Source organism: Aquarana catesbeiana, linkage group LG09 (assembly GCF_042186555.1).
Source record: "Aquarana catesbeiana isolate 2022-GZ linkage group LG09, ASM4218655v1, whole genome shotgun sequence".
Taxonomy (NCBI): domain Eukaryota; kingdom Metazoa; phylum Chordata; class Amphibia; order Anura; family Ranidae; genus Aquarana; species Aquarana catesbeiana.
This window is the reverse complement of record NC_133332.1, coordinates 25498382-25642560: the sequence shown is the minus strand read 5'-3', so window position 1 is coordinate 25642560 and position 144179 is coordinate 25498382. Positions and strand designations below refer to the sequence as shown.

The following is a 144179-nucleotide window of genomic DNA, read 5'->3' as shown; positions in this document are numbered from 1 at the left end:
TCTGCGGAACAGAGCTGAGAGCCATACATATCTGCCTCAAGGGAATCCAATCTTACTGGACTTGTAATTAGGTTGCACCAATACCACTTTTTTAAGACAGAGTAAAAGTACCGTTACTTTTTTTTCACATACTCGCCAATACCGATTACCAATACTTCTTTTTTTTTTTTTTCTTTTTTTTTTAATGTAATGTGACAGTGGCACTAATACGCAGCACTGATAGTTGGCACTGATAAGGCGTGGCCTGTTAGTAGGTTTTTTTTTTTTTTTTTTTTTTTTTTTTTTTTTTATCAGCCCTGTTGGGGGGGGGGGGGGGCTTTGCTGATATATCAGGGGTCTAAACAGACCCCTGATATCTCCCCTTTGAGACGGGAGAGAGACTGAGGATAGAGATTCCCCAGTCCCTTTCTCAGCAGCCTCAGCTGCACTGAAGATGAATGGAGAGGCGACAGAGGCTCCTCTCCATTCATAAACTGAAGCATCGTAAACACAGATTACGATGCGCAGTTATAAATGGACAGTCGTGATCTCACTGGCTCTGTGCATTCAGAAAAGGAAGGAGCTGGTAAATGACAGATTTACCCGTCCCTTCCTCTGCTCTTCATCCTGAAAGATCCAGGACATGGGGGATCCGCAGGAGGCCACGGAGAGAATGGGAGGATGCAGGGGGACCCGAAGGATGACACAGAGGGGGACCCGGAGGACGAAACTAATCGGGACACGGAGGATGACACAGGGAGCACCGAGGGGGAGAGCTAGGGGTGATTGGTGCGGCGATGGAGGCAATTACAAGCACCGATCTCCCTGACAGCCACGGGAGGGAGAGGAGGAGAACCGGCTGTCAGAAAAGCTATACAGGGAGATCGGTGCTTGTAACTTCCCCCACCACCGCACCCATCACCTCTGAGGCTGCCCAAGTATCGGGTCAAGCATCGGAGCATTTGCAAGAGTACAAGTACCCATGCAAATGCTCAGTATCGGTATTGGTGCAACCCTACTTGTAATCAGTAGTGAGACAGTAAAACATTATCACAGGGTAAAGTTTACACTTGCAGTTTGGGGGGCAGTAAAGACAGGCCAGTTGAACCATGACTGAAACATTCATTTCCCTATCACACTGCCCCCCTTACATCAAGTGTCCCTATCACAGTGCCCCCTTACATCAGGCATCCTCATCAGTGTCTCCCTTTCATCAGGTGCCTCCAGCACAGTGTTCCCATCAAAGTGGTCCCCTTCCATCAGGGGTCCCCATCACAGTGGCCCCCATTCATTAGGTGTCTTCTTCCATCAGGTGTCCCCATCACAGTGTCCCCCTTCATCAGATGTCCCTATCACAGTGCCCCCTAACATCAGGTGTCCCCATCACAGTGCCCACTTCCATCCGGTGCCCCCTTCCATCAGGTGTCCTCGTCACAGTGGCCTCTTCCATCAGGTGTCCCTATCCATTAGATGTCCCATTCTGATAGGTGTTCCCATCGCAGTGCCCCCTTCCATAAGCTGTCCCCATCACAGTGCTCCCTTCCATCCAATGTCCCTATCACACTGCCCCCCTTCCATCAGGTGTCCCCAACACAGTGCCCTCTTCCATCTGGTGTCCCCATCACAGTTCCCCCTTTCATCAGGTGTTCCCATCACAGTTCCCTCTTCCATCAGGTGTCCCCATCACCATGCCTCCTTCCATCAGGTGTCCCCATCACAGTGCTCTCTTCCATAAGGTGTTCCCATCACAGTGCCCCCTTCCATCCAATGTCCCCATCACCGTGCCCCCTTACATCCAATGTCCCCATCACAGTGCCCCCTTCCATCCAATGTCCCCATCACAGTGCCCCCTTCCATCCAATGTCCCCATCACAGTGCCCCCTTCCATCCAATGTTCCCATCACAGTGCCCCCTTCCATAAGGTGTTCCCATCACAGTGCCCCCTTCCATCCAATGTCCCCATCACAGTGCCCCCTCACATCCAATGTCCCCATCACAGTGCCCCCTTCCATCCAATGTCCCCATCACAGTTCCCCCTTCCATAAGGTGTTCCCATCACAGTGCCCCCTTCCATCCAATGTCCCCATCACAGTTCCCCCTTCCATCAGGTGTCCTCATCACAGTGCCGCTGTACCTTTTAATGGGAAGGCAGAGGGCGGGAGCTGGCGAAGGGTACAAGTCCACTTCTCTCATCCTCTGATGCTGAGTGTAGGGCATGCATCTGACATCCATGTTGTTAGGATGTTAGCAGTCCTAACAACCAATCACTATAAAGGAGGGGGGAACCTGTCTTGGGGACTGGCTGGCTGGTGGTCCAGGTGGCACTGTTAATTCGGGTCTGGACCGTGGGCCAATATTTAGTGATGTTTGTAGAGAGAATATATTTTGCCATGTTATTTCGGAAGTGTTGAGTCGTACATCTGCAATACCTTCTTTTAGATACGTCAAGTCCTATCTCCTGCCTGACAAGTCCCGCCAAGGGAAACGCAAAACCACAATTAAACGGAACACCGTCAACCCTCTGTATTCTGAAACGTTACAGGTAAGTAGAATGATTTGATCTAAGCAGAAAAATATATTTTATTTAAAGCTGAACTCTGGTCATCTTTAAAAAAGCAAAGATAAAATAGATTTTGTTTATTTGTCTCTAGTACATTGTCCCGGAATCAGTCCTGCTTTCCAGAACCTTACAGCTCTCCGTCTGGCACCATGACCGATTTGGAAGGAACGCATTCCTCGGGGAGGTGAACCTGCCTCTGGACTCCTGGAACTTTGAGAGTACGATGGACGAGTGTCTTCCTCTGCTTGGCAAGGTGACTCTTTTCACGTTCTTTCATCCACCAGTGACACCTGTTTCTGTGGTGGCATCATTTTCTGTTTTTATGAGCTTTTATTAAAGGAATTATTAACCTACATGACAACAAACACAATGTTAGCCAAGGAGGGTGAATATACACAATTATGGTGCAATACAATGGTGGTCTGGAATCTGGATGAACCAACGGTTCGGTCCAAGCTTTGGTTTCCTGGGCATTTGAACGAATGTCTGAACTTTTGCCTGTTCAGTCCCCTGTTCACTGTGCATTATATATAGAAGCAATGTTTCTACTACTTCTGTATATTACAGCTTCTTGCTGTCGCTGGTTCCTAAGGAAACCACGAGTGCTTGCACCCACGGCATCCCTAGGAACCACCGACATCGCAGGGAATCTTCATCATGAGGAATTCCCACTGGTCATATTTGGGCAGTGACGTCATTACTAGAGATGTGAAGACCCGGAAAAAAAACTGAAAAATTCGGGGAAAAAAACGTTTTTTTTTGTTTTTTTTTTCCCTCAAAAAATTGGAAAAATTGAAAAAAGAAAAAAAAATTGTGGAATATTTTATTTTAACATGATGAATAAAATATTTTAAGACAGGGTGTTCAAATATTTTCCAAATAATTTCTAAAAAAAAATGTATGATATCAGATTATTCTAATTTCTGTGCAGTGAGGACAAGCAAGTCCTAGGTAACAAACGGAACCCTCCAATGCAAGAACAGTATGCATTTTTTCCTTTAGGGGGTGCTGTGCTGCTATTGTAACAAGAACCGGTCCGGTCAAACCTTATGTTTTTAGAAGCTCCTAATTGTGATGACGGACAAAAAAAAGAGGAGCCGCAGAAGCAGAGAGGATACCGACAATTTCAGCTCAGAAAATGATTCTGATTAAATGTCCATTGTGGCACTGTGTTGCTTTAACTGACAATTGCGCGGTCGTGCGACGTTGTACCCAAACAAAATTGACGTCCTTTTTTCCCCACAAATAGAGCTTTCTTTTGGTGGTATTTGATCACATCTGCGATTTTTATTTTTTGCGCTATAAACAACAAAAAAACGACGATTTTGAGAAAAAAAAAAATTTTTTTGCTAGAATATCCCAAAAACGTTTTCTTTAAAAAAAATTTCTTCATCAGTTTAGGCCGATATGTATTCTTCTACATATTTTTGGTAAAGAAAATCGCAATAAGCGTATATTCATTGGTTTGCGCAAAAGTTATAACATCTACAAAATAGGGGATAGATTTTATAGCATTTTTATTATTTTATTTTTGCTAGTAGTGGTGGCGATCTGCGACATTGCTGTGGACAGATCAGACACTTTTGACCAAGGGATTAAGTGTTCCCTGGGAGGTGTTTCTAACTGTGGGGGGAGGGGACTGATTGGAGGAGGAGAAAGATCGCTTCTCCTGATCACTAGGAAAAGACGATCTCTCTCTACTCCCCTTTCAGAACAGGGATCTGTCTGTTTACATGCACAGATCCCTGTTCTGGCTCTCTGAGGAGCGATAGCGGGTGGCTGGCGGACATCGCAGCTGCCGGCCAAGCGCATTGGCTCCAGCGCCGCGGGCGCGCTCCCCCTATAGCTACTTAAAGTGGTTAAAGTGGCCGATGTACAAGGATGGCTATTCGCGCAACCGTGGAATGGTTTAGATCAAAGTATATTCATGTGTTAGAATGGCCAAGTCACAGTCCAGACCTAAATCCAATTGAGAATCTGTGGCAAGACCTGAAAATTGCTGTTCACAGATGCTCTCCATCCAATCTGACAGAGCTTGAGATATTTTGCAAAGAAGAAGAATGGGCAAAAATGTCCCTCTCTAGATGTGCAAAGCTGGTAGAGACATCCCCAAAAAGACTTGCTGCGGTAATTGCAGAGAAAGAGGGTTCTACAAAGTATTGACTCAGGGGGGCTGAATACAAATGTACCCCACACTTTTCACATATTTATTTGTAAAAAATGTTGAAAACCATTTATCATTTTCCTTCCACTTCACAATTATGTGCCACTTTGTGTTGGTCTATAACATAAAATCCCAATAAAATACATTTACATTTTTTGATTGTAACATGACAAAATGTGCAAAATTTCAAGAGGTATGAATACTTTTTCAAAGAGGTGTGGAAGCGTTAAAGCCCACCCTCTTTTCCGCCACACATATTCATTACGTGAGTGCCAAGAGGTAAGTTGTGCTGATGGCGTATATATGCAGTATCTATTCATTACCTCTCATGTCATTTTTATTTTTTATACAGGGCAATGCTGACGGTGCATCCAGCTACAAAGGGGAACTAGTTGTATCCTTAAAGTTCGTCCCACCGTCCAAGTCCACAACTGGAAGTGAGAGAAGAAAAAGTGGGTGACCCTTTCATTTCTGGAAATGCTTTTTATATGCAAATGAAGAACGCCTACTCCTCAAGATTGACACCCATTCATTCAGGCATGTTGATATTTGCATAACTCCTCCCAAGATCCAGCCCACCCAGGGCTCTTGAAAGGAGTACTGAGGCAGGGGGCTGTGATATTTTCAGGAAGCTATGTACAGCATCCTGCTGGCCCCTCCTAGTTTCCATGATCTGCCTGATTTTGCAAGTAGAAGCACAGGGACCCAGTTATGATGTCACTGCGTTCAAAATAAAGTAATGGAATGAAAATGGAAAGATTATATTTTAAAACGTCACTGGCATGTTAAAGGGGGGGGGGGGGGTTAAGCCATGGAAGGCAAAATTTAAGTAGACTACTGACCTGGCCATTTTATAGATGGGTAACTCCTATCCTCATATTTATTAGTGGTTCCAAATTAATAACTACTGCAGTAGGGAACAGACACAAAAGATACACTCCGCATCTTTCCAAATAACTGTTCTGCTTTATTATGACGCAATTGAAGGTTTTTATACACCTGATTACGTTACAATATTACAATTGTGTGTTTATGGTAACAAGGGGCGTAACATAGGCAGGCTAATTCTAATCAGGACTCAAAAGAATGCAAACATGTAATGAAAACATTATTAGTACCGTGTGCACAGTGAAGGCAGTGTGCAATACATCTAAAATAGAATTATATACAGAACTTACAAATTTCCTGTACAAATACATTTCAGTTTTAATACTTTATTAATCCTTTAACGCAATATTCCTTAAAAAAAAGCTAGAATAAATACCAAAACGAGTCACACAGCAGCTCTGATGCTGGGAAGGTGCAAGAATGGAAATTGAAGTGCCACACCACTGCTAAATGGTTCAGATATAACTTTATTCCGATGAAAGTCAGGGAGGCAATCCAAAGAGTATCCAACAAGTTTCGGGGGTCCTTCATCAGTGTTTCATACTGAAAACAATGGGAATGGAGTTGAAGTGAACTTTAGTGGTATTTCTTCCAATGTGATTACAAACACAGGCCTTGCCAGAAGCTGGTTCACTTCTAGTCAATTTACATGGTTTGCAACCAAACTTTGATGGAGGAGACATTTTTGGACTCCTGAAATGTGTTGGTTACTCTTTTAGATTGTCTTGCAGACTATTATTGGAATAAAGTTGTATCTGGACCTCTTTCACAGTGGTTTGGCACTTCAAATTCCATTCTTGTAAAATTCCCCTACCAGCCAAGGTTCTGAGTAAGCGTGGGTTGGCATGAAACGCGTCAACAAGTTCTCCTTCTCCTTGGAGCTGTGATGTTGTCTGATGTTTTATTCAACACTGTAAATGATGATGTTTTCTCATTCTCAGTGTGCAGTTATCCACTTTTGTCTACATGTGTCAGGAATCGGCAGCAGATTAGCCAGATCTGCATGGCTACACTTAGAAACTGAGACGAAACCATATATATTAAAGTGAATGTATTAATAGAAAAACAAAAGACATCCAAATACCAGCTAACCTAAAGACATAAATGAGCAATTAACCAAATGACAAATTACCTTACCACCTAACTATAATACAATATATACAAGACCCCAGATAGCAAGGATAACTTGCCACAAATTTGTGTCAGTGTTGAATTGTAAGTCTTGTTAACTTGCTGCACATTTTCACTGGCAAGTTGTACACTTGCAGAGTACTTGAAGCGCAAGTTCTAGTTGACACTTTTCCACTTTGTAGCAAATTTGCGTGGCAAGTCTCTAGCAAGAGCAAAGTTGCAGTGGTGAGTGTACAGCAAGAGCTCTGCAAGTCTACAGCATGAAAATTCAGCCACAGTGACCCCCTGTGGTGGGATGACTATTGCACAATGTAACTGAAGCAGAACTTGCAGCAGACTTGCAGAATAATTGCAAAGAAAGTTGATCTGGAGTCATGTAATGCAGACTTGCTGCAATTGCGCAACAAACTTGTGAAGCCTGGCAAGTCTAGCAATAGCTTGGGAAGTGGCCACAGGGAATACCAGAGATGCAAGGAAGGGGGGAACCAGTACTATGATCAGGAACAAGGGGAGCAGATATAAGGCAGCAGGGTGCAGGCTACAGGATGCAGCTAAAGAGCAAGATCAGGAGAAAGATAAATTGCTAGGAGCATCTGACTTAGCACAGCACAGGAAAATACTGATGTGAATTGTACGAGTAGAGGAGAGACTAAATACCCTCCCAGCAACCAAGACCAGGTGGAGACTGATTACCAGAAGCTGCTGGCTGCTGGGAGACACCCACTAGTGGACACTGGAACTAAAACTATCAGCTCTGGGAAGCACAGTGCCACCAGTTGATGAAGTCCTGACAACATGCTACGCAGTGGCGGCTGATGGTTTTTTGTTCGGGGGGGCGGAAAACAACCGAACACCCCCCCCGCGGCAACTCCAACCCCCCAACTACTCTGCCTGCTGTCCGCCAGTTGATCTACCGGCACTTACCCCATCTAGGCGGCGGAGATCGGACATCCATGGAGCGGGGACGGGGCATGCATCATGGAGCGGTAGCAAGGGCCGAGTATCCATCATGGAATGGCGGCGGGGGGCGGGCATCCATCATGGAGCAGCGACGGGGACCGGGCATCCAAGCATTGTCGGGACTGGGTGGCTCTTCTCCTCCTTGCTTACGCTGTGTGTCTCCTCCCCTCCTCCTATGCGTCCAATAGGATTGCCTGTCCTTTCAGCCAATTGGGTGACAGGTATCAGTCCCGCTTTCTGATTGGCTGGGAGGAGGATCAGTGTTGCAACAGCGAATATTAATTTGCTGTTGCAACACACCTGGGTGGGCTCCAGATGCATCCTCAGCTCCTGAGCCCACCATATTTTGAAGCCTATTAGAGCCTATGGCTCTAATCAAGTGCTTTAAAAAAAGCCTGGCTGCTGTAATTCATGCGCCCGTTGACCCAAAAGGGGGCGGACGCATGAATAGGGGGCAGCCATGGATAGATTAATGCAATGCATGAATCTATTCATTACTCATATAGGGGGTGGTAAGGAGAGAAGGGGCAGCGCCCGGGCGCCCTTAATGGACGGGCCACCACTGATGCTACGGTTACAAGCCAAACCAACCCCGGAGTTGGATTAGGGGATTAGTGTATAAAATTTGTGAAGCCAAGGAGGCCCTGGAGATTCTCTGGGGTGTAGAAGCTGCCGGCCCAATAACCAGAACACCTACATTAATATCAATACTTTAGGATAGCAAAACCAATAAGGTAACCCTATGGGCCAGCACTATTTTTTTACTTTCCTTAACTGGGAAGGGGCAGTACAAGGAGCCAATTAGACTTTTCTTCATGCACATGTGCTAATAAGGAACATGCCGATGGTAAGGAAGAGTAGAGTGAGTTCTTAGTGTGGTATTGCACCTCCATTGTCCACACACCCCCACACTGTAATGCACATGGCTATCCATAGTCATCCAGGAGGGACCTTTTGGACCTACAGCCAACCTACATAAACGCAGCATGGTATTATTACATAACTATGTATTTCTCCATTTTGTAGTGAGAAACTGAAGATCTGTAAATTTATAAAGTTGTATATTATCTTTATTTTTCTTTTTTATCAAGGTAAGCCCGACGAAGCAGGAGAACTTCATGTCTGGATTAAAGAAGCCAAAAACCTGACGGCAGCTAAGACGGGAGGAACATCCGACAGCTTTGTGAAGGGGTGAGAAATAATTACCTTCAGCTATGTTATCCAAAGACAGGTCAGGGGATTATCAAAGAGTCAGAACAGCAACACCATGTGAATAAAGCGTGATTATACTGACTTTGCTCCCTTGAAGAGATTTGTGCACTGATACTATTCGGCAATGCCGGGACAAGGTCATCCTGTGCCCATGGCAAAGAGGCAAAACTGATAACCTGTAAAACCTTCATAACCTATGGACAATTTTAGGTACTATAAGCGGTATTGAACCCAAAACTAAAAAGTTAATATACTGCAGCTTCCCAATCATTAGCTGTAGTGGCTGCATTCGTTTTTTATTTATTTATTTATTTTTTCTTTGTTTTTACCTGGTGGTCTGGCCAGCAGGAACACGACAAGGGGTGGACGGAAGGGCAAAGTGCCCTGGGCGCAGAGGCGCAATCTGGAAAGGGGGTGCTGAGAACAGATGAGTGCTCAGATCTCCAGCTGCCCGAATGACAGGAGCGAGGCTGCCGTCATTCCTGTCATTCAGAACAACGCACAGTGCTGGCTGCGATGCCTGCTGGAAGGAGGACTTTGCTCCCCCCACCCTCCAGCTGTAGGACTAGTTCTCCTCCGCCTACCTCCTCTGAAACTTGTAGGCTCTGGTTTAGGCTTCTTGTTGTGTGGACGGGATGGGTATGCAGCCAGCTTCGGAGGTCCAGCCCACCTGAACCGCCTGCCTGCCTAAACCACCTGCTAAGGCATCCATCCGCCCACCCATCTGGTTACCATCTGGGAGATTGGCTGGTATTGAGGAAGAGGGTGAAATGTGCAGCGCTTATGTGATCATATAAACCATGACAAATAATATTAGTACAGAAAACTTGAATAATAAATGATGTGCTCAAAAATACTCCAAGCAGTCCTCTATTATGACATGTGATGTCTATAAACAGAGTAACTGATGTCCAAAAAAGAAAAAAGTCAGTGACAAGCTTCAGTCATGTGTGATGATAATCCTCAACCACATGTGGATATAATATAGTGACAGTCTTTAACTTCAAATAAGTATGATGTAATAACAGTTAATAGTGGGTCCACCACCAAAGACACCAGAAGCTGCTTACCAGAGGGATTGAACTCAAATAGGTGGTATTGAGGAAGGGTTAACATTGCCGTGTCCACCAGTGCAGGTGGAGGATGGGAGGGGGGCAGGCAGTGGCAGTGAAATTTCACGCCCCCCCATCCCCCACCTGCATTGGTCTTAATAAAAGTGAATGTTAAACTCCTCATCCCCCTGACACCCTTTCCCCCCCACACACACACACCTTGCATTGGTCCTCATGGCAGTGAAAATTTAACCCACAACCCCCCTTCTGCATTTGTGGTAATGTCAATGAAAGTTAACCCCCTACCCCCACATTGGTGGTATTGAGAGGTGTTACATTTCAATGCCACTGATCAACATTGAGGGGGAAGAGGTTAATAATACTGACACCTGTGCTAGGGGTTGTTATTGTGTCCACTGACATCAATGCTGGGAGTTATTAATGCGTCCCCTGATACTTGTGTTGGGGGATATTATGGCGTCCACTGACCTCAAGGCAGGGGGTTATTAATGCTCCCTTCATACCTGTGTTGGGGGTTATTATGGTTTCCACTGACATCAATGCTGGGGGTTATTAATGTGTCCTCTGATACCTGTGTTGGGGGTTATTATGGTTTCCACTGACATCAATGCTGGGGGTTATTCATGTGTCCTCTGATACCTGTGTTGGGGGTTATTATGGTGTCCACTGACATCAATGCTGGGGGTTATTAATGTGTCCTCTGATACCTGTGTTGGGGGTTATTATGGTGTCCACTGACATCAATGCTGGGGGTTATTAATGTGTCCTCTGATACCTGTGTTGGGGGTTATTATGGCATCCACTGACCTTTTAATGCTGGGTGTTAATGCATCCACTGACTTCCATGCTGGGGGTAATTCTTGTGTCTGGGAAGATGCCACGTAAGAAATCCAACTCCAGCTCTCCCTGCAGTAACAAGCAGTTAGACCAGTTTTTCTTTTTTCTTTTGGGATGAAGGTTTTACATAAATAAAGCTGATCACTGTATGCACCCCTGTCAGTGATAAATGGTTTGTCTCAACACTCTAAGCTGCTACATCTGCAGGAGAGTGTGTTCTGCTGAAAAACAGACTTACTGGTAGGATCACCAGCTGAAAATAAAGGTAGGAAAGTTTAAAAAAAAAAACGAATGCAGCCACCATATCTAAGAATTGGTAAGCTGCACTATAATAAATGTTTGTTTTTTGGATTTTAAAGGGGTTGTAAAGGCAGAAGGTTTTTTTTTTTTTATCTTAATGCAATCTATGCATTAAGATAAAAAACCTTTTGTGTGTAACAGTCACTCCAGAACCCCTAATACTTACCTGAGCCCCCTCTCTGTCCAGCGATGTCCACGAATGTCTAAGCCGTCCCGGGACACTCCTCCTGATTGGATAAGATGCAGCAGCAGCATCATTGGCTCCCACGGCTATCAATCAAAGCCAGGGAGCCAATCAGGGGAGAGAGGGAGCGGGGCCAAGCTGGGCTCCGTGTGTCTGAATAGACACACTGAGCTGTGACACGGCTCCAGTGCCCCCATAGGAAGCTGCTGACTGTGGAGGCACTCGATGGGAGGGAGGGGCCATGAGCAGTGAAGAGGGACCCAAGAAGAGGAGGATCGGGGCTGCTCGGTGCAAAACCACTACACAGAGCAGGTAAGTATGAAATGTTTGTTTGTTATTTAAAAAACAAAACAAAAAACAAGACTTTATAATCACTTTAATACCGCTTTAAAGTGATCACATCACAGTGGTAGAGGTGCAATTATTTCAGGGCCATGCAGGACCCCTTCATCACATGCCTAGTGAAGAGGTCCCAAAACACTGTACCTTTACCACTGTGATGTGATCACTTTAATAAGTGCTTGGACATCCTCTTGAAGATGCATGGTGTGCTGGCAATGTATGCTTAGACTTTTATACACAAGGTCCTCTTTCTTTATAAAAATTGATTTTCCATTGACTTTTGATGTTGAGTTGAATTAAAATCGTTCCTCATTTGTTCCCGTACAGATACTTACTACCAATCAAAGGTCGGAACACCAAGAGGAAGACACCAGTAGTCAAGAAGACCCTGAACCCTCACTACAATCACACGTTTGTCTATAACGGCGTCAAGCCTGACGATCTCGAGAATACGTGCCTGGAACTGACGGTCTGGGATCGGGAACCGCTGTCCAGTAATGATTTCCTGGGAGGAGTAAGACTGGGCCCTGGAACTGGTGAGTGAGGTCTTTGGTCTTGCCATTGAACCCATCTAACAGCTTTACATGGGGCTTGATGACTGGAGAGTCCCAAGGGTGTATGAGCTGGGAAGGGAGGGTGAAGGTGTCCCTCATCTGACTTAAGTTGTGGTGTTCTGGAGAACGGATCAAATTAATGTTTATTCACAGCATAGTAGAACAGTGATACTGGGGAATGTTAGATGGTCTTCAGTGCACCACCTGCTGGTTGCAGCTGGTTAATAAGAAATTTAAATATATAACAATTCGTTGACTTACGCAGGCCATGCATGGGTTGAATTGCGAGCGATTTGTCAATCCAAAATTGAAAATTTTGTGCGTTTTTATTTATTTTTTTCTGATGGTGTCATCATCAATTTCAACATTTGACCAGCCAAGCCTTCAATTTCACCAGAGGTTGTTACAGAAAAGAAAATTCATGGTCGGGAATCTTCTTTTCTTTCCAGGTCACAACTCATGCGTATTTCTTTTTCGATTTATATTTCTCGCACGATTCTCCCATCATTGATTAGAAATTTGTTTGTTTTGCAAAAAAATTTCCAACATGCCCAATCGCTCACATTCGATGGTCACACGAAAATCAGCTGTTGCTGTGGCCCCACTAATGGCCGAAAATTGAATGAATATACAAAGGTGTGATTTTTGTTGAGAATTCCACATGTGTATGGCCAGCCTTAGAAAGCGAAGTATTGTTTTCTGACCAGGGTTAACCAATTTTATACCATATTCATTGGCTTGTCTTGTTCTAGGCTTATTCAATGGACAGCTGGTAGACTGGATGGACTCCACCGGAGAAGAGCTGAGCCTATGGAAGAAGATGGGGCAATATCCCGGCTCCTGGGCTGAAGGATCCTTGCAGCTCCGTCCCAGCATGGCCAGGTCAAAGTAGTCCACTGTACTGGGGGGAACAGTCTAGATTGGACAGACGTCCGCCCGCCTTCAATAAACTGTATATTAAAGAAGGAGAAAAGTATGGAGTATTTTTAGCCCACCAATAATGTACATTTATTGATTATTTATTTCCCTTGTTATGAGGTTTTAAGTTATATTGGGACAATTTTCATTAAACATGATGGTGTATGGAATACTCAACTAGATCTGTTCTATAGACACTTCGATCTTCGAGGAATAAACTCCGAGATGGTTCATTCTACGTTGTGACATCATATCATCTGAAGATTTAACCCTATTACACTTATCTGTCTGTAAATACACGCTCGTCTTATGAAGCTGTTCTTGTTTTGTTTCACGAATCACCACTAAATATATGACCGTTAAATACGGCTTTGAAATTGTTGCCATATCAGCAGTTTGTTTTTTTTGTTTTTGTTTTTTATTGTTTGTTTTTATATAGTGGTGTGTCCATAATATTTCTTTGATATTAGATCAGGCTGTTGTAACAATGAACGTACAAGCAAATGAAGTGAAACAAATGTCAATGTAAAAAAAGAGAGAGCGACAAATAATTCCACAGTAGCGCACTAAATTAATCTACAAATCTCCTAAATATTAGCAAAAATCTAAAGATAAATGATCAACATAAAACACCCATACATAATGAAAAGTGTCCATATGGCATATCCAAACAATATGTAAAATATATATATATGAGCCAACATATGCAAAAGTATATGGTAACACAGTCCAGCTTAACCGGTTCCCAACCGGCCACCGCAGTTATGGGCGGCAGGTCGTAGCTGTACGTCGGCTCTTTAAGATGCGCTGTAGGAGCCGACTCGAGTGCCCGGCAGGCACGATGACCGCCGGGCACCCGCGATCACTCTTGACAGAGCGAGAACCGGGATCTGTGTGTGAAAATACACAAATCCCGGTTCTGTCAGAGGAGAGGAGACAGATCGCGTGTTCCTACTAAGTAGGAACACCAATCCGTCTCCTCCCCTAGTCAGTCCCATCCCCCCCCACAGTTAGAACACACTTAGGGAACACAATTAACCCCTTGATCGCCCCCTAGTGTTAACCCCTTCCCTGCCAGTGAAATTTCTACATTATTCAGTGCATTTTTATAGCACTGATCGCTGTATAAATGTCACTGGTCCCAAAAATGTGTCAGGTGTCCAATTTGTCCGCCGCAATATCGCAGTCCCGATAAAAATCGTTGATCGCCGTCATTACTAGCAAAAAAATAATAATTAAAGTTCCATAAATATATCCCCTATTTTGTAGACGCTATAACATTTGCGCAAACCAATCAATATACGCTTATTGCATTTTTTTTTATTATTTATTTTTTTACCAAAAATATGTAGAAGAATACATATCGGCCTAAACTGAGGAAAACCTACATATTATTTTTTTTTTTAAATTGGGGATATTTATTATAGCAAAAAAGTAAAAGATATGTTTTTTTTTTCAAAATTGTCGCTCTTCTTTGGTTTATAGCGCAAAAAATAAAAACCGCAGAGGTGATCAAATACCACCAAAAGAAAGCTCTATTTGTGGGAAAAAAAGGATATAAATTTTGTTTGGATGCAACGTTGCACGACTGTGCAATTGTCCGTTAAAGTGACGCAGTGCCGTATTGCAAAAAATGGCCTGGTCAGGAAGGGGGTAAATTCTTCCGGGGCTAAAGTGGTTAAAGTGATGAAATGAAGATGGTGAAACAAAATCTTGTTAATCCACCAAAATCCATCACCAAAGTGATGTGTGCAAATTCCACTCCCTTAAGAATAAAGTTTATCAGATTCTGTTGCCATTCACTCTCGTGTCCGGGAAGAAGGCTTAAATGAAAAAAGATCAAATAACTTGGGGGGAAAAAAATATCTTTTTTACTTTCTCTCTATAAAACATATCCAATAAAAAAAAAAAAATCTAATTTCTTTATAAATCTAGGCCAATATGCATTCTCCTACATCTTTTACATCTTCTTGGTAAAAAAAATCCCAATAAGCGTATATTGATTGGTTTACGCAAACGTTATAGCGTCTACAAACTATGGAAACTACTGTTTTTTTATACTAGTAATGGCAGCGATTAGCGACTTATAGCGGGGCTGCGATATTGTGGTGGACATTCCGACACTGACACTTTTGACACTTTGTGGGAACCAGTGACACTAATACAGTGATCACTGCTAAAAATATGCACTTTCACTGTACTAATGACACTAGCTGGGAAGGGGTTGAACATCTAGGGCAGTCAAAGGGTTAAATGTGTGCCTAACCAGTGTTTGTGTACTGTGTGTGCTGCTATCACTGTGCCGGTTTTTATTCCCTTATCCCTTATTTACAAACCAGCACATCCCCACTGACAGGGCAGAGCTCTGTCCTGTCTTCCTCCTCACCGATCAGCCGGTGCCCGTGGTCATCCATTGGCTGGCACCCACTGATTAGCTGGTGCTGTGACTAATCACCGCCCAGCACAATCAGCTCACTGATGGAATGCACCCCTTACCTGGAAAAGCAGAATAAAATATATATATATATATACATAGTGATTCTGCACAGCCGGCCTGCGCTGTATCTACAGTGAGCGGTCAGGAAGTGGTTAAAGTGAAAGTATACGCTAACTGAGCACCACAAACCTAAAACACTATTTAATTCATTTCTTTATATTCACAGCAAACTCGCCCATCCATCGATGTGTCTATCTTTTTTTTTTTTTTTTTTTTTTTTGAGAACTCTCTTTGAAAAACACCCCTCTAGCATGTCTAGCTGCAGCCAGCTTGAGTAAGGGCAGAGGATTAATGTAGCATTTAATTACTGAAATCCATCTGCCCTTAGCTCAGGTATGCAGGGAGTAGGGTGTGCTTAGCTGAGAAAGTCCCTCTTCCCCTCCTCCAGAGGGAAGAGAGAAAAAAAAAGACTCCTGGGATGTTTGGCCTCATTTGGGCCTAGGCCAGAAACCATTTGAAGAAATGCAAAAAAACAATTCAATATAATATTCAGTAATACCTCGGATTGCGAGTAATGCGGTTAACGAGCGTTTCGCAATATGAGCTATTATTTTTTTAAAATCCTGACTCAGTTTGCAAGCGTTGTTTCGCAAAACTAGCAGGATTCAAGCCTCTGCGGTGTGCAGGACCGCATTTGGTCAGAGGTGTGGGGGCGCCAGTGACATTCCGAGCCACTCGGAGCCACTCCGTTCCTGAGTGTTTCCGAGCCTCTCCCAGTGTTTCCAAATGCATCCGAGCAGCTCCAAGCGGTTTCCAAGTGTTTCTGAGTATCTCCAGAGCCCCCCACCTCTGGCCACACGCGGTACTGCATACCATAGAAGTAACTGTGGAACGAATTATCTGAGTTTCCATTGACTTCTATGGGGAAACTCGCTTTGATATACGAGTGCTTTGGATCACAAGCATTCTTCTGGAACGATTTATGCTCGTAATCCAAGGTTCCACTGTAAAAAATGTACTGAAGCGCTGATATGAACTAATAAATAGATAAATAAGTGGCTATTTCTATGGTAGTCATAGGATCTTTTATGGTGAAGGATGTCATGTTAATTAATTACAAGGATTATATTGCTTACTTTACACATGATTCACTAATGAATTATTAGGAGGTTACACTGTGTTATATTGGGAGGTTAATATCAGCACATTATTTATTCTGAATACAAGGTTCCACTGTACCTTCCTATCTCTGATGCTTCACTTCGTGCCCACGGCAAAACACTACACATTCAAGTAAATGGGGAAGCGCCTCAAATATCCCACAACCACGTGCAATGTGGATCAGGCTTTTGGAGGCAAGGGAGATCATACGCATGTCTAAATCTACCCTTAGGGGTAGGAAGACTGCTGAGTCTTGACCTGTAGAGTTTGCCGTCCTATATCGAGCCATTAATTTGAGAGGTTGTTTTTCTAACATTCAGGTCTTTGCGTTCTTTGCCACACCCAATGGCATATACCAAGTTCTATCTCTTGTGCTGGGGATGGAGTGTCTTCTTGATGCTAATTAGAACCCAAGAAGTGACTTGGAGAAGCTACAAAACCTCTTCAACATTACACAATTCCAGTTGAATGTGACTACATAATGACTATCTGCTACTAGCTACTCTTGGCTGCTTTTCCGTTCCAGTGTAATAATATCCTGTTCAGGTTTTGCTAATTCGGTATTTAACATCCTCAGCAGTTTCTGCTAACCTAAAAAAAAAAAAAAAAAAAAAAGTGTATGAGGTCACAATAGCATTTTTGTGGTATTACTCCTAGGACATTAGTTTGTGGTTGATGACTGCAGCTTCGAAGAACGATGCTGGACATCTGCACGGTGGTAGTTTTGGTAGCATTGAACACTGTCCTTTTTGGATTTAAAGGATCTTACAGGAGCTTCCAAAACAAGTCAAGCCTTGCAGTAGGTGCCGCCATGTCGTTAGTATAATGGAGTATAGTTTTTTTGAGCGATGGGTGTTGCTGGTCTGTTAAGGAACAGCAAAGTCTTTACATCCTCCTGATGCAATTTTTGGACCATAAGGGAAAGTGTGGGGCTCCAAGAGGACAGAGGGGTGGAGCAAATGTCAACCTCCGCCTCCCTTGTCCTTCTTTCAGAGTGCGCCCTTACCAATTGTATAGGGAGCTGTGAGGATGTAATCACTGCGCTAGTGCTATATACATGGGGCAGCAATCATTACATCTGTGTCTCACCTGGAATGCCAGCACCGTGGCCAATGCAGAAGAAAGTTCTCCTGGTTAGAGCCATTTGGCTTTGAATTGTGAAGCAACATGCAGCTCGGTCGAGCCCTCTTCTGCTGTAATTTGACCTGTCCTCTATGCTTGCCATGTCAGTATAGTGTCCTCCATACTTTTTCAGCATCCAATGACCCTAGTGAGCCCCATGTCTCCAGTGATCCATTAACATCCTGTGTTTCCAGTGACCCCTAAAGGTCCTATGTCATCCAATGACCCCAGTGCGCCCCATGTCTCCAGTCATCCTTGAGCATCCTGTGTCATCAGTGACCCCCTAATGGACTTGTATCTCCAGTGACCCCTAAAGGTCCTGTGTCATCCAATGACCCCAGTGCACGCTATGTCTCCAGTGACCCCCTAATGGACCTGTGTTATCCAAGGACCCCTGTGCACCCTGAGATTTCAATGACCCCTGAGCATCCTATGTCAGCCAGTGACCTCTGTGTACACCAGGACATCAGTCATATAGGAACACCTAGTGCCACCTGAGACCTCGTTTATGCTTCTGAAATCACCTGCTCTTTCTCTTGATGGATGCAGACCCTTTCCCATGACAAGCTAATTATGTGCATTATAATGGCATCTATTTCCCTCATTCAGAAACTTTTTGGTCAGATTTCTGGAACTGATATGTGTTTTCTTTAACCCAACACACAAGAACAAATCTGGTGCTGGATTCAGATTTTCTAAGGGTCACTGAAATTCTTATTGGATGCACAAGCTTTGGTTTGGCAGCACTCCACAAAACAAGGACACCCCTTAGAAACCGGAAAAGAACCCAGAATTCCAAATACATATAGTCCAATGAGAGCGCCAAACAAACCTTGGACATTTGGCAATCTCAGTGGACTATATGTAAGTGCCCTTTTTAATAAGTACCGTTCTTTTAGGGCAGCCAGCAACTGAAAAATTTGCTAGACATCTGTTTTGGATTGCGTATGGAAAGGGGCAACCCAACCTTTTTTTTTTTTTTTTTTTTTTTTTCCTTGTCTGTCTCCCTTTTGGATGAATGTCCCTTCACTTCCTTTGTCTAGACATACAACAGAAAATAAAAGGAAATCTTCCCTCCCAGAGCTTGACTTTCCCATCACTTATTGTACTATGGTCACCAGGACAAATGGAGTGAGCCTCCCCAACTGGGACAATAAAAACCTGATGGAGGCTCTAACCCTTCCCCACCCTTCCTCCAAAAATGATAACACAATTTTAGCTAGACATACAATCAAGATTTAATACAGTTCTTGACTTGTTCTGGAAAAGTTAAAGGTTAAGTTCCGCTTGTCCAGGAAATAGTCTGTGCAGTCAAGGGACCCCACTAAGTATTAAAAGAAAAACTGTACAGCTTTGTTAAATGCAGTCAAGAGGCGCCAGTAGATATCAGTGTCGGCTGGTGCTAAAGGATTTTGGTGGGGCGCGGGCGGCCCCCTCCAGGTCCGCACTTGCCCTACGGCGGAACTCCCCTGGGCTGTCTGTAAAGCAGGCTGCTCCTCCAGTCTCTCCTCCCTCGCTCTCTGAGCTGCTGTCATCTCTAATCTGCCCTTCATGTACACAGTACTGCCTGTCCCCAGCGCTGAGTGGCAGGTTGCACTGCCCAGCACTAGTCAAATTACCCCCCCCGCCCTCCCTCTCTCCCTGTAGGACTCGCTGACAGCAGCCGGTACATGAGGGGTTAAGTCACCTGTCTGACCAGAGGCGCTCTTTTCCCCCCAACACTCAGTCACCGCTCCCCGTCGCCTCACTTGGCTCGGCTGTTATGAAGAGCGTGGTGTCTCTTTCAATGGTCAATCCCAAGTCACTGGCATTGCAGGGTGGGAGGGTTTGGGGCGCAGAGCCCCGAGGACAGTGTAAAACTGGCCAATTGGGGCCTCGGCATGTGGTCACGTGTCTGTGAGGGGGTGAAGGACCTGGTAGAAACCTATTGGTCCAGCGTCCCTGTGCCCCTTGTGGACTGGCTGCCACTGGTAGATATAAAAAGAAAAAACTGCAGCTTTGTAAAATATTCCTTATTATTGTCATGCCTCTAGGCCAGGGCTCTCCAGATTTTGTAAACAAAGGGCAAGTTTACTGTCCTTTAGACTTGAGGGGGGCCGGACTGTGGCCATTGGGATTACAAAAGGTCCTGACATCAGTGGGAACAAACAATGCCCCATCTTTGGTATTAGTGTGAGGAGTAGTGACCCATTTTTGGTGTTAGTGGGAGGAATTGCACCACATCATTGGTTTCACTGGGCCCCATTGTTGGTACCATTGGGAGGAATTGTGCCCCATCGTTGGTGTCATTGGGAGAAATTCTGCCCTTTCATTACTGTCGGTGGGGGGGGATTATGCCCTATTTTTGGTATCGGTGGATAAAAATAGTGCTCCAAGGGCCAGATAGAAGCAAGCAAAGGGCCACAGTTTGGAGACCACTGCTCTAGGCCATTTGACCCCCCTTTGGAAGATTGGTAAAAAAACTCCCATTTAGTAATCCGTACATTCTGTCTGGTTGCTAGGACACGAAAACTACGTTTTTAAATTCCAGTAATGCTGGGAGCAAGTATCCAGTGTTTTTTTGTGTCCCAGTAACAAGGTAGTATGTGATGATTGTTAACCAGGAGTTTTTTGGCCAGGCTTTAAAGGGGATAAATGGCCTATAGGTATGACAGTACTATTAGTGAATGCTTTACAAAGCTGTAGTTTCTTAATATCAGTTGGGGCCTCTTGATGGTGTAGAATATTTTTTGGAAAAGGTGAATGTAGCCTTTAAACTGGTCCCACCTGTTGAGTCAATGTTGGTCTATGGAGTCTCTCTTCTCCACCACCCTGCGAGCACTCCTCCAACTCTTCTTCCTAAGCCAAAACTGCCACTAAAATCACCAGTGTTGGAGGGTAGGGGTACTAGACGTCAATCCCTTGGTCATGTGAAAATGTTTGGGTCTAACAATTGGCCACGAGGCCCAAGCATAGTTGCATGGAAAGCGTTGGGTATTTTCATTGACTGTAATGGAGGAAGGAGTGCTTGCAAGTTGAGTATGGGTGGGTCAGGAGGGTCACTTTACATAGACATGGTCACTTTACCCTAATAAAGATGGTAGTGTCTCTGGCGGACAGCAGGTGAAGCCTTTGATCTCCTGGGGAGTAGGGAGCACCAATACCCTTCAACATTTATGGGTGGGCTGGATGGCGTATCCCCTGTAGACATGTGCAATTCCTTCAATTTCAAATTGAAATTCAGACCAACATTTTTGTTATTCAGAGATTTGGATGTATTCGAATTACAATGAATTTGAAACTGAATTAGAATTTTAAAATGAAATAGAATGTTAAACTGAATTTGAATTAGAAAACGAATTAAAATTTGAAACTTAATTAGAATTTTTAAAAATGAGTTTGAATTTGAAACTGAATTTGAATTCAAATTCAAAATGGAAAACTATTACAATAAATACAGTAAGGTATAAAGGTGAAATAAGATGATGATTCCTACTTGGGCTGCATTATAGAACATAATAGAAAAGAGTAGAATAAAACGGAATAGAACAGAACGAATATAGCCATCTTTCAAAATTCGAATTGATTTGAAAATAACAAACTTCTGAAACACTTCCAAATATACTAAATGAATTCTGAAAATTAATCTTTCCAACTTAATGAATATGACAAAACAAAATGATTAACTTAACAAACTAATCTGAACCGAAACAAGTTTTTTTCGTTGTGCAATTCTCTAATCCCATGCTGGGTACCATGTTTCCTCCAGCCAGTTAGGAAACAGCTGGTGGGAAGAACTGCCATCAACCTGGTCCTTCTCTTATCTGTGTCTATTTCAATGCCAAGCTGCTGCTAATAAAGCAAACAGAATATTGGCATGCATTAAAAGGGGGATCAACTGCAGAGATAAAACGATAATTCTCCCGCTCTACAAGACTCTGGTCCGCCCGCACCTGGAGTATGCTGTCCAGTTCTGGGCACCAGTCCTCAGGAGGGACGTACTGGAAATGGAGCGAGTACAAAGAAGGGCAACAAAGCTAATAAAGGGTCTGGAGGATCTTAGTTATGAGGAAAGGTTGCGAGCACTGAACTTATTCTCTCTGGAGAAGAGACGCTTGAGAGGGGATATGATTTCAATTTACAAATACTGTACTGGTGACCTCACAATAGGGATAAAACTTTTTCGCAGAAGAGAGTTTAATAAGACTCGTGGCCACTCATTACAATTAGAAGAAAAGAGGTTTAACCTTAAACTACGTAGAGGGTTCTTTACTGTAAGAGTGGCAAGGATGTGGAATTCCCTTCCACAGGCGGTGGTCTCAGCGGGGAGCATTGATAGCTTCAAGAAACTATTAGATAATCACCTGAATGACCGCAATATACAGGGATATGTAATGTAATACTGACACATAATCACACACATAGGTTGGACTTGATGGACTTGTGTCTTTTTTCAACCTCACCTACTATGTAACTATGTAACTTAGCATAACCCTGCTGAAGCCTGGCTCCAATTGAAGCCTCATATCCAGTAACTGGACCTTTGCCAGTAGGATCTGTAAATATGAGCCATTCCCCGCTGAGGTCTTTGTCCCCCCTGGTAAGTACACTCACATTGCTCATCTATTTTCCATCCGCAGTCTGCAAAACATATTTCCTAGCTTAGTCCCTGGAAAATAAGCTGCAGATATATCATAGGAGGAACATGTGTAGAGATGCCAAGGATTAGTCATGGAAATATCTCCTTCAGGTTTACCGAGTGACGTTAGGAGAAGACGAGCCAGACAGGGTTTCCTGAACTCAAGCTATAAAGAAAGACTTCAAACAAAACCCAGCGTTGGCTCCACATGTTATGTTCTGGTATGTTAACATGCTCAATACTGCCTCGCTTAAAGTGGAACTATGGGCAATGTCAAAAATGACATTTGACGCAGCTTTGCACCAGCATAAACACAGCAGTTGTGGTTTTCCGCGTCCTCCATAACATAGTTTTATTACCTGTTGATCCTGCCAGTAGATCTGGTATTTTTCTCCTTTCCGTAAAAAATGGCAACCCTTTTCTTAATACAGTGAAATTTCGCAGCAGTGTTGTCATCCTGTGGACAGGGTGGTCTTAGACTGATACAAAGTTTAACTTCCAGCGGTCCTGATTTCGAGAGACTGTCCCTCTTTGCTCTTCATTTGTCCCTCATTTTGGTCTGCTCTATATAGTTGTATATAAAATGCACTATTTATTTGATTAGGCAGTATAGGGTGCCTGCGACTTTACACCGCATTTTTCCACAGGTACCAGATACGTGTTGGCGGTGTGGTGCTGACCGGGGCATGATGTTTCACATTTTCTGGGACTGTCCACAAATCAAACCGTTTTGAAAGGTGGTAGCCTGTACCATCAAAGATCTGACCAATATTGATCTAGTAGGAAACCCAGCGGCGCACCTGCTGCACCTCACAAAATAAACCATCAAAAAATATAAGGTCTCTCTCATGATCCAGCTGTTGAATGCTGCAAAGGCTTATATTCCTTTGCGCTGGAAATCTGTGACTCCGCCTTCGAGGTCTCTTTGGTATTCCAAAATGAATGAATTTAGGGACATGGAGGATCTTATGGCCACCTTGTACAATTGAGAGGAGACCTTTCGGGACACTTGGAGGCCATGGCAATATTTTGATGCCTATCTACGGGAGGTTTCGCAACCTGGTTGAACTACTGGGGATTGCTAGATTATGACCCTGGGTCAGCGATCCCGCTTCTCTAATTTAAGTTTCTTTATTCCCTCTTTTTCCGCTCCCCAGCCTCTCTTTTGTCACCCTTTCTTTACCCTCTTCTTTCCCTTCTGTAACTTTGTGACCTGTCATCTCCAGTTCTAAGCTGTTATAATATTCGTACATTTGATCTTTTTGGTGACTGTGACGGGAGTCACTTTGGGTGGGGGGCTGGTGGAACCCAGAATCCCTTGGAGAGGTTGGGAAATCCTTGCTTCAGCTCCCCATGTACCTCCTATGTCTAAGTCAACCTGTCTATTAGGGGCACAGGGAGAGCGAGAAATTGATGGACATTGAGAATGTGGTTTAGATTGCTTCAGATGGGGCAGTAATATTTATCTACAATATCTCCCAGGAAATATACAAAGACTATTCCTGGTTTATTTGATTCTGAACTATACATGTTAATTGAAAGAGGTGATCACATTGGCCTCTGTACAATGTAGGAGATGGTCCGTCTGGTACTGGGAGCCCCTGCTATTGTTTGAAGGTTTGCCGTTGTTTATGCTTATGATAGTGTGTATTGTCTGCAGTTAGCTTGAAGTCGGCAAGGCTGGTCTGCAATGTGACATCTGAGTCATCCAGGCGGATGGGATTAGCCATGGGTCAGCCCTACCTCGTTAGCGAAACCATTGTGTGATGTTTTGGGTAAATATTTGGGTTATTGTGTATGTGGGGACTGACATACTTCAAGTGTAAAAAATACTTGTCAAATAAAACATTCCATGCTCAAGCTGTGTAACTGAGCTAGTCTCACCTGGTTTTTAGTTACAATATGTGGCTGTAATATCTTATATCTGAAGGTCCAGACTGGAGGAAGCAGTGTACTGACTGAAGCACTCAAGTGGAGTTCGACTGGCATCCAAGACATTGGCGGCAGAAGTGGGATTCTTCCTGCAGTCTGGGACATCCAAACCTCCACCAGAATCCAAGGTCCGGATAGCAGAAGAGGAGATATGTATCTGGCATCAGAGTTGCAAGGGCTGCCGCGGAGTGCGCTTTCAGCAATCCCCAGGTCTGTGTCTGCAGATCAGTACCTGGAGATCAGGCAGCAGATCAGGGTGCAGATCTGGATTGGAGCCCTCCAGCTCCAGTTCTAAGCTGTTATAATATTCGTACATTTGATCTTTTTGGTGACTCATTCCCAAAGATAATTTTCTGGCCCTTGGGGTTCTTTAAGCAATATATATGGACATTTGTTGGAGGCGCTATCCTTCGCCTCTAGTTAGGATATTTGTTTTGTCTGCTGATAACCAATTTCAATTTCTAAGACCTGTTGGCTGCTAATTGATTCAATGTTTATTTTACTTTTGTATGTATATTATAGCTAAGCAGACCCTAATGTCTATACGCCATACTGAACTTTGGTTATCTTTGGACTCCTTTAAGTTTTTTTCTTGCCTAGGTTGTATTGTGTAATTTTGGGTACACAAAAGAATAAACTGCACTATTTATCTTTCAAAAAGTGTTTCCCAGCGCCAAACCTTTCATCCAATTTCTAAATTTCTGCATTTGTAAATGTCAAAAGCCAATATAAAGGAATAGTAGTGATAAAAAAGTACTTTAATCTATTTTTGTACACTTCTCCTTTAAGGGCGGTATGGCAGGGGCTGTGTCCTGGGCCTACATACTTTTGCTAATATTGTCCCTCATTCCCAGAGGGAAGGTTTGGTTTAACCACTTCACGTCTCTATGCCATTTTAAAAATACCCTGAACTTGAAGTGTTTACAACACGCTCAAGGCTTCGGCTGCCCCTGTGAGCTTGGTGTAATTTTTTACAGAAGGCAATCGGCTGTTCGGCTTTACAGCCACCAGATCACTTTTACAGTAGTGAGATGGCCCTGGACCACCCCCTCCCCCCACCAATTCCCACTGCTGCCGCCCATGGTGGTTCCTAGTCTGTCCTGTTCCTCTGGGGCGGACTTTGACATAGGAGGAAAGGGGCTGTACTAAGAAATTGACTAAAGAAGTCACATTTTCAAAATTTCAAATTTCAAATGCACATTGCTAGTCAATAGAAAAATGTGTTTAGGGAGAGAAAGAAGGCTGAAAGTAATCAGAATATTTGAGTGTTTTTACCTTTATTTTATTTATTATTTTATTTATTTTAACATTTTATTTGTACTTTAAAAGGGAAGTATGGCCAAAGCTATTTTGGCTATACTTCTCCTGTGATCCATTTTCAGCTGACAGAGGGCTAAAATCCACTGTTGGCTGATGTCACTCAGGTGGTCCAGGCTCGGGAAAAGGTCCCGACCATGTGGTCAGTATCCACCCAGAAGCCTAGACCTGCACCCAGTTCAGCATCTCAGTGTTCAGCTGAAAAACTGAGCCAGCCCCTGCTGCCCCCTCCACAGCCCAGCACTCTAGTGAGCACTGGAGGGAGAACAGGGGGCCACTGACTGACAGTCACAGCTCTCTGCTCAGAGTGGAGGGGGAGTACTGAGCGATCAGCAGTGTTTGATTGCTCAGTTCTTACTGCAGGGCTGGCAGGGGACAGATCAATGCGTGGGAGCGTGGGATCAATGCTGCATCCACTTAGGTGAGTATGATAGTTTGTTTTTTTTTTAATCCCAAAATTCTTTTTTTAAATACAAATAAATTAATGTCTAACTTCAGCTACCACTTTTCTTTTTTTTTTCTTCAAAAAATAAAAAAAAAGCCTTTTTCAATACAGTTGATGAAGCCCAAAAACAAATAATTTACCAGTCTATAGATGTGATCACGGTATTATTTTATTTTTACTTTTAACCCAGTGATCCTAAAAGTGACATCCTGTCCTAGGGTAACAACGTTCACTTATACTACTGTATCAGGACAACAGAAGCAATATAGGACTATAGATCCCCATCCATCTCCTATTCTATATAACATGGAGGGGAGTGGTTCTGTAGTCTTCAGGGATAGCTGTAACAGTCAACAGAGGCGGAGAGCACAGGAAGTTATCAGCTCACAAGATTTTTGGTAGGCTCAATAGGTATTTGTACTTGGAAAAAAAAAAAAACTATACTTTAAAGAAACCACCCTTTTATGTCCTCAGATCTAATATTATCTCAAATCTTAGTCAAAAAACGCCACAACTATTGTTTAGAGGTTTTTTTTTTTTAATAAATACTCTTTTTCTATAAACAATTAAAAAAAAAAATTCTATCCTTTTTGATGAACAGATGGTTGTTCCTCAGCTCCATCCAGTCCATCATTCACAGTGTTCTCTGTTGGCTTCCACCTGTGCCATCTCCTGCGAGCTTAGTAAATACGTGTCGATGAAAGTGAAGAGCTCGTCTGATGTTGTGGGTTGCCGGTAGCGTTCCCGGTCCACGCCGTACTTGTCCAGCAGAACCATATTGAAATAGGACTTTGTGATACGCAGAGCCTGCCTGCATGCAGAAAAAAAATGATTTGAGGGAAAGGGTGAAACATATTGTGTGATGGTATATCGGTCAAGTAAACCTTTTTTCATACAAATATCTATGAAAAATTGAAAATACTATACATTCCCTGGTTAGCAGCTTTGCCTTCCAGCACTGGCTCCAATCTCAGTCAGGACACTATGGGCTGTATTTAAAAATTTGCACAGCTGTTTGTCCAGTGAAAATGCTGGTACAATCGATCTGTGCGAATGGGGCAAAGCGAATGTAATTAGGTTATTTCCTGTGCTGGTCAAATGTTTTGCATTCATTTAAAATGGAAAATACTGCATTTGGCCACTAGATGGTGCCAAAAAAATAATAAATTTCTATGATACTTAACGCCATCTAGTGCCCAAATTCAGTATTTTCCGTTTTAAATTGATGAAAAGCATTCAACCAGCACAGGAAATAGCCTAATAACCTTCATTTTTTTGCTTTATTCACACAGAACAAATGTACATACACTGTCACTGGACAAATTGATATGCAAATGTTTTATAAATAACCCCCTTATCTGTATGGAGTTTGCATGTTTTCCTTGTGCTTGCGTGGGTTTCCATTGGGTACTCCAGTTTCCTTCCACACTTCAAACCTATGATGGTAGGTTAATTGACTAATGTCTAAATTTGTTCTAGTATGGCTAGGGTTGCCACCATTTCTTCAAGCTAAACCCGAACACTTTAGCAGCTTGGGACACCTTTGCGTGGCCCAAACAAGGAGAGTAGTAATGTAGTGCACATAGCGTGCTGCAGCGAACAGTGGGTGTGGCCAAATTGCTCTTGCTGATATCATCACCCTGCCCCCCCCCCCCCCCCCCCCAGTGATGCTGAACCTGCCCCCAGACAGCCGCCTGCAGTGTGACTATCTTGATTACTTGGCGAGTCACAACCCAATCTGAATAATGTGCTCAAGGAATATCTGCCTTATTTTCAGGCAGATCATCCTCCTGGTTAGGCCTGTCAGGCCATCTGATCTGATCCTTTACGGACTGTCAGATACCAATTGCTGCAACAGCTGGCTAAATAGCTGAACTGGCCAAAGAAAAGAAAGCCTTTAATAATGACTCCAATTTCTTGTCAACGGGGTCTTTCAAGCCCTGTGCGTTATCCACCGGACAAGTCAAGTTCTTGTTTAAGGAAGAGACTGCTGAATCTACTGCTGGCATGCTCCACTTAACAAACTTTTCATCCATGGGATATAAAAGGGAAAACCTCTTAGGAGGAACAAAAATCCTGTCAGGATGTTCCCGATCAGCATATACCACCTGTTCCAACCGAGGGTGTAAGGGGAAAGCCTGTGTGGCCTGAAGAGGCCTCAGGGATCCCAAAGAGGACCAGGGGGGGCTCAGTCACCTCTGCAAGAGGCAACATAAAGGCAGAACAAACCATTTCGGTAAGAGTCAGGATCAAAAGCCTCTGTGATTGAGAGGCAGACACCAACTGGATATCTTCTTGTCCAGATTGCTTGGAAGCAGACTCATCCGCCAGGCCATCCACAGAATCCTGAGCTTTAAGCTCTTCCCTATCCTCAACCTATTCCTGCTCCAGACTAGGAGGTTCCGGGGAGGGGGGATCTGTCACACTTCTTGCCACCCTGCGGGATGGAGGCAATCATGCCAGCAATCCTGTGCTCTAACCCGGCTAGGGCTGAGACAGTTCATCCTTAGTGATAAAGGGTGAAGCAGCAGAGTTGACTGTAGGCACAATCCCAGATAGGCGCAGCGGCTCAGATTGCCCGGAAGCCTCTGGTCCTTCAGGGGGATACAACACTAGGGATATGACTAGGTTCATCAGGAACTACTGGTGACAAAGCTGTGCCCTTCCCTGTAGTGTTAGTCCCGCTCCTCTTTTTTTAAGACCTTTACTAGCCACAAAAAGGGAGTACCTGGGTGTAGTATTAACACACCTCAGAAGAGAGACCCTTTAATAGGGCTCACCAAGCCCTTATGCAACAATCCTGCTAAGCGCCTTTAGCCTGCCAAGCAACACCTGGTGACTCACGTGACCTGGGTAAGGAGAAATTAATCACTGCAAATACCTGGTTCAGAGCCTGCTCTGTGTCCCACAGCTGCCTTCTGGAAGCCCTGCATGCTTGGCATATACAGCTTAAATAAGCTGGATGTGCACCGAACTTTCTGTGCTTGCGTGTGCACGCACGTCCTGGAGAAATGGGCGCGGCTGTATTCGTGTATGACGCGAATCTTCGTGCGCCCAGATAAAAGCTACGGCGCCTGTGCGGCGAAGCCACGTGCGCCATGGCTGCCAAACAAACTGCTGAGCCCAGCGGCACTCTTGCGAATGCACGTGCGCCATGGAGACCAAGGTGAAATGGCGCCATCATACAGGAAAAAAACAGCCAGACACAAGTAAAAAAGGAACACTTTGCAAACACCCACAGCTAGCCCAAAAACTCCCCTGTATGGTCACCGCACACAGGTGTTCAGCCTCTAGCTAGCTTGACTAATTGTTACAATCAGTGGGACACCCCACAATAATTAAATAAAGGGGTTTCACTTACCCATCCAGGCGCAGGGCATCTTAGAAACTAAGAGCCCAATCTTCACCCTTCACGGCGGGTTCCTGTCACTTGAGGACCTTCAAGGACCGGGTACCATTTTTCATGTTTAGGGTCCACTCCCTTGGACCTGTACAGCACCCTGCAGGAATGCCTTAGCACTGTGGTGTCCAGGATTCCACTTCGCAGGGTCCAGCGCCCAGAGGCTGCATTACAGGCAAAACCTCGCAGGATCTTGAGTCTTCTTTGCGAGGCTCGGATACCATTTATCTAAGCATATAAAGCCTGTGTCAAATGGATTTTTTTGTTCCCGTTTGTGGGACTAGAGACCTGGAGCTCAGACAGCTCAAACAACCGTGCCATCCACCTCGCAGACACTGGTAAAAAACTGAAGTACTTCCTGTATGGGAGGGGTTATATAGGGATCGCTTCCTGTCTAAAGACCTTTGGTCTACCAGTGTCCATTCACCTGGAGATGAGGTATAACCCAGCAGGTAATAAATTATAGCCTAACTCTGTGTCCCATGATGTATGAAAAAGAAATAAAAAAACAGATGTGCAACCTATCCTGCTGATGTAGTTCCCAGCTCACGAAAGAGGGGACACTTTGTCCTTTTTGCCTTTGGGTGCTAAAGGACCTTATGCCTGAACTGGTGGCTGCCATATGAGTCATTCCTCAATCTAATGCGGTGCATTACACGGCAACACAGTATTACACGGCAACTGCAGTGGCTGGAATGGACCAATCAGTGTACAGTGTAAATATAGGTAAATATTCCTGTACAAATAAAATATAATTTATTTGATAAAACAGAACTTTAAAACACAAATTGAGATACCTTAGTTGTTCAATGAGATCCACCGAGAGTTGCTGAGACTGGACCCGTCCCACTTCCCTTGGCTCCTCTCCAACTAACTCCACCACTACGACATGCCTCTGATCCAGGCCGCAGCTCGCCCCCTAGGATTAAATACATGATATTGAGTAGTCGGTAATGTCTTGGTTCTCTGGCTGCACGCTTGATGACAAAGCTGCTATGCTATGATTTCAGATTTGGAAAACCATCTTCTAGATTTATTCAGAATTTAGACCATGACACATAAAAATGTAACCAGGGTCAAACAGCACATTTTATATATTTTTTTTTTACGGGGTCAGGCTTCTTCTATGCTGGTGGTTTTCTTGCAGTGGTTAGGATTAAAGAGGCCCTGTACTGGTGAAGCTCAAAAGACACAGAAAGTCCATAGGGCTAGTCGCCAATACTACCTTTGGTCTCCCTGCAGCTGATCTTTACTGTTATTGACTTACCAACTCCTATTCTATGCTCTGTCTCTGTGTGGAAGGGACCATTTTATTCAAGAAGCAGGGCTTTGCTTCCTCATATTGGAGATCTCCCCAGTGACTAGTGAATTAATATTCAAGAATTAGTAAGAGGATCCACAGAATAGATGAAAGCGAAGCAGGGAGATCCTTGCACTGCAGGACTTCAGGTACAGCTTTTTCTCCAGCAAGGAGGACAGAGAGCAGCAGAGTGGTGAAATCCCCAAACCTGGCAAGACTTGCAGTCAGATGCAGCAGTGCCTTGGATGATCTCACACTAAAGATATACAGTTATGAAGCTACAAAGCAAACAGGGCTCTGCTTTTTTTCAGGAGGAATTCAAGACAAAAACATAGAATTTTCAGAGTATTTCTTAGACACAATTAACATGTCTAGATGTTCCCTATCGGAAAGCAAATCTTTACTTTTTGAGATTAGGTCCACTTTAATGTTTCCAATACTGATTGGGTCCACTGATCCACTATTGGAAAGTTACTGGGAACTGTGGCATGAACAAAAATACTGCATAATGCCACAACTGTACAAGACTGGTGATGGTACCAGGAATCAATGCACTGTTCTTTTATTTGGTACATATTCTGATCTGGGGGAGGCGGGGGGGGGGGGGGTAGTAGAACGTTTCAAAGCACCAGCACAGACAATAATTAAAATACCGGTCCTGGTTTCTCTTCTTTAATACAATGTAATGCATGTATTGTATCGTTAATAGTTTACCCACCTGCAGAGCCGTGCTCTGGAGTCGGTAGTATCGGTCGGAGGCGCTGGGAGCAGAGATTATCAGCAGTCTCTGCTTCTCAAAGAACTGATCCACAAATGCACCAGCTGAATTCACATTGACATTGATCCGCATAGCTGAAAAAGAAGACATGTTGTACATTATGCATGCATAGTACAGCTGTCCACAATTATCAAAAGCTGGCTACAAAATGATGATGTAGGATCCTTTAGTAAGTTCAGGGTCAAATCATCCAGAAGGCAACCCAGGCAGGAGCCAAGGGGCCCTGTGGACGGTGGCCATCTACAACCTCCATGCACCTGCAGTAAACCAGAAGGATGTGCTATTGGGCCAAGCTTAGCACCAGGTTGTTACTGGCGCAATGGAGGATTCACTTATAGGCAGTTTGTGTCTGGTGGGGTGGGCTATACCATTACTGTACAAGAAGTTCAAAATGGATGGCTTCTCTGTTGTCTGATGGGGTAGACCAGGCATGTCCAAAGCCTGGCCCCCGGGCCAATCGCGGTCCGCGCTCCGGTTTCGGATGGCCCGCCTGGTAATTTTGAGATGTATATCTTTTGTGGCCCCCAAGAGTGCCGAGGGGCCACAAAAGATAAACAGGATATACAGGAAGTCCCGTCTCCTGCGCTGCCATTGGACAACTGTTCTGTCCATCATAGGATGCGGGACTTTTTATTACAGAGGCCACCAAGAAAACAGGAGTTTCTCCTGTATGTCTGTTGGCGCTCGTCCCGCCCCCTCCCTGTCCCCTCCAAGGCTGCAGATGGGCATGAATCAGGCTGCACTGATGGCAATGGTGAGTCTGCATTCATGCCAACGTTGGTGCTGCATTTAGGACAATGTGGCAACGGTGCTGCTGCATTCATGGCAACGGGGTGCTGCATTCATGGCAATGGTGGGGCTGCATTCATGGCAATGGTGAGGCTGCAAATGGGCACTGATTAGGCTGCATTGATGGGCACTGGTTAGGCTGCATTGATGGGCACCGACCCTTATTTTTGCTTCACAGTTCTTTATTTAAAATTTAAGATTTTTTTCTGAAACTTCCCTCTTAAAGTGAAGGCGCGTGTTATAAGCCGATAAATACGGTATATCCAAATAACAAGCCCAAGCTCATCTCTTCACCACACACAGCCACAAAGGCAGGGGAATTCTTGTTGGGGGGTGAGTTAGTGCTCGGACAAACACACTTATGCCCCGTACACACGGTCGGACTTTGTTCGGACATTCCGACAACAAAATCCTAGGATTTTTTCCGACGGATGTTGGCTCAAACTTGTCTTGCATACACACGGTCACACAAAGTTGTCGGAAAATCCGATCGTTCTGAACGCGGTGACGTAAAACACGTACGTCGGGACTATAAATGGGGCAGTGGCCAATAGCTTTCATCTCTTTATTTATTCTGAGCATGCGTGGCACTTTGTCCGTCGGATTTGTGTACACACGATCGGAAATTCCGACAACGGATTTTGTTGTCGGAAAATTTTATCTCCTGCTCTCCAACTTTGTGTGTCGGAAAATCCGATGGAAAATGTCCGATGGAGCCCACACACGGTCGGATTTTCCGACAACACGCTCCGATCGGACATTTTCCATCGGAAAATCCGACCGTGTGTACGGAGCATTAGACCGAATTTTAATGGTTCAAAGATTGTCAGGCAAAATGGTTGGCCCTCACAAATGTTCACTTCATCAAATCTGGCCCTCTTTGAAAAAAGTTTGGACATCCCTGGGGTAGACCCTACACATACAGATAGTTCGAATTGGATAGCTTCTCTAGTGTCTGATAGGGTGGACCATATCAGTACAGACAGTTCAAATTGGATGGCTTCTTTGGTGTCTGATGGGGTAGACCATACAAGTAGAGATAGATCAAATTGAGTGGCTTCTCTGGTATCTGAGGGGGTTGAGCATACCAGAACAGACAGTTCAAACTGGATGGCTTCTTTGTTGTCTGATGATATGAACCATACCAGTACAGACAGTTCAGATTGGATGGCTTCTCTGGTGTTTGATGGGGTGGACTATACCAGCACAAGAAGTTCAAAATGGATGGCTTTTCTGGTCTCTGATGGGGATGAACCTACCAGTAAAGACTAATCAAATTTGATGGCTTCTCTGGTGCCTGATGGGGTAGTAGACTATATCAGTACAGACAGTTCAAATTGCATGACGTCTTTGGTATCTGATGGGGTGGACCACACCACAACAGACAGTTTAAACTGGATAGCTTTTTTGTTATCTGATGGTGTGGCACATACCAGTACAGACTGTTCAAATTGGGTGGCTTTTCTGGTATCTAAGGGTGTGGGCTAAATCTGTACAGGCAGCTCAAATTGGATGGCTTCTTTGATAACTGATGGGGTGGATGATACCAGAACAGACCATTCAAACTGGGTGGCTTTTTTGTTGTCTGATGGTAGGGACCACACTAGTACAGACAGTTCAAATCGAATGGCTTCTCTGGTGTCTGATGGGGTGGACCATATCAGTACAGACAGTTTAAATCTGTATTACTTCTCTTTCCTTATTTAATTCCTCACCAATGTCAGTCAAAGGGATGGGTGCAAAGCCACAACCTTACCTAGAGTCCCATTCTGTGTAAGGTCGAGGTACTTTACGGCAGTGGTTCTCAACCTCAGTCCTCAAGTATCCCCAAACAGGCCAGGTTTTGTGAATTTCTCTTAGATAAAATAGCTGTCCAAAATGCCAAGCCATTGGGTCTGATTTAAAGCACCTGTGCAAGATAAAGGAAAACCTGCAAATATAGCCTGTTGGGGGTACTTGAGGACTGAGGTTGTGAACCACTGATCTACCAACTCCACCTTGTCCAATCAGAGAATGGATTACATTTATTGAGAAAATGCAAATCATTATCTGAATGGCACATGTGCCCAGGTGGTTGTGTTCAGAAGGCAGGAGGGCAACTGGTCAGTACGGGACCTGGATGCTAGTTGAGATCAGCTGGAGAACAGCTTCCAGGGGGGTCCCACAAGTTATTGTATATGTATAGTTACATTGGTCCAAGCCAAACCGTAGCTATGTAAAAATATTCACACATGGAATTTTTCTTTAACTCTTGGATAATCAAATAAATGTTCTGAAAATTACAATTTTTTTATTCAATTCCACAGGTGTAAGGCCAGTTTAAGAACTTAGAGAGCTGATTAGATTCTTTGTGATAATACGGAGTGAATAGGACAGCTATTGAATTTTGGACAGGATCAACAGGCATTTTTTTTTTGCAGAGAGCCACACAGGCTATTGTTCCTGTATTTGCCGCAGTACCAATCATCCTCCCTGTCCTGCCCACATCCGATTCCCCCTGCTGCCTGGGCCCACTGTGTGCCCGGGTCCCCATATAGGGGGACAGGTGGTACCCTCTTATCAGCAGCCCTGTGGACGAGGATGTGGGCTTTTCCTGAGTGCTGCAATTTCAGCATTGCTACAAATTGGCGTTAATTGAGGGTTACAAACTGTAAGTCACATCTTACCAAGTTATTATCTGATCACATGTGCAACATCATGGCAGTTACAGATGAAAGAGGGGGGGGGGCAAGATGGCAGCTTCCTTGGCTGAAAAGGAGAGTTTAGTTCCACTTTAAGTGTGAGGGAAATGGCGAGATAGTAAGGGTTGGGTGATAGTTGGAGAAGAAGGTATGGTTGCTTACAGCCAGATTTAGCCTAAAGGTCCACACCCAAATGCCCAGGAATGTTGTTCCTGAAAAGTAACGTGCCTCTAGGAGGGGGAATAGTGCAATGGCGTCCCTAGGGGGGGCAGAGGGGGCCCTGAACCCCCCCAACATTATGCTGTGCCCCACCTTGTGCACCCCCAATTAAAAAAACATTTTTTTTTTTACAAAAAGGCAATGTCTTTTTGTTTGCATTCGTAGCGGATGCACCACATCTTACTCGGGCCGCCGCTGGAGTAACACACTCTCTATTGAGAGGGAGAGCGTCCCCAGTCAGCTCCTGCGGGTGATTCCTCCCCCCTCCCTCTGCTCGCTGACACTGCATAATGCGAGTGCTCACACAACCACGGCCGCCCGATCTGCTCCTTCCCCTGCATCCTCATTGGCAGGGAGAAGAGCGAGTTGCAGGAAGGACTCCACCAGGACTCTCAGTTACTGAAAAAACAGACTTATTTCTCCCGTCCTTAGGACAGGATAACCAGACTGTAAATTCCAAGAGATGCCAGACCAGCGCTGTCAATAGCCGGGGCAGGACAGCAAGAGGAGGCTGGGGAACCCCACAGTGGCAGAACACCAGGGCCCGGAGGCAAGACAACCTTTGCAACCCTGATAGTTCTACCACTGCTTTGGATCCTTATATTTTCTTGGTATGCTGGTGACATATATCTCTTGTTTTCTGCCACCCTGGGGGAGCCCCAATACAGTAGGAAGGGAGCTCACTGCAGAACATGTGAAAGGGCCCGTTGTGGGGTCGTAGTAAAGGGCCCCAGGATATATATATATATATATATATATATATATATATATATATAATTTTTATTTTATAGTTACCCCCCTACTTTTGTCCCTGTCCCACATGTGCCCCCCCTAAATATATGGAGACGCCACTGGAGACCAACGATTGCGTAGAGTACTTACGGGTACAAGTAGCTGGTGTTCCGGCCCACTGCCCGCTGAACTGGCACACTCTGAGCGCCGGCCCCTGGCGTTCATAGCTTCCTTCACAGTGATACTCGCAGTTGGATCCATAATTATTTCCGGCACCACTACAGGTAATGTAGCCATGGAGCGGAGGAGTGAGTACCGGACATCTCTTCACTGCGGGACAAAGAAAGCCACAGAGCTGACAATTATAATATTCTTTGTACTCGTTTTAGGACCTTATTGTTACTTGCATTATATACACTATATTACCAAAAGTATTGGGACGCCTGCCTTTACACGCACATGAACTTTAATGGCATCCCAGTCTTAGTCCGTAGGGTTCAATATTCAAGATGAAGGTTCACATTAAATGTTGCATTAACAACAAAGAGTGTATAAGTGGTGGGGGCGGGTCTTAGTAATGAGGGCTGTATCAAAATGAAGTCCACTTTTCTGCCTTCCAAGGTAATATAATTCCTGTATAATAATAATAATAATAATAACAATATTATAAGGGGCAATAAGTTACGCCTTCATTTAGAGGCACATAAACTATAATGACATCCCAGTCTTAGTCCCTTGGGTTCAATATTGAGTTGGCCCTCCCTTTGCAGCTATAACAGCATCAACTCTTCTGGCAAGGCTGTCCACAAGGTTTAGGAGTGTGTCTATGGGAATGTTTGACCATTCTTCCAGAAGCGCATTTGTGAGGTCAGGCACTGATGTTGGATGAAAAGGCTTGGCTCGCAGTCAACATTCTAATTCATCCCAAAGGTTTTCTATGAGGTTGAGGTCAGGAGTCTGTGCAGGCTAGTCAAGTTCCTTCACCCCCAAACTCTTTTGGTCCTTGCTATGTGCACTGGTGCCCAGTCATGTTGGAACAGGAAGGGGCCATCCCCAAACTGTTCCCACAAAGTTAAAAATTCCCTTCACTGAAACTAAGGGGCCAAACCCAACCCCTGAAAAACAACCCCACACCATAATCCCCCCTCCACCAAAGGATTTGGACCAGTGCACAAAGCAAGGTCCATAAAGACATGAATGAGCGAGTTTGGGGTGGAGGAACTTGACTGGCCTGCACAGAGTCCTGACCTCAACCCAATAGAACACCTTTGGGATGAATTAGAGTGGAGACTGCGAGCCAGGCCTTCTCATCCAACATCAGTGCCTGACCTCACAAATGCGCTTCTGGAAGAATGGTCAAACATTCCCATAGACACACTCCTAAACCTTGTGGACAGCCTTCCCAGAAGAGTTGAAGCTGTTGTAGCCGCAAAGGGTGGGCCAACTAAATACTGAACCCTACGGACTAAGACTGGGAAGCCATTATAGTTTATGTGCCTCTAAATGCAGGCGTTACTTATAATATAATAATATAATATTATTATTATTATTATACATACATATTATATTACTATTATTATTATCAATATTATTATTATTATACAGGATTTATATTACCTTGGAAGGCAGAGAAGTGGACTTCATTTTGACACAACCCTCATTACTTAGACCCGCCCCCATCATTTATACACTCTTTGTTGTTAATGCAACATTTAATGTGAACCTTCATCTTGTAAATGAACTCATTCAGTTCATAATAAAAAAATGAAAGGCAAAATATTTGTGAGTATATAAAACATTTTTTTCTCTTGTTTTTTATAAGTGATCACTTCTGTTCTCAGACGCAAAAGGAGCTAGGAGAGGAGAAACAGCATCACACTGATCTTGTGAATGGTTGTGCAGGGGGGGGGGTCAGGACAAGTGTGATGAGTTCCCAGCCTGTATTTGGGTACGGCGTTGCACGACCGTGCAAGTATCAGTTAAAGTAGCGCAGTGCCGTATCGCAAAAAAATTTAATATACTGCAGCTTGCCAGTTCCTACATATGATGGCTGCATTAGTGTTCTTTTTTTTTTTTTTTCAGCTTGTTGTCCTTTATTTTCTCCTGGTGATCCTGCCAGTAACACATTTCCTGTCCTAGGATGACAACGCACAACCACCATACTCTACCTGTGAAGGAGCAAGGTGGAGCCCTTAAGGAAGGACTGCAGAATATCTCCCCCTCTCCTCATTGCATAGGACGGGGAGAGGTCTTCTGTAGTCAACAGTTGTGAACACGGCATGGGTGATAACACAGAGTGCACAGGACATTGGCGCGTCCCAGGACAGTACTGGATTTCTGGCAGGATCAGCAGTTATTTTTTGCACTTATTGAACAGACGTCACAAAATGCTTTCACAGGTATGTTTGACAGAGCAAAAGGGAGCAATTAAGAGAAGGTCATTGTTAGGGTTTACATGCACTTTAAGTCAATCCCCCCCCACCGGTTTCAATTACGTTTTGCAGTCAGAGGATTAGCAGGACCACCAGATAAGTAGCCCCTTAGGACGGAAGTGAGCAGTGGCAGTTTATTCCCTTCTCTCAAGGGGGAAAAAAAATGCAAAAAGATCAGACGTCCCTGGGTGGGCTTGAACCACCAACCTTTCGGTTAACAGCCGAACGCGCTAACCGATTGCGCCACAGAGACCTGTGTTCAGCTGGAGCTTTGCATTTTGTTTACAAAGCTTAGTGTCCCATTGGTCCTATTTATTGTCAAGGTTTGGGTGGAATGTCCAAACATTTCTATTCATGCTTAAAATTAATAATTTTATTACTGTACTTACATTAGTTTAAATAATGTTACACCTACTACACATAATTTTAAAAATAGTATTTTGTAAAGCACTTAGCAAACTGTTGGTGCTATATAAATCCTGAATATTATTATTATTAATAATAATAATAATAATAATAATAATAAAAAATAAAAATAAAGCACTTATCAAACTGTTTGTGCAATATAAATCCTGAATAATAATAATAATAATAATAATAATAATAATAATAATAAGAATTATAATAATAAAGCACTTGGCAAACTGTTGGCACAATATACATCCTGAAAAACAATAATGATAATAATAATAATTAATAATAATTATAATAATAATAATAATAAAGCACTTAGCAAACTGTTGGTGCTATATAAATCCTGAATATGAATAATAATAATAATAATAATAATAATAAAGCACTTATCAAACTGTTTGTGCTATATAAATCCTGAATAATATTATTATTATTATTATTATTATTATTCAGGATTTATATAGCACCAACAGTTTTCTAAGTGCTTTATTATTATTATTATTATTATTATTATTATTATTAATAATAATAATAAAGCACTTGGCAAACTGTTGGTACTATATACATCCTGAAAAACAATAATGATAATAATAATAATAATAATAATAATAATAATAATGCACTTAGAAAACTGTTGGTGCTATATAAATCCTGAATATGAATAATAATAATAAAAATAAAGCACTTATCAAACTGTTTGTGCTATATAAATCCTGAATAATAATAATAATAATAATAATAATAATAAAGCACTTGGCAAACTGTTGGTATTATATACATCCTGAATAACAATAATGATAATAATAATAATAATAATAATAATAATAATAATAGTAATAAAGCACTTTCAGTGTTATGTAGCGTACACACGATCGTACTTTCCGTCAACAAAACCGTGGATTTTTGCTCGAAGGTTGTTGGCCCAAACTTGTCTTGCATACACACGGTCACATAAATGTTGGCCAACAGTTCCGAACGTGGGAACGCGGTGATGTACAAGACGTACGACGACCTGAGAAAAAGGAAGTTCAATAGCCAGTGCGGCTCCTTCTGCTTGATTCCGAGCATGCGTGAACTTTTGTGCGACGGACTTGTGTACACACCATCGGACTTTCCGACAACAACGTTTTGTTGGCGGAAAATTTGAGAACCTGCTAAGAAACATTTGTTGGCGGAAATTCCGACAGCAAATGTCCGATGGAGCATACACAAGGTCGGACTTTCCGACAACAAGCTCACATCCAACTTTTCCCGTTGGAAGATCCGGCCGTGTGTACGCGGCATTAGGACTTCCCCTTTAACACATCTAACATCTTCCAGCGCTGCTGGTGTTAAGCCTCGTACACGCGAACGGATTTTCGGCAGGGAATTGTGTGATGACAGACTGCTGGCCTAAAATCCGATCGTTAGTACGCTCCATCAGACAATTGTTGTCCAACTTTCCGCCAACAAATGTTGGATGGCAGGCTAGTAAATTTTCGGCGGACAACGGTCTGTTGTCAGATTTTCGCATTTCGTCAGTACACAAGTCCGTCACACAAAAGTCCAAGCACGCATTCTCGGAATCAATGCTCACCAAACACGACATTAGCAGAAGGCGCCCAAAGGGTGGCGCTCAAGAGCTGAAATTCCACGTAGTGCGTCACTTTGTTCGTGTTTGTTGGCCGACAATTGTGTACCGTTTGTATGCGAGACAAGTCCCTGGCACACACCCTTCAGACAAAAGTCTGACGCTCTGTTGGCCAACAATACGATCGTGTGTACGAGGCTTTAAAGTATAACAAAAGGCAAAACTTTTTAGTTTTGGATATAGTGGAGAGGGATTAGAACACCTGTCTGTGTCCCCATTAGGGAGATTTATCCTCTCTATTTGTCCTGTTTACTGTTATCATCAAAAGTGAAAGAACATCAGAACAGGAATAGAGAAGAATTCTCCCAATGGGGACACTAGTTACCCCCGATTTTACTATATCCCAAATAAAAAAAAAACACAATTTTGCCTTTAGTTCTACTTTAACAGCAGCAGCTGCGAGTGCGAAGGATGTGCGCTGTTGCCCCACCCCCTCTCTTTCTGCCCACCTCCTCCATTCACAGAATGCATACTATTCTTTCTAATAACTCTAAGTGCTCTGTGAATAGAGGATTGGTAGATCAATGACAGGATCAGCACCCTCCAATCACAGAACACTTTGTATCTGTGGACAGCCTCCAGGCTCAGGGATGTCCAATCAGTCTAACCTAAATATCTGTATCCAGTCAGTAGGCCCTTGAACTACATAGTTGTTAGTAGATCTAAATATGATTGTAACGTGTGGTGAGCTTAAAGTGATACTAAAGGATCGTTTTTTTAATTTTTTTTTAACTAACAAACATGTCATACTTACCTCCACTGTGCAGCTCCTTTTGCACAGAGTGGCCCCGAACATCCATTTCTGGGGTCCCTCAGCGGCTTGTGCGGCTCCTCCCCACATCTGGTAACCCCCTTGGAGAAGCGATCTCCCGAGGGGGCTACCTTGCGGGCGTGCTCCCTAGTCCAGCATTCGGCGTCCATAGAGGCCGAATGCAGGGCTCGGCCCCACCCCCCGGTGCCCGTGTCATTGGATTTGATTGACAGCAACGGGAGCCAATGGCTGCACTGCTATCAATCTATCCAATCAAGAGCCAGGAACCAATGGAGAGAGGGATGGCGGGGACACGCCGACGGAAATTCGGGGCTCAAGTAAGTAAAACAGGGGGGGGGGGGGGGGCGGTGACTGCGAGGTGTTTATTTTTTTTCATCTTAATGCATAGGATGCATTAAGGTGAAAAAACACAAGCCTTTACAACCCCTTTAATGGAGCACCATATTACCACCAGTTAAAAAAAAAATGGGGGTCTTTTGACTGAACATGCTGTAGTGCTCAACCCCACAAGGGCCGCTAAGTTTGTCCCAGGTTCTATGGGCTGCCTTTTTAAAATGTATTGCTGATTAACCTGGACAGGGCATAGGGAGTGGGGGATACCCCAGAGCACTGAACAGTAACAGGAGGACGCTCTTTTCTCTGCAGCACTGGGACACCATAAGCAATATTCCAGGCCAGGCAGGCCCTAGTATTAGTGCACCAGGGGTTAACAGCAGCAACAGACACTAGGTTCCTCCAATCAGGTCTGTACACAGTGTCCCCAAGTACCTGGATTTGTGTAGCACACACTAGAGGGTGCTACACAAATGTAGTTCTTGCGGCTCTTCTTTAATCAGTTGAGCAGCCCGTGAATGCTTTGGGCTGTTCTGAGCTTTACTGGCTGCAGGTTTGATTGCTTCCCCCTGCCTTCTGGAGGATTCTACAATGTAGTGGGCTGGATGAAGCAAATCAGCAGCTGAATATTTATGTTGTTGTTTCAGACAATCCTTGGGGGAGGGTGCCCAGATGGTGGCTGGGAGTGAGCATAAATAGTCTGTAGCCTGGAGCTGCCCTGTCTTGTCGAAGAGGAGAAGTTCCCAGTCTGAAGGGCTGCTGCCCTTCTGGTCAGCCCTGCTGAAAGTTCTACTAGTTTTCATCGAGGTCCCAGCTGTGGCAGAGCTGAGGGGCCCATTCCCCTAGAATCCCTGAAGCTAAGAGGGATGTTGTGCTAGCTATCCAGTCTGGAAGATTCACTAAGGAGTTGTTCGTAATTTCGGAAATTCGTCAATTTTGGAAATTTCGGAAATTGAAAAATTCGGAAATTTCAGAATTAACAAATTAGTCAAAATTCATTAAAAAACGAATTCGGAACTAAACTAATTGCACATGTCTACTGTAAAATTTGGTGTGCCTGGCTATGCAGGAGTGGGGGAATCCAGTTCATCTGCAGCCCTTAAGGGGGTGCACTACAATTGCCTAACCTAACTAGCAGTAGTAGGGTGCTACAATACTCTTTAAAAGCGTTTTTTCTGTAAGAAATCCATGCAACTTCAAACTGAGCAGTAAAATGATATATATGTTTTATATGATTAATTCTATAGTCCACATCAGTGAACCTAGCTGTCACATATTATGGGAATGATGAGGGATTTCTCTCCTTCCTGCTCTATTATTTTTGCAAAATAAATTGCCCATCTCCCTCCATTGCTATGGCTGGATCTTACCTTGCACTTTTATTACAAATTTGCAGCTTGCCCGGTTGTACGCCCGATCATAGGCAGTATAGCGGATGATGTGTTCCCCTTCTGGAAATTCGGAACCGGGTTCTGGACCTCGGCGAAGGACTCTGGAATTATAAAACAACATTAACCCTAAGCAACAAATAGAAAGCTGTTTTTAAAAGGCATCCCAGAAATCGACATCCACCTACCTGCCGTATGGCAGTAGTAAGATGATTCGTGATCTTATCTGGCAGAAATATTATGGGTTGATACATGTAGCAGAGTTAATTAACCCAAATAACAACGGGGATCTAATGACTCTTAGATCCCATAGTAGACTTATTTACAATACACATTTTAGCAGACAATAGACAGCCAGGTGTTGGAATTTACATCAGCATCTCCTAACAGTATCTGTCCCAGCATTATGAATCAGCCACTATTCCAATATGGCAAATCCAGGGTCCCCAGAGTCTGTGTGTCCTGGGGGACCAGGACATGAATCCACAGTAATACCACCTCAAGGGTCCCCAGGCATACAGCTCACAAGGAGCACCGTTCCCCCAAATGCAAGGGCCCCCGATCGATCGGAAAGAGGCTAGCATACAGTCCCCTCCAAAAGTCTCTCTCCTGGCTAGGTCTGTCACAGTGATCTTATCTGGCAGAAATATTATGGGTTGATGGAATACATACATGATGCTGTCGGATACAATAAAAAATGATGCCACCAGCTAGAGGAATTACACGTGTATCATTCATTATTATTTTTGGAAAAATAGACAGCCAAGAAGATTGCTTGTCTGATGAAAACTATCAAACATTTTAATCATTTTTGCTTATACAGTGCCTTGAAAAAGTATTCATACCCCTTGAAATTTTCCACACTAAATCAGGTAGACTCTATTTACTAATTAGGTGACTTCTGAAGGCAATTGGTTCCACTAGATTTTAGTTAGAGGTATCAGAGTAAAGGGGACTGAATACATATGCACCCCACACTTTTCACATATTTGTTTGTAAAAAAAAAATGAAAACCATTTATCATTTTCCTTCCACTTCACAATTATGTGCCACTTTGTGTTGGTCTATCACATAAAATCCCAATATAATACATTTATGTTTTTGTTTGTAACATGACAAAAATGTGGAAAATTTCAAGGGGTGTGAATACTTGAAAGCACTGTAGTTTGTCAGATTGAAAAAAGCATAGGTCCATCTAGTTCAGCCTTTCTCAACTTTTGTACTGTACCCCAGAGGAACACCTAAACTAAAATTTCTGCTCTTGGGGAACCCTTACTAAAACCAATTTATTGGGAGTTAATGGGGAAAATGGTGGTCAGTAGGAAAAATGCTCCTTACAGTGATGGTCAGAATGTCACCGTTACAGATATCTAAAAAGATAATTGGGTCATGCTTCTGGTTTTGCCAATGGCGTTGGCCCTGAAACCATGCAAGCACCATCAGATGGAAGGTCAAGAAATCATTAGCTACCTCTGGAGGAACGTCGGGTTACCACTGAACCCTGGTTGAGAATAGCAGATCTATCTATATCTATATAGATATAGATATAGATATAGATATAGATATAGATATAGATATAGATAGAAAACCTTCCTATACAGAACCCTACACCCACAGTTGATCCAGAGGAAGGCGAAAAAAAAACCTAAAAGACATGGTCCAAAACCATGTGACAAAATAAAAATGCAATGTAGTTCTATTCCTGTTATGACTATTGGTTCTTACCTTGTAATTGCGCCATCAGCTGTATCCTTTACCAATGGGCTTCCCCAGGACACCACGGCCGTTAACTTTCCTGGCTCTGCAACTTTTGTTCGGGAAGGTGGACACTGAATTTTGGGTGGATCCACATCTGATGGAACACAATGAAATGACATTCTTGAAGCCAGCTCTGACCCAAGATAAATGTCCAGACTTTACGAAGCACTCAGTGGAAGTTAACAAGCTCTAGACTGTAAAATTTAAACAGCCTTCTACTGTTAGTCCTAGGCGTGCACACAGGGTATGCCCGGGCACACCCTAATCACCCCGTGTGGTGCAGATTCCCCCATTTAGACCCCTGATATTTCACCAAAGCCCCCTAACAGGGCTCCTAAAAAAATTGTAAAAAAAAAATAAATAGAATTGTAAAAAATAATAAAAATAAAATAACACAAATAAAAACTACTGACACCATCCATTGCTCTACTGACACCGTCAGTATATATACACATGCACACACACGCAATGCAATAGACTGTGCACACCTATGTCATTAGTAAATAACTGAACTTGTTTAACTCTTTCCTGCAGAACTTAAACTCAAAAAGTGAATATTTGTTATGTTATAGAGAACATCTAGAAATGTTAATTGTGTCAAAGCATTACCCTGAAAAATTGTTCTTTCATCAGGAATTCTATCTGGAAAAACAGCAGTGCACTCCTAGTATGTGATTGTACCTACAGCATCACAGTTGTGTGTCTGTAGTGTGAGATCTTAAGCCTCGTACACACGATCGGATTGTTGGCCAACAGAGCGTCAAACTTTTGTCCGAAGGGCGTGTGCCAGGAACTTGTCTTGCATACAAACGGCCAACAAACACGAACGTAGTGACGTACTATGTGGAATTTCAGCTCTTGAGCGCCACCCTTTGGGCACCTTCTGCTAATGTCGTGTTTGGTGAGCAATGATTCCGAGCATGAGTGTTTGTACTTTGGACTTGTGTGACGGACTTGTGTATACACGATACGAAAATCTGACAACAGAAAATTTACTAGCCTGCTATCCAACATTTGTTTGCGGAAAGTTGGACAACAATTGTCTGAAGGAGCCTACTAACGGTCGGATTTTAGGCAAACAGTCTGTCATCACGCAATCCCCTGCCGAAAATCCGATCGTGTGTACGAGGCTTAAGGCATTGCAAACTCTGACTTCTAGTCTCAGGGGAATTGGAGTGAAGTTTGGTGATGTCACTACTGTGGTGCTCACTGGTCTCCTTGCTGGCGGCTGAAGTAAAATTGGGTTAGATTTAACTACTGTGTCTTACTGAAGAGTTAAGCCACCTGTGGATGGTGCCAAGTCAGCAGGTGACCATACTGCCCAGACAGAGTGGGTCTAGGGAGGCGTGTCAATGCATAAAAAATTGAAACAGAACAACAAAAATCCACTCCCTTTACAATCGGTTAAACCGTTAGAAACACCAGTTTTGCTACACCCTTGAAATGGTCCTAAAAACAGAGAGTCCACTCAAGTTACCATCCGAGGTTTATAAAACTTCTATCCGATTCAGCAGGTGTTTTGCAGTGCTTTGTATAGGATGCAAATCATCATCATCAAATGTAGTGCTATGTACTAAACTTACTAGGTACATGGCGTCTCAAAAATATCAGAGGGACTCAGGTTGACCTATAGAAGCTAGTCTTTCTGTAGAGGTCAACCCTTTCTTTTCCAAAAAGCCAGACTACTTATGTAGGTTCCATAGTGTAGCGGTTATCACGTCTGCTTTACACGCAGAAGGTCCTGGGTTCGAGCCCCAGTGGAACCATTTTTGCAATATGAGATCAGATACTGACTTTCTGAAAGTCAGTCTTTTGGAACATCCCCCACACAACACAAAGGCAAGTAATAGAGTCAAAAAGTTCAAATTTGCAGTTTTGTAGTCAATACAAATGCTAATTTTGTCTAAGCAGTACCGTGAAAAATACATATCATTCTGAGATCTAAGGCATTGCAAACTCTGACTTTCAGTCTCAGGGAATTTGGAGTGAAATCTGGTGATGTCACTACTGTGGTGCTCACAGGTCTCCTTGCTAAGCCTAGGTTCACATCTATGCGGCTGCGTTTTTCAGGCACGTTTTGTGCTTTTAAACCCGCATTTTTGCATGCAGTTTTCATGCATTTTGCGTGTTACGTTTTTTTTCTCTTTAAGCGCTCTGTAAACACACTGTATATAGCTGGTTGCTAAGTAGGGGGCCGGGCACCGCGTCCTTAACAACCGATGAGTCATTAGCTGTCAGCGGGCTTCCCTGCTGAAAGCTTAATGTAAAAAAAAATTGCAGAAAAAAAAAATCACCAAAAAAAACGGCCTGGGGTTCCCCCCAGGTCTTTGCCAGGCCCTTCGGGTCTAGTATGGATTCGGAGGGGACCCCCACGTCAAAATGTAAAAAAAATGACATGGGCTCACCCGCCAAAATCCATACCAGACCCTTATCCGAGCATGCCGCCTGGTAGGTCAGGGAAGGGAGGGGACAAGCAAGGGACCCCCTCTCCTGAACCATACCAGGCCGCATGCCCTCAACATGGGGGGGAGGGTGCCAAAGCACCTTGCCCCCATGTTGATGAGGACAAGGGCCTCTTCCTGACAACCCTGGCCAGTGGTTGTCAGGGTCTGGGGCGGGGGGCTTATTGCAATCTGGAAGCCCCCAATTAACAAGGGGCCACCAGATCCCGCCCCCCCATGTGAATGGGTATCGGGCACATCGTACCCCTACCCATTCACAAAAAAACTGTGAAATGTTAAACTACAAGAGCCGGTTTTTGATAAGTCCTTTATTAAATAAGAAGCCCGGAGCCATCGTCTCCCGGTGGCATCATCTCCCGGTGCCACCTTTTTCTTGTGCTATCCTCTACCGTGGAGCTGTCTTCTTCCTCACCGCCACCATATTCTTCTTCCTCGCGCCCGCTGCCGCCGTCTTCTTCTTCTTCCTCCTTGCCGTTTATTTCTTTTATTCAACGCTGTCTTCAGGGTCTGATATGGATTTAAGGGGTGTGGGGGGGTCCCCTCCAAATCCATACTAGACCTGTAGGGCCTGGCATAAACCTGGGGGGGGGGACCCCAAGCCGTTTTTTTTTTTTGTCCCTGCTTAGCAACCAGCTATATACAGTGTTAAAATAAAAACCGCAAAACACATCAAAAATGGCATCACAAACACAACACTTGCATTTCTGGTGCGGTTCCTTCGAAGTCTATTACGCAAATCGCGGGAAAAAAGTCCCCAACCCTTTCCAAAAATGCACCACCCGCAAAACGCATAGGTGTGAACTTGTACCATAGGAAACAATGTTAAATGGACTGTAGTGCGTTCTGCTAACTGCAAAACGCACTAAAAAATGCATAGGTGTGAACCTACGGTAAAAGCTTTCTGACATGAGGAAGCAAAGCCCTGCCTCTACCAATGTCCTCCACACACAGACACACTATAAAACAAGACATGGTAAGCCAGTAATTGGGAAAAGATCAGCTGCAGGGAGACCACAGGCAATACTGGTAACTAGTCCTTTGCCCTCTGCCTGTCTTTTTTGGGTAACAACTTACAGAGTTCAATTCCTTTCTAAAGGTAATCCATAAGAACAGAAATAAAGAATCAGTAACTACTGACTTATTTTTTTTGAATGCACATGGGCTGTCATCTTTATAGTTTCTTTCCAATTAGTGTCTACCCAGAGCAAGTATGTGGATAATAGGTGTCCCAAAACTTCACTTGCTACATGCTGACCAATGGCTCACTAGGTACTAGGAAGGTAGGATGAGGTGAAATTCCTGGAGACTACATTGTGGCAAAAACAAGCCAGCAGTGAAAGATTCCATATTTTTACCCTAACAGTTTCCTTTAAGGGAACCAGTAAACACCATGGGTGAATGGGCAATTGGGCCCCCCAGCTAAGCCTAGCAGAGACCTTGGTGTCCTCCTCAAAGCACTCTCAAGGATCTTGCACCAGGGGGCAGAGCCCCTGAACAAGGGTCTTCTCCTGCAGGACTGGACCCAGGAACATTGCACCCTGCTGCTCAGGCCTCTGACTATTTATGGGCCCTCGTCCCACCTTCTGGGCACACCTCCCCAGGGATTGGCTGGAGTCCCATAAATATTCAGGCTGCCTGTTCTGCTCTCCCTCCCACTATACTTCTAGAAACCTCTAGAAAAAAGGGGAAGTAAAAGAACAGCAGCCTGTGAAACACTGAGAAGCCTTAAGCAATCAACCCCTGGGCGTCCAAACACTCCCCTCCTTTACCCTGATCATTGGAGCACACCTAGGGAACATATACCGTATTTATCGGCGTATAGCATGCACTTTTTCCCCCTGAAAATAGGGGGCAAATCACAGGTGCGTTTTTTACGCCGATAGTGTACCTCGGAGGGGAAGGAGGGGGACGAGCGCCACAGGAATTTACTGAGCCGTAATCTCCTGTATAATTGTCTCTCACTCAGCTCTGACGTCACCCATACAGTCCCGCCTCCGCCACCAGCATTGGACCAGTGTTCTGTCAATCACAGGAGCTGGTCCAATGCCGATGGCGGAGGCGGGACTGTGTATGTGACTGCTGACTGAGAGCCGAGTAAACAGGAGATGACGGCTCGGTGATTTCCTGCATGAGAGATGGTGAGGCTGCAGATGGGCATCAGGCTGCATTGATATGAGATGGGCACAGAGCAGGCTGCAGATGGGCGCATTAAGGCTGAAGATGGGCACATATCAGGTTGCATTGAGGCTGCAGATGGGTGCATATCAGGCTGCATTAAGGCTGCAGATTGGCACAGTTCAGGCTGCATTGAGGCTGCAGATGGGCACATATCAGGCTGCATTGAGGCTGCAGATGGGCACAGATCAGGCTGCATTGAGGCTGCAGATGGGCACAGATCAGGCTGCATTGAGGCTGCAGATGGGCACAGATCCGGCTGCATTGAGCCTGCAGATGGGCACAGATCCGGCTGCATTGAAGCTGCAGATGGGCACAGATTAGGCTGCATTGAGGTTGCAGATGGGCACAGGTCAGGCTGCATTGAGGCTGCAGATGGGCACTAATCAGGCTGCATTGATGGGCGCTGACCACTATTTTGCTTCAAAGTGGTTTATTTTTTAAAAAAAACATATTTTTCCTGAAACTTCCCTCTTAAATTGAAGGTTTGTGTTATACGCCGATAAATACTGTATTCTTTTCCAATAAATTTTTTATTAGAAAAACACATTGAATACGATGAAAAAACATTTAAGTTTTACAGTTAAGCTTTACAGGTCCAGTCCACAAATGGAGCGATCACATTGAAAGCTATGTAAGAAATTTAGGTTCATATTCATGGGAAATGCTATTATAGTAGCAACTGAAGAAAGATGAAATTTTCAAGTAGGACAAATGGTAACACTACCCTCCCATACTGACAGGGCCGTCTTTAAGGCAGGGCAAAAGGGGCAGCTGCCCTGGGCCCTGTCATTGTTGTGGGGCCCAAAGCAGCTGCCTCATACTTGCCAACTTCCCCAGTTTAAATTCTCTTGTCCTTTGAAGTTTTAGTCCTGTGCTGTGTCCCGAAATCTCAGTGTGAAGTGCTGCTACTAATGCTGCCCAGCTCTGCCCTATTGTATACAGATGACTCACCTGTAGACCCTGTGTTTACATGTAAATAACCATCATTCATATGTAAATAGCGTCAGCATTTTTATGTAAATAACTGTGGCTGGCGGCATTGATATGTAAATAAAGGCGGCATTCATATGGATATCATGCCCCGCTGCAGTGAGCAGATGATGTGCTGTAACCTCTAGCAACCAATCAGTGAGCAGTATTACTGTACAGTAATCTCTAGCAACCAATCAACAAGCAGAAATCATGTGCTGTAACCTCTAATGTGTGCTGTAACCTCTAGTAACCAGTCAGTAAGTGGTAATGATCTGCTGTTACCTCTGGCAACCCATCACAATCACTGCCTGATCTGATACAGTAAACTGATTTTAAGTCTAGCTGATATTTATTGTATGTCTCAGAGCAGGTGGAGAGCGAAATTGCACGGGGGGGGGGCCCCAAGAAAATTTTTGCCCAGGGTCCAATCAATATTAAAGACGGCCCTGCATACTGATAAAGTATGTTGTAGTTTCACATAGCATCTACATGGCTGGGGAGATCCCACTCCAGAAGTCTGGTGGGCCAACAGTCCTCTAGATTGTGTCAGGAAATGAGTATGGTGAGGCAAGAAAAAGAAAGCTGGACAACTAACTTGTCGGCTAGTAGAGAATTGTACCAAAGAATCAGGGGAGAAAGAGAAGAGAGAAATGGAGGGAAGAGGGGAGAGGAATCCCAGAGGTGAGCCCCCAGGGGGGCCAACAGACGAGAACATACATTCTACCTGAAGATTTACCTACACAGACAGGTTCTCCTCCGCTCCACAGCCCATCCTCCATACAGACTCGATTGCGGTCCCCTTCTATCTGATAGCCCAGGGAGCATGTATAATCACAGCGGGAACCCTCGTTAATCCCAGCCGAACATTGGTATGACCCATTGGGTATCGCTGGCAGAACATGGCATTGGATCACTGAAATAGAAAGTGAAGTTATACATGACTATGGAAAGAGCAAGAGGAACAGCGGATGATGTCACAGTCTCCACCTCAACAAATCAAAGAACACCTTATATTCATTAAAAATAATGCGTGTTCTCTAAATGGCTGCGATTCCAAGCAAGCACCTCCCTGTAGGGACATAAACAAAACCACTATACCATAAAGTGGGCCTCCCCCTCCCCCTTAATAGACCTGACTACCTAAATAGACTCTATTAACTGAAATTAATAAAGTTAGAAGTACTTAAAGCGGGGGTCCACCTATCTATCGTTTTTTTTTTTTTTGAGTTCATTCACAAACTTTTCTTTTGTGTGTAATATGTCCGCCTGTGTCAGATTTCGTCGGAAAGAATAACTTATATTATTCACTGCAGGCGGTTTCCATCTTCATTGTGGGCATTTGAAGCCCACAAGCATTTATTTCCTGGATGTGGTGAATGCTGTGCTCCCAGCATTCACCGCTCGTTCCCGCACATGCTCAGTGGCATCCTGGGAAGCCAGGAGTCTGGGAGAGGCTAGAAACACGCCTACTCCCACGGGAGGAGAACCAGGAAGTGCAAAGAAGAATAGAAAAATAAAAGGTAATTACGGCGATTTAAATTTTTTTAAACGGCATGTCAGCATCTAGGCAAGGAAGAGAATACATACAGATATTGTTCAAAATTTGGGTGGAACCCCGCTTTAAGCAGCCCATAGATGACTCGATTTTCTTTCCTTCCACCACGGGTGGAAGGAAAGAAAATCACTCGACTCCCCCATCAAGAGCCAGTGGGCTTGGGTACAATCAGCCTTCCCATACATGGATCAAATCTCAGAAGGTCCCTGCTGAACCGGACGAATTTCGATTTATGTTTGGCTGGCTTTACCTGCCTCTTCCTCACCTTTTATGTCCCTTATGTCTCTCGAGATCTTGCTGTTAAGAAACAAGATCTCCTTGGAAGACAATGGTGACTTAACCTTCCCAGGGGGCATCAGTGAGGTCCTGGCTATGTAACCAGTGGCTCTGATGCCCATTGACCAGTAATTAGGAAACCTTTAGAGGTAAGTAACAGCTAATACATTTTAAATGACTATATATTTAATTTTACATCAGAGCTGAATGATGATGTGATTTTTGGTGAAAAGGGTAAAGGTCCACATTAACAATATCAATATGTTTATGCACAAATCCACATATATCCTATCTTTCCTATTAGTCATCTCAGTGTAGTCACTTACTTCTGCAGTAAGCGTATCCAGACCAGCGACGACCTTGCAAGCAGCGCACCGAGGTCTGTCCAATAAGGCGGAAGCCCTGGTCACATGACAGACTGCAACGCGTTCCAAGAGTGCTGCGGTAGCCCGGCCCTCGGGGAGAATAACATGCCGCTTCTCCATCTTGGATTTTCAGGTCATAACACCAGCGAGGAACTTAAAAACAAACAAGGAGAATTGCCAAGGTAAATACTTTATATATTTCATCGCATGATGGGACTTGAGACTCAATACGCAAAGCTTGAAGGTGAACTCCAGGATAAGCAAATATTATCTAAGTACAGGAGTAATGTACAGTATCACACAAAAGTGAGTACACCTCTCACATTTTTGTAAATATCTTATTATATCTTTCCATGTGGCAAAACTGAAGGAATGACACTTTGCTACAATGTAAAGTAGTGAGTGTACAGCTTGTATAACAGTGTAAATTTGCTGTCCCCTCAAAATAACTCAACACACAGCCATTAATGTCTAAACCGCTGGCAACAAAAATGAGTACACCCCTAAGTGAAAATGTCTGAATTGGGCCCAATTTACCCATTTTCCCTCCCTGGGTTGCATACGACTCTTTAGTGTTACAAGGTCTCAGGTGTGAATGGGGAGCAGGTATGTTAAATTTGGTGTTATCGCTCTCACTCTCTCATACTGGTCACTGGAAGTTTAACATGGCACCTCAGGGCAAAGAACTCTCTGAGGATCTGAAAAAACGAATTGTTGCTCTACATAAAGATGGCCTAGGCTATTAGAAGATTGCCAAGACCCTGAAACTGAGCTGCAGCACGGTGGTCAAGACCATACAGCGATTAACAGGACAGGTTCCACTCAGAACAGGCCTTGCCATGGTCGACCAAAGAAGTTGAGGTCACGTGCTCAGCGTCATATCCAGAGGTTGACTTTGGTAAATGGACGTATGAGTGCTGCCATCATTGCTGCAAAGGTTGAAGGGGTGGGGGGTCAGCCTGTCAGTGCTCAGACCATATGCCGCACACTGCATCAAATTGGTCTGCATGGCTGTTGTCCCAGAAGGAAGCCTCTTCTAAAGATGATGCACAAGAAAGCCCTCAAACAGTTTGCTGAAGACAAGCAGACTAAGGAAATTGATTACTGGAACCATGTCCTGTGGTCTGATGAGACCAAGATAAACTTATTTGGTTCAGATGGTATCAAGTGTGTGTGGGGGCAACCAGGTGAGGAGTACAAAGACAAGTATGTCTTGCCTATAGTCAAGCATGGTGGTGGGAGTGTCATGGTCTGGAACTGCATGAGTGCTGCCGGCACTGGGGAGCTACAGTTTATTTTGGGTAACCATGAATGCCAACATGTACTGTGACATACTGAAGCAGAGCATGATCCCCTCCCTTTGGAGACTGGGCCGCAGAGCAGTATTCCAACATGATAACGACCCGAAACACACCTCCAAGACGACCACTGCCTTGCTAAAGAAGCTGAGGGTAAAGGTGATGGACTAGCCAAGTATGTCTCCAGATCTAAACCCTATTGATCATCTGTGGGACATCCTCAAATGGAAGGTGGAGGAGCGCAAGGTCTCTAACATCCACCAGCTCCGTGATGTCGCCATGGAGGAGTGGAAGCCTGTGAGTGAAGCTCTGGTGACCTCCATGCCCAAGAGGGTTAAGGCAGTGCTGGAAAATAATGGTGGCCACACAAAATATTGACACTTTTGAGCCCAAATTGGACATTTTCACTTAGGGGTGTACTCACTTTTGTTGCCAGCGGTTTAGACATTAATGGCTGTGTGTTGAGTTATTTTGAGGGGACAGCAAATTTACACTGTTATACAAGCTGTACACTCACTACTTTACATTGTAGCAAAGTGTCATTTCTTCAGTGTTGTCACATGAAAAGATATAATAAAATATTTACAAAAATGTGAGGGGTGTACTCACTTTTGTGAGCTACTGTATGCATTTCCTTGAGTCTCGGTGTGCTTTGTGTATTTCAGATCTGTACAGTAACATACCTCCTTTTTGAAATGGGAACGAGGGATACCTATTAGCAAAAAGTATGTAGGCATAGGACCAGGGGCGGACTGATAACTCATGGAGCCCCCAGGCAATCAGAGATTATGGGGCCACACAGTATACACACACACAGTATACAATCACACAGTATACACATACATGTACACACAGTATATCGGACAGATGTAAAAAAAACACAGATTTATACATACTGTCCCTGGTTTTACTGAGGCTGGCAACCCTGATGGGGCCCCCTAGTGGCCCAGGGCCCTTGGGCAGTGCCCGAGTGGCTCAATGGTCAGTCCGCCCCTGCATAGGACACATCCCACTGCCAAGCCCCCTTAAAGGAGAATTATACAAAAAAATGATTAGTTAAACCCACAAGTGCTTTTTTTTACCACTACTATTCCTTCATATTGACTTATAAAATATATAAATGCAGTCATTTAGAAATTGGATGAAAGGTTTAGCATTTGGAAACACTTTTTGAAAACTAAAAAGTGGATTTTATATACAACTATATACAAAATGAGGGACAACTTAGTAGGAAAGAGGGACAGAAATCAGGGATAGTCTCTCAAATTCAAGGACATTTGGGAGCTATGCAGTAATCCAGTGTGAAGCTTTGCCTCAATGCAGGAGCTTCCTGTAATAAAGACCTTTCACCATTTTTGTTGCCTGTCTCTGGACTTAAGTCTATCTTATCAATATCTTTTTGTAAGTAATGTCTCCAAAACTGGTCACAATATTCTAAATGAGGTCTAACTAAAAATCTATACAGAAAAATCAGGACCTCCTTCCTCTTACTGGGGATCCCTCTTGTGATAACTAAGGATCTACTGTACATAGTTGATGATCCCTCTAGTGATGACTAAAACTCTATATAGAGGAATCGGGACCTACTTTCTCCTGCTGGTGATCCCTCTAGTGATATAAAGATCTATTTAGAGAATTAAAGACCTCCTTCCTCCTGCTAATGATCCCTCTAGTGATAATTAGATGTAGTGCCCTGGAGTTTAGGCGGGGTTGCTTCTAAATTTACCTGCCTGGTATAGCTAACTTGGCTAATTGTTGAGGATCAATTGATTTCACTCTAATGCCGCGTACACACGAGCGGATTTTCCGTCAGAAAATTCTTGGATGGTTTTTCTGACGAAATTCCGCTCAAGCTTGCCTTGCATACACACGGTCACACAAAAGTTCACTGAACTTTCGACTGTCAAGAACGCGGTGACGTACAACACTACGACGAGCCGAGAAAATGAAGTCCAATGCTTCACGCGAATTTTGCGCGTTGGAATAGCTACAGACGATCGGAATTTCCGATCGGAACTTTTATCGATGGAAACATTGAGAACATGCTCTCAATCTTTTGCTGGCTTTAATTCGGCCAGCAAAAGTCCAATGGAGCATACACACGGTCACATTTTCCGACCAAAAGCTCTCATCGGTCTTTTGCTGGCCGAAATTCCGATCGTGTGTACGGGGCTTAAGTCTGTAATTGCTGCACTTTCCTTCTTTTGCTGCTAGGTGGCCGGGTACCTGGTGGCATTAGATATGAGAAGGGCACTGCAAGGTCAGATCATGGGTATATGTGGTCTCCCAGCCAATGGGCAGGGGTTTTCTGAACCGCTTTAGCCCTGGGCCATTTGGCTGGCCAAAGACCAGAGCACTTTTTGCGATTCAGCACTGCGTCTCTTTAACTGACAAATGTGCGGTCGTGCGATGTGGCTCCCAAACAAAATCAATGTCCTTTATTCCACGCAAACAGAGCTTTCTTTTGATGGTATTTGATCACCTCTGCGTTTTTTATTTTTTGCGCTATAAACAAAAAAAGATCGTCAATTTTGAAAAAAAAAAAACGCATTATTTTTTACTTTTTGCTATAATAAATATCCCCCAAAAATATATAAAAAACATTTTTTTTTCCTCAGTTTAGGCCGATATGTATTCTTCTACATATTTTTTGGTATAAAAAATTGCAATAAGCGTATATTGATTTGTTTGTGCAAAAGTTATAGCGTCTACAAAATAGGGGATAGTTTTATGGCATTTTTCTTAATAATTTTTTTTTTTACTAGTAATGGCGGCGATCAGCGATTTTTATCGTGACTGTGACATTATGGCGGACACATCGGACAATTTTGACACATTTTTGGGACCATTGGCACTAATATAGCGATCAATGTGATTAAAAATGCATTGATTACTGTAAAAATGTCACTGGCAGTGAAGGGGTTAACAATAGAGGGCAGTGAAGGGGTTAATGTGTGTCCTAGGAAGTGTTCTAACTGAAGGGGGATGTGGACTGTGCAGGGAAACTAACAGATCGCTGTTCATACTCTAACCACAGGGCGAAGCGACGTTACATAACGTCGTTTCGCCCAGCCGTGCCATTCTGCCGCAGTACAACTGCGGCGGCTGGTCGGCATGTGGTTAAATCCCTTGGCCTGCTGGGAGAGCCTATATATTCGGATGAGGTCAGGTGATATGTGTTCTGTGTCACCTGGACGGCTGTCTGGGTGGACTTGTGTTGTACTGCCCCGGGCTGCTAGGCCGGAGATTGGGCCTATCCCGGGCACATCTGGCTGCTAGGCTGTCTGAGGGCCTATCCAGAGGCAAGAGAGAGCAGCGCAGGGTTGGGATTGCGGCTTGCAATGCAACCAGAAGTAACAGTTCTGCCGGCCGGTGAACCTGTCTTGGTCAGGGGTAGAGGGGAAGATGTCGCCACTAAGGGACCAACCGCCATATTACCAGGGACCACAGTGAGTAACTGAAGCAAGTACCGGAGCAGTATTCTCACCAGCTGGGGATGGTGAAGAATCGGGAAACTTTAGAGGGTATCAAGCCAAGGATCCAGCCAGCGGAGGTGATGCTTTCAGAGCAGCCTTGTGTGTCAAGCCAGGGACCGAGCAGGCCAGTGGGGTGAAGCTTGAGAAGTATCTTGAGTGCCAAGCTAGGGACCCAGCAGAGAAGCGGGGGTGACGCTTGAGGAAGATACCACCATGAAGATTGGAGGAGCTCAAGGGATTCAGTGTCAGTGAATCAGCAAGTCTAGTGAGAGAGAGACCGGAGCTCAGTGGGCTGAAGAACTACAAGAAGTAAGTGTAGTGGAAGTGAAGGAACTGTTACAGCTTGTGTTAGGAACTGTTAAAGACTGTTGCCATAGGAGACAGCATTCCTACACATGCAGATGTAGCATCTTGCTGGAGGCTTTTCCCTGCATGACTGTCCTCCTGTTGAAGTCTCGGAGTCTGACAATTAATCTTGCAACTACATAAGGGTGTCCTGGCTCTAACCCTCTCTCCCAAAGTTCTGTTAAGAGAAATAAAATCTCTTTTGCATGCAAGAAGTGTCTGTCGCCCCATTGACTCTAACCACTTGAACCCACTAGGCCTCACAACCCACCATATACAGAAGGAGGTCTGCTATCTCTAGCCCTGGAGGTTCACATTAGACCGAAGGAGGCCGGGGACCTTGCTACATAAAGATCTATATAGAGAACTCAGAACCTCCTTTCTCCTGCTGGTGATCCCTCAAGTAATAACTAAAGATTTATAGTGCAGAATTCGGACCTCTTTTTTCTGGTTGGGGACACCTCTAGTGCAGTTGGGTTGCCGTTGCTAGTGGGTTTGTGGGGGTTGATGAGGTTCAGATAAAAAATACTATATACATTCACTATACGGCCCTCCCCCTTGTCCCACTCAATGGTTTCCCATTGAAAAAAACTAAAGAAAATGCACCCTGTCACTGCATATAGCACCAACCACTAAGCATCTCTTGACTCGTTGTTGGCCCATGTTTACCATTTAAATCTGTATCACCGTTATAATAAGAGTGAGTTTTTGTTAAAGTGATACTATAAAAATAACAAACATGTTATACTTACCTGCTCTGTGTAGTGGATTTGCACATGGCAGTCCTCCTCTTCTCGGGTCCCTCTTTGGCGCTCATAGCCCCTCCCTCCTGTTGAGTGCCCCCCCACAGCAAGCAGCTTGCTACGGGGGGCACGCAAGCCGAGCTGCAGCTCCCTGTGTCTTTTCAGACACAGAGCTACGGTTCGGCCCCGCCCCCGTCTCTCTCCTGATTGGCTAACTGACTTTGATGGACAGCAGCGGGAGCCAATGGCGCCGCTGCTGTGTCTCAGCCAATCAGGAGGGAGAGTCCCAGACGGCTGAGACATTTGTGGACATCACCGGACAGAGATGGGGCTCAGGTAAGTATTAGGGGGGCTGAGGGGGGCTGTTGCACACAGAAGGTTTTTTATCGTAATGCATAGAATGCATTAAGATAAAAAAAAAATTCCGAATTTACAACCCCTTTAGGATTGTTTACTTTATTCAAACTTTGGGTATGGGTATGTTTAGGGCAATCAAATTTCAATAAAATAAAGTACATACATTTACTACATGCAAAGTTGTGTTATTGTGAATATTTCTAGGGAGGGGGTCCATAGCTTTTATCAGATTCTTAACCACTTTAAGACCGAGCCTATTTTTCAAACTTGTTGTTTACAAGTTAAAATCTTTTTTTTTTTTATAGAAAATTATTTAGAACCCCCAAACATTATATAAATTTTTTTTCTAACACCCTAGAAAATAAAATGGCGGTCCTTGCAATACTTTCTGTCACACTGCATTTGCGCAGTGCGGTCTTACAAGCGCACTTTTTTTGGAAAAAATACACCTTTTTGAATTAAAAAAAAAGACAACAGCAAAGTTAGCTGAATTTTTTTTTATAGTGTGAAAGATGATGTTACGTCGAGTAATTTGATACCCAACATGTCACACTTCAAAATTGCGCCCGCTCGTGGAATGGCTACAAACTTTTATCCTTAAAAATCTCCATAGGCGACGTTTAAAAAATTCTACAGGTTGCATGTTTTGAGTTACGGAGGAGGTCTAGGGCTAGAATTATTGCTCTCGCTCTAACGATCGCTGTGATACCTCCCATGTGTGGTTTGAACACCGTTTTCATATGCGGGCGCTACTCACGTATGCGTTCGCTTCTGCACACGAGTTCAGCAGGACGGGGAGCGTTAAAAAAAAAAAAATGTTTTTCTTTTTTCTTTTACTTTTTATTTTTTTATTTTTATACTGTTCTTTTTTTTTTTTTTTTTTAAAAGTGTCACTTTTATTCCTATTACAAGGAATGTAAACATTCCTTGTAATAGAAAAAAAGCACGAAAGGACCTCTTAAATATGAGATATGGGGTCAAAAAGACCTCAGATCTCATATTTAAACTAAAATGCAATAAAAAAACAAAAAACAAAAGTCGTTTGAAAAAAAAAATGTCCCTTTAAGAGCTATAGGGGAAACTGACGTTTTGACGTCACTTCCGCCCTGCAATTGTATGGAGCCGACCAGGGGCCATCTTCCCCTCACTCAGCTCCATGCCAAGCTGGGGAGAGGACGCGATCGCCTCCGCCGGTAAGCAGCGGAGGGCACCGGAGAGCGGCCGGAGGGGGGCCCTATCCCACCACTGATAAAAGACATCTTGCGGTGAATCCGCCGCTGAGACCACTTTTATCTGAAAAAGTGGATACCGGGGTTATGGCAGCTAGCTGCTATAACATCAGTATTCCACTTCACCGTGCCGCTATATAATGACGGGCAGTCCGTAAGTGGTTAAAGGGGCCAGTAACTCAAATAAGTTAAAGAACCACTGCTGTAGTGATAACTAAAATTCTATGTAGGGGGAAAAAACACTTGGAGAATGCGGGCATCGATCCCGCTACCTCTCACATGCTAAGCGAGCGCTCTACCATTTGAGCTAATTCCCCTCTCTGACATTGAGCTGGTTGCCAGTCATTTTAGAGAGACTCTGACACTAACTTTAAAAAATTCAGATAACAGCGCAGAACACAATTAAGTATTATAAATGCTTACTTGTTATGTTTTAATTTTCCATAAATATTTTTTTTTTATGCACTTGGAATGTGCCTTTAATCCACCTCAATACGTATGTATATGGTCCTGTATTGAGGTTGTTATACCGGGATCCTAGATGCAGCTACAACCATAATCCCGGTAGCTTTTTTCAGCCGGAAATTCTGCAGAATATAAAAGTAATCCAAGTGGCTATACAGCCACCCAATCACTTTTACAGGCAGTTGGAGGGGGTCCCCCCCCCACGGCCTCCGCCTTTGAGGTTGGTTCAAATTTTCAATTCACTGAGAAGAATGGAGAGAATTTCCAACCCCCCTTCTCTGACGTTAAAAACTGGAAGTGATGAGGATTTGGTCACTTCTGGTTTCAGTGTGTTGTTTACAAGCTGTTACCGCATAGCTCCCAACTGTCCCTGATTTCGAGGGACTGTCCCTGATTTGGAGCAATGTCCCTCTGTCCCTCATTCCTCCTCATTTGTCCCTCATTTTCATCTGATTCCTAAATTGCTGCATTTGTAAATTCCAAAGGCCAATATAAAGGAATAAAGGTAAAAAAAGTCCTTTGAAGGTTTAACCAATCTTGTTTTTTTTGTACAATTCTCCTTTAAGGGGGCGTGGCAAGGGGTGTGTCCTATGACTGCATACTTTTGCTGATAGGTTTCTGGAGTAAATGCAAATTGCCATCGTAAAAACTGAGGCAGCGGATTTAGTGAAAATTATTATTTTTGTCATTCCCAAAACTTTTGGCCACAGCTGTACAGCTGAGGCTACAGAGAAAGAGACTGATAAATCTATGTCCTCAGTCACTTTCGGCTGGGGGGACGACCCTGTCAGGTAGGCTGTGTGGGGCCCCGTGAACATCAGCTCTGTCCTTAGTCATATGGGCTGCTCAGATGCAATTGTGTCAGGGCTGGGCTCAGCCCTTCCTTCTCAAAGCTGGCCGCTCAGCTGTCGGCTAATTGCCAGCTCCTATCCCTCCACAGTGACTCACCTGTTGATGATATTCTGCTCGTCAGTCCTGCCTACTTAAGCCGTCCAGCCCAGATGATCTCTGCCTTTGCCTTGGTCACATCACAGAGACTATCTCCTGTGTTCCTGTTAAAGACTTGCTTGGCTGACATTCCTTCTGCCTCCAGATCCTGCTTGCTGTTCTACTACGCTCATCTCTGGCTCCCTGATGTTTTGGCTTATCTGACTGTCCTTTCCAATTCCTGAACTCTGGCTATGTTTTGACTACGTTTGCTCTGTTTACCTTTTTTTATTATTATTAAACAAGTGTAATACTTCTGTCTCAGTCTGATTAATGGTTCCTGACAGATAGGAAGGAAATGCTCAGCATAGAAACTCACTGAAAACTGAGCATGTGCACAGCTGTCACTACAGCTGCAAAATTCCTAGCTGAGTTGGGGACATGAACAGAAGGGGGAGATAGGAGATAGAGAGCAGCAGGATCAACCAGGCTTTTTTCCAGAATACAGAAAAGGAATCCCATAGTGACTGAGTGAGTATGAGCATGTAATACACCATTTATTGATAGTTTTTATGATGTGGGTTGACCGACACTTTATAAAGGCAACTACTCATACAGAAAAGTACCAGTGTGAGAAGTTTTATATTGAAGCTGGAAACCTCTTATCTTTCCGCTACACGGTAGCTAAAGGGCAGTAACGTTGCTCACTGTCACACTGACCTTTTTGCCCTAAATCTGTTTCTGTTGGGGAAGACAGCTTCCATCTTAAACTTTTCACACAGGGATTTTTGCTGAGCCACGTTCCCTTTAAACAATTGAACAACAGAAAAAAAATGAATAACATATGCAGATCAACAAAGCAGATCCTCAGCTCAGGAATTTAGAGGGGAACGAGCCTCTCGTTAATTGCTGTGAGTCAGGAAAGTGTATGTAAAGCCGTACTATGAGCTGCTCTTATTTTATCCCTTTTCATAACTTTAATGGCATTCAATCACAGTCACACTACCAGTGGTTGGCCCACCCATAGAGGGCACACAGGCGCCCCCCTCATCCATGCGTCCGGCACCCTGATCTACATACAGGACACCAGAAGCATGGATTCCAATGGGGGGGGGGGGGTGTTTGAAGCACGTGATTAGAGCCAGAGGCTCTAATAGGCTTCAAAAAAGGATGTGCTCAGGGGGCGCTCCAAGCCCACCCAGTTGTGTGACGATAGCGAATGAATATTTGCTATTTTCACACTAAATCTCCTAAATCTGACAGCATGAGGAGAAAAAACAAGTCGATTACCAACTCATGTAAAAGGCCCACCAGTGCCACTTACCAGTGCCCATCAGTACTGCTAAACCAGTGCCACCTATTAGTGCCCATTAGTGCCTCATTATCAGTGCCACCTATCAGTGCTGCCTATTAGTGTCACCTACCAGTGCCCATAAGTGCTGCCCATCAGTGCCACCTATCAGTGCTGCCTATCCGTGCCACCTACAAGTGTCCATCAGTGCCACCCATCGTTTCCACCTATCAGTGCCCTTCGGTACCACCTATCAGTGCCTATCAGCGACACCTATTAGTACCACCTATCAGTGCCTCCTTATCAGTGCCCACCAGTGCTGCCTCATCAGTACCCATCAGTGCCCATCCATGCAGCCTCATCAGCGCACATCAGCGAAGGAGAAAAATTACCTGTTTGCAAATTTTTATAACGAACTATGAAAACTTTTTTTCAAAATTTTCTTTTTTTGTTTGTTTAGCAAAAAAAAAAAAACCTAGTGGTGATTAAATACCACCAAAAGAAAGCTCTATTTGTGTGGAAAAATATGACCGCGCAATTGTCATTCAAAGTGTGACAGCGCTGAAAGCTGAAAATTGGCCTGGGCAGGAAGGGGGTGAAAGTGCCCAGTAAGCAAGTGGTTAAAGGGGTTGTAAACCCTCATTTTTTTTTCACCTTAATGCATCCTATGCATTGAGGTGAAAATTTTTCTGTCACTGAGCAGCCCCCCCCCCCCTCATTTTACTCACCTGAGCCAGTTCGTTCCCACGCCAGAGACGTGCAAACCCTCTCCGGCCGCGGTCTCAGCTCTTGATTGAATAGATTGATAGCAGCGCAGCCATTGTCAATCAAATCCAATGTCGCGGGGGGCGGGGCCAAGTCTGGCATTCTGTGTCTATGGACGTAAATGCTGGACTCGGGAGCGCGCCCGCACGGTAATCCCCCTGGGTTTTTCAAAGCGGGGAGGAGCCGTGAGCGCCGTTAGGGGACCCCAGAAGTCGGGGATCAGGCCCACTCTGTGCAAAACGAACTGCACAGTGGCGGTAAGTATAATATGTTTGTTATTTAAAAAAAAACGAACCCATACAACCCCTTTAAAGACATTTTTAAAATTAAAATAATAAACATGTTATGGGCGTGGCCAAGACCGGCATGTGAGAGGACGCACTTCTCACAGCTCCTGCCTGATCCTCAGATTGATCCTTTCCCGGCACCCCTGATCCTGATTTTTTCGGCCCCCCAGCTGGCTACCGAGACCCCCTATCATCCGGACCCACCACCGGCCCTCTGCACGAGAGCAAAGACCCGCCGAGGCCCGTTAGAGATGGCGGGACTGGACTCGCAAGATGGCGCCGCCGCTGCAGCAGCCAAAGCACAGCGCACGCCACGAACGACGGACAAGCCCAGGGATAATACCAGCAAGAAACAGCTGAAGGGACAGGGTAAGGAGCAGTACAGAGACATGACATATTACACACAGAAAATACAAATCCCGGAGGAAGCGGGGGGGACTACAAGTAACGGGGAAGCTGCAGATCTTTTTTCACAAGCTGACTGGGGCCTTGATACAGACACCATGCCTGAGCAGCTCCATGAGGACACCAGTCAGCCTCCCTCCCCCCCACCATCAGATGAGATAATTGAGACCCTGGAGCAGCCCACCCTGGCTGATATTTTGAAGGCTGTAAATGTGTGCACGGCCACAGTCACTGATATGAAGGAGCAGTTTGGGGGCCTGAGGGAAGAGGTCTCACTACTTAGACAAGACCTTCAAAAGCTTAGAGAGAGAGCAACTGCAGTTGAGAGCAGAGTAAGCGATTTGGAGGAGCAGTTACCCCCGGTGGCGCGAGAAGCAAAGGCAGCTTACCGCATGGCCCAAGATACGTATAACAGAGCAGAAGACACGGAAAATCGTCTGCGCAGAAACAATGTCCGTATAGTCGGCCTCCCTGAGAAATCGGAGGGTAGAGATCCCACATCGTTTGTGGAAAGCTGGCTGGTTGAACTGTTTGGCCGAGAAGCCTTTTCCCCATTCTTTACAGTGGAGAGGGCCCATAGAGTACCGGGGCGACCTCCCCCACAGGGTGCTCCCCCCAGATCAATGTTGGCCAAACTGTTACACTACCGTGACAGAGAGGCAGTGCTACGCTGCGCAAGAGAACAGGCCACAGTGAAGTTCAATGGCGTAAGAGTGTCTTTCTATCCAGACTTTTCGGCCGAGGTGCAAAGAAATAGAGCTAAGTTCAGCGATGTGAAGAGGCGCCTAAGAGCTTTGCAACTGCCATACGCTATGCTATACCCGGCGAAGCTCCGAGTAACTGCGGAAGGACATGCACAATTCTTCGACTCTGCCAGAGAGGCTGCCGCCTGGTTGGACCATAATGAACAAGCACTGCGACGTCACCGTGCTGAGGTGGAAGGTGACTGAACGGGACATACTTCCAGATGGTAAGAGCGCTGTCCACACATTGAGATGCCACACTCTCTCTTCTTTGCTGCCTTTTCTGGTCCACAAAGCCACTACCATGCCGTCTTTGGTTTTTCTTTGTTTTTACACCTTTTTACCATAACCTACCAACTCACCTGACCTCTTCAAAGTTACCCAAGTGCCGGGAATCATCCCATATTTCTTCAGTGAAAGGAACTGAACTGTGAAACCCCCTTTACTTGACTTGTGATGTCTGAAGTATTAGTTGGTCTGTTTTTAGGCCGTGTTGGGCCCTATGGGCCTACCCCGTTGGCATGGCTCATCAGGATGCCTACTTTGTTTATTTTTGCCTGCTCTCTCACAGGAGTGAGAGCGCCAAATCACAAAAGGAAATACCTTAGTGCAGTTGCACTGCTGTTTGTTGGCACCATTGTGCTATGTTATTCTATACAGCCTGTTTTTTACCGCAGTCCAAGAATCTCACTCCCACTAATCATCTGCTATTTTGATTTCACTCAAGCCTGCTGCAATCTCTCCCAACAAGATTTTGGTGGTCTCTGTGCAGGCAAGCCACCCTCTAACCTTCCCTCACAACTAACAGTGTTTTTGCCATGGCGGGTTCACCGGTGATCTCCTGGAACGTTAGAGGCATGAACTCCCCCCTGAAACGCACTATGATTTTCTCATGTCTGAAAAAGTTTTATCCTGCGGTTATTTGCTTGCAGGAAACACATTTAACGTCTGATTCTATAAGTTGTATGAGATATAGGTGGATCGGGTGGTCGTACCACTCCACTCACACCTCCTTTTCTCGGGGGGTGAGTGTGGTGATACACAGCTCCCTGGACTATCAGGAATTTGAGTCCAAAATAGATCAGGAGGGTAGATTTATATTTTTGCATTGTCGCATTGGTATCCTGAAATGTATTCTGGCTTGTGTGTACATCCCTCCCCCGTTTAATGCTCGGGTACTCCGGCTCCTCCTGGAATTTCTGGAGGGGAAGTCGGATCTCCCGTTACTGCTGGTGGGCGATTTCAACAGCTGGCTGGTTCCGGCCCTGGATAAACACCCGGGCCCGAGCACCCCAGCTCCTCATAGGCTAACTCCGCTGGCTAGATTGCTACGGGAGGTGGGATGGCTGGATTTGTGGAGACACCGGAATCCCACTGCTAAACAGTTCTCCTGTTTCTCGAAATCACACGGTTCCTTATCTAGAATAGATTTGGCAGTGGGTAACCCGGCTATGCTCTCCTCGGTGCTAGACATTTCGTACAAACCTCTGTGTGTATCTGATCACTCCTATTTGGTGATAAACCTTATTGTATCCCACCAATCCACACTCCCTAAGGTACCGTGGAAATTTAATGCCTTTTGGCTTCAGCTTTTTACCTCCCCTGAGAACTTAGAAGGCAACATAAAAAAGTTCTTTTCATGTTAACCGGGCTCATTGTCTGCCCTAGCAGAATGGGAGGGCTTCAAAACACACCTTAAGAAAATACTTAGTAATGAGGTCACCAAGATTAAGAAACATTCTGAAGCGCTGCGGGACACACTGGAATCCCATGCCTGCTCCCTTGAGGCAAAGTATGTCCAAGACCCAACTGACTCTGCAAGGGAGGCTTGGCAGTCGGCTCAATCAGCTTATGAGCACCTGCTGACCTCCTCGGCGAACAAAAAGAGGTTTTTTTCTAAGACTGCCTTTTTTGAGGAAGGGGAAACGACCGGACGCCTTTTAGCTAGAATAGCCAATTCTGATAAGAGATCTCCGGCAATCGGGTCCATAAGGAGGGCTGACGGTCGTCTGGTACACTCCCCAGATCAGGTACTCCAGACGTTGGCAGAGTTCTATGAGCAGCTATACTGCTCCTCTTCCAGATATAGCTCCGAGGAGCTGTCCAGTTACTTGGATGGCATTGTATTTCCACAGCTTACGGACTCCCAGAGGAAAGAATTAGACGCCCCTCTGACTCTTGATGAGATGCAGGAGGCGGTGGCTGCATTCCCTAACTGTAAGGCCCCCGGGGGGGATGGTATCCCTATGGAAATCTATAAAACCTATTCTGAGATATTACTCCCCAAGCTCTTAAATGTATTTCTTACCGCTAGGAAGCATAATACCCTACCACCCTCAATGTCTAGAGCCCACATTGTATTAATTTTAAAACCAGGCAAGGACCCCGTAGACCCGGCCTCATATAGACCGATATCCCTATTGCAGTCAGACATCAAAATATTGGCAAAGGTTTTGGCGATCAGGTTGAATAAGGCTGTTGCCTCAATTATACACTCTGATCAGGCGGGATTTATGCCCAACAAATCAACAGCAATAAACCTTAGGAGACTATATCTTAACATGCAGTCCCCACCGGATAATAAAGGTAAGAGGGCATTGCTGTCTCTGGACGCAATGAAAGCCTTTGACAGTGTGGAATGGCCATACCTATGGGAGGTAATGAGGAGATTTGGTTTTGGAGAGATATATATTTCTTGGGTGCGTTTATTAAATATCATTGCCCTCAGGCGATAATTAGAGAGGCGGGTAGAATGTCACTGCCCTTTGCTCTGGGGCGGGGTACACGGCAGGGGTGCCCTTTGTCCCCCCTGCTGTTTGCTCTAGCCATAGAGCCGTTGGCAATACGGATCAGAGACTGCGGAGATATCACCGGCTTCTGCTATGGTGACAGACAGGAGAAGGTGATGCTCTATGCGGATGATACTATGATTCTTTTGGGTGATACTGACCACTCCCTAAAAAACACAATGGATACAGTGGTTCGCTTTGGGGATTTTTCGGGCCTTAAAATAAACTGGACCAAGTCAGCCCTAATGCCAATAGATGATGCAAGATTATTAAATGAAGAGAAAGTTGGGGGAATCCCTGTGTCCGCTTCCTTCAGATACTTGGGGATACAGGTTTCTACTAAGATTAGGGAATATAGTCAGTTGAATATTTCCCCACTACTGGCTCGATTTCGTCTACGAGTTAAAACCTGGAATGCTCTGGGTATGTCGGTTGCAGGCAAAGTGAATCTAATTAAAATGATTCTAATGCCTCAACTGCTATACATACTACATAATTCACGGGTAGTCATCCCACTCAAGATATTCAGAATAATTAATGCCATTTTTCGTGAACTGATCTGGAAGAACCGCCCACCAAGGATAAAACTAGAAAACTTACAACGCCCTAAAGATGAGGGTGGACTTGCATTGCCAAATCCATGGCTCTATTACTTGTCATCGCAAATGCAACATTTAATAGGCACCATGGCCGCGGAGGGGGAGTCTACGGCCGGGGTCCCTAGCGCTTCAGAATATATAATGCTACATACGATAGGGGGTAAATCCGTTCCCATGGCTTTGGAGGCCGCGGCCTTTAGCAAGCCTCAGAAATGTTTCCCCACTTATGCCCTCATACAAAAAATATGGAACAAAACTAAGTACATTCAGGAGGCGATAGGTATCAACGAGTATAGTCCTATATGGGGAAATTAATCCTACCCAGAACTTGCCAAACTGCAACATGCGGAAAGGTGGAAGAGGTTTGGCATTCTCTACCTAAAGCAAATCATAAGTGAGGGCAAATTGCTTTCATTTGACAATTTAAGGGACCTATATAGTCTTCCGTCCTCCATGCTTTTTTATTATATGCAACTTAGACACGCATTTGAAGCACAGTCAAAAACCTCTGATTGGCATAGCAGCTCGAACCCTTTGGTCGATTTGCTTAGAGGGGCGGAGACCTCTAAAGGATTCATTTCCCAGAGCTATAGCACCCTGCTCCACAAATACCTTCTAAAGCATCCTTTGACAGTAAAGGGGAAATGGGAGTTGGATGTTGGACCCTTAGATGAGGATCAATGGGAGGAGGTCTTGCAGTCAGTTTCCATATGTTCACTGAATGTAACGCAAAGACTAACGCAACTATATACACTTCTGAGAGCGTATTATACACCCCATAGGTTACATAATATGGAACTTCTTTCAACCCCAACCTGTACTAGATGTAAGAGAGATCATGGAGATTTAATACATATGCTATGGAGATGTCCCAGATTGCATGTGTACTGGAGGGGGGTGGTGGACACGCTGAACACAGTGTTTGGGGTCTCAATTCCGCTGGACCCTAGACACTGTGTTTTGAATGTGTTAGATGAACTAGAGTGGGAACCCCACGTCAGGGAAGCTTTAACTAGAGCCCTTTTTGTGGCCCGTAAGCTAATCATGGTACACTGGAAATCTGAAACGCCTCCCTCATTTAAGGAATGGATTACCGCACTAGGACATATATTAAGAATGGAGAAAATTATATACCAACACAGGGGATGTTCAAGAAAATTTGAAAAACTATGGGAACCATGGCTAGGCACTCCTGGGTTAGCTCCGGAGGACCTGGTCATGGATAGATTACTGTGCCTTAATAACGGCTGAAGGCATGGTGCACCCCGCATTAGCCCTGATTGGAGCTCTGGGCTCGGGATGGTTACAGATAGAGGGTTGGAATTTCCATAAGTAGGAGGCAGTGATATCAATTCCTATCTTATTTTCTAACAGTGGGATGTACTTTATACTTTTGTATGAGCCTGATTCTTCTATGGAACTATGCCTGATTAGGCTACTATGTACAATTTAATTGTGGTTTTCTTGGACTGTATGTACTTGTTTTTCAATAAAAACTTTTTCTTGGATAAAAAAAAAAAATGTCACTATTGCCCTCCGGCTCTAAAGGGCCCATTTTTTTTGTGAAAAAAAAAGACTTTTTTTTTATTGCATTTAAGTGTAAATGTGAGATCTGGGGTCCTTTTGACCCCAGATCTCACAATAAAGAGGCCCTGTCCTGCTTGTTTCTATTGCAAGGGATGTTTACATCCCTTGTAGTAGGAATAAAAGTGATACATTTTTTTTTAAAGAGACAAAATAAACATGTTATATTTACCTGCTCTGTGCAGTGGTTTTGCACAGAGTAGCCCAGATCCTCCTCGGGTCGCCCGCTGGTGCTTCTGGCCCCTCCCTCCTGCCAAATGCCCCCCAGAGCAAGCAGCTTGTAATGGGGGACACCCAAGCAGGCGTGCTACCGAGCCACTGCTCTGCATGTTCATTCAGACACAGAGCTGTGACCTGGCCCCACCCCCTCTCACTCCTAATTGGCTCTTGCTGCTGTCTCAGCCAATGAGTAAGGAGAGTCCCTGGAGAGCCGATGCTGTCGTGCACCTTGGTAAAAAACCTTTAGCCTTTAGAACCACTTTACATTTCTGGCCTTTTTTTTCGTCCATATAATAAAAAATGTAAAACGCAGTGCTGATTACATAAAACCAAATTAAAGTTATATTTGCATGAAAAAAAAATTATATCAATTTTGCTTGTGTACAGCTTTGCACGACCGCGCAATTACCAGTTAAATTAGCGCAGTGTTGAATAGCAAAAAATGCTCTGGTCATGAAGGGGGTAAAACCTTTTGGCGGTCAAGTGGATAAGCAACAAAACCAGCCACTCCTAGTTACGAGCAACTTAACAGTGCGACGCAAGTAAGAAAAAACCCAAATCCATAGAAGCCGAAACGTGTTGGTCAATACTGTAAGTTGTATGGACCATCTTACATTGCCAATGTGATAGTCACCATATCTTACCAAGATAATCTGGCTGGCGGGCTGGTGGGCGCTGTTCAACATAAACTTCATTATTGTAGCTGTCATCGGAGGCATATCCCGAACCTGTAATAAAATATCCAAAATGTTAATCACAGCCGGATTTTGAGTGGCTCTGGAGAGACATGAATTATTATCATTATTCATTCACAGCATACACTATACAGCCACTTTATTAGGTACACCTGTTAAATTTCTTGGTAACACAAATTGCTAATCAGCCAATCACATGGCAGCAGCTCAATGCATTTAGGCACCTAGATGTGGTGAAGACGACTTGCTTAAGTTCAAACTGAGCATCAGAATGGGGAAGAAAGGGAATTTAAGTGACTTTTGAACGTGGCATGGTTGTTGGTGCCAGACGGGCTGGTCTGAGTATTTCTGGGATTTTCACACACAACCATCTCTCGGGTTTACAGAGAATGGTCCGAAAAAGAGAAAATATCCAGTGAGCGGCAGTTGTGTGGAGGAAAATGCCTTGTTGATGTCAGAGATAAATGGGCAGACTGGTTCCAGATGATAGAAAGGCAACAGCAACTCAAATAACCTCTTGTTACACCCAAGATATGCGAAATACAAACTCTGAACACACGAACATTGAAACAGATGGGATACAGCAGCAGAAGACCACACCAAGTCCCACTCCTGTCAGCTAAAAATATGAAACTGAGGCTACAATTCGCACAGGATCACCTAAATTGGACAATAGAAGATTGGAAAAACGTTGCCTGGTCTGATGAATCTCGATTTCAGCTGCGACATTCAGATGGTGGGGTCAGAATTTGGTGTAAACAACATGAAAGCATGGATCCATCCTGCCTTGTATCACCGGTTCAGGCTGGTGGTGATGGTGTAATGGTCTGGAGGATATTTTCTTGGCACACTTTGGGACCCTTAGTACCAATTGAGCATCGTTTAAACGCCACGGCCTACCTGAGTATTGTTGCTGACCATCCCTCAGTGTCCCCATCTTCTGATGGCTCCTTCCAGCAGGATAATGCACCATGTCACAAAGCTCCAATCATCTCACCACTGGACAATGAGGTCCCTGTACTCCAATGGTCTCCACAGTCACCAGATCTCATCCAATAGAGCACCTTTGGAAAGTGGTGGAATGGGAGATTTGCATCATGGATGTGCAGCTGACAAATCTGCAGCAACTGTGTGATGCTATAATGTCACTATGGAGCAAAATCTCTGAGGAATGTTTCCAACACCTTGTTGAATCTATGCCTATAAATCTATAATTTACGACAACGGATTTTGTTGTCGGAAAATTTGAAACCAGATCTCAAATTTTGTGTGACGGAAATTTCGATGGAAAATGTCCGATGGAGCCTACACACGGTTGGAATTTCCAACAACAAGCTCCTATAGAACATTTTCCGTCGGAAAAGCCTATCGTGTGTACGGGGCATAACACTTGACATGGATATTTATAGAAAGACAACTCCTATCCTCATATTGATTAGTGGTTCCAAATTAATAATAACTACTGCAGTAGGGAACAGACACAAAACATAAACTCTGCATCTTTCCAAATAACTTCTGCTTTATTATGACGCAATTGAAGGTTTTTATACACATGATTATCACATTAATATTACAATTGTACGTTTATGGTAACAAGGGGCGTAACATAGGCAGACTAATTCTAATCAGGACTCGAAAGAATGCAAACATGTACTGAAAACATTATTAGTGCCATGTGCACAGTGAGGGCAGTGTGCAATACATACAAAATAGATCACAATTATATACAGAACATACAAATTTCTTTTACACACGCCACCCTCCACTCACACTACCAGAGAGGGCAACATTAGGGGGTCTGACCTAACCCCTCCTACACTCTGTAATGCAACGCAATATGATCCAGTTTGTAGAATTAACATACACTGTCAAAAGTATTGGGACACCTGCCTTTATACGCACATGAACTTTAATGGCTTCCCAGTCTTAAGGCTCGTACACACATTACGAAAATCGGAAGTAAAATTTTGTCCGACGAACGATCTGCCGATTTTAAGGACCGTTAGTACGGTGCTTTCAACAGCCAATTCCGATTTTTCGTCTGACAAAAGCTGGATGCGGAGACTATAAAATTTTTGTCATATGTGAACTCAACATCCGATTTTCGTTTAATTAGTGCGGTTTTCGTCCGAAAAAAAATCATAAGAGCAAGACTACGCATGCTCAGAAATGAAAGAATACATACAAAACTGTTCAACACATTACGTCACTTCTGACGTTGTATTCTGTCGTACGAGAATTTTTCGTATGGTGAGTAACCTCTTCACTTTCAACATGAGACTAGCATGCTACAAAAAACGGACGAACGGTCGTCCGAAAATCTGATTGTGTGTACGAGGCTTTAGTCTGTAGGGCTCAATATTGAGTTGGCCCACCCTTTGCAGCTATAACAGCTTCACCTCTTCTGGGAAGGCCGTCCACAAGGTTTAGGAGTGTGTCTATGGGAATGTTTGACCATTCTTCCAGAAGCGCATTTGTGAGGTCAGGCACTCATGTTGGATGAGAAGGTCTGGCTCGCAGGCTCCTCTCTAATACATCCACAAGGTGTTCTGTTGGGTTGGGGTTCGGAATCTGTGCAGGCCAGTCAAGTTCCTCCACCCCAACCATGAAATCATTCTGGTTTTCTCTTTGCCTTGTTCACGTCACGTAGTGCACAATGCTCATCCCTGTCTTTATGGACCTTGCTTTGTGCACTGGCCCAAATCATTTGGTGGAGGGGAGATTATGGTGTGGGGTTGTTTTTCAGGGGTTGGGGTTGGCCCCTTAGTTCCAGTGAAGGGAACTCTTAAGGCGTCAGCATACCAAGACATTTTGGACAATTTTATTCTCCCAACTTTGTGGGAACCAGTGCACAAAGCAAGGACCATAAAGACATGGATGAGAATTGTGCACTGTGTGATGTGAACAAGGCTAAGAGAAAACCAGAATGATTTCATGGTCGTAGTATAAACAATAGTATCTGTGGAACTTCACTGAAGATCACATAACAATGCACAGAGCAAAGAGTGCAGAAAATTTTCATCCTTGTGGGTTCATACTGCCTTATTGACAAAAACCGAGAACATGTGGAAAAAATGATAAATGGAATTACAGAAATTTACAAGATGCATTCCTCCCCCCCCCAACCTCCCCGCACACAATGGATGGAAATCCCATCACAGGCTATGCAAGTATCAGATAGTCTGGCTCTGAAAAGTGCCGTGTTCTTCATATGACGTATTTAAATGTGAAGCAGCCAACAGCTTAAAGTAAAATTCAATGTGTGAGTGCAAATCCTGAGTCATAGTTGCAAAGCTTATTTGAACATCATTTTAATGTGAGATGAATGACTGCTGAGATAAAGTCAATTAAAGGATAAGCCACCCATTAAAATGCAGTGGAGTTTAAGCAGGAAGCCTGTATTATAACTAAATATGAATGCCTCCAAGTACATACAGTATACAGTGAGGGGAAAAAAGTATTTTATCTCCTGCTGATTTTGTACATTTGCCCACTGACAAAGAAATGATCAGTCTATCATTTTAATGGCCGGTTTATTTTAACAGTGAGAGACAGAATAACAACAAAAAATATCCAGAAAAACACATTTCAAAAAAGTTTAAAGATTTAGAGTCCCCCGATCTAAACACTTTGGCCATTGCTAGTAGATATCTAATTTCTGATCCCACAAAAGCTACCCTGTTTCCCCGAAAATAAGACCTAGCGTGATTGTCAGTGATGGCTGCAATATAAGCCCTACCCTCCAAATAAGCCCTAGTAGGTCGGTGTAGGCAGGGTAGGGCTTATTTTCAGGGAAACAGGGTAGGGCTTATTTGGGGGGTAGGGCTTATATTGCAGCCATCACTGACAATCACGCTAGGTCTTATTTTCAGGGAAACAGGGTACCAAGGAGGGGAAAACGCTCGCTTAGCATGTGAGAGGTAGCGGGATCAATGCATTTTACACTTTTTAGGACTTTAATGTTTAAATACTGCAGTGGGTAAAAGCTATACTTTAATATTACATAAGAAATCAGTCTATCATTCTCTTAATTGCAACACAAACTATATAAGAGAACGGTGAGAAATCAGCCCAGAACTAAACGGGGCTGGGATCCCTTATTGGGTTTTTTTTACCAAGGACATGAAGCAGAATACATTTTGGCTTAAATTTCTTAAGAAATGTGATTTTAACCCTTCATTCAACCCTGGTCTTAATCCACAAGCTTTTTCTTGGTGGACGAATAAAGGTTTATTAAGAATTGATGATTTTTATGACCATAAGGGTGTTTTAACGATACATACACTCCGAGAAAAATTTAAATTTCCCGATTCTGAAATATACAATTATTCCCAAATTTCGGATTGTATACAGTCATTACAACGCTCATTTGACCTGACTTCTTTCACTTCGATGGAATGTTTATGTAAATCTTTTGATATACATTCAGGTCACATATCAAAGATTTATTCCATTTTAATTTCTAATTCTGAAAAACTATCTTATATGCAGAAGTGGGAACAAGATCTCAATGAAAATATTTTGACTGATGAATGGTTCAAGTTGGCACAATCTGCCTCTAAATCCTTTATTAATACTAACCTGATAGAGGCTAATTACAAGGTATTACTTAGGAGGTATATGGTTCCAATTAGATTAGCAAAATGTATCCCTGAAGCATCGTCATTATGTTTCAGAGATTGTGGAATGGATGGCACCATGTTCCATATTTGGTGGACATGTCCAAGAATAAACAAATTCTGGATACAGATTTATAATTTAATATATATTTTAACCAAAATTACCCTGATAAAATCTCCTAAACAAGCATTGTTGGGATACCCAATTGAACATTCTCGGAAACATATGAAAAAACGTATAACGTTAATTTTTGTTGCTGCTAGGATTGCAATAGCCAAATCCTGGAAATCTCCCTTTGTTCCCATCCAGTTGGTTAAAAATAATTTGTCGTATATACAGGGGCGGACTGACCATTGAGCCACTCGGGCACTGCCCGAGGGCCCTGGGCCACTAGGGGGCCCCATCAGGGTTGCCAGCCTCAGTAAAACCAGGGACAGTATGTATAAATCTTTGTTTTTTTTACATCTGTATGTGTATACTGTGTATACATGTATGTCTATACTGTGTGGTTGTATACTGTGTGTGTGTATACTGTGTGGCCCTATAATCTCTGATTGCCTGGGGGCCCCATAATCTCCTATTGCCCGGGGGCCCCAAGAGTTATCAGTCCGCCCCTGCGTATATAATGATTAATGAACGTCTTACAGCTATATTACAGGACAAACAAAATTCTTTTGATGAGATATGGAAACCTTGGATTGATTATTTATCGAATTGTTGATAAATGGATACTATATTGCTTTCATGTAATGTAGTCCTTCTTTCCCCCCATATTTATTTATTTATTTAATTTTTTTATTTTTTTTCTCTCTCTTTTTTTTTTTTTACTCTTCTTTTCATTTCCTTGACTTTTTGAGTTATTTTCCTCAATGTTATATTATCCTGAGTTGCATAATTTGTAATAGTCATTTAATTACACGCTGCTTGTGTAACATTTGTGATTATTTTTGATCATCGTTATTAACAATCTTATATTTCTATGACTGTAATTTTTCCCTTCTATTTGAAATTTCAATAAAAATATTGAAACATAAGAAATGTGATTTTGTTAATTTTTTATTGGATATGTTTTATAGCAGAAAATTTTTTTTTTTTTTTTAATTTCGTATTTTTTTTTCATTTGTAAAATAAAAAATAAAATACTCAGTGGTGGTCAAATACCACCAAAATAATGCTCTATTTGTGTGAAAAAATGATATAAATGTTATTTGTGTAGTGTTACATGACGCGCAATTGTTAGTTAAAGTAGCGCAGTGCAGAATAGCTAAAATGGTCTGGGCATGAAAGGGTAAAACCTTCCGGAGGGCAAGCGGTGAAAGTAATTTCTTATATTGCTTTACTTCTAACTTCGCATTTTAAATGATAATTACAAAGTCATGCTACACTGTACCCATATGACATTTTTATCGTTTTTTTCACACAAATAGAGCTTTCTTTTGGTGGTATTTAATCACCTCTGCGGTTTTTATTCTTTCCGCTACAAATAAAAAAAGACCGAAACGTTTGAAAAAAAAATGCGTTTTCTCCGTTTCGGTTATAAAGTTTTGCAACTAAGTAATTTTTCTTCATCAATTTTGACCAAAGATTATACTGCTACACATCTTTGGTAAAAAATAACCAAAATCCGTGTATATTATTTGGTCTGTGTGAACGTTTTATAGAATCTACAAGTTATGGTACCAATCTCATTTCTTGAGGCTCTAACATGCCAGGAAAGTACAAATACCCCCCAAAATGACCCCTTTTTGAAAAGTAGACAGTCCAAGGTATTTAGTAAGAGGCATAATGAGTTTGAGTGTTGCAGAGGGTAAATAGATACCAAACATGTCATGCTTTAAAATTGCGCACGCTTGTGAAATGGCGCCAAACTTCGATCTTTAAACATCTCAAAAAGGCGATGCTTTATAAGCAATTATTGGTTACCAGTTTAGAGTTACACAGGAGGTCTGGTGTTAGAATTATTGTTCTCGCTCTGATGTTCGCAGTGATACCTCACATTTGTGGTGCGATCACTGTTTACATGAGCGTAAGGGACCCACGTGTGCATTCGCCTTAGCACGGGCGCTGTAAACGTTTTATTTATTTTTAGAAATGAGGGATGATATATCCTCTTTATTGAGAGATTTGGGGTCAATAGGACCCCAGATCTCTCCTCTACCTTTAAAAGCAAAAGACCAAAAAAAAAAAAAAAAGTGATCTGCTGCTTTAAAAAAAAAAATTGTTTACTTTTGCCCTAGACCCGAAGTGACGTCATGACGTCGCTCCGGTCCTCCAAGACCATAGAGGTGATCAGAGATGATGTGGTCTCTGGGAACCTCTATGGCCAGCCGTGCGACCCATCAGATTGTTTCCCAGGCGTTCCGGTAAAAACAGTAAGCTTAAGAAACAACATTGAGCGGCAGGAGGAGGGGTTGGTGTCCCCTCCCACTGTTTCTGAAAGTGATCCAGCGGCTAATTAGCTGCTCGGAACACTTTTATGAGAAAACCAGTCGCTGGCTGGAAAAAAAAAAAAAAGTAAGTAAATCACTTGCAAACTGCAGCGTATATATACATATTGCGGTCGGTGGTTAAACAAAGTATTTTGTAAACAAATGTTCCTAACCCTCTTATATTGAATTGTATTGTTGCTGTATTGTCTCCCTTTATATTATAAAGTGCTGTGCAAACTGTTGGCACTATATAAATCCTGTATAATAATAATGTAGTAATAAAACTTGGAGAATGCGGGCATCGATCCCGCTACCTCTCACATGCTAAGCGAGCGCTCTACCATTTGAGCTAATTCCCCATCTGTGTGCTATTCTAGAAGGCCTGAAGAAGGATGTCTACAGACAAATTTCTCTTCTATGGCAACTTAGGGCATATTAAAGTTATTGTATTGTATCCATTGAAGCTTTGTTCCCTAGTTTCAGGAGAAAGGGAAAGTAACAACAGAAACCAGAAGTGATTACATACATGTTCAAATTGGAAAAATTCTCTGAGCCACAATGATCTTATGCCTTGCTTGTGCTACCTCCAGCTGCATGCGCTAATCACGCTTCATATAACGCGCATAGGATAAATTTACAAGTTATGCGCTGCGCTTGGGTGACCCCAAAAACAAAATTAATAATAACCAACTCTGTGCTTACTAGTGTGATAATATTAAATACAAATAATATGAATGTTGAATAAATAAACAAGGTGTGAAAAAACAAGTGCTTGTTACACCATAAATTAGTGCTTAATAGTGCTTGTTACACCATACATAGTGTCTTAATCAACATAAAAAGTGCTTAGTGCTCAATATAAAGTTTCCTGCTATTTTAACTGAAAAAATTAATAAATAATGAAAAAAAGTTCTCTTTGGCACTCTAAATAGTGAGTGCAAATAATGTCCAACAGTGATAATAAAACAATGTGTGCAGGTGGTGTTCAGCTGTGACAACAATCCAACATCATGCCGAAGATATCCTGAGTGCTGCAAAACATGCTCCGGTGCTCCTTCGTGACCCCCTTAAGCTAATGTGCTCACCTCAGAGCGTGTGACTCAGCTTCTACCCTGAGTCCAAATACGCTTTGGAGCCACCCCTGGGCTCAGTCTCAGCGTCTGCTGCACTCCTCCAGCTGGAAACAATGTGGCTCCATACATATAAATGAAAAGGAAACTATATAGTGTAATATAGTCAAAATACTTTTATTAAAAGAAAATGCTCCCCACACCGGGGTACTCACATGGCACCGGTGCGTCAGTGCACCATACTATAACAGCTTTCTATGCAAAATCACTGGATGTTTGGTGTGGTATGCTGTGCTGGGACAGCGCTGGTGTAAAGTCCGTGTCAGTCTCTCCGTCCTGGCCCCTCCCCTACGCGTCTTCGACACAGGGATCACGTGTCATCATCAGGGGGATATGATTACATACATGTTGCTTCTCGGTTCTTTGCAGCTAAGAGAGCTATCATCGATCATCTCCCATTAATATCAACAACACAACCATTGGTCCCTCCACACATGCCAGGGTCCTGGGTGTAATCCTTGACTCTGACCTCTCCTTCGGCCCCCATATCCAATCACTGGCTAAATCCTGCCGCCTTAACCTCCGCAACATCTCCAGAATTGGACCCTTCCTGACTAATGACACCACAAAGCAACTTATTCACTCCTTGATTATTTCCCGCCTCGACTACTGCAACTCTCTCCTTAATGGCCTACCCTTAAGCAGGCTATCCCCCTTTCAGTCTATTATGAATGCTGTTGCCAGACTAATACACCTCACTAATCGATCCGTGACTGCCGCCCCTCTCTGCCAATCTCTGCACTGGCTTCCCCTACCCCACCGTGTAAAATTCAAAATGCTAACCATAACATACAAGGCCATTCACAACATCGCCCCCATCTACATCACCAACCTCATCTGCAGATATCCTCCACATCGCCCCCTCCGCACCTCCCAGGACCTCCTGCTCTCTAGCTCCTTTGTTACCTCCTCCCATGCTCGCCTTCAGGACTTCTCCAGAGCCTCACCCATCCTCTGGAATTCCCTGCCCCAGTATGTCCGATCAGCCCCTACCCTGTCCACCTTTAGGAGATCCCTGAATACTCATTTATTCAGGGAAGCCTATCCCACACCCACATAACTGTCCCTGAGCCACCCCCATCAAATCATTCTTTGCAGCTATTACCTTTTGTACCACCACCCCCTCCCTTTAGAATGTAAGCTCTACGAGCCAGGCCCTCCTGTACCTTTTGTATTGAACTGTACTGTAATTGTGTTGTCCCCCTTATACATTGTAAAGCGCTGCGTAAACTGTTGGCGCTATATAAATCTCGTATAATAATAATAATAATAATCTCCCTCCTCTCTACCCAACAGCACCCAACCACAGGTGGGACAGTGGAACCTGGGAAGAAGGGCACAGTCCTGGGGTCACAGGAAGCGATTAGACATGTGCACTGCCGAAAAATTTGTTCGTTTTCGTTTTGATTCGTTTTGCTTTTTTGCTTTTTTTTTCAGGTCATCCCTTATTCATAAATTCATAAATTCAAAAATTCGTAAATTTGTAAATTTGTAAATTAGAAAATTTGAAAATCTGAAAATAAGAAAGAAAATCCAAAAATTCGAAAGATTAGCTAACTAACTAATAATAACTATTAAATTATAGGTATTGGAATTTCCTTTCAAACTTGGCTGTTAGTGAAATTACGAATTATCCGAAATAACGAGTGCTGCATTTAAACAAATGGAACAAATTAATAATAAATAATAATAATAATAATAATGATAAAGTTTTTATTATTATTATCGTTATTTATTATTATTAATTTTTCATTACGTTCCATACGTTTAGATTCGTTATTTCGGATAATTTGCAACTTCGGCTAAATTTGTATTAGTTACATTCACCAACAGCCAAATTTGAAAGGAAATTCCAATCCCTTACATAGTAGGCGAGGTTGAAAAAAGTCCATCAAGTCCAACCTATGTGTGTGATTATATGTCAGTATTACATTGTATATCCCTGTATGTGGTGGTGATTCAGGTGCTTATCTAATAGTTTTTTGAAACTATCGATGCCCCCCGCTGAGACCACCGCCTGTGGAAGGGAATTCCACATCCTTGCCGCTCTTACAGTAAAGAACCCTCTACGTAGTTTAAGGTTAAACCTCTTTTCTTCTAATTTTAATGAGTGGCCATGAGTCTTGTTAAACTCCCTTCCGCGAAAAAGTTTTCTCCCTTTTGTGGGGTCACCAGTATGGTATTTATAAATTGAAATCATATCCCCTCTCAAGCGTCTCTTCTCCAGAGAGAATAAGTTCAGCGCTCGCAACCTTTCCTCATAACTAAGATCCTCCAGACCCTTTATTAGCTTTGTTGCCCTTCTTTGTACTCGCCCCATTTCCAGCACATCCTTTCTGAGGACTGGTGCCCAGAACTGGACAGCATACTCCAGGTGCGGCCAGAGCAGGCCGCATACCTATAATTTAATAGTTAGGTTATTAGTTAGTTCTAATTTTCGGATTTTCAAATTTTCCAATTTACGAATATTCGAATTTATGAATATTAGGAAAAAATCATGAACGGGTTTTCGTTAATTTGGATATTTCAGAAACAAATTTGTCGAAATTCTTTAAAAAACAAATTCGGAACGAAACTAATTTCACATGTCTATTGGGCATCACTTTCCTATGAAAGCCAATAGTCGGCTTGTGAAGTGTATAAACTGATCAGCCATGACGTGGCCACGGACAGGTAAAGTGAGTTGCACTGATTATCTTGTTACAATGGCACCTGGAAGTGAGTGGGATATATTAGGCATCAAGCCTCATCATTGGAATGGTCCTTCTGTGCCGGGATGACTGACTTCTGTGCATGCAAAAGTGTTAAAGTGGTTGCAAACCCCAGACATGAAATATGAACAAAGCATATCAGTCTATAGTGTGTGCTTGTTTCTTTCCAGAGCACTGAGTGTCATTTCTGTCTGCTGCCTCAATCCTCTGCTATCAGCATGAGCCATTCTGACAAGTTCTCCTGCGCTGGACTCCAGGACAGGTAAAGTGTACCAATGTTAAAAGTCAGCAGCTACCGTATGTGTATCTGCTGACTTTACATTTTTAAAGGGGCGGGTGGGTGGAACTCCTCTTTAAGCAGTTGTTTGTGCACTCAAAAGAAGTGGAGAATGCGGGCATTGATCCCGCTACCTCTCACATGCTAAGCGAGCGCTCTACCATTAAAATACCCCGTTATTTTACCGAATGAAGTTTTTTAAATAGAGTTTTTTTTAATATATTTTTAAAAACACTTGGAGACTGCGGGCTTTTACAGGTTACCAGTTTAACCACTTCAATGCAGGGCACTTGGATACCTTCCTGCCCAGGCCAATTTTCAGCTTTCAGCGCTGTCGCAATTTGAATGACAATTGCGCGGTCATGCAACACTGTACCCAAACAAATTTTTTATCATTTTGTTCCCACAAACAGAGCTTTCTTTTGGTGGTATTTGATCACCTCTGTGGTTTTTATTTTTTGCGCAACAAATAAATAAAGACAGAAAATTAAAAAAAAAAACAAGTTTTTCTTTGTTTCTGTTAAAAAATGTTTGTAAATAAGTACGTTTTCTTCTTCAATGACGGGCACTGATATGGCTGCACTGACAGGCACTGATACGGCGGCACTAATGGGCATCGCTGAGGTGGCACCAATGAGGTGGCACTGATGATGGGCACTGATAGGTGGCACTGATGGGCACTCATAGGCAGCACTGATGGGCACTCGTAGGTGGCACTGATGGGTACTTATGGGTGGCACTGATGGGTACTTATGAGTGGCACTGATAGGTGGCACGGATGGGCACTGATAGGCACTGATAGGTGGGCACGGATGGGCACTGACAGGTGGCACCGATGGACATTGATGGGTGGGACTGATGACACTGATTGGTGGCACTGATGACACTAATGGGTGGCATTGCTGGGCATCACTGAAACATAATGGTGCCAGGCAGTGCCCATTTATGGGCACTGATTGCCACAGATCTGGCATAATTTGCACATTTGGATGGCCATGGGGTACATACCTGGCCATCCACATGTTGCCCGCTTCCCTGGTGGTCCTGGCGGCTTCCCTGGTGGTCTAGTGCGGGCATCCGAGGGGGGGCTACGCTGATAAACAATCAGCGCAGACCCCCCCTGTCAGGAGAGCCACCAATCGTCTCTCCTCTACTCGCGTCTGTCAGACGCAAGTTAGGAAAAGCCGATCAATGGCTTTTCCTATTGACATCGTGATCAGGCATGATTGGACACGGCTGATCACGTGGTAAAGAGCCTCTGCCGGAGGCTCTTTACCAAGACCGGTGTAGCGGTGTGTCAGACTGACACACCGATCCACTGATCACCGCGATGCGCGCCCCCACGGGCGCACGGCGGCATGTTATCCTGTTGGACGTCATATGATGCCCAGCCAGAATAACTGAACCACCGCCCGGCCGTCAATCTGCTATAGGCCGGGCGGGAAGTGGCTAAAGTTAAACAGGAGGTCTGGCGCTAGGACTACTACTCTCACTCTGACATAAGCAATACTAGACATGTGCGATTCGGTTCGTAACTAATGGATTTTCGTACGAATTTGTTATTATTTGTACATTCGGATCAATTCGAACATCCGAATAGCTGAAAGAACCAAAATACGAAAATTACGAATAAGCAAAATATAGAATACGTGAAAATACAAACTTATGAACGGACAGACTTACGAAACTCCGAAACTCCGAAACAGTAAAAGAAAGAAAATTACATCTCTAACGAATGATTTACATTTCATATTTTCAATCCTTTATCTGTTCATAATTTCGTCTGTTCGTAATTTTGTTTGTTCGTGTTCTTGAATCCTTCTTTTGAATGGACAGTGTAAGTGTATCCTAATATGTATGTTCGTAATTTGGTGTTCTCGAATCGTTCTTTCGCATGGGCAGTGTATTAGTGAGTGATTTATCTTTAGCCAATCAGCTTATCCCTTTTGAGTCACACGGCATTCCTGAGTCTTTTTAGATTAATTTGAAGAGGAGGCGGAGTCAGGTCTGGTGACTGAGGGAGTGGACTGGGAGTAAGTACATAGCATAGGATTATTATTCTTTATTTCCTACCAAATTACGAATCAACGAAAAAGGCAATCTCACAAAAGTAACAATTACTAAATTACGAGTAGTGTACCAAATAAACGAAAATTATTATCTGACAAAATTACGAATTTCGAATCAAAGAAAATTAGACTAACGGAATTACGAATCATTTCGTATCTACAAAAATATAACTGTTACGAAAATACGAACGAGTCCGAATATGTAAAAATCGCGTCTTACGAGATTACGAATCGTTACGAATCAACGGAAAAGCAAAGAAACAAAACAAAACAATTTTTTTTTTGTTGTGCACATGTCTAAGCAATACCTCACACGTGCGTTGTGATCAATGTATACTGTACATATGTGTGTAGGACCTACATGTGTGTTCACATTTATTAAGTGTGATAACTTCACATTCATTTTTTCTGGACTCTGCTAACTTTTTAGGTCATATAGCACATTATTATTTTTGCACATTGTAACATGATAAAAATAGAACTACTTGATAATTCAAGCAAAGAAGTGGAGAATGCGGGCATCGATCCCGCTACCTCTCACATGCTAAGCGAGCGCTCTACCATTTGAGCTAATTCCCCTCCATGGACAGTTGTTAAAGGGTCACAAAAAGGATCTCAACTTGTGAAATTCCTTTTCATGCAAATTCCTTTGGGGTGGGGGGGGGAGGGGAAGGTGTAGCAGTGGATGGGTATTTTGTGGCTTGTAGAACTAGACAGTGGGTAGCATCGGACGGGTGGTGGGAATTGATGGGTGTTTGGAAGAGGTGTAGGCAGGCAACATAAGGTTGATAGTGATTTGGGGGCAGGGGGTAAAACCAGAAATACATAATGTATATATATATATATATATATATATATATATATATATATCACAATTTTTTTTTTAAACAGTTTAGAATTAACCATGAATAACCATGAATTATTACTCCCACTCTGGCACGAGCAGCAATATGTAACAAGTGTAGTGCAAGTGGCCATAAATCTATCCCATAGTTTGTAGACGCTTTAACTTTTGCGCAAACCAATCAATATACGCTTTTTGGAATTTTTTTTTTTTTTTTAACCAAAAATATGTAGCAGAATACAAATTTGGCCTAAATTGGTGAATAAATTCGATTTTTTAAAATTTTTTTATTGGATATGTTTTATAGCAGAAAGTAAAAAAATATTGTTTTTTTCACAATTGTTGGTCTTTTTTTGTTTATAGCGCAAAAAAATAAAAAAAAAACGCAGAGGTTATCAAATACCACCAAAAGATAGCTCTATTTGTGGGGGAAAAAAAAGACATCAATTTTTTTTGGGTACAATGTCGCACAACCGCACAATTCTCAGTTAAACAACGCACTGCTGTTTCGCAAAAATGGCCTGATCAGGAAGGGGGTAAAACCTTCCAGAGCTGAAGTGGTTAAGACCCCTGGTTTCTCACCTACCTTCTATTGAAGCTTCTTCTGCAGTGACCAGGGAAAGTGACAATAGAAACCAGAAGTGATGTTATACATTACTTACAGTGCCTTGCAAAAGTATTCACCCCCTTGGCTTTTTACCTATTTTGTTACATTACAGCCTTTAGTTCAATGTTTTTTTTTAATCTGAATGATATGTGATGGATCAGAACACAATAGTCTAAGTTGGTGAAGTCAAATTAGAAAAATATATACATAAAACTATTTTTCAGAAATGAAAAACTGATAATTGGCATGTGCGTATGTATCCACCCCCTTTGTTATGAAGCTCATAAAAAGCTCTGGTGCAACCAATTACCTTCAGAAGTCACATAATTAGTGAAATGATGTCCACCTGTGTGCAATCTAAGTGTCACATGATCTGTCATTACATATACACACCTTTTTGAAAGGCCCCAGAGGCTGCAACACCTAAGCAAGAGGCACCACTATCCAAACACTGCCGTGAAGACCAAGGAACTCTCCAAACCAGCAAGGGACAATGATGTTGAGAAGTACAAGTCAGGGTTAGGTTATAAAAAAATATCCAAATCATTAATGATCCCTAGGAGCACCATCAAATCTATCATAACCAAATGGAAAGAACATGGCACAACAGCAAACCTGCCAAGAGACGGCCGCACACCAAAACTCACGGACCGGGCAAGGAGGGCATTAATCAGAGAGGCAGCACAGAGACCTAAGGTAACCCTGGAGGAGCTGCAGAGTTCCACAGCAGAGACTGGATTATCTGTACATAGGACGACAATAAGCCGTACGCTCCATAGAGTTGGGCTTTATGGCAGAGTGGCCAGAAGAAAACCATTACTTTCAGCAAAAACAAAATGGCGCATTTTGAGTTTGCGAAAAGGCATGTGGGAGACTCCCAAAATGTATGGAGGAAGGTGCTCTGGTCTGATGAGACTAAAATTAAACTTTTTGGCCATCAAAGAAAATGCTATGTCTGACGCAAACCCAACACATCACATCACCCAAGGAACACCATCCCCACAGTGAAACATGGTGGTGGCAGCATCACGCTGTGGGGATGTTTTTCAGCAGTCGGGACTGGGAAACTGGTCAGAGTTGAGGGAAATATGGATGGTGCTAAATACAGGGATATTCTTGAGCAAAGCCTGTACCACTCTTTGCGTGATTTGAGGCTAGGACGGAGGTTCACCTTCCAGCAGAACAATGACTCCAAACACACTGCTGAAGCAACACTTGAGTGGTTTAAGGGGAAAAATGTATATGTGTTGGAATGGCCTAGTCAAAGCCCAGACCTCAATCCAATAGAAAATCTGTGGCCAGACTTAAAGATTGCTGTTCAAAAGCGCAAACCATCCAACTTGAAGGAGCTGGAGCAGTTTTGCAAGGAGGAATGGGCAAAATCCCAGTGGTAAGATGTGCCAAGCTCATAGAGACTTATCCAAAGCGACTTGGAGCTGTGATGGCCGCAAAGGTGGCTCTACAAAGTATTGACTTTAGGGGGGTGAATAGTTATGCACGTTGACTTTTTCTGTTATTTTGTCCTATTTTTTGTATGCTTCACAATAAAAAAAAAAAAAAACATCTTCAAAGTTGTGGGTGTGTTCTGTAAATTAAATGATGCAAATCCTCAAACAATCCATGTTAATGCCAGGTTGTGAGGCAACAAAACACGAAAAATGCAGAGGGGGGTGAATACTTTTGCAAGGCACTGTACATGTTACTTCTGGCTTCTCTGTAGCTAGGGGAGATCAGAGGTCATCTCCACAGGTGGGAGAGCTGAGCCCAGGAAGAATGGTGGGAAGGGTTGTACAGGGAGGCACAGTTCCAGGGGTCACACAAAGCAATCAGGGGGCTTTACAGTTGCCCGATCACTCTCATCAGAAATCCTTGTGGAGTGTATGCTAAGCGAGGGCTCTACCATTTGAGCTACTTACAGGCTAGCTAAAGGGTCTGAAGGGGGATACCTACTGATCCATGCCCCTTACAAACCAATTTCCTTAAGGATAAGTGGACTTTCCCATAACATGCACTTATCTTTTCTGCCTAGCCTGCAAAACCTCCCCCATTCCAGACCAAAGGTAATCCATCCTCCCTGCCCCAAATGACCTGAACTTTTGGGGCATGTCCTGTCTTAGGCCCTGTTCACTCTACGCTTATCTGGAACAAGCGTTCCAGCTCACGATTTCAAAGCACAGTTCTGTGTCAAGCCTAGGGCAGCCCATTCACTTGAATGGGCTGCCCTATGCATGTGTGCCACCCAACAAGAAGTTCCTCTTGCTTTCTGGGCAACAAGCCTGTTGCATGACAATTGCAGCAAAATCACATTTGTGTTGGGCTGCATAACATACAATGCAAGTGCGTTGTATGTTATGCAGCAATTGCCAACGGGCAGAAATGCGGCAATTCTGACCTCAATTCCAAATTGTGAAGTGTGAATGGGGCCTTAAAGTGGAGTTCCACCCAGAAATGGAACTTCCACTGATCTGGTTCCTCCCCCTCTCTAGTGTCACATTTGGCACCCTTCAGGGGGGAGGGAGGAGCAGATACCTGTCTAATTCAGGTATCTGCTCCCACTTCCGGCGAAAGATCGGCGCAGTATCCGTGGCGATCTACGCCATGTCCTGCCCCTCCTCCATTCCCCCCGCTGTCTTCTGTGAGACACACAGGTCCCAGAAGACAGCAGGGACCACCCAGAACGCGAAGCGCGACTGTGCAGTAGGGAAACAGGCTGTGAAGCCGCAAGGCTTCACTTCCTGATTCCCTTACTTAAGATGCCGGCGCCTCCTCCCAGGAGCCAAGGGACGGGTCGGCTTCGGGTGAGGACATCGCAGGTGCCCTGGACAGGTAGGTGTCCTTATTTTAAAAGTCAGCAGCTGCAGTATTTGTACAGTATCTCACAAAAGTGAGTACACCCCTCACATTTTTGTAAATATTTTATTCTATCTTTTCATGTGACAACACTGAAGAAATGACACTTTGCTACAATGTAAAGTAGTGAGTGTACAGCTTGTATAACAGTGTAAATTTGCTGTCCCCTCAAAATAACTCAACACACAGCCATTAATTTTGACTCCGTGATTTCAAAAATATCTTTCTATAGTAGTTATAATATTCCAGATCTTCCACCACACCGCATGTGAAAGTGCCTCCGCTCCCCTTAAGAAATGCACTCACCGGCTTTAGGTGCCTTGCATTCTCATGCACGGCATATACACTTTTACCCTCAAAGGGTTAAACCATCCCACCGATATCCAACCGTGCATACGGAAAAAGATCTCTCCTCATGAAAATAAAATAAGGCTCCAATAGTGTGATAACGTTTAAAACAATTTAATGAATAAGAGCAAATCTCCAACTATTGCACTCACATAGATCCAAATAAAGTAAGCATAAAAACAATCCTCCTGTTATCAGCAAGTGGTGGTATATTGTGGTCACAGCGGACCCGCGGTGTACGATCTGTATGTCAGATGTCACAGCTGGTTGCAATACAGCCATGCCCCGATGCGTTTCGTCATCACAACTTATTCATGGGATTGCAATGTTAAGGGAAGCGGAGACACTTTCACATGCGGTGTGGTGAAAGATCTGGAATATTACAACTACTATAGAAAGATATTTTTAAAGTCACAAAGTCAAAATTTGGATGATTTTATGGACTTTAATTTGTGTCACTTCTGTCACTAATGTTCACAGTGACTTTCACTTGTCACAGGGTGTTATTTCATTTATGTTCGTTTATGTTACAGTATTGATTGTTATATTTCAGTATCATTACTTTTACATTTTAGGTAGAGGGTAAAATACAGTTTTTATTTTTGATTTATTTAGAGTGGTAGCTTTAATCAAATCTCTAATCTTTCCTAGGGGTAGGGCTTCAAGTGTGGGCGTGTTAAACTTGCTTCCAAAAAAATGGTTGTAACAAGTAACAACCCCCCAGATTTCTGATATTTGGAAGAAAGGAGAAGTGGTAGACGGCATGAGCTTGGGTGGAGATGGTCTAGGAGCAGTGCATGCACATGTGACCCACTGAGCCATGCTTGGTGTGAAAGGTACCTAGGTGCTGAGTACTGGGAGGTACCTATGAGCTTAAGCCACCCCCAGATATCCCATGGCAGGATGCGGTTGGGAGCTGCTCCTTAGCCGTACCCCGATAGTTATGCTTGTCCTAGTACATGTGCAACCAGGTGGCAACACCGAGCTGCCCCCAAAAGAAATAAGGCCCAACATCACAAAGAAATGTGCAAAAACTGGTTCACCTCCCACCGGAAGGAAGTTGCTAAACTCAAAACAAACCTACTCCTCCCAGATGCCCACTAACGCGCATCAATCCTCCTTGTGGCCAAAAACCTGCCGAGGTGCCAGGGTCCAGCAGAGACCCCCACACCTGCAGCTTGCAGAACCAGGGACCACCGATGGCCAATAACAAACAGGTTGACAGCAGCACTGGAAGATGGCAGCTACAAATGGAAAGTGTGATTGGTTGCTGTGGGTATGTCCAGGCCAATGTTGATTGCTGAAGCCATGAGCTCATGAAAAAGAAAAGATGTGACAGAAATGACCACCTGAGAACCGCATGATTTGGTGACAGCAACGGTACCCCTCCCCCAAACACAGTAACCAGTAGGAAGATTTATAGAGAAAATACCCACTGCGGCAGATGATTACTCAATCTGAGAACAATAACATCCCTATGACCACAACAAATGCAGCCTACATGCTGAGTGGCTACAAGACCTGCAGCCACCCCCTCCTTACCCAGTCTGTGCCAGTAACGTGCACTGATAGCCTAGCTGAAATTCCCCCAGCAAGATCACTATATGCAAATATAGAAAAAACTATACCTAGAGAGACACTGACTGAGGAGGGACACCACCAACCGCCCATAATGAAGAAACAAGGGGGAGAGGGGGGTGGCTAACACTGGGGAACCCCCGCAACCACCCAGCCAATGCTCCCAGCTCTCAAGAGCAAACACACACTCCCCCACAAAACTCCACTGTGGAGAGGAACCAAAACAGCCCCCCCCTCCCCAACTAGGGTTGCCATCTTTTCTTCAAGCCAAACCCGAACACTTTTGGTGCCCCAAGGAGAGTAGTAATGCGGTGTGCATAGCGCCGCAGTGAACAGTAGCCAAATTGCTCTTGCTTACATCATCGACCTGCCCCCCCCCCCCCCCCCCCCGGTGATGCCAGACGCCAACAGATTTGTTTGTGACTATCTTGGATACTTGGGAAGCCACAGCCTGGTCTGAATAATGTGTCTGGGTTTCAGTCCGCCTGAGACCCGGACACATGAATCAAATCCCGGACTGGATAGGTGGCAACCCTACCCCCAACCCCCTCCAGACGCCAAACATGCGTGGATGAGTTAGTACCCCTGAGCTACGCCCTGAAACATAACCCGTGAGTGGAGCAAACCCCAGAATCGTAAGATGGTAGGAAGCATCTCCTACTCTCCTGTGTCCTGAACGAAGAGACCTCCCACGATGCAGCCGTAGGCTAGCGAAGCGTGCGACACCTGGAGGACCTGTCAGAGCTGTGACGTCACGAACTGGAAGTAGCGCCTGTACACGAGAGAACCGTCGACAGGCAATGGAGGCTAGAGGACGGGTTTGAATACAGCTCGACTCCTACAAATACAGGCTGACCAGCGGTCAGCCTTCTCATAAATCCATGCATTTGCATCATCTAGGATAGATTACTGCTCCTCTCTCTACTATGATTTGCCCGAGAGAGAGCTACATATTTTGCAGTTGGTACAGAATATTTTATACAAAATAGATCTTAGCTAGTTATGACATTCAAAAAGAAGTGGAGAATGCGGGCATCGATCCCGCTACCTCTCACATACTAAGCAAGCGCTCTACCATTTGAGCTAATTCCCCTCCCTTGAGATCAGTTAAAGGGTTTCATGAGGGATCCAAACTTGTGGAGTCCTTTTTCATGCAAATTTCTTTTGGGGGGAGGTGTAGTGGTGGATGGGCATTTTGAGGCTTGCAGAACTGGAAGGTGCATGGATGTGTGTTAGGGAGAGGTATGTGGTGTACCCTCTAATAAAGCTTCTTCTGCAGCGGCCAGGGAAAGTGACAACAGAGACCACAAGTGATGTTATACATGTTACTTATGGCTTCTCTGTAGCTAGGGGAGATCAGAGATCACGTCTCTTGCCTCCAGCCAGCAACACACACCATGCAAGTCCCAGGTCCACAGGTGGGACAGCGGAGCCCAGAAAGCATGGTGGGAGGGGGTCACAGTTCGAAGTGATCAGGTGGCCATACAGCTGCTCAATCGCGTTTATCAGAAACTCTTGTGGAGTGTATGCTAAGTAAACACTCTACCATTTGAGCTGATTTCTCTAGTTACAGGTTAGCCAAAGGGTCTGAAGGGGGACACCTACTGATCAATTCCCCTTACATGGCAATTTCCTTAAAGGATAAGTGCACTTTTCCTTAACGTACACTTAAGCCTCGTACACACGATAGGATTGTTGGCCAAAAAAAACGTGGAATTTTGAAGGGTGTTGGCCCAAATATGTCTTGCATACATAGTTACATAGTTGGCGAGGTTGAAAAAAGACACAAGTCCATCAAGTCCAACCTATATACATACACACAGCCACACAATTGTTGGCCAACAATTACGAAAGTAGTGACGTACTAGACATACTACATGGTTTTTCATCTCTTTAGCGCCACCTTTTGGGCTCCTTCTGCTAATTTAGTGTTAGTAGAAGTTTGGTGAGTGTTGATTCGCGCTTTTCATTTCGCACTTTTCAGTTCGTTTCTGAACGGCCGTTCGTCAACCAGACATGTTGTGAAATCGGAGGAGATAACGTGTTATTCATTATTGGCCTTGGAGTTAGTGCTTTGACATTATTTTTTTAGTTGAATAATAATTTGATTTGGTATATTTTCTATATTTTTGGATGCATAGAATGCACTTTTTGGTTAAGTTCTATTGGCAGATAGAATGTCTAATTTTATTTGTTTTCTTTTTAAAGGCACAATAAAAAAAATTGTGTAGAATAATACTAAAATGGATATTATGCTAGCACATATAAAACATTGGAGAATACGGGCATCGATCCCGCTACCTCTCATATGCTAAGCAAGCACTCTACCATTTGAGCTAACTCCCCTCCTTTGGTTGAAGTTTTAGGGTCACATGATGGATCCATACTGGCGAAGTCCCTTTTCATGCAATTTCCTTTGGCGGAAAGTATAGTGGCGGATGGGTTTTTCTGGTTTGTTGAACTGGAGGGTGGGTAGCGGTGGAGGGGGTGGACGGATCGGTGTCAGGGTAAAGGCTTGTGGTGTGGGCAGGCAGCAAAGGGTCATTAGTGATGGGGGGAAGGTTGGTGAAGGTAGAACCAGAAATAAGAGTGTGTGTATATATAAAATGATGAAAAACAGATATAAAACATTAGTGTAAAAATAATGAAACAAATAATAAACTTGACCCAAAAACCTTTAAAGAAAATTATAAATAGATATAGAAAGAAAGAAAGAATATAAATAATAAAACCCTTTAAGAGGAGGTCAATCTCTGGGTAAAGCTCTCCCATCCTTCTCTCTCATCCATTCCGCAGGGGCAGTTCCTTGTAAATCCTATTTTTAATACTTACCAAAGTCCGCCATCTGTGTCCCTCACTAGCGTTTCTTCTGGGAGTGACGACCGGTGGATCCAGCATTGCCATCTGTGCCCGCACCAACCACTTGCCCCTTTCTCATGCCATTACACTGTGGTCACAGCCACAAATAGAGGGGTGATTCTCCCTATTGTTAACACAGACCACAATAAAATCTTGATGGGGGGGTCCAACCCTTCCTCACTCTACCCAAAATGTAAAAAAAAAGGCTTTGCCTACAAATACACGTTAAACCTGACGGAGGCTCTGACCCTTCCTCATTCTCAACGTGTAGTATAAAAGATGCACTTTAAGATGTATGTAAACCCAAACACAATATTTGTGTAAATGGCTTTCTTTTTGCCTTGTACATGTATTTGTGCAAGGGATAAAGCCCTTCTGTGTAGGGCATTAAAGAGGCTGGCATCAGGTCAAATTCAGGTACTTTACTGGTGTTGTTCTGGTGATAACCCAAAATTGAGGATATTTTCTTCACTTTCACTCTTGGTGATCGTCACCAGGAAAAATAGAGAGGGTGAATCTTCCTAACAGGTGCAATAAAAACTTGCGGGGCCTGACGCTGAATGACACGCGCTTTTTGTAAGCTTACTACAATAGAACTTTACACCTTTTAAAAACGTTCTTCACTGTGGAAGTGTCTCTTGTTTTAATCATTTGGTGATCTTCTATTGAATGAGTGATTGTGGGTTGGATCTTGTGGAGGTCAATCTGGATCATTTGGTCGGATATCCGGGCGGCTGGTCATTATCGCTCCGTCAGGTATCCTGGACTGGTCGGATGACACATCATATTGTCCACTCCTTCTGAAGGCCACTTTATAACTTGAGGGTCTCATTCATCTGCAAAGGAGACCAGCTGTGAGCACGGTGGGGTGGTGTGCTTTACCTGTGCATGGAAGATTGGTGTCGGGATTTCTCATCTTTCTCTCCATCATATGTTATATGGACTTCCTTTACGTATCATATGTGCAATACCCTTTGATTTATAGCGCTGTATGTTTACCCTTTTTTATCTAGTACATTTGTGATCAACATTTATTTGTTAGCTGCTATTTGATCCTATTTTTATAGTGCGGATTTACTGAGGGTTTTATAGCAATAAAAACTTGACAGGTGTTCCAATGCTTGTACACGGTATCCAAAACCGCCCCCACAGCCCCACAGCCCCACAGCCCCACAGCCCCACAGCCCCACAGCCCCACAGCCCCACAGCCCCACAGCCCCACAGCCCCACAGCCCCACAGCCCCACAGCTTTCCCTGGTGGTCTAGTGGTTAGGATTCGGCGCTCTCACCGCCGCGGCCCGGGTTCGATTCCCGGTCAGGGAAAAATGTTTTTCATCCTATAAGTTCCTCAAAGGGGTTGTAAACCCTCGTTTTTTTAAAAATTTTTTTAAATAACAAACATTTCATACTTGCCTCCACTGTGCAGTTCGTTTTGCACAGACTGGCCCCATTCTATGTCTTCTGGGGTCCACTGGCGACTCCTCTCCGCATCAGGTGTCCACATCGGAGAAGCGCTCTCCTTGCTGGACACCTGCGCGGGCGCGTTCCCGAGTCCTGCTTTTGTATTCACACAGAAAGCAGGACTCGGCCCGGCGCCCGCGTCATTGGATTTGATTGACAGTAGCAGGAGCCAATGGCTGCGCTGCTATCAATCTATCCAATCAGGACACGAGATACCAGCCAGAGCTGGTGTGCTCGTTCCCGGCCGGAGAGAAACGGCGTTCAGATAAGTAAAATGGGGGGCCGCAGCACTACGAAAGGTTTTTTACCTTAATGCATAGAATGCCTTAAAGGGGTTGTAAAGGTTTGTGTTTTTTCACCTTCATGCATCCTATGCACGAAGGTGAAAAAACACCTGTCAGTGATCAGCCCCCGCCCACCCCCGTTTTACTTACCTGAACCCTCGAACTCCCATGGGGACGCGCTGCCTCGCTGCCTGAGGTTCTCAGCTGTTGATTGGATAGATTGATAGCAGCGCAGCCATTGGCTCCCGCTGCTGTCAATCAAATCCAATGTCGTGGCCGCCAGAGGGCGGGGCCAAGTCCTGCATTCGGCGGAGCGGCGGATGGCACCAGAGCGCAGCGGGGGTGACCCTCTCTCACCGCCAATAAAAGTGATCTTGCGGCGAATCCACCGCAGAGACCACTTTTATCTTGAAGCGGACCGCCCGCTGAAGAAGAGGATACCGGGGGTATGGTAGCTAGTTGCTGCCATAATGATACTCCTCTTCAAAGTACTGACGTATAATGACGGCGGGCGGTCCGTAAGTGGTTAAAAAATTTTTTGTAAACAAATGTTCCTAACCCTCTTGTATTGAATTGTTTTGTTGCTGTATTGTCTCCCTTTTATATTTTAAAGTGCTACACAAACTGTTGGCGCTATATAAATCCTGTATAATAATACAATATAATAATAATGTAGTAAAAAAAAAAAAAACTTGGAGAATGCGGGCATTGATCCCGCTACCTCTCACATGCTAAGCGAGCGCTCTACCATTTGAGCTAATTCCCCTGCCCAATGGTCTGTTAGTAGGGGCTAAAGTGGGACACCTACTGGTCAAGTCCTCTTACACCGTTTTTCTCCGGCCAGGAATGAGCACACCAGCTCTGGCTGGTGTCTCGTGTCCTGATTGGATAGATTGATAGCAGCGCAGCCATTGGCTCCTGCTGCTGTCAATCAAATTCAATGCCAGGGGGGCGGGGCCGAGTCCTACTTTCTGTGTGAATACAAAAGCAGGACTCGGGAACGCGCCCACGCGGGTGTCCAGCAGTACGAAAGGTTTTTCACCTTAATGCATAGAATGCCTTAAAGGGGTTGTAAAGGTTCGTGTTTTTTCACCTTCGTGCATTCTATGCACAAAGGTGAAAAAACACCTGTCAGTGGCCGGCCCTCCAGCCCCCGCCCACCCCCATTTTACTTACCTGAACCCTCGAACCCCCATGGGGACGCGCTGCCTCTCTGCCCGGGGGTTCTCGGCTGTTGATTGGATAGATTGATAGCAGCGCAGCCATTGGCTCCCGCTGCTGTCAATCAAATCCAATGACGTGGCCCCCAGGGGGCGGGGCCGAGTCCTGCATTCGGCGTCTTTGGATGCCGAACGTTGGACTAGAGAGCGTGCCCGCAAGGTAACCCCCTGGCAGAGCGCTTCTCCTGGGGGGGGTTATCTGATGCGGGGAGGAGCCAAGAGAGCCACCGAGGGACCCCAGCAGAGCAAGTTCGGGGGCCACTCTGTGCAAAATGAGCTGCACGGTGGAGGTAAGTATGACATGTTTGTTATTTAAAAAGAAAAAAAAATTAACCTTTAGTATCACTTTAAGGTGAAAAACCTTGAGGGTTTACAACCCCTTTAAACATTAGAGCTCTGGAAGGTTTTACCCCCCTTCATGACCAGGCCATTTTTTGCTATTCAGCAATGGGCTAGTTTAATGCAACGCTGTACCAAAATGAAATTGATTTAATTTTTTTCACACAAATTGAGGTTTCTTTTGGTGTTATATGATCACCACTGTTTTTTTTTTATTGTATAAATTAAAAAAGACCAAAAATTTAAAAAAACAAAAACTTTTTTTTGACTTTCTGCTGTAAAACATGTCCAATAATTTTTATTTTTTTAAATCTAATCTATGTATACATGACTGCGAGGCGTCCACATTGGTGTCTAATCCTAGGCTCTGTGTGACATTTCCTGTATATTCTCTTACTACTGGCACCCTGCAAAGATATTAGCTAATGCTCGAGTAAATTTCCAGGCACTGCCCGGCCAAACAAAAGCTGGTAAACGTGCCAATCCTAAAGGATGGGCGCCCTTTAACCACTTTGCCTCTCATGCCTGTTCACCCCTTATGGACCATTTTTACAATTCTGCTCTGGACCTGTTTATTCAGCTTTGCCATTACTTAGGATAACAAAGTAATACATATATTGTTTTTTTTAACCACTTCAGCCTTGGAAGGTTCACCCCCCTTTATGACCGGGCCGTTTTTTTACGGCGATACGGCACTGCGGTGCTTTAACTGACAATTGCGCGGTTGTGCGACAAACAAAATTGATGCCATTTATTTCCCACGAATAGAGATTTATTTTGGTGTTATTTGATCACCTCTGCGGTTTTTATATTTTGCGCTATAAACAAAAAAAGACCGACAATTTTGAAAAAAAAAAATAGAGCTTTCTTTTGGTGGTATTTGATCACCTTTGCGGTTTTTATTTTTTGCGTTATAAACCAAAAAAAGACCGACAATTTTGATAAAAAAAAAAAAAAAAAACAATATTTTTTACTTTCTGCTATAAAACACATACAATAAAAAGATGTAAAAAATCAAATTTCTTCAAAAAATGGGGCCAAAATGTAGTCTGCTACAAAAATTCCCAATAAGTGTATTGGTTTGCGTGAAAGTTGTAGCCTCTGCAAACTATAGTATATAAAGTATACTATATATATACTTTATACATATATATATATATATATATATATATTTTTATACTCATAATGGCGGTGATCAGCGACTTACAGTGGGACTCTGATGCGTCTGACATTAACTGATGCTGGGTGGGAACTGACTGACACTGACATCACCAGCGCACTAATACAGTGATCAGTGATAATAATATAATATACGAGATGAAATCTTCAGACATACAAACTGCATGGCTGAAATCGCACGGCATTTGCACCGAATAGGTGCAGGACCCTTTTTTTTTTTTGGCCCGCACTGGAATCGGATTGCATGGGTGTTGTATCAGATCAAAGATACAGCTATGTTGGTGTCCCTTGTTAATTTTACATTGTATTTTTTTAAATGTAACTGCCGACTCCCAAACTGTCATTTGAAGTAAAACACATATCCAAGTATTATTCTACACAATTATTTTATTGTGCATTAAGAGCCCTCGCACACTGGGGCGGTTTGCAGGCGCTATTGCGCTAATAATAGCGCCTGCAAACCGCCCCGAAAGTGCCGCTGCTGTGTATCCAGTGTGCAAGCCCCGAGGGCTTGCACACTGGAGCGATGCGCTGGCAGGACGGTAAAAAAAGTCCTGCCAGCAGCATCTTCGGAGCGGTGAAGGAGCGGTGTGTATACCGCTCCCTTACCGCTCCTGCCCATTGAAATCAATAGGACGGTGCGGCTATACCGCCGGCAAAGCGCCTCTGCAGAGGCGCTTTGCGGTGGTATTTAACCCTTTCTCGGCCGCTAGCGGGGGGTAAAACCGCCCCGCTAGCGGCCGCATACCGACGGTAAAACGCCGCTAATAATAGCGGCGTTTTACCACCGACGCCGCCCCCCGCCCCAGTGTGCAAGGGCTCTAAAAAAAAGAAAACAAGTGAAATTAGAAATACTATCTGCCAACAGAACTTAACCAAAAAGTGCATTCTATGCATCCAAAAATATAGAAAATATACCAAATCAAATCATTATTCAACCAAAAAATAAAAGCCTCATGCATGTGTCCTGCTTCTTAATATAGGTGGTCAACAATCCCAAGAGTTGGTGAAAGCAGGGGTCCGTCATCCGGAGATAATTCCGAAAATCATCCGGATTATTCTCCTGGAGCTCCCGTGGCAAAGGCGTATGACATAATTGGTCACGATTATTAAAGAAAGCAATTTTTGGTCCAAGAAATCCTCCTCCTCCTGTTCCTGGACTGGACTTCCCCAGTCGAAGTCCCATAGGACGAAACGCGTAGGGTTTGTTATGCCTGTCTTGCCACCATTTGAATTTTAGCGCTATTTCCTTTGTTCGTTTTTTTGAAGAGCCAGAGTGTTTTTATTATTATTCTGTTTTAATTAAAGCTGGTTCTTAGCCATTTTACACTATGGGGAAGCCTTCGTTTTTTTCCCTTTAACTTTGAGGATTGTCATCCTGCCTATGAAGTTGGATCTACAACAAGCACCTACCACTGACATCTTGGATGCGATAGGTCGGTGAGATCAGAGTGATCGAGTTGGTGAGTGCTGCCATTCCTCCATCATCTCCAGCTGCTGGGAACCAGGAGCTACCCCCTCCTGCTCCAATACAAGCCCGTCTGACTCCCAAGTCGCTGACTGGGAGTCCACCATCTCCGGTAAGGGTATATATGCCTACACCTTACACACAGATGTTCATTACCGTATCTTACGGATACCATCCTTAGATCCATTGGTCCCCCATCATAGATCTTGGCGGCCGTTGATCGTCCTTGATTATATCATTCGGACTTTGAGTCACTAGTTTTATTTATATATGAGTTCTGGATGGACCTTCTGTTGCACTATAGTTTTTTCTTTTCACATAATTAATTTTCTGTGTGCCAAACACTTTTGTGACGTGCAAAACTCTCACATTTTTTCTTATGTATAGAACCACTCCCCCTTATTTTTTGTGGTTCTTCTTATATTGTTTTCTTTTTTGAACATATGCACATGTATTGTTTTTTCTACTGTTTCACCTCAGGGGCCACAATACTTTATATAAGATTCACTTATATATCCTATCCATATACCTTTCGGTTCAGACTATTTACCTGTTTCTGTTAGTGTCAACTAACAGTTCCTATAGGACCTATTTTCATTAATACTCTTTGTTGTGCATATTACCCTCCAGACATCATTCTGTTTGGCCTTGCCCAATAAAGGACACCTTTTAGCGCCACACTTATTTTTATAATAATAAATAACACATTATCTCCTCCGAACATGTCTGATTGACGAACGGCAGTTCAGAAAAGAATTGAAAAGTGCAAACTGAAAAGCGCGAAATGAAAAGCGCGAAATGAAAAGCGCGAATCGACACTCACCAAACTAACACGAAATTAGCAGAAGGAGCCCAAAGGGTGGCACTAAAGAGCTGAAAAACCACATAGTACGTCACTACGTTCGTGTTTGTTGGCCGACAATTCCTTGCCGTTTGTATGCAAGACAAGTTCCTGGCCAACGCCCTTCGGACAAAGGGAGGTTTTGTCTGCGGGAAACCCAAACGCGTGTACAAGGCTTAAGTCACGTGCACGCACTCTGAACCTAGAGGAAGGAAGCGATGTACAGGTATGTCGCAGCGCCTGTAGGAGACGCCCGTCTGCAGTACAATGAGGATGGGTGGTCCTAAAGATATTAAAGTAGAGCTAAAGTAAAAACTTTTTTTTTTTGTTCAATTAGCGTCTTCACTATATTATGCAGCATGTGAATAGGGAAATAGCTGTTTTTTCCTACTGGTGACAAATTTGAGGTTTAGCACTTTGCTATCTTCTCACGCCTCCAAGTGACTCATCACTTTTATGGTGGTTTAAAACCTAGGAATACAAATCTTATCTTCTCAGACCATGTGTGCAGCCTAGGCGTGATCCTGGACACTGACCTATTGATTAAGCAACGGGTATCAGCTGCCACCAGGTCCTCCTTCCTCTATCTCAGGAATATTATAGGAATCAAATATCTGATTCCAGCAGAGGATGTGCCAAAATTAATCCATACTTTGTGTCATATAGATTGGACTACTTTTTTTTTATTTATCGAAAAGCCAGTGGCGTGCAAAACACACCTCAAAAACTTCCACCCGGTGCCAAAAAAAAGTGCCCACACATAGAGAGTGAAACACAAAAACGTGCAACGGGTGTACAGAGTCCTCCACTAGGGAAGGACCTTACCCTGATCCCCCGGGGCGTTAGGCTCCAGACAGGGACTGAGGTACTCAGACAAAGGGTCCATCTGGCCGAAACCAGGCGGACCCCATCAACTGGAAGGTCTGCCGAAACAGACCAACCCAAGTACAGTGGGGCTCCCCCGAAGGGAGACCCCTCAAAGGAGAGGGCAAACCAAGCCAGAAGGCCTATGTCCACCCCCTCCCAAGACTTTCAGAGTAGGCCCGAGGACCCACACCTTACTCGCCACACAGTGACAAAACGTGTATACAATCACAAACAAAAAAAGACAAAAAGGTGACAAACAGGGGTAAAAGAAAGAGTGGTGAAGATAGTGAGATGGGAGAGTGAAAGTGGCCATTGTGCTATACAATGGCCGGCCCTCGGGCCAGGCATAAAAATTTCCCCTCGTCCTGGCCAAAAGGCCCGGCCCAAGAGGCAGGTGTGAAAAAATGTGTGTTGTGGTGAAAGTGACCATGGTGCCATAAAATCAAGTGCTTTCACACCGTGACCATACGGCACCCCTGAACTGCCACTTCAGGGGCACATTCACCACTGGCTTTTCGAAGCGACCCTGACCCACAGCCCAGACCACAGCAGACCCCACCCCAGACAGAAAGGCATGGAGATCTGGAAGCTTGGTGAGAGCCCTTTACCATCAGGCTCCACCGTCGCTCCCATCACTCCTTCCTAATTACATTCGGGAAGTACTAACCACCCCCCCCCTACAAAAGGGGAGTAAGCGTTCTCTCCCGAATAACTGTCCGGAGCTAGATCTGCCCCAATCCAGGCCAGAAGGCCAGGGTCCCGACCCTCTGGTTCGGACCCCTGGTTTTCCATCCCCATCAGAAGGCTTCCCTTTCGGCTACAAACCGCTCCAGGTCACCTTTACTCCAGCAGGCTTTGCATAGCAACCGCAATCCCGTCTCTATTTCGCCATAGATCAGGGACGGAAGCAAGCGCCACCTCCTGGAAACTGATAAGAACAAATACTACACTTGATCTTAGCCAAAAGGCTACTGTAACACTTACTCTCTACTATAGTCTCCCTGAGAAAGAAGCACATTGTTTGCAGGTCATAAAGAATGCAGCAGCCAGACTACTCACCCACCAACCCCATCACAGCCACATCACCCCACTTCTTCACTCCTTACACTGGCCACAAATGAAATAAAGAATTTCCTTTGAAATTGTCCTACTTACTTATAGTACTATATAACTTGGTCATCGCCTCTGTGACAGAACTTCTTGTTACCCATACTCCCCCACACTCCCTTCTCGTCTCAGAGAAAAGAAAAGTTACTAGAGTTATCTTAAATTCGTTTGGATCTCCTACGTTCTACCATGCATTACCCACAATAAGGAACTCACTGCCATTCATTGTCCAGGAAGTACTCTCTCTGGATCCATTGTCTGGAAAGCTCTCTCCCTCTAGATCCATTGTCAGGAAACACCCTGTTTGGATACAATGTCCAGGAAGCAGCCTCTTCAGATCCATTGTTTGGGAAGCAAACACTCTGAATTCATTGTCCAGGAAGTACCCTCTCTGGATCCATTGTCTGGGAAGCACCCTCTCTGGATCCATTGTCTGGGAAGCACCCTCTCTGGATCCATTGTCCGGGAAGCACCCTCTCTGGATCCAATGTCTGGGAAGCACCCTCTCTGGATCCAATGTCTGGGAAGCACCATGTTTGGATCCACTGTCTGAGAAGAATATTCTTTGGATTCATTATCTGGGAAGCACCCTCTCTGGATCCATTTTCCTGGAAGCACCTTCTTTGGATCCATTGTTCAGAAAAAACCCTCTCTAGATCAATTGCCATGAAGTGCCTTCTCTGGATCTATTGTCCAGGAGGCACCCTCTCCAGATCTATTGTCCGGTAAGCACCCTCTCTGTATTCATTGTCAGTGAATCACTTTCTCTAAATCCACTGTCTGGGAAGCACCACCATCTTTGGATACAATGTCTGGCAAGCACCCTCTCTAGATCCATTTTCCAGAAAGCACCCTCTCTGGATTAATTGCCTGGAAAGCACCCTCTCTGGATTAATTGTCTGGAAAGCACCCTCTCTGGATTAATTGTCTGGAAAGCACCCCCTCTATTTCCATTGTCATGAAAAACATTCTCTGAATCCACTGTCCACAAAGCATGCTCTTTGGATTCATTGTCCAGGAAGCAAGCTCTCTGGAGTCATTGTCTGACTGTCTTTAAATAAAAAGTCTGGGAAGTACCATCTTTAGCTCCATAGTCCAAGAAGCATATTCTTTGGATCCATTGTCTGGGAAACACCTCTTTGAATCTATTGTCCAGAATGCCCCCTCTCTGGATTATTTGTCTGGGCAGCACCCTCTCTGGATCTGTTACATAGTTACATAGTAGGTGAGGTTGAAAAAAGACACAAGTCCATCAAGTCCAACCTATGTGTGTGATTATGTGTCAGTATTACATTGTATATCCCTGTATGTTGCGGTCATTCAGGTGATTATCTAATAGTTACTTGAAGCTATCAATGCTCCCCGCTGAGACCACCGCCTGTGGAAGGGAATTCCACATCCTTGCCGCTCTTACAGTAAAGAACCCTCTATGTAGTTTAAGGTTAAACCTCTTTTCTTCTAATTGTAATGAGTGGCCACGAGTCTTATTAAACTCTCTTCTGCGAAAAAGTTTTATCCCTATTGTGGGGTCACCAGTACAGTATTTGTAAATTGAAATCATATCCCCTCTCAAGCGTCTCTTCTCCGGAGAGAATAAGTTCAGTGCTCGCAGCCTTTCCTCATAACTAAGATCCTCCAGACCCTTTATTAGCTTTGTTGCCCTTCTTTGTACTCGCTCCATTTCCAGTACATCCTTCCTGAGGACTGGTGCCCAGAACTGGACAGCATACTCCAGGTGCGGCCGGACCAGAGTCTTGTAGAGCGGGAGAATTATCGTTTTATCTCTGGAGTTGATCCCCTTTTAATGCCAATATTCTGTTTGCTCTATTAGCAGCAGCTTGGCATTGCATGCCATTGCTGAGCCTATCATCTACTAGGACCCCCAGGTCCTTTTCCATCCTAGATTCCCCCAGAGGTTCTCCCCCCAGTGTATAGATTGCATTCATATTTTTGCCACCCAAATGCATTATTTTACATTTTTCTACATTGAATCTCATTTGCCATGTAGTCGCCCACCCCATTAATTTGTTCAGGTCTTTTTGCAAGGTTTCCACATCCTGCGGAGAAGTTACTACCCTGCTTAGCTTAGTATCGTCTGCAAATACAGAGATTGAACTGTTTATCCCATCCTTCAGGTCGTTTATAAACAAATTAAATAGGATTGGTCCCAGCACAGAACCCTGGGGAACCCCACTACCCACCCCTGACAATTCCGAGTACTCCCCATTTATCACCACCCTCTGAACTCGCCCTTGTAGCCAGTTTTCAATCCATGTACTCACCCTATGGTCCATGCCAACGGACCTTATTTTGTACAGTAAACGTTTATGGGGAACTGTGTCAAATGCTTTTTAAAAATCCAGATACACCACGTCTACGGGCCTTCCTTTATCTAGATGGCAACTCACCTCCTCATAGAAGGTTAATAGATTGGTTTGGCAAGAACAAATCTTCTTCATGAATCCATGCTGATTACTGCTAATGATATCGTTCTTATTACTAAAATCTTGTATATAGTCCCTTATCATCCCCTCCAAGAGTTTACATACTATTGATGTTAGGCTAACTGGTCTGTAATTCCCAGGGATGTATTTTGGGCCCTTTTTAAATATTGGTGCTACATTTACTTTTCTCCAATCAGCTGGTACCATTCCAGTCAATAGACTGTCTGTAAAAATTAGGAACAACGGTCTGGCAATCACTTGACTGAGTTCCCTAAGTACCCTCGGATGCAAGCCATCTGGTCCCGGTGATTTATTAATGTTAAGTTTCTCAAGTCTAATTTTAATTCTGTCCTCTGTTAACCATGGAGGTGCTTCCTGTGTTGTGTCATGAGGATAAACACTGCAGTTTTGGTTACTGAAGCCCCCCGATTCACTCGTGAAGACTGAGGAGAAGAATAAATTCAATACCTTCGCCATCTCCCCATCCTTTGTAACCAGATGTCCTTCCTCATTCTTTATGGGGCCAATATGGTCTGTCCTACCTTTTTTACTGTTTACATACTTAAAGAATTTCTTGGGATTTTTTTTGCTCTCCTCCGCTATGTGTCTTTCATGATCTTAGCAGTCCTAATTGCACCCTTACATTTCTTATGGCATTCTTTATAAAGTCTGAATGCTGAGGATGATCCCTCAACCTTGTATTTTTTGAAGGCCTTCTCCTTTGCTTTGATATGCATTTTTACATTGGAGTTAAGCCATCCAGGATGTTTGTTCGCTCTTTTAAATTTATTACCCAATGGGATACATTGGCTAATGCCCTTATTTAATATGCTCTTAAAGCAAACCCATCTCTCCTCCGTATTCTTTGTTCCTAATATTTTATCCCAATTTATGCCTTTTAGCAAGGTTTGTAGTTTAGGGAAGTTGGCTCTTTTGAAATTCCCTCAGGTTAGGGGGCCTATAGCATACTCCCAGTATTATTTTCCCCTTAGCTTCATCCCTTTGGAGCTCTACCCATAAGGATTCCACCTCCTCTCTAGCTCCCTCAGTGATGTCATCTCTCACATTCGCTTGTACATTATTCTTGATATATAGGCATACCCCTCCCCCTTTTTTACCCTCTCTTTCCTTGCGGTAAAGGGTATACCTTTGAATGTTTGCCAGCCAATCATGAGAGCTGTTGAACCAGGTCTCTGAAATTCCCACAAAATCCAAATCCTCCTCGTACAACAGTATCTCTAGTTCACCCATCTTGTCCGCCATGCTCCTGGCATTGGTGAACATGCCACATAGTTTAGACCGGTCGCATATTGTCCTCGTATTGGGCGTTTCAAGATTGCAACTAGTTGTCCGAGAAGCATGCTCTCTGGATCCATTGTTTGGAACGCACCCTCTCCTCGATCCATTGTCTGGAAAGCATACTCCCTAGATCAGTAGTTCTCAACTCCTGTACTCAGGACCCACTAACAGGCCAGGTTTGCAAGATAACTGAAGTATGTCACAGGTGATATCATTTGTTGCTCAGTGATTGTAGTATGCTAGTCTGGATCTCCCCAAGGTAATACTTAAAATCTGGCCTGTTAGTGGGTCCTGAGGACAGGAGTTGAGATGCACTGTTCTAGATTCTATGTCGAGAAAGCACCCTCTTTGGATGTTTTTAAAAGCAGGCCCAAGTAAACATGTGCGGTTCGTTTCCTTACAAATTAATATTCGGACAAATTTTTTGTTATTCAGAGATTCGGATATATCCAAATACAATTTAAAAGAATTTTACCGAATGCTCAGAATAACGTAACGAAATTCGTCCAAATTTCGGAAATTCGGACTGAAATTCGAATCAGATTTTGCGTTGAACTCCAGTTGAATTCTCACTACACATATTGCTGAGATCAAAGACGGTGTGTTTTTAGAGTACCGTTTCGAAATAATGCTGTTTTTGTTAAGCCAAAGGTGATTTAAAGAGTCATTGTATTCATCTGAGTGAAGATTTTTCTTTTGTTTGTTCACTTTGCTGCATTCGAATCAAAAATAATATAACATTTTCGTATCAACCGATTTGAAAATGTAGTTTCTAAACTAAAAGAATCGGTGAATTCGAAGAAAATTTTGAATACGAATTCCGAAAACGAATTGAACGAATCAACCGAATTTAACTAAACAAAATAACTAGATTGACGAATCAAAACGAAACAATACAAACTTTTTCGTCATGTACATGTCTAGGCCCAAGACACATCTATTCGCCAAGGCTTATGGCAGAACCTGACAAAACTCTTCAAAGATCACAACACTAATTTGATTATCACTTCTCCCAAGGGAGAAATGCACTGTAGAAATATTATTATATTAATATCACCATCATTAAGTAACAAGGAAAAAAAAAAAAACACATTTGTCTTGTGCAGCTGGCTGTCATTCAATAAAACCAAAAACTCCCATACTATGGGGACTGACAAGAATGTTCAGCTCTTGAATAACACTTTAAAAACATGTTTCATGAAAAGGGCCCCAAGGCTGGATGACACATAGGAGAACAATTCAAACAACTGAGCAGATGACCTAACCAACAGTCTTAACTCCTTCATAGCTCCTCACTACGAGGACAAGGATACCAAATCCTTGTTAGAGTGCTTTTGATGATTTTGGGACATACCCATAGGCGTGAGGCCCTAAGCCTTGGTGCACCTCAAAGCTCAAACACACATACACACACATTATATTGTCAAAAGTATTGGGACACCTACCTTTACACGCACATGAACTTTAATGGTATCCCATTCTTAGTCTTTAGGGTTCAATATAGAGTTGGCCCACCCTTTGTAGCTATAACAGCTTCAACTCTTCTGGGAAGGCTGTCCACAAGGTTTAGGAGCGTGTCTATGGGAATGTTTGACCATTCTTCCAGAAGCGTATTTGTAAAGTCATGGCACTGATGTTGGGCGAGAAGGCCTGGATCACAGTCTCCACTATAATTCATCCCAAAGGTGTTCTATTGGGTTGAGGCCAGTCAAGTTCCTCCATCCCAAACTCGCTCATCTATGTCTTTATGGAGTGGACCTTGCTTGGTGCACTGGTCCAAATCATTTGGTGGAGGGGTGATTATGGTAGGGGTTGGGTTTGGCCCTTTAGTTCCAGTGAAGGGAACTCTTAAGGCGTCAGCATACCAAGACATTTTGGACAATTTCATGATCCCAGCTTTGTGGGAAGAGTTTGGGGATGGACCCTTCCTGTTCCATCATGACTGCGCACCAGTGTACAAAGCAAGGTCCATAAAGACATGGACTTAGCAAGGGTGGTGGAAAATTAACTTCAAGTGCAGCAATTCACATTATAGTAGTAACTAAAACATATAAAATTAAGTGTAACAATCTAAAAAAATGTAAATTCCAAAGTGCTATAATGGTGTGAAGTTAGTTTGTATTGCAATTATATGTAGAGGGGTTTCCACCATCCCTGCTCAGTTTCATTTGTTATGTCTTGTCTTCAGTTTAATGTGTAGTTGCATATCACAGAGACCGGAATTGTGGTAATATTGAAGTTTATTGGGATCTCCCATACATTAGAGGATTCCACCATTATTGTTAAGTTATTGATTAGTAAGTTAGCGCTTCACTTTTTTTTTTTTTTGTGGTGTGGGAACACATAACAGTGCTTAGCAGAGCCTTTTACTGATGCTTTTTTTATTTTACCTCCAGTAGTTTATTGTAAATAGTAGTGTGGTGATTACCTATTATACTAAAGATCAGCATGTGGCATTCACAAACAACAATGGATTTCAGTTGTGCCCCCCCCTAAGCATAATGTGCCCAGCTGCGGAGTTCATCTCCCCAGCTAATCAGTGCCCCACTGATGGGCACTGATTAGCAGCACTGATTGGCAGCAATGATAGGTGGCACTGTTTGCCAATGATAGGTGGTACTGATTGGCAGCAATGATGGGCACTAATAGTTGCCCCCGATTGACACTGATAGGTGGCAATGATTGGCAGCACTGATGGGCACTGATTGGCACTGATGTCCACTGATAGGCAGTACAGATTGTAAGCACTGATTGGCAGCACTCATGGGCACTGATAGGCACTGATTGGTGGCACTGTTAGGCAGCAATGATTGCCACTAATTGGCAGCAAAGATGGGCACTGATTTGTAGCACTGATTGGCACTGATAGGTGGCACTGATTGGCAGCATTAATGGGCACTAATAGGCTGCACTGATTGGCAGCACTAATTGGCAACGTTGATGGGCACTAATTGGCAGCACTGATGGGCACTGATAGGCAGCACTGATAGGTGGCACTGATTGTCACTGATAGGCGGCACTGATGGGCACTGATTTCAGCACTGATAGGCGGCAATGATGGGCACCTGCAGGCCTCTAATGAGGAAATCTGCTGGGCCTGCATCCCTTTAGACGTGTTCCTATTGGGAGTATCTCACCAAAAATGACATTTCTGTTCCAGGGGATGCCTGAAATCTGACTTGTATCTTAGTGTAGACTTATGGGAAAATCAGCGAGCCAATCACACAAGCAGGAAATGTTTCTGGGGGGCGTTCTGTACACACTCTGTGCACAGAATACCTCCAGGTTGCCATATTGCATCTTCTGAAAATTACAGCCGCTGCAGATTGAAAAGGAAAGGTAATTTTTAATGACATTCAACAACAATACGAAGTGTGTCCAAACTGTATATGCTATATTATTTTTCCTTTATTTGCTATTCCCCCCCCCCAGGAAAGTGGAGTTACCCTTTAACCGCTTATGGACCGCCCCACGCACATATACTGCGGCAGGGCCGGCCCTCCTGCATGAAATCACGTACCTGTACGTGATTTTGTGCACTTGGTCTGACCGACCCGCTGTGATTGGACACAGCAGGAGCCAATCAGCGTGTAAGGCAGACCCGACATTCGCCGACACCCGGTGATCGTTTCAGAGAGAGGCAGAAGGGCGGACTGCCTATGTAAACAAGGCAGATTGCCCTTCTGTCAGTGGGGAAGATGGAGATCTTGTGTTTCTGCTATGCAGGGACATGAATCTCTGTCTTCCCCGAATCAAAGCACCCCCCCCCACAGTTAGCAAGCACTCCCAGGGAACACATTTAACCCTTTGATTGCCCCTGATGTTAACCCCTTCCCTGCCAGTGTCTTTAGTCCAGTGACAGTGCTTTTTTTTTTTAGCACTGATCACTGTATTGGTGTCACTGGTCCCCAAAAAGTGTCGCTAATGGCCTGTACACGCGACATGAAAATCAAATACCAGAGGTGATCAAATACCACCAAAAGAAAGGTCCATTTGTCGGCAAAAAAAATGACATCAATTTTATTTGGGTATAGCGTCGCACGACCGCACCATTGACCATTGTCCCCCCACACAGTTAGAATCACTCCCTAGGACACACTTCACCCCTACAGCGCCCCCTCCTGGTTAACCCCTTCCCTGCCAGTCACATTTACACAGTAATCAATGCATTTTTAATCGCACTGATCGCTATGTAATTGTGAATGATGGTCCCAAAATAGCACCAAGAGTGTCCGATCTGTCCGCCATAACGTCGCAGAAACACTCCCCAGGACACACTTAACCCCTACAGCGCCACCTAGAGGTTAACCGCTTCAGTGCTAGTGACATTTTTACAGTAATCAATGCAATTTTTTAGCATAGATCGCTGTATTAATGTCAGTGGTCCCAAAAATGTGTCAAAATTGTCCGATCTGTCCTCCATAATGTCGCAGTCACGATAAAAATCGCTGATCACCGCCATTACTAGTGGATCCGCGCAATTGTCAGTTAAAGCGACGCAGTGCCGAATCGCAAAAAAGTGCTCTGGTCTTTGGCCAGCCAAATGGTCCGGGGCTTAAGTGGTTAAAGCGCCGCGATGCCGTATCGCAAAAAATGGCCTGGTCATGAAGGGGGGGGGGGGGTTTGAATGTTCTGAGGCTGAAGTGGTTAAAAAAAGAATATATGTATTACTTTGTTACATAATGACAAAGTTATTGCTGAATAAACAGGTTCATAGCAGAATTGTAAAAATTGCTCTGGTCCATAAGGGGTGAACAGGCGTGAGAGGCAAAGTGGTTAAAGGGCGCCTATTGTTTGGCCGGGCAGTGCCTGGAAATTTACTCAAGCATTAGCTAATATCTCCGCAGGGTGCCAGTAGTAAGAGAATATACAGGAAATGTCACACAGAGCCTAGGATTAGACGTGTGGACGCGCTCGCAGTCATGTATACAGAGGTGTAGAGCCATACCCCCTGCTGGGGAGCCATGTGACCGAGCTTTGAGATCAGCACTGACGCTTACAGCAATGGAAAAATGTGTTAGGAAGTAGTTCTGCTCCGTGTACGTCTACATTGTTACTTTCATCGATAAGGGCAACATGTAAATGTGAAATGTATCGGATTGTAAAAGTCTACATGTATGTATGAGGGAATAGACGAAAAATAAAAAGCACTTTTTCCCTGACCGGGAATCGAACCCGGGCCGCGGCGGTGAGAGCGCCGAATCCTAACCACTAGACCACCAGGGAAGGCTGAAAGCATGATCAATACCGTGACACTAAGTGTTTTTTCAGGATATTCACGTTTAGACTTTTTATATTGACAGTGGTGGCTGGTGGTCAAAACGTTTTTTTTTTGGTGGGGGGGGGGCAGCAAACAAACCTGGCCCCCTCACTCGCACTATTGCCCCACCTCCCACACGATTCATGACCTCCTTACCTTATACAGAGAGAGAGGTTTTGGGTAGGGGTTGCCACCTTTTCTTTAAGCCAAACCCAAACACTTTAGTGGCCTTGTACACCCCAAGGAGAGTGGTAATGCGGTGCGCATAGAGTGCCGCAGTGGGTGTGGCCAAATTGTTCTTTCTGACATCATCGCCCTGCCCCCTGAGTGATGCCAAATCTTCCCCCAGACAGCAGCCTGGAGCTCTCGGACGGCAACAGATTTGTGAGTGGCTATTATGGTTACTTGGCGAGCCACAGCCAGGTCTGAATAATGTTGTCCGGTATAATCCCGGACAGGTGGCTAGGTGCGGGAAGGAGGATGAGAGGTGCAGGAAGGAGGGTGAGAGGTGGCGGGGCACTGCTGAATCAATCCAAGGTAGGGCTCTAGGAGAGACTGCTGCTGCCGGGGCCGATGCTTCTCCTCCCAGCTGAACAGGGGGTGGGTCCTGAGACAGTGGGAGCTGGTGCTCAAATTTTTTTGGGGGGGCGCAAACAAACTAAAAAATTCAAAAAAATACTGAAAAAAAACCCTTCAAATGCAGCCACTGTGCCCATCAAATGCCGCCACTGTGCCCATCAAACGCCGCCACTGTGCCTGATCAAATGCAGCCACTGTGCCCATCAAATTCTGCCACTGTGCCCATCAAATGCCGCCACTGTGCCCATCAAATGCAGCCACTGTGCCCCATCAAATGCAGCCACTGTGCCCCATCAAATGCAGCCACTGTGCCCCATCAAATGCAGCCACTGTGCCCATCAAATTTCGCCACTGTGCCCCATCAAATGCAGCCACTGTGACCCCCCGCCCGCCCGCTCGCTGATTGCCTAGAACTTACCCCATCTTGGTGAGATGTGGGATGAGCAGCTGTGGGATGGTGGGATGAGCAGAGGGTCAGGCGGTGGCTCCTGTGTCCTCCGTTTGTCTCTTCTTCCTTCCTGCTAGGCATCCAATCAGAGCGCCTGTGCCTTCAGCCAATCAGGTGACGGGTATTAGGCCCGCGCCTCCTGATTGGCTGAGAGGCGGTTCAGTGTTAGAAAAGCAAATATGTATTCGCTTTTCTAACACACCTGGGTAGGCTCAAAGCCCCATGCTCTGCGCTCCAAGTCCACCTTTTTTGAAGCCTATTAGAGCCTATGGCTCTAATCAGGTGCTTCAAAAAAACACCTCCGCTGCTGTAATTCAGGCATCCGGCTTGCAAAAAGGGACCGGACGCCTGAATAGGGGGTAGCTACAGCGGCCATGTATGAATCTATCTATTACTGTTTGGGTACAGTGTCGCACAACCGCGCAATTGTCAGTTAAAACAATGCAGTGCTATATCGCAAAAAATGGCCTGAAGGGGGGGCTGAAGTGGTTAACTGAGCTTATATAGTGTAATCCAGTGTTTTGAAATTCGTCAGAGTGTTTTCATGTTGAATTTTAAAAGCAGCGGCAAGCATACTGATACCACAGGTTTGCTGATCTGACAGAACACCTCAGTCCAACCCATAAACAGACATATCATATCACCACTTAACTTCAATCCACCCCATAAACTCAATCCAATTTATAAACCTAATCCCTTAACATCAACCCACCCCATAAACGTAACCCTTTAACTTCAACCCATCCAATAAACTTATACCTCAACCTCAACTCAACTGATGAACCTATACCCTCAACCTCAATCCAACTCATAAACCTAATCCCTTAACATCAACCCACCCCATAAACGTAACCCTTTAACTTCAATCCATCCAATAAACTTATACCTCAACCTCAACTCAACTGATAAGCCTATACCCTCAAACTCAATCCAACTCATAAACCTAATCTCTTAACATCAACCCACCCCATAAACGTAACCCTTTAACTTCAACCCATCCAATAAACTTATACCTCAACCTCAACTCAACTGATAAACCTATACCCTCAACCTCAATCCAACTCATAAACCTAATCCCTTGGCATCAACCCATCCCATAAACGTAACCCTTTAACTTCAACCCACCAATAAACTTATACCTCAACCTCAACTCAACTGATAAACCTATACCCTCAACCTCAATCCAACTCATAAACCTAATCCCTTGGCATCAACCCATCCCATAAACGTAACCCTTTAACTTCAACCCATCCAATAAACTTATACCTCAACCTCAACTCAACAAATCTATACCCTCAACCTCAATCCAACTCATAAACCTAATCCCTTAACATCAACCCACCCCATAAACGTAACCCTTTAAATTCAACTTATCCAATAAACTTATACCTCAACCTCAACTCAACTGATAAACCTATACCCTCAACCTCAATCCAACTCATAAACCTAATCCCTTGGCATCAACCCATCCCATAAACCTAACCCTTTAACTTCAACCCATCCAATAAACTTATACCTCAACCTCAACTCAACTGATAAATCTATACCCTCAACCTCAATACAACTCATAAACCTAATCCCTTAGCATCAACCCACCCCATAAACGTAACCCTTTAACTTCAACTTATCCAATAAACTTATACCTCAACTCAACTGATGAACCTACCCTCAACAGGGCTTTTTTTCTCAAACAATAGGTGCTGGAACTTAACCACGGCCCCACAAAACCCCTCCTCCTACACACACCCTCCAAATCACATCAAATAGTGGGTGTATGCAGTCAAATTTCACGAAAACTTTAGGAGGGTCTTAAAGAGGCATTAAATATCAGGATTGCATTACATATAGAGTGCAGAGCTGTCACTTGTAAACACAGAAACCAGATTTCTGTGATTCCAAGCGATTGTGGTGAGCAGGCACCAAAGGGTCTGAGCCAGAGGTAGTGGAACTGAGTTCCACCAAGTTCCCCCTGAAAAAAAGCCCTGACCCTCAACCTCAATCCAACTCATAAACCTAATCCCTTAACATCAACCCACCCCATAAACGTAACCCTTTAACTTCAACCCATCCAATAAACTTATACCTCAACCTCAACTCAACTGATAAACCTATACCCTCAACCTCAATTCAAATCATAAACCTAATCCCTTGACATCAACCCACCCCATAAACGTAACCCTTTAACTTCAACCCATCCAATAAACTTATACCTCAACCTCAACTCAACTGATAAACCCATACCCTCAACCTCAATCCAACTCATAAACCTAATCCCTTGACATCAACCCATGAACTTAAACCAACCCATTAACTTAAACCTTAACCTAACCCAAAACCTTAACATTTAACCCTGCCCTAAACCTAACCCTTAAGTGGAATCTATCCTCTGTCACTTGAAGTATCTGACAAAACATTCCATATTTATTTTTAAGGTATCCTTTCCTTAAAAAAAAAAAATATATAAAAGCAAGTTTCCTCTGTCTTGTTCCAGAATTCAAATTGGTGGAAGGAATGTTTTAATGTGTGAAAACTGCAAATGGATTCAAAATCAATAAAATATTGAAACCGTGGAAAGTTAAAAGGAAAATCATTTACCTTCGTTATACACGGCTGCCACCATTTTTAGGAGTGTGAGCGCTAGAAGCCTTATTGACTGTTCCATCGTGGCCGTCCTTCACACTGATATTTTATTTCCAGAAAGAATCCGAATCCTCCAAGCAGACAGCGGCACCTACGGAGGAAATGGTTTTCACAGCTGAAACCAGCACAATGAATAATTTGTTTCGGTCAGGGAAAGGAGACATTTTCTGCTAGGATAATCTGAAGAGAACACTATTAAAAATACACGTATGCCTGAAATACAAGCTGAGTTTTACGAGACGGCTGAGAGCATCCTACAGAATTATTGGTCATATTGGGGTCGTCCTAAGGGCAAGATGCATTACAGCAAAGTCATTTGCTCATATAGGGCAAGTCAACAGGTTTGTTTTAAAGCAGAGCTATAGGCAAAACTTTTTTTTTTTTTTTCATTTTGGATAGATAGCGCAAGGGAGGACTATAACCCTTGTCAGTTTCTTTTTTGCCATCTGTGCCCCATTGGGGAGATTTACCTTCACTTCCTGTCCAATAGCCAAATAGGAAGTGAGGAAATCCTTGCAAATTAAGGTAATCCTTTGGGGGGTCCTCCAGTGTCCCCCATAGGAAGATTTCCCCTCTATTACTTTTCTGGGGACAACAGAAAATTTTATGATTTTCTTTTACTTTCACTTCCAATGATAATGGTAAAGAGGACAAATAGAGAGGATGAATCTCCTTAACAGGGGCGCAGACAGCAATAAAAACTGACAATCATTCTAATCCCTCTTCACTCTAAAAAAAAACGTTTTGCCTTTAGTTATACTTTAAAGAGGAGTTCCACCCAGGGGGTCCATTAAAAAAAAAAAAAAAAAAATCAAAAGTCAGCAGCTACAAATACTGCAGCTGCTGACTTTTAATTGGACACTTTCCTGTCCCTGGGTCCAGCGATGCGGGGGATCGAAGCCCCGCTCGTCCGCCCCCCCTCCGCTCGTCAGCGCCGGCATTTCAACTGTGGGCGCCGGGCTGTGGCTTCACAGCCTGGCACCCACTGCGCATGCGCGAGCGGCGCCGCGCGCCGTGATTGGCCGCTCAATCACCTGGGACCTGTCATGGGTCCCAGATGATTGACAGGAGGGAGGGAGCAGAGCCGAGCCCTTCCTGTGCCGAGGGGGAAGTGATGTCACCAGCCCAGGCAAAGGAAGAGGCAGACTACGAGGGACCACCTAGCAACAGGCATTTAGAGGTAAGTTAAAAAAAAATAAATATCCAAATGTTTTTTTGTTTTTTTTTTTAGAATTTTTCAGGTATTTTTGTTTTTTTGGGTGGAACCCCACTTTAATGTCCCCACCCATAGCAGCACATATTCACTTTACCAACTCCCCGATGTTCTACTCAATTCAATGGAGAGAAGAAAATACTTGTACTTCCAGGTATAAAGGAACATGTGGCTTATTCGCTTTCCTCTCATTTGACAGTGTTGCTGCTTAGTGATTGGTCCAGTGCTATCACATAGGAGCAGGGATTGAGTACTCAGCCTTGTGTTCAGCAGCCCATAGATTATGCAATTTTCCTTTCCGTCCACCATGAATGGGAAGAAAGAAAATCTCTTGATTCCCCCATCAACACAGTCAGTGTTGATTGAGGAATCCCTCCTGCAGCGCCATTGTGTTCTGCTAGCGGGGAGCCTTCCTTGTAGCGGCTATAGCCGCCGGCAGTGATTGCATGAAAAATTCCAACGGACTGGTTGTACTGTAGTCAATTGATGGATCAATTTTAGTACAACTAGCCTTTCCATATATTAGGATCAGATCTCATCCGTTCCCTGCTGAACAGGCCAAGGTTCGATCCATCAATGGCCCACTTAAGTTTTTACTAAAGTGGAGCTTACACAATGCTTCCTCTCTCTGGCAAGTGAATGGAGCAGTGGGGGAGCCAAGGAAAGATGAATATCTGCTGCTGGAGAGAGGGCATTCAACGTGTGAATCTGGTACTTTGACATAACACTCAACGTTAAAGCATATCACCTTTTTGCATTGACATTTGAAAAAACTCCATTATACTGTATATTCATTATGTGTTCCCATTTACACAGCATACCTATTTTTTTTTTTATTTCTTACCTTTAAATGTTTCTAATTACAAAAGGAGAAGGTGTCTTGGCTGATTCTAAGGATTTCTGGACCATCAGTGTGTTTTCCCCACGCAGAATGAGCTATCCCTCATTCGTATACAATGCAATTTTTTTTACCCTTTGTTAGGACGGTATTTAGGTCTAGTTTACAGCTGATAATAAAGAGCTGCAAACACAGTACAGACAGGGTTAATTATGTTAACTATTACCCCACAGCCCCATACTAAACATTACAAGGCAGGTAACACATGTAAGGAATTATAAGTGGGGTAGCACCGATACCACTTTTTTAATATGCAGCACTGATGGGCACTGATAGGTGACACTGATTGGGCATGGACTGTGTCAGTAGCTTTTTATTTTTTTACAATTTTATTTTTTACAATTTTATATTTTTTTTGCAATGCTTTCTCTTTTTTTGTTGGGGGGGGGGGGGGGCGAGTGGACCTCCTCCGCTCCCCCCCCCCCAGATCTTTCAGGATGGAGAGCAGAGGAAGGAGCCGGTAAATATGTCATATACCGGATCCTTCCTTTTCTGAATGAACAGTCCGTGATCACGGACTGTCCATTCATAACTGAGCATCGTCAACTGTGTTTACAGTGCTTCAGTTAATGAATGGAGAGGAGACGCTCCTCTACATTCATCTTCAGTGCAGCTGAGGCTGCCGAGAAAGGGACTGGGGAATCTGTGTCCTCAGTCCTTTTCCCTGTCTCAAAAGGGAGATGTCAATGGTCTGTTTAGACCCCTGATACCTCACCAAAGCCCCCCCACCCCCCCAAGAGGATTGATTAAAAAAATGTAAAAAAAAAAAAAAAAGGAAAATTTGTAATAAATAAATATTTAAACGTAAAATTGTAAACATAATAAAAAATAAAATAAAATAAAAAAATGTCAGTTTTTAAAATTTTTTTGTGGTCAGAAAAAACGACTCCTGAACGCGATTTTATGGCATTCAGAAAACAGCCCAAAAACTCCACTGCTGATAAAAGTTCAAAAACGTCCATGTGTGCATGGACACATAGGATAACATAGAGGGGAGTTTATGAGCTGTTAAATTAAAAACGCCCAAACTCCAAAAAACGTCCGTTTATGAGCTCCAGTGTGCATGGAGCCTTAAAAGGCTGCTGGGAAGGGGCAGGAATGGGTTAATTGAAAGAAAAAAAATAAAAGTAAACATATGTTTTGATTTGAATGTTTTACCAGCTGTTTCTATTTAACAAAAAAACAACTCAAGGCTATTGGCCTGTGACTCAGCGCAAGAGGTTGGGACACCGCGTCCTGCCAGCAAGCTTATCAAAACTTATGTAATGCATGCAACATTGTTTTATGGGAATACTTAATTTAAAGTAGTTTTGTATCCTACAGTGGAGCCTTGTAATTCTTACATATACAGTGCCTTGAAAAAGTATTCATACCCCTTAAAAATGTTTCCACCATTTGTCATGTTACAACCAAAAATGTAAATGTATTTTATTGGGATTTTATGTGATAGACCAACACAAAGTGGCACATAGTTGTAAAGTGGAAGGAAAATGATAAATGGTTTTCAATTTTTTTACAAATAAATATGTGAAAAGTGTGGGGTACATTTGTATGGTGCCCCCTGAGTCAATACTTTGTAGAACCACCTTTCACTAAAATTACAGCTGCAAGTCTTTTTGGGGATGTCTCTACTAGCTTTGCACATCTAGAGAGGGACATTTTTGCCCATTATTCTTTGCAAAATAGCTTAAGGCTCTGTCACAATTGGATGGAGAGCATCTGTGAACAGCAATTTTTAAGTCTTGCCACAGATTTTCAACTGGATTTAGGTCTGGACTTTGACTGGGTCATTCTAACACATGAATATGCTTTGATCTAAACCAGGGGTCTCCAAACATTCTGAACAAAGGGCCGGTTTATTGTCCTTCAGACTCTAGGAGGGCCGGACTATGGCCAGTGGGAGTGGAAATTTTCCTGGCATCAGTGGGAGTATTGCCACAGTTGGTATTAGGGGGAGGAATAGTGCCCAGTCCTTGGTATCATAGGGCGGAATAGTACCCCCATTTTTGGTTTCAGTGGGAGAAATGGTGCTCCATTGTTGGTGTCAGGTGGCAGAATAGCATCTTGTATCAGTGGAAAGAATAGTGCCCCAAGGGCCAGAAAAAGGCAAGCAGAGGGCCACATCCGGCCCTCGGGCGACAATTTGGAGACCACTGATATAAACCATTCCATTGTAGCTCTGGCTGTATGTTTAGGGTCGTTGTCCTGCTGGAAGGTGAACCTCCGCCCCAGTCTCAAGTCTTTTGCAGACTCTAACAGGTTTTTTTCTAAGATTCCCCTTTATTTGGCTCCATCCATCTTCCTATCAACTCTGACCAGCTTCCCTGTCCCTGCTGAAGAAAAGCATCCCCACAACATGATGCTGCCACCACCATGTTTCACGGTGGGGATGGTGTGTTCAGGGTGATGTGCAGTGTTAGTTTTCCACCAAACATAGTGTTTTGCTTTTAGGCCAAAAAGTTAAATTTTGGTCTCATCTGACCAGAGGACCTTCTTCCACATGTTTGCTGTGTCCTCCACATGGCTTCTCGCAAACTGCAAATTTGTTTATTGAATTTTAACAGTTAGCATACATAAGTACATAAAAAAAGGATCACATATATGGTATTAATATTGAGTTGTAGTTCCAACATAAACTAAAAGTAGTTTAGCTAAAACAATTTTAGCATAGATCTAACTACTCAAACGATTACATCATACATTGTATAAAAAAGGGATAAAACCAACTTAGACCAGGTTAATATAAGATGACAAGGAAAAGAAACTACACCAAAGAGAAAAGGCATAGAACAAGATGCCACATATAGAGTCACAGAGATATAGTATCTGAAAAATATAAGATGACCTCAGTTTAAAAAAAGAGGTCTTAATTATTATCAAGAGTATCATTTTTAAATGAAATATAAAAATAAAAAAAGAAATAATTTATTATAGAATCTAAAATCGTATACTAGATATTGGAACTACAGTATGTACAATTGGTGTAATGATAACCAAAGAAATAAAAGTTCTGCTACCAGAACTATATAAAGAGTAAATTAAAAGAGGAGAGAGAGAATAGGGAGGAAAAGTAGAAGAGAGAAAGAATATAAAAGAAAAAGTAATCTTAGGTAGGAGAAAAAGTAGATAGGGAAGAAAGAAATGAGAGGTAGTAGGGGTCCCCGGGGTAGGACACATGCCATGAATGCAGAGAATGGAAGTATAAATCGAGATTACCAAGGTCTTAGTAGGGAAGCATCAAAATTGGAAGGCAAAAAGTGAGTCACCCAGGGATTCCATATGTATATTTTCAAAGTAGGATAGTTTATCTTGAGTTATAGCCTCTGTTTTGGCATGGATCATTGCTTGATTGATTCTATTTTTAGTTGGGATTTCCAAGCTTTGGCAATTGTTTTTTTTTCCCAGCTGTAGTGATCTGTAATAGGAGTTTGAATTTGACGGTAGGAAAGAGTGGCCAGTTTTAAGTTTAAAAGTGCTATTGTAAGATCAGGATTGATAGGGATTTCAAACAGTGTCAAAATCATAAGAAATGCATCTTTCCAGAAATGTTTTGAAACCGGGAGCAAACAAGACTTGTTATGGAATTCTTTCAACAATGGCTTTTTTCTTGCCACTCTTCGACAAAGGCCAGATTTGTGGAGAACACGACTAATAGTTGTCCTGTGGACAGATTCTCCCACCTGAGCTGTGGATCTCTGCAGCTCCTCCAGAGTTACCATGGACCTCTTGGCTGCTTCTCTGATTAATGTTCTCCTTGCCCGGCCTGTCAGTTTAGGTGGATGGCCATGTCTTGGTAGGTTGGCAGTTGTGCCATACTCTTTCCATTTTCAGATGATGGATTGAACAGAGCTCCGTGAGATGTTCAAAGCTTGTGATATTTTTTTATAACCTAACCCTGCTTTAAACTTCTCCACAACTTTATCCCTGACCTGTCTGGTGTGTACCTTGGCCTTCATGATGCTGTTTGTTTACTAAGGTTCTCTAACAAACCTCTGAGGGCTTTACAGAACAGCTGTATTTATACTGAGATTAAATTACACACAGGTGGACTCTAGTTGCTAATTAGGTGACTTCTGAAGACAATTGGTCCCACTAGATTTTAGTTGGGGGTATCAGAGTAAAGGAGGCTGAATACAAATGCCGCCCACACTTTTCACATATTTATTTGTAAAAAAAAATTGAAAACCATTTATCATTTTCCTTCCACTTCACAATAATGTGCCACTTTGTGTTGGTCTATCACAAAAAAATCCCAATAAAATAGTTGTGACATGACAAAATGTGGACATATGAATACTTTTTCAAGGCACTATATGAATACCAGTAGAATGTAAATCACATATTAAGACTTCGCAAAAATAAATACTGTTATCTCCATCTATGGGCCCATTCATACCACAGCACACGCGTTACTGTGCGCATAAGACAGGCATGCTGGTGTGATCTGTAACATGCATTGAGCTACAGAGATGCACTCTTGGCATGTATTGCTTTGTTCTGTCTTTTTGTTTTATTAAATTTTTCATATTTGCTGCAGTGCATGGCGATGCATTACAAGTCAGAACACACTGTATGAAGAAGGAATATGTCTTTTTTTTTTTTATTTTAATGCAAACCATGCCAGTGCATTGGTGTTAACTGAAATCATAAGACAAAAGGCGAACTGCTTTGTTTTTGCGTTGGGACTCTGTTGGGCAACATAGTCTAATGTCGCTGGTATGAAAGGGCTCTATACAAGTCCAGTGCCAAATTTTGCTAGCTGCTAGCCCTATGCTGCCATTTCTACCTATGGCATTACTAACTCTGTATAACCCTGGTCTGACGAAGGAGTGAATTGCTCATGCTCCGAAATGCATTACTGCCCCCTTGACGTCAGCTCCGGTCTATGCGTTCCAGCGTGGTTCTGAAAGCCCATCAGCCATCTTGCTTCCTTGCTTCTCCCTCTCCTGTCACAGCTGTGGGCCAGCTCTCCCTCCCACTAGAGGCGAAGGACTCTACAGGATGCCTAGTATGCTGACTGAGATGCTCATTTGATCTACTACATTGTAAATGTTTTTAACCACCTTTTATGAACTCCTTAATACTGCACTTAGAAGCGCCTTCTGTTTTTCCAACCTGTGGTCCCGGGGGCCACATGTGGCCCTTTGTCACTTTTTGTGTCCCCCCCACTGAGCCGGTGGATGACAGTTCCGTGTCCGCTCCGCTGATGCAGCGTGAACACGGACACAGCCCGCTCTCCTCTATGGGGCGGTCGAATGGAAATGGACCGCCTGTCTGTTTCCATGCAGCTGTCATCCGATCCACCGTCTGTTTTTTAGTGGACCAGATCGGATACCGGCGGGTGTCAGCGGACACATATCCACTGACATCTGCAGCTCCATAGAGAAAAATGGAGGTTCCAATCAGGTCTGCCTGAAAAACTGACCTGATCAGAACTTCCATGTGAAAGGGGCCAAAATCTTCTGCTGCATGTTCACAATCTCTGAAAGTCTCCTGCTGCACGTTCAGTCTATGAAAGTCTCCAGCTGCACATTCACAGTCTCTGAAAGTCTCCTGCTGGACATTCAGAAAGCATTAAACAAGCTTTAAAACAAACCTTCACTGACCTCTGTAGCTGCAGGCACTATGGAGCAATTTATCTTCAAAGTTCAAAGTTCACAATAGAAACAGTGAAGTCGATCAAGCACTCTGCACCCCCCCCCCCTCTTTCTGTAGAGCTGCTAGGGATGCTAATCTAGGGATTAGAAGGCTGGCAGGCTGCCATGAGAGGTGAGCTGAGCTACAGAGAAAATAATTCTGCTGGGAATTTTTCGAGAATGAATTGCACCACAGTGTCTGCAACTACAGTGGTGAGTGATGGCTTATTTCCAATCTTGTTTACGGTGTGTTATGAGAGTAAATATTTGACTATCCATAGCCTGGCCACAATTCTACTTTAAAGACATAAATTACCTTAAAGGGGTTGTAAACCTTCAAGGTTTTTCACCTCAATGCATTCTATGCATTGAGGTGAAAAACCTCCTGTAATACTGCAGCCCTCCCTGAGCCCCCCGTTTTACTTACCTGTACCCCCTCTATCTTGTTAAATCTTCACTGACCTCTGTAGCTGTAGACACTATGGAGCAATTTATCATTTATCTTCAAAGTTCACAATAGAAACAGTGAAGTCATTCAAGCACTCTGCCCCCCCCCCCCTCTTTCTGTAGAGTTGCTCTGTGTTTACAATAGGGATTAGAAGGCTGGCCAGCTGCCATGAGGGGTGAGCTGAGCTACAGAGAAAATAATTCTGCTGGGATTTTTCGAGAATGAATTGCACCACAGTGTCTGCAACTACAGTGGTGAGTGATGGCTTATTTCCAATCTTGTTTACAGTTTGTTATAAGAGTAAGTAAATATTTCATTATCCCATCGCCTGGCCACAATTCTACCTTAAAGACATAAATTACCTTAAATTTAAAATGTGTGAACTGTCATACATTTATTCAACAAGTAGAGCTTTACAAAGTCTGTACCACTATTTTTTTTTTTTTTTACTAAAACACGTTATTTTTTTTAGCATGTGGTTCGACAACCACTAACACCCACTTCCAGCTTCCTGCAGAAAGATAAATATAACATGGTCTACTGGCTCTGGTGCCATTGTATGCTGGGATCAGATCCAAGAGCAGCACCGGTTTATTCTCAGACATCAAATATTGCTGTGTAGAGGAAAGTAGAGACAAGCAGTGATTGTCATCAGAGTTTTCACCGAACATAGTGAAACCTGCCGTGATTCAGGATTCAGATACAGTGCAGGTGAATTTAACTACACTTACCTGAAAATAGCTTGGCAACTATGTCTCTTAGAGGGACTTAACACTGTGCCCCTGTCATGATTTATTTTTCTTTTCTTCTTTCCTGGGTTAGCTTCAAAACACATACACACATGTTCAGGAAATCCAGCATTGTCCTACTGAAATTCTCAAAAAGGCCACCACATGCTGGGTCCCATGCCACCATCTTCTTCACTTATGTCATCAAGGGGCTGGATATCTCTTCTGGTTTCTTTCAGCCGTCTCTCTGATGCCTTGCTGCTGTGCATGCACAGTGTGTTTTATATTACCCCAAAGCCTCTAAGGATGCATAATGTGGATATCATAGGAGGCTTCAGGCAGCTGGGGACATCATTCTTGCCTAGGTGAGAGAGGCGGATGCACAGGCTATGCTTCCACAAAAAAAAGGGCATTACCCCCCTCAAAAAAAGAAATTAAAAAAAATGGTGATTTCTTAAAAGGAGGGGACAAGGAGCAATCATTTTTAAAGAAATAAAAGGAAGCAAAAGGTCCACTTTAAATTTGGATTGGGCAAAATTGAGATTTTTCTATTTCCCTGATATTTTGTAGAAAATCATGAAATTTTACCAAAATTTTCCATTGAATGAATTTGAGTCAATGGAGAAATCAAGGTGGTTGGTGTTTTTTAAGGGTGCAATAGGCTTTAAGCCACTTCTAAAGCAGTCCACGCATTATGCAATTTTTTTCCCCCATCCAATTCACATTTAATGTCATCAAAATACAATGATCGGTGTTGCCAGCTATAGACGACGGCACTGATCATTCAGGAAAAACCCAACAAGCTGGTTGTACACAAGGAGTGTTCGTCTCAGTAAAAACCAATGCAAGGGGCATTTTCCCCACTGGCCATCAATGTAAGGAGCATTCTTCTCACTGACCACCAATATAAGGAGCATTCTTCTCACTGACCACCAATATAAGGAGCATTCTTCTCACTGATCACCAATGTAAGGGACATTTTCCCACTGACCACCAATGGTAAGGAGCATTCTTCCCAAAGACTAACAATATAAAGAGGATTCTTCCCACTGATCATCAGTGTAAGGAGCATTCTTCCCACTGATTGCCAATGTAAGGAGCATTCTTCCTACTGACCCATAAAAAGAACTGGTTTTACTTTAGTAAGGGCTCCCCAAGAGCTGACAATTATTTTAGTGGTTCCTCTAGGGAAAAAGTTGAGAAAGGCTGCTCCGTCCTAATAGTAAACAATTTGGATTGGGCTTTGATTGAGAATTGGATGTCCAAAGAAACATCATAGTTGATAAATTAAGCATGTGGTTAACCCCACCCAAAGCTTTTTTGGCTCACGTTTGGCTACAAAATCCATTTATTCTGCCTTCAATCATTTTGAATAATGCTTTTGTAAGAGAATCAGTGGCATATACAGTATATTCAATAAAGACAGAAGATACAGAATAGGCTTAAAGTGATACTAAATTATATATTTTTACTCCAAATATAATCCAGACACATCCGCAACTTAATTTCCCTGTAATCTATTTTTCATTAAATCATTTCTAACTATGTTTTTCTGTTTCCTCAGTAAGCTCCTGAACCTCTCCTTTTCCCCCCTCACCTCCATGTGTTTGGAACAAGCAGTGCACATTAGTTGCAGTCATGTGCACTACTCTATGCCACTACAAATCCTATAGTCCAGGGGTCTCCAAACTTTCTAAACAAAGGGCCAGTTTACTGTCCTTCAGATTTTAGGGGGGCAGGAGGTTGGTCTCAGTGGGAGGAATAGTAACTAGTCACTGGTTATGAGTGGGAGGAATAATAACCCATCATTGGTGTCAGTGGGAGGAATAGTGTCCCATCATTGGTGTCAGTGGGAGGAATAGTGTCCCATCATTGGTGTCAGTGGGAGGAATAGTGTCCCATCACTGGTGTGAGTGGGAGGAATAGTAACCAATCATTGGTGTGAGTGGGAGAAATAGTGTCCCATCATTGGTGTCAGTGGGAGGAATAGTGTCCCATCATTGGTGTCAGTGGGAGGAATAGTGTCCCATCATTGGTGTCAGTGGGAGGAATAGTGTCCCATCATTGGTGTCAGTGGGAGGAATAGTGTCCCATCATTGGTTTCAGTGAGAGGAATAGTGTCCCATCATTGGTGTCAGTGAAAGGAATAGTGTCCCATAATTGGTGTCAGTGGGAGGAATAGTGTCCCATTGTTGGTTTCAGTGGGAGGAATAGTGTCCCATCATTTGTGTCTGTGGGAGGAATAGTGTCCCATCATTGGTTTCAGTGGGAGGAATAGTGTCCCATCATTGGTTTCAGTGGGAGGAATAGTGTCCCATCATTGGTGTCAGTGGTAGGAATAGTGTCCCATCATTGGTTTCAGTGGGAGGAATAGTGTCCCATCATTGGTTTCAGTGGGAGGAATAGTGTCTCATCATTGGTGTCAGTGGTAGGAATAGTAGCCAATCGTTGGTGTCAGTGGGAGCAATATTGCCCCATTGTTGGTGTCAATGGAAGGAATAGTGCCAAATCATTGGTAGTGGGAGGAATAGTAACCCATTATTGCTGTCATTAGTAGGAAAAATAGTGCCCCATCCTTGGTGTCAGTGGGGGGAATAATGCCCAATCATTCGTAGTGGGAGGAATCCCATCATTGGTGCCAGTAGGTAGAATAGTGCCCCTTCGTTGGTATAAAAATAAGAAGAATGCCCAATCATTGGTGATAGTGGGAGGACTAGTTCCCCATCATTGGTTTCAGTAGGAAGAATGGTGCCCCATCATTGGTGTCAGTGGGAGGAATAATAGCCAATCATTGGTAATAGTGGGAGGAATAGTACCCAATCATTGGTTTCAGTCGGAAGAATAGTGCCCCATCGTTGGTGTCAGTGGGAGGAATAGTGTCTTGAGAGGAACAGTGCCCCAAGGCAAGCAAAGAGCCACAGTTTAAAGTTCACTGCTATAGTCCATAATTCAGAGCGAGTAAGAGAGGGTGACAATGATCCTACATACAGTGAGATCATGGAGAATGAACGTAGCCACCCTCTAACCTCTAACGCAGTTTTTTCTCAACCCCAGTCCTCCAAGGTGCCCCAACAGGTCATGTTTGCAGGATTTCCCTCAGATGAAACGGCTGTGGTAATTACTAAGGCAGTGAAACTGATCAAACCATCGGTGTAAAATAATAGAAAGCCTGAAAACATGACCTGTTGGGGCACCTTGAGGACTGGAGTTGAGGAACACTGCTCTAGCAAAGTCCGATCACAGCAGCAAAAAAAAAAAAAAAAAGGAATGTAGAGATCTGGAGACAGCTGAAGGCAATAGAAGGTACTTTTTTGAGTTACATACTGGAATCGATTTCTATTTTCTATCCAGAGTTTAGTGTCACTTTAAAGTTCAGCTTGTTGGAAAATTTTGAACACGTTTGTTAATAGCACCATCCACAGATATGTTACAGATATAGTTATAAAATGTACATGGATTGTCTGACAGAACCCCTTACAGTTATATAAACCCACCATCATCTTCTCTTACCGGCTTTTATAGAGTTGAGGAACTTCAGCCCCGGGTAGTCATGGAATTGCTGCGTACGACCGGACAACTGATCTTGTAGTCCAGATGTTCAGACGTCTGGATCCCGGCAGTTTTTTCTTCTGTAGAGTCATACTAGAAAAGTGGGGAGGACTGGGGGTTGGAGGAGGAGATGGATGTTTGCCAAACAGCAGCTTGGCTCTGTCATTTTAGTGATATGGAAAAGCATCATTGAGCAGACCCGGGCAAAGGCCACACTTCCCTTTAACGGTGCGCCGCCTTCTCCTACTAAGCCTAATTGAAAAGAATGTCTTACAGTTTTCCTACATATCAAGGGAAATTGGGACTTTAAATGAAGCAGCTGACTCGAATAGGGATGGAGGCACTAACCCGTGCCTCATATAAAGTCCCAAACTTCCTCCTCTTTTACATGTCTTACAGTTTTCCTAGCAAGAAAGTTTTTCCTAAACCATAGAACATGTGGTCTATATTGTTTAGCAGGCAATTTATAGATATATTATTGTTACTAAATCAGATTTATATACCTCCCAACATTTTGAGATGAGAATGAGGGACACCTACTAACAAACGTATGTAGGCATAGGACACGCCCCCTGCCACACCCCCTTAAAGGAGAATTAACCAAAAAAAAAGGTTAAATCCACAAGTGCTTTTTTTTACCACTACTATTCCTTTATATTGGCTTTTACATTTACAAATACAGCAATTTAGAAATTGGATGAGAGGTTTAGCCCCGGGAAACACTTTTTGAAAGGTAAAAAGTGCATTTTATATACAACTATATGGATCAGACCAAAATGAGGGACAAATGAGGGGGAAAGAGGGACAGAGGGACATTACTCCAAATCAGGGACAGTCCCTCCAAATCAGGGACAGTTGGGAGCTATGGTTATATAGAGCCAACCGGTTGTGCAGTGTTTTACAATATAAAGGGAGACAGTATAGTTACCATACAATTCAATATGGGAGAGTTGGGAGGACCCTGCTTGTGAGAGCTTACAATCTAAACAGGAGAGGGAAGTGATATGAAAGTTGTGAAAAATGAGTTGATGATGAAGGTAAAAATTCAGTTGTTAGGTAGAAGCGGGATAGGCTTTGCTGAAAAGGTGAGTTTTTAGGGATCTTCTACAGGTGGACAGAATAGGAAATGGACGGACAGTAGATTTAACCACTTGTTGCCTGCCAACAGTACATTTACTGCTGGTGGGAGGCACCCAGGGCCGGGACAAGGGGTGGGCAGGAGAGACGGCTGCTCTGGGTGCTGTGGTATCATGTAAGGTGGGGGGGGGGGCACCAAAAGAAGATTTTGAGAAAGGGGATTTGTGTTGGAAGGGGAAATTTGGAGGAGTGGCAAGGAGTATTATTCTAATTGGGAAAATGGGGGGGGGGGGGTGCTAAGAGTGATTTAGGCGGGTTTGTGTTAGGAGGGATAATGGGGAGAGGAAGAAGATTTGTGCTGGGGGAGGATTTTTGGGGTAGAGGAGTTGTGCTAGGAGGAAGGATTTCAGCAGTTGGGCAGGTTTTTACTGGGAGGAGGGGGGATTTTTTTTTTGCTGACACACAATGCTCATACATCTTGAGGGGGGCGCAGTTTGGCACGTTCGCCCCGGGCACTAGATGACCTTGTCCCAGCACTAGAGGCTCCCCCAGTCAACATAAGTCAAGTTCCTCCACCCCAAACTCGCTCAACCATGTCCTTATGGACCTTGCTTTGTGCACTGGTTCAAATCATTTGGTGGAGGGGGGGATTATGGTCTTTTTGACCCCAGATGTCTCAGAAAAGAGGTCCTGTCATGCTTATTTCTATCACAAGGGATTTTTACATTCCTTGTAATAGGAATAAGAGTGATAAAAAAATATAGGTACAGTGTAAAAATAAAAAATAAAAAGTAAAATAAATAAGAAAAAAATCAATTTAAAGCACCCCATCGCTCTGTGCTCACGCACAGAAGCAAACGCATACCATAGGTCACGCCCGTATATATGTAAAATCACACAACGTGAGGTATTGTTGCGATCATTAGAGTGAGAGCAATAATTCTAGCACCAGACCTCCTCTGTAACTGTAAACAGGTAACATGCAAACATTTTTAAAGTGTTGCCTATTTTTTTTTTTCATTTTAGTGTAAATGTTAGATCTGAGGTCTTTTTGACCCTCAGATCTCACATTTAAGAGGTCCTGTCATGCTTTTTTCTATTACAAGGGATGTTTACATTCCTTATAATAGGAATAAAAGTGACCCAAATATTTTTTTTTAAAAGGACAGTGTCAAAATAAAAAATAAAAAGTAAAATAAATAAGAAAAAAAAAATTGAAAGCGCCCCGTCCCGCCGAGCTTGCGCGCAGAAACGAAGGCATACGCATGTCGCGCCCACATATGAAAACGGTGTTAGAAACACACACGCGATCATTAGAGCGAGAGCAATAATTCTAGCCCTAGACCTCCTCTGTAACTCAAAACTGGTAACCTGTAGAAATTTGTAATCGTCGCCTATGGAGATTTTTAAGGGTCAAAGTTTGTCGCCATTCCACGAGCGGGCGCAATTTTGAATCGTGACATGTTGGGTATGAATTTACGTAACCTTATCTTTCACAATATCCAAAAAATTGAAATAACTTTACGGTTGTCTTATTTTTTAAATTAAAAAAAAATTCCAAAAAAAATTGAGCTTGTAAGACCGCTGCGCAAATACGGTGTGACATAAAGTATTGCAACGACCGCCGTTTTGTTCTCTAGGGTGTCTTAAAATATATATATAATATTTGGGGGTTCTCAGTAAATTTCTAGCAAAAAAAAAAGATGTTAACTTGTAAACACTGAATCTGAAAAATAGGACCGGTCCTTAAGTGGTTAAATTAGGGAATACATTATTTATTATAGAACAATTAATGTATGTATATACTTAACTGGTCTTGTTGTGTTTTCTGGCCAGTGCCTAAATATCTGCTTGCTACATGAGGGACAGGTGATAATGATATGGTATATGGAGGGGGTATAGGTGCTAATCGCTTAATAAGCATAGGGTACAATAGGCTAGCCAGACAGTATTGTGCTCCTTATGTGGATTGTGTTAATTGATTGGAATGTGTGAAGTCTTTTAAATGTTTATGTATGACAGAGTAATTTACATTGAGATTGTTTAGACTGGAAAATAATCCGTGTTTATTTCCATCTCAGAATGCCACCAGCCAAGGGCAATGTCTACAATGTTTTTGATCTCATTGATGCCATCCGAAATGGGGACAGTGACTTTGAGATGGACTCAGAGGACACTGATATAAGTGATGAAAAAGAATGTGAAATTGCCTGTGAACTGGAAAAGGAAAATAAGAAACCAAATGATTGCCCATCTGATGATTTTGTGGACATCACACCAACAAAACCAAGCCACGCCACTCCAGCACACAGACCATGCCCCGGGACAGGTATTGCTGGATGAAAAAGGATTTTATCAGTCCCAACACTGATTTTTCTGGTCAGGATATCACTAATGATCCTGTCTCCCTCAATACACCATTGGAGTACTTCCGAAGGGTTTGTGTCAGAAGACATGATCCAAGCTCTGACAGATCACATCAATAAGTACAGCATTCTTAAAAAAGGAGCAGCGCTAAATACCAACACAAAAGATTTAAAACAAATGTTTGGCATGTATCTAAAAATGGGCCTAGTTCAAATGGCTGGAGTCCGTATGTATTGGGAAACAGACACGCAGTACACCCCCCCCCCCCCCACCCCCCATTTCAGATGTGACGTCACGGAACAGATTCCAGTCTCTCTTGGGTTCATTACATTTTGTAAACAATTTGACGGTGTCTGAGATGGAAAAAAAAAGACCAACTTTGGAAACTCAGACCATGGCTTGATGCGTTCAGGGAGAAATGCCTGCAGGTGGTGCCAGAAGAACACAACTCTGTGGGTGAAATGAGGATTCCTTTTAGGGGGAAATTTAGCAGCATCAAGCAATACATGCGTGGCAAGCCACATCCACTGGGGTTCAACGTGTGGGTAAGGACAGGCATCTCTGGCATACTGTGTGACTTGGATGTGTACCCAGGACCGTTTCTAAGGCAGGGCAAAAGGGGCAGCTGACCTAGGCCCCATCATTGTTGTGGGGCCCAAAAGCAGCTGCCTCATACTTGCCAACTATCCCATTTTAAATTCCCTCGTCCCTTGAAGTTTTAGTCCCGTGCTGTGTCCCAATATCTCAGTGTAAAGTTCTGTTGCTGCTGCCCAGCTCTGCCCTTTTGCCATGTACAGATGACTCACCTGCAGACCTTGTGTTTACATGTAAATAACCTGCATTAATATGTAAATAGTTGTGGATCGCGGCATTGATGTGTAAATAGAGGCAACATTCATATGTAAATCATGCCCCCCTGAGGTCATATCTCCCATCACGTCTGCTGAATGCTGTCCATTGGGGAGGTAAAGGAGCATGCTTGAAAGTCCTGCCCACAACTATAGTCATTAAACCGAACATCAGCCTGTTTCCTGCAAAGGTGAGCAAATTGGAGGTGGAACCCTTCTTCAAAATAACATGGTGCCACAGCACCCTGAATTTTGGTGCATGTGAACAGTCATTGTGCGGTAAGGATATGCAGTAACCTCTAGGAACCAATCAGTGAGCAGTGGGGACGGATTGCTGACACCACCAACACTGCCATACCATCTATATACTAAGCGCTTTTTTACTCTCAACAAATGTGAGTGTTTTTTACCTTCATCAATAGGCTTTGAGCTTTTTATACAGTATCACGCTATGCGTTTTCATGTTCCTTTCACATATATGTTGGATGCCTGATTGGACCTGCCCTTTTTCCAAACATACCCCTGCAAGTACCTGGGCCACCGGGAATAACGTTGGTTACAACAGCTACCACTGAGGATCCCCACTTTATAATCTTGATTGACTCAGTGGGCGTATGCCCATCTGGGTTCAATCTCTTTGATAAGCCTCCTATTAGAGCGGTGGTGGATCTTCTATCAACACTTTATGTTTAATCCCACATCTGTATCACAATTTTTCTGAATGTCATCTTTTTATGGACTCAATTTACCCTATTAAGAATACCAAGTATATGTGTGCCACAAACCGGTGTGTCACCTGCGTATGGACTCAGTCTACATAAATAAGAATGTTGACCATATGTTATTTTATGTTTATGCAGTTTACACATTGATTAGTATTATTTGTTATATCACATAAAATAGTGTAATTAACTATTTTCATAATTCTTAGCGCAGCACTTTTTCATACCACATTTTTCCTTGCAAGATTAGATCGCTTACCTAATTTTTTCTATAGGACATATGCACATTTCTTTTTTCAAATAATGTGCAGTAACCTCTACCAACCAATTAGTGAGTGGTATAGATGTCCAGTAACCTCTAACAATAAATAAGTGAGCAGTATTGATGTACAGTAATCTCTAGCAACCAATCAACAAGCAGAAGTCATGTGCTGTAACCTCTAGAAAATAGACAGTGAGCCATAATGTGAGCTGTAACCTCTAGCAGCTAGTCAGTGAGCGGTAATGATACACTGTAACCTCTGGCAACCAATCGCAATTGCTAGCCTGATCTGATTCAGTAAACTGATTTTGAGTCTAGCAGATATTTATTGTATGTCTCAGAGCATGTGGAGAGCGAAATTGCATGGAAGAGGGGGGCCCAAGAAAATGTTTGCCCAGCCCTGTGTGTACCAAGGCAGTGTGAATGGAATACGTGCTAGATCTGAACTTGGATTGTCAGGAGATGTTGTGATGAAGCTGGCCTCCACACTTCCACAAGGTCACAACTACAAGATCTATGCAAACAACAATTTTACCTGCGTCCCACTGATTGTTAAGCTGCTTGACCAGGGAATTCATTACACTGGAACAGCCAGGCAGGAACGCCTTCCCAACTGTAACCTTGATAGTGAGAAAAGCCTAAATAAAAAGGGCAGAGGAAACTTTGGTGTCAGAGTAGACGTGAGCCACAACATCTGTGCAGGGAAATGGTATGACAACAGGGAGGTCACACTTGTGTCATCCTTTGCTGGACCAGAAATGGTGGAGAAGATTCAACGCTGGGACAAAGCCACCAAAAGATATGTTGAAGTTGAGAGGCCTTACATAGGCACTGAATGCTCCCAAGAAAAATATACTAAACAGGAGGCTGTTTCAAGTCCAGTTAGCATCCTCACTCATCCTAGTCGGCACAACTGTCATAAAACCAAAGAGAGGACGACCAGGTTCAGTCCAATTCCACAGACAGGTAGCCACTTGAATGATAGGAAGAGACCAACCACAGAAAATGGCAGTCCTTCAATTGGCACCCCAGCGCCAAAAGGTCAACTGTTCATCCACCAAAAGACATTTGCAAGGACGTGTATGGACATGTCCCTATAAAACCAAGTAGAGGATGCTGCAGACAATGTGGTAAAGGATATACCAACACATTTTGCAGCAAGTGCAATGTCCGCCTCTGCTTCTCATAGGACAAGAACTGCCTTTGGGACTATCATATCTGAGCATGGCTATAAACTAGGGATCGACCGATTATCAGTGATTCACTACTTTTGAAGTTTCAGTATCAGCACAAACGTACCCGGTATTACCGATATTGCTTCAAGGGGTTTTAACAGGGTGATGCATGCAGCTGCAGGCATCATCCCGTACCGTTCTTTAGAGCTTTATTGTAATAACAACCGATGTGGCTCAGCAGCTGCTCGGCTTTTATTACAAGCAGTGGGAGGGGATGAACCCCCCCCTCCCCTCCTGCCTCCTGCCGCCGCTTGCGCGGACTCGCCTGTTCAACCAGGAGTCCCGAGCAACCAGCCGGCACGTCCGCTGGCTGGCCAAAGACCCGAACAAAGCCGGTGCTTTGTTCGGGTCTCGGATCTAGTAACTCAGAAGCGATGTCATGACATCACTTCCCTGGATTACTGACATCTTAAAGGCGCCAGTTTTAAAAAATATAAAGTGTTCAAAATGTCAAGATCAGCTTTTTTTGAACACTTTCAAGTGCAAAGGAGGAGTTTGGGGTCTTATAGACCCCCGACCCCTCCATAAAGAGTACCTGTCACTGCCTGTCACAAGGGATGTCTACATTCCTTGTGACAACAATAACAGTAATTAAAAAAAAAAATTGTAAAGAATTTTTTTCAATGTACAGAATGTCAGCACACAATATCGGCTATCGGCCTGAGAAGTGGCCAAAATATCTGTATCATATCGGCACCGAAAAAACGATATTGGTCGATCCCTACTATAAACATAGCTAAACATAATAAATGTCAAAGTTTTCATTCAATGCAGTAGGTTTGTAAAAATAGTTTAAACATATTTTTATTAATAATTATTTATTATAAAACTATGACTTGCATCACTATTTTGTGATAATTAGTGTATAGATATGTAGGCTACTGATGAAGGACTTAATAAGCAGAAAGCCCTTCATGCTACCAAGCAGGCCCAATGTTGCAAAATTACAACGTTCACCTAAACACGTTCTAAAATTTCAAAAATAATAAATAATAATAATAATAAACCCAGTGATTTCTGCATAGAGGCCTCCTACAACAATATCTAAAAGGCGAAAACATTTTTTTGCAGTTTTCTTCTTTATTTGGGACTTCTGGGGTTTAAGCATGACATGTTAGGTATCTATTTACTTGTAACATTATCTTTTACATTATACAAAAAAATTGGGGTAACCCTTGTGTTTTGTTTTTCTTCTTTAAATTCATTAACCAGTTCCAGACTGCCCACTGCACATTTACTGCGGCAGGGCGGCCCGGCTGCATGAAACAACGTACCTGTACGTTGCCGCTTCTTCCGGGTCTGGGGCGCGCGCCCCCGGCGACCCACTCCCACTGTGATTGGAGGCGATGTCCGCCGGGACCTGCCGATCATTGACAGGAGAGGCAGAATAGCAGTGTCCCTTTATAAACAAGGCAGACCGCCCTTTTGTCAGAGAGGAAGATGGAGATCTTGTGTTTCTGCTAAGCAGGAACACGGATGTCTCTCTTCCTCCAGTTAAACCATCCCCCACACAGTTAGAAAGCACTTCTTAGGAACACACTTAACCCTTAGAATGCCCCTGACGTTAACCCCTTCCCAGCCAGTGTCATTAGTACAGTGAGAGTGCATTTTTTTTTAGCACTGATCACTGTATTATTGTCACTGGTCCCCAAAAACTGTACATACGACCGGTTTTCCCGTTGGAATAAACTCTGAAGGTTTTTCCGATGGAGTTCCGATGGAATTCCGCTCAAGCTGTCTTGCATACACACGGTCACACCAAATTCTGACAGTCCAGAACACGGTGACGTACAACACGTATGACGGAACTAGAAAACGGAAGTTCAATAGCCAGTAGCCAATAGCTTCCATCTCGTACTTGCTTCAGAGCATGCGTCGTTTCTGGTACGTCAGAACAGCACACAGACGAGCGGTTTTCCCGATAGGAATTGGTTCCGTCTGAAAAATTTAGAACATGTTCTCTTTCCAGGTCTGTCAGAATTTTCAACGTAAAAAGTCGGATGGGGCCTACACACGATTGGAATATACAATGAATAGCTCCCGTCTGACTTTTTCTGTCGGACATTCCGCTCGTGTGTATACGACATAAGTGCCCGACTTGTCTGCCGCAATGTGGCAGTCCTGCTAAAAATCGCTGATGACCGCCATTACTAGTAAAAACAAAAATTCCATAAAAACATCCCATAGTTTGTAGACATAATAACTTTTGCGCAAACCAATCAATATACGCTTATTGGGATTTTTTTTTACCAAAAATTTGTAGCAGAATACATATTGGCCTAAATTGATGAAGAAATTAGATTTTTTAAATTTTTTTGATTGGCTATGTGTTATACCAGAAAGTAAAAAATATTGTTTCTTTTTAGACCAGTGACATTTATACAGCGATCAGAGCTAAAAATAGCCACAATTACTGTATAAATGTCACTGGGAGGGAAAGGGTTAACACTAGAGGGTGATCAAGGGGTTAAGTGTTCCCTAGGAGGTGCTTCTAACTGTGGCGGGAGTGTACCGCTGTCGCTGTTCCTGATCACTAGGAACACACGATCTCTCTACTCCCCTGTCAGAATGGGGATCTATTTGTTTACATTGACAGATCCTCATTTTGGCTCTCTGTGAAGCAATCACGGGTGGCCGGCGGGCATCGTGGCATCGGCTCCGATGTCACTCTGCGGGCACGCGCGCACCTGCTATTGCTCTTAAAGCCGCTGACGTACACCTACGGCGATTCACGCAGCCGTGCCGACCTGCCACAGTATAATGACGGCAGCTGGTCGGCAAGAGGTTAGGGTTAACCTGTCACAAACTTGGGTATAATTGAATTTGACACAAGATTTTCCTTAAGAGGAAATTCTCAATCCAATATCTACTCAGGCAGGGACGTCACATCAGGCAGCCCAGGAGGATGATGTGCTTCCATACACACTAGGATGTTAAAGGGGTTGTAAAGGTAATTTTATTTTTTTTTAAAAATAACTAACATGTCATACTTACCTTCACTGTGCAGCTCATTCTGCACAGAGTGGCCCCGAACCTGCTCTTCTGGGGTCCCTCGGCGGCTGTTTCAGCTCCTCCCCGCAAGAATTAACCACCTTAATGCGAGCTCCCTCGCATGGTGGTTAGTTATTGCGGGCGCGCTCCCGTGATACAGCCGGCGGCAATAGCCGCTCACTGTATCACTCGGCCCCGCCCCCCGGCGCGCCGCGTCATCGGATGTGATTGACAGCAGCGCGAGCCAATGGCTGCGCTGCTTTCAATCCATCCACTGCAGCCAATCAGCGACCAGGCTGAGCTGCAATAGAGATGACGGGAACGAGCAGCGGAGATTCGAGGTGTCAGGTAAGTAAAACGGGGGGGCTGGGGGCGGCGGTATTGTCAAAAGTTTTTTCACCTTAATGCATATAATGCATTAAGGTGAAAATTTTTTTACCTTTACAACCCCTTTAAGGATGCTACCATTCTGAATGGAGGGACAGGATCGCAGGCAGTGCTGAACACCGCATTCAAATCGGGGCCTGCAATTTGCGAGTCCTTCTTTGGGTTTTGGTGACTTGGGTTTTGGTTTCACTTTGGTGGTGGGTTGGAGGGAGTTACATTTGGCATTTGTTACTGCCTTCTCTGTTTGTTCAAAAATACCTGGACATCTGGACACCTAATGTCTGGAAAAGCCTGTCCTCTGAATCCTCAATTAGCCACCCACTACCTCAGCCCCAGGCTCTGGTTCATAATTGCTAGGGCAGTTGCAAACTCAAGTTATTTTTCTCCGTATCGGTCTACTTTCAGAGATACCTTTTGTCTGGTATAACTCTCCTTTTGAATTCCCAATTAGACCCCTGCTGCCTCAGGCTTGGGTTAATTACCACTTGGACAGTTGCAACCTAAGATATCTTATTTGCATGCAGAGCTGGTATATTTTTCCAAAGCTGGCTGCTTGTGGAGCTTCTGATTTTAGGTATAATTTTGTGACCTGTATGGGTCTACCTTTCACATTAAGAGGCTGAACTTTCAGTTTCGTTAAGCTGACCATATGTAGCACCCTCCTAGTGTAGAGCAGGCTGCTAGGTAAATTTAGTTTGGCTCCCCTGTAATCAGTAGAGCAGGGATTGATTATTTAGGGCTGATTAGTATTTCTCAAGCTGCTGCTCTGTTACTTCCCCCTGTTTTCTAGAGGATTCTAGAATCACAGTGGGAGGAAGAACAGAGCAGGCAGCCTGAGTATTTATGGGACTCCAGCCAATCCCTGGGGAGGTGTACCCAGAAGGTGGCGAGATAGCCTAGAAATAGTCTGAGGCCTGAGCAGCTAGTGCCGTGTGCCTAGGTCCCGCCCTACTGGAGGTGATCCCTGTGCACAGGCTCTGCCTCTGAGGCAGAATTCTGGAAGCATCCATCAGGAAGACTCAGAGGTCCTAGCTAAGCTTAGCTGGGGAGCCCGTTTGCAAGCGTAATTAAAGGGATCAAGTTGGGTCTGGAGGAGCTCACTGGAGAGAATCAGGAGGAAGTTAAAGGGGAAGAGGCCAGCTGTCTTATGGTGGTGTGAGTCTACATCTACCTCACTAGGAGGAGCCTGGTGGAAATCGGCATGGGGCAACTGATGATCCTGTGGGATGTGAGTGAGAAACCTCATTGCTGAGGAGTCAGTGACTGTGGGTTGCTTTTAAACTCTGGATGGGGTACCAGTCACTTTCAGCTTAGAGATCCTGTGGAACTTTCCTCTCAGTATTGTGCACCAGAAAGCCAAGGAATCCTCAAGTTGTTAAATTCTACAGTTTGTTATTATTACATGCCCCCCTTCCTATCCCAGTTCATTGTTCCCAATAAAAACTCTAAAAGGAATCCCTAAACTGCTTCTTTGAGCCCGAAGAGAAATGAGGAAAATGTTGTGTGCCTGGCTGAGTGTGATCCAAGGAGGAAATAACTGCAATCACCAGCATCTCCTAAGGAGTTGTGCTACACACATATGGATCTAAATTTGTCTGGTTCAGCAGGTACCAGATGAATTTTTATTCATGTATAGCCACTGTGGTTGAATAGAAGTTGATTTAGCGATCAGCTTTTGTTCAACCTCCCTGTTGGAAAACAAAGCATTCTATCAATGCTGCAGGCTATAGACTGCACCACTGATCTGAATAGTCTGATGGTGGTGAAGTCTCCCCATTGTCAGAATACAAAGACACAGAAGGGAGGATTCCCCCATCCACCTCAAAAGTGTGAAAGTTGGAATCTAGTCCGTTTTTTTTGGATCAACCCACTGGTTGAACAAAAAAAACTGACTCATCTATGGCCAGCCTTAGTCCCTCCCGTCTGTAACCCTCCTTGCACAATTACTTTGGAGGAGAAGGTTGAAAAGGCTATTTCCTCTTCTGACTTCTCTTTGGAGGAAGGGCAGACCATTGTACCTTCTAGTGAACCAGGTGAAGATGCGCGACCTTACACCATATAGATTTTTATTACAGGTTTTTGTGGTTTAGAGGACCCTACCCTTCCCCTTTCGTTCCCATGGTTCAGGGGGTTCCTAACCTGCAAGTGAGTCCTACTCCCCATGCGCAGACTCCTCTCTTCTCAAGTGAGGGGTTTGTTAGCAGTTGTAACTACCTGCACCCAAGACATTTGGATATATCTACTTTTCCCCCTGTTTCAGGTTTTCTGACCCACCATCCTCTCCACTACACTCTGGTGCACCTATGCTATCTGCTTTGCTGTGGGCAGTTAGCACTTCCTGTTTGTTTCCCCTTCCCTTTGCCCTCTTCAGTCTTTGCTATATTCAGGGACCTTCGCCATAGTAGGGTACCCAGATAACCAGATAACTTCTTCTTAAGGGAGCAGTTGGCACAAACTTCTTAAGTTCAGATATGATGTGTGACGTCATCACGCACATCAGCTGCGCCTGGAGGATCGGAACTTGTTTTCATCATGTTTTATGTTTGACGGTATATTATCATGCAAGTGCGCATTTTCTATTTTTAGCAAAGAGGAGATTCGCAGTTTTCCAAATGAGTCCATGATCACCGACTGACTGTCCATTCATGCCTGAGCATAGTAATCTGTGCCTCTGTGTCTTGTCCATTCATCTTCAATGCAGCTGAGGCTGCAGAGTAAGGGACTGGGGAATCTGTGTCCTCAGTTCCTTTCTGTGTCTCAAAGGGGAGATGTCAGGGGTCTCTCATGAAAGCCCCCCCTAACAGGGCTGACAAATCAAAATAAAAAAAAAAAAAAAGAGAGAATAATAAATAATTAAAGATAAAATTGTAACACTGACACTGTCCACTTATTTACAGCATTGTAAAAAAAATAACAAAAAATATAAGAATTGTAAAAAATAATAAAAAAACAAATTCTAAAAAATTAAATTGGAAAAATAAATAAAAATAAAAAACGACTGACACAGTCCATGCCTCATCAGTGCCACCTATTAGTGCCCATCAGTGCTGCATATTAGTGCCACTGTCACATGACATTAAAAAAAGTATTGGTAATCGGTATCGGCGAGTACTTGTAAAAAGTATCTTGTACTCGGTCTTACAAAAGTGGCATCGGTGCAACCCTAGTAAATGCTTTGAAAACGATTGCTTTGTACACTGTTTGTATAGAAGCCAAAGCCCATGAGAACAAAGCTACAGAAGCTCCGTAAGCCCACACTGTATTCTAACAACCCTTTATTAAAAAAAAAAAATTAGACCTGTCCTCAATTTCCATCTTAAAATGTCAGTCTTCTAGTCCATGCTTATAAAGGTAAAATTCAGCTCAACATCCCATAAGTCTCTGTGGCGCAATCGGTTAGCGCGTTCGGCTGTTAACCGAAAGGTTGGTGGTTCAAGCCCACCCAGGGACGTAAAGATTTTTTTTTTTCCTCCATCTGCCTAATCAGAGAGACGCATTTAATTTCTCCAAATATCACTCTATTGGACACATTTTCAATTAAGCTCAGTTAAAGCTTCATTTAATTTAACCCTTTTGCTGCCAGGGCTTTTTTTGTGTGTACACATGTAAAAATGCACTACTTAAACCTAGTGGACATCACATGACGTCCTGGACTTTAAGAGGTTACATCTGAACGATGCCTGAGCTGCTTGATTGCTTTTACAGGCAGCAGGAGGGGACGTCCCTCCCTCTCACGGCTCTTCCGTGCTTCTCCCGGCTCGCCCTTGCGATCGGGGAGCTGGAGAATGAATCGGCCGGCGGCGGCGGAGGCTGTTTGCCATAAAGCTGACCGAGTACCAGATGGTCCCGGGCCATCTCTATGACCCTCGGACGCCAGGAGCGACGTCATGACATCAGTTCTGGTGGTGGCAGATGTAAACACTGCCGTTTTTTTTAGTTGGAAAGCAAAGATCGCTTTTAAATTTTTATTTTGATCTCAGACTTTCCAGCATAGAGGAGAGATGGGGGGACTTATAGACCCCCCATCTCTCCATAAAGAGGACCTGTCACGCACCATTCCTATTACAAGGGACGTTTACATTCCTTGTAATAAGAATAAAAATGATCAATAAATATAATTGTTTTAAGGGAAAGTGTAAAAATAAAAATAAAATAAACAATAAAAAAAAAAGTTTTGAAGCACCCCCCCATCCCCTCGTTCTCGCACACAGAAGTGAATGCATACGTAGGTCGCGCCAGCATATGTAAATGGCGTTCAAACCACACATTTGAAGTATAGACCTCCTCTGTTACTCCTCTGTAACATTTTGAGGAAAAACATTTTTTATACTTACCGGAATCGCCCTGTTGCTATGTAGTCCTCCTAATCTGCCACTTCCTTTTCCACGGAGCTCCTCGTCACTTCCTCCCTCGCCTGTGCTCCTGGGAAATGATCATCATTTCCCAGGAGTCTGTGGGCAGGACTGTGATCGGAAATCGCGTTATTTCCTGATGTGTTTATCTATGTTGCCATAACAATGGGGCGGAACCTTCCTCCGCCGCCGCTCGTTGCTATGGCAACTTTAGAAACAAATTGGCGATACGGCCGCCGGTGAATCGCGCATGCGTGAGATCAAGAGGTGCATGCTGGTTACCCAGCATGCACCTCTCCTAAGCTTATCCTTAGGGAGTTATCGATTGGGCTTCACAGGCCCACAATTATGATGGCAACGGCCACAACAGGAGAGAAAAACTTGTGAGTATAACATTTTTACTTTAGCAATATCCATTATTAAAATTATATAATCTTTTTTTAATTTAATAATTGAATATGCTCCGATCAATTAAGAAAATCAATTAAGATCAATTAAGAAAAATAAATAAAATGTTGCCGGAACTCTGCTTTAAGTACCGAAGTTTGGCGCCGTTCCACGAGTGTGCGCAATTTGAAAGCGTGACATGTTAGGTATCTATTTACTCGGCGTAACATCATCTTTCACATTATACAAAAAAATTAAGGTAACTTTAGTGTTTTGATTTTTTTTTTTAAATTCACAAAATTGTATTTTTTTTCCCCCCAAAATATTGCGTTTGAGAAATCGCTGTGCAAATACCGTGTGACATGAAAAATTGCAATGTCCTCCATTTTATTCCCTAGGGTCTCTGCTAAAAAAAAACATATATAATGTTATGTTTGGGGGTTTCTAGCAAAAAAAAATAAAAAAATAATTTTTACATGTCGGAGAGAAGTGCCAGAATAGGCTTGGGCTGGAAGAGGTTAAAGAGGAGTTCCAGTCTTGGGGGGGGGGCATTCAAATACAAATACTGCAGCTGCTGTGGCACCCAAAGCTGATCTGTCCATCGGCTCCGGGGTACAGGCGCCGCCATCTTCACTTTCCTTGCTGCTTCACTGCCTATTTCCTACTGCGCATGCATGAGTCGCGCTGTGCTTTCTGAATGGTCCCGCTGTCTTCTGGGACCTGTGAAGGAGGAGGGGCCTGAAATGATGTAGATCGCCACACAACGATTGCGGCGATCTTACCCAGAGCGGGAGCGAGAACCTGGTCTTGACAGGTATCCTATCCCCCCCCCCACCCCCAAAGGTGCCAAATGTGGCAGCGGAGGGGGGGGGGGAGGAAGCAAACAAGCATAGCTTCCTCTTTTGGGTGGCGCTCTGCATTAAGCCTAAAGTATTAGTTAAACTTCCCAAAAACATGATATATTTCCTGAAAGCAGAGACCCCGGAGAATAAAATGGTTATAGCTGCAATTTTTTTATGTCACTTAATATTAGCACAACTTTTCATTAAACCCAAATTTTATAAATAAATGCACTAATGTTAATCTTAGTACATGCAAACACAATATATGACTCTTTTTAAAAGCCTTTACCAGGTTATCAGTTTAGAGTTAACGTGGTTATAAAGGCTGAAGGTTTTTTTTACCACCTGCCGACCGCCCGCCGTCAATTGATGGCAGTAGAATGGCATACCTGCCCAAATAGCCGTAGCTGTACGGCGGGTGCTTTAAGGAGTATAGGGGGCGCGCGCGCAGCATGACATGGGAGCCAATGCGCATGGCCAGCGGCCGCAGTGGCCGCCGCCTACCCGCGATTGCTCCTGAGAAGGACAGAACGGAGATCTGTCAATGTAAACATACAGATCTCCATTCTGTCAGGGGTGAGGAGACTGATCTGTTGTTCCTACTGCTTAGGAACAACGATCGGTCTCCTCCCCAGGCAGTCCCACCCCCCCACCGCTATAAACACTCCTTAGGACATGCATATAAAGTGGTTGTAAACACTTTACAACCACTTTATACTACAGGCAAGCCTATAATTAGGCTTACCTGTAGCTACACTGGATATCTCCTAAACCTGCACGGTTTAGGAGATATCCCCTGTATTTGCATGTTCCGACGTCATCGGCACATGCGCACTTAAGCAAACTGAAGCAATGGCACGTACGTGCCGTTGCTTCAGTTGGACTGTGCCGTTACCAGCAGCTCCCGCGCGCATGTGCGGGAGTGATGTCATCGCGGCTCTGGCCAATCAGAGCACCGGAGCCAGGATACCCGGAAGTAACCCTCCCGTAGAGATGTCGGTCGCCGGAGCGGTGAACGAGGACCGCTTTGGGGGCTTCGATCTCAGGTAAGTAATGCATAATGAGCTAGTAAGCTATGCATATTAGCTCATTATGTCTTTGTCTTGCAGTTTTTTCTTTTTTTGGAATTTTTTAGAAGGGTTTACAACCACTTTAACCCCTTGATCGCCCCCCTAGTTTCAACCCCTTCCCTGCCAGTGACATTTATACAGTAATCAGTGGCTATTTTTAGCCCTGCTCGCTGTATAAATGGCAATGGTCCCAAAATAGTGTCAGATCTGTCCGCCGCAATGTCGCAGTCCTGCTAAAAATCACAGATCGCCCCACCATTACTATTAAAAAGAAATAAATAATAAAAATTCCCTCATTTGTAGACGGTATAAGCTTTTGTGCAAACCAATCAATATACGCCTATTGCAATTTTTTGTATCAAAAATATGTAGAAGAATACATATCGGCCTAAACTGAGGAAGAAATTACGGTAGTTTTTTTAAAAAAATTTGTGGGATATTTATTATAGCAAAAAGTAAAAAATATTGCTTTTTTTCAAAATTGTCAGTGTTTTTTTGTTTATAGCGCATAAAATAAAAACCGCAGAGGTGATCAAATACCACCAAAATAAAGCTCTGTTTGTGGGAAAAAAAGGAGGTCAATTTTGTTTGGGTACAACGTCGCACGACCGCGCAATTATCAGT

At 43.7% G+C, this 144179-nt stretch overlaps 2 protein-coding genes and 3 non-coding genes across 8 annotated transcripts in view; 3 read left to right on the top strand and 2 right to left on the bottom strand.

Annotated features, from left to right (window-relative positions):
* Positions 1-13483, top strand: part of SYTL4 (synaptotagmin like 4) — a 169290-nt gene extending 155807 nt beyond the window's left edge. For both annotated transcript variants that reach the window (XM_073598150.1, XM_073598149.1), the window contains exons 12-17: positions 2419-2521; positions 2631-2792; positions 5056-5155; positions 8774-8873; positions 11958-12166; positions 12937-13483. In XM_073598150.1, the coding sequence (XP_073454251.1) occupies positions 2419-2521; positions 2631-2792; positions 5056-5155; positions 8774-8873; positions 11958-12166; positions 12937-13076 (814 nt within the window). In that variant the 3' untranslated portion in view covers positions 13077-13483. The remainder of the gene's footprint in view (positions 1-2418; positions 2522-2630; positions 2793-5055; positions 5156-8773; positions 8874-11957; positions 12167-12936) is intronic.
* A 12798-nt stretch (positions 13484-26281) lies between these two features.
* SRPX2 (sushi repeat containing protein X-linked 2) lies at positions 26282-141321 on the bottom strand. Of its 3 annotated transcripts, none has more exons than XM_073598153.1 (11): positions 141239-141321; positions 114499-114634; positions 70735-70818; positions 52530-52721; positions 51097-51285; positions 44728-44854; positions 42985-43106; positions 36184-36363; positions 31553-31686; positions 30332-30453; positions 26282-26945 (listed from the first exon to the last, which is right to left on the bottom strand). In XM_073598153.1, the coding sequence occupies exons 2-11, from the start codon at positions 114563-114565 to the stop codon at positions 26765-26767; spliced, it is 1398 nt and encodes a 465-aa protein (XP_073454254.1). In that variant the 5' UTR covers positions 114566-114634; positions 141239-141321; the 3' UTR covers positions 26282-26764. The 3 variants fall into 3 exon arrangements, with proteins under 3 accessions (XP_073454254.1, XP_073454253.1, XP_073454255.1); XM_073598152.1 differs by lacking the exon at positions 141239-141321 and adding an exon at positions 126977-127401; XM_073598154.1 differs by lacking the exon at positions 141239-141321 and adding an exon at positions 126977-127316 and having other exon boundaries at positions 51109-51285.
* On the top strand, positions 46454-46526 carry TRNAV-UAC (transfer RNA valine (anticodon UAC)). The gene has a single exon. It is a non-coding gene; the product is annotated as a tRNA-Val (tRNA).
* TRNAE-CUC (transfer RNA glutamic acid (anticodon CUC)) lies at positions 94359-94430 on the top strand. Its single transcript has one exon. It is a non-coding gene; the product is annotated as a tRNA-Glu (tRNA).
* Positions 110771-110842, bottom strand: TRNAE-CUC (transfer RNA glutamic acid (anticodon CUC)). Its single transcript has one exon. It is a non-coding gene; the product is annotated as a tRNA-Glu (tRNA).
* Positions 141322-144179: the final 2858 nt, after the last annotated feature.

What these genes read in the sequence shown, in the direction of transcription:
- SRPX2 (XM_073598153.1), bottom strand. Translation starts at nt 114,565, where the DNA reads ATGGAACAGTCAATAAGGCTTCTAGCGCTCACACTCCTAAAAATGGTG. An exon ending in ATTTGTAATAAAAGTGCAAG is followed by an intron (nt 36,364 to 42,984) that starts GTAAGATCCAGC and finishes TTTGTCCCGCAG; the next exon opens with TGAAGAGATGTCCGGTACTC. An exon ending in TCCAGAGCACGGCTCTGCAG is followed by an intron (nt 30,454 to 31,552) that starts GTGGGTAAACTA and finishes ATTTAATCCTAG; the next exon opens with GGGGCGAGCTGCGGCCTGGA.